Consider the following 140897-nt stretch of genomic DNA (forward strand, 5'->3'; position numbering starts at 1 on the left):
GACATGACCAGGGAGGCTCCTGCTGAAGATGAGGAACGACGAAGACGACACCAGAAAATGACACGTTTTTAAGCACCACAACACAGCAGATACAACATGACACCACAAAGAAATCCCAGCATCTTCAGTGTTTGCTTCCAATTATTCATGCTGTATCAGAAATTCTTTTAATCAAATCTTGCAGTTTAAAACTTCATCCACTTATTTTCCTTTTTCTGCTTTTTCACTTTGAAGTTTTACAAACTGACCAATGAAAACGAAGATTCTGGAATCGGAGCAGCTCTTGGTGAACGCCTGCCGCTCACCTGTCAGTCATGCTGGTCCAAACGGGCCTTCGGGCTGCGATGGAGGCGTCGGAGCCGCTGACAGCTATGCTCCCCAGTCTGGACTTCAACCGTCAACGCCTCCTTCCCAGATGCTGCAGATTCCAAAGAGTTCCCGGACTCTTCTGAGGACGCGTTGACGTGCTCGGAGACGAAAACCTCTCCAGCTCTCCTTCAAGGCTTTTCACAGCTGCTTCTTCTTCTGCTCGCCTCTGAAAAAACCAGATGCAGCCTCAAATTCAGTTCTTTTATCAGAACAATTAGCAACATTTGATTTCATTACAAGGCCCTATATTTTTTTGTATTAACAGGGGCTTTAATGCTAAAAGTAACCAAACATTTGCAGCTTTAGTCTGTTTTGATTCTGGAGAAATGATAGAAAACAAACACATCTCTATATGAGCCTTTTATAAAAACATCAACGGACAGAAAGTTGACTTTTATTTGTGTCAATTATAGATATTGCAGAAACCACTGGAAAAATGGATTTATTTATTCCTTAAATTCCTCTGTTCATCAATGGTTTTATTGCAGTCTGCTCCTAAAAAGAATCATAATTTCTTTAAAAATAGGTTTTTGGAATTTCTTGGAAAACTTTGCGTTTTTTTTAACCAAAACCCAAATGAGTTGCTTTAAAATTAATTAGCGTGAAATAAATTAACCACTGACTTCGTGGAATTTTTTTGATGTTTTTGCAAGAAACATTTTTTTTCAGTTGGTTGTTGCAAAGATTTATGAAAGATGCTGATTCTTCCATGTCTGTAGAAAAGCTCCAGTCAATTTTTATGATTTGTATTTTCTAATCTGAGAAACCCATGAAGTTAAAGTCACTTTAAAGAACATCAGCGAAATCTTCTCTCAAGTCAAAGAGGCTTTTTTCTCCAGACCTCCTGTTAGAAAGTCTTCTGCGCTTTTTCTCCCCGTTCAACTTAACCTTTATTTAGAAGGGACGTGGAGGAAAGGTCAGAGGTCAAGTGAGCGTTGAAAGGACCCCCCATGACGATAACCTCTGGAGTGTCTGTGCCCCTCCAGCATCAGCCTCACAGAAAGTCTGAAAATGACGTGTCCTGTTCTCATCTCGTGCACTGCTCTGCTTCCTGCATGCGGGAAAGCGGAGGAGGCGGAGTCAGGCGGCAGGAAGGTGGTGGAGCGGTGCTGCACCTGCAGGTTGGTAGCGCGACGCTCCAAGAGGACGTGGCAGCAGGTTTCCTTTATCACAACAAAAGTCTGTTATTTCCTGGCATAAGAGGCATTGATTGGGTCTGAAGGAGTGCATCAACGCCACAAATCTGACCCCAGGAACACGACAGGAAGTTTAGAACAGAAGGCAGCGTTTGAAAATGCATGAGGTTGTAATCGTTGATGAATTAGGACTTTCTGGAGGGATTGTTTTGAAGACTGAATTAATAAAGTAACATAGAGAAGATGCAGACTTTCATTTAACTTTTCCTTTTTGTTGGCATAGAATAGTGAGCATCTCCAGTTTGTCTCCTTAGTTGTGAAAACCATCTGGTCCTTCAGTCCAGGGCAGACCACGGGTTTCATTCTTCTACTTCTCCTTTCCACACATGAAAATGTTGTTGACTGATGATGAAAAATCACCACAAAACTTTCACATGGTAGTCCAGACCTTGACAAAAGCCGACAAATATACGAAAATCTGCTGAAACCTCTTTAAAAACTCCACACAAGTCCGATATTACGTATAATGTTTTTTTTTTTATAAAGTTTGCTTAAAAAATTGCACAAAAAAACAAAACGGACACAACAAAAAAACAGGGATCAGACATCAAAAGAGAGCGACGATTATTAGGTTAGTAGTTGGAAAATCTGAAACCTGTTTCTTCTTAAATAATAATAATAATAATAATAATAATAATAATAATAATAATGAATTGTGTTTATATGGCGCCTATCTATAAAATATTCCTAAAACAAGGTTACAAGAATAAAACAGTAGATAAAGGTTAAAAAAAGACATGACATGTTCTTCCACAACCCAGTCTCATCCTAAAAATTTGAAGACAACATGGTTCTTCGCGCGCCTTATTTCCCATGCGCGTGCGCTCACCCACGTGGGCGGTTCCTGCGTTTGAGAGCGCGCGCGCGCGTGGCTCCAGGCTTTGTCTGTGGGAAAGCTGGAGCGGCAGAGTGAGGAGGACACTCCGGCACTGACCCGGACCGAACCCGCTCCAGTCTGACTGAGGGGCCTGTGGCAGAACCTGCAGCGGCAGAACCTGCAGCGGCAGAACCTGCAGCGGCAGAACCTGCAGCAGAACCTGCAGCAGAAACTGCAGCGGCAGAACCTGCAGCAGAACCTGCAGCAGAACCTCCGCTCTTCAGGAGGAACTCTGGAAGCTTCTTGTTTTCTCAACTCCTCTCCAAGTCCCTCGGGGAGGAGGTTAAGTTTGTGCCCCTCAGCTTGGGTGGGAGTGGACCCTCTCCTTCACCTGCGCCCTCCGCGGGGGGGTGCGGCGGAAGGTGCGCTGCTCACGCGCCATGAAGCGACCGCGTGAGGACAGTGGCTCCGTGGAGCGTGACGTGGACGAGACCATCAGAGTGGAGAAGCCGCAGATCTTCTCAGGGCGAGTTTTTCTTTTTCTATTTCAGAATAAAATCCACTTTTTACGGTTTTTACAGGATTCATGGAGGCTTTGTATGGAGTCCTATACTGTTCATAATTAAATAAATAAATGTTTAATTAAATATTTATTTATTTAATTATGAACAGTATAGGACTCCATAGCTTTGGGATTTGAACTTTTTATTTGAACCTTTATTTACCCAGAAAATGTCCCATTGGGATTACGATCTGTAAGGGAGTCCTGACTAGGGGGAAACAATAAATTACATTTACAATAAAAATGTAAACATTTTAAACGTAAAATCGACTTTATGTAAAACACGTTAAGAGTGAATTTCTCCTCCATTCTCAGCCTGGATTTAAAAAATATTCAAAGGAACGAGTTCTTTTCATTTTCAGCTACAAAAAATCTGGAAATTAAAATGCAAATGCAAAAATTAGGCATTTTATGAGGAAACCGAGTCTTTTTAAATCTTAGTAAACTAATAACTGACAGGAAGAATGTGTTTAACCTGGATTAACACCTGAAAGTCTGCATAAAGCAGTGAGTCACACTGAGTTCTTTTTTAGTTCAGTCACATGACCGTTCTTTCATAAAGGTCATGTGGACCCAAACCGTCAATTATATTTATGAATCCAAACATTTAATAATATTTAATATTTCAGTCAAAATGTGGACACATGGAAAAAGGATGGACGTCTCGTATATAGATCCATTTTGATTCCAAATAATTACTCATCTTCCATTATGCGTCGCACAATCTTCCTTTAAAATGTCAACAATCCAATGAAATATCAGAATTTTAATGTTCCAACGTGTAAAATAAATATTCAACATTATAATGTTGATGCACCGGGTGACACGCGTGGTTCCTCCGAGTGCTCCTCTGTAACGCCGGGCCCAAAAGCCCGCAGAGGTCCAACAGGACGGCTGGAGGAAGTCAGAACCGGCATAAGCCACTCGTCCTCGTTTGCCAACAAGTCTTCTTGCTGTCTAAAAATGCGTTCACTCCGAATTCTTCCATTTGCCACATCTTCTAAGATCAGCCATTGTGCGTCATTACGCATTGTGATGGGGCATTTTATTTCCATCCATTTAATTACATCTGACAAGCTACAGATGTCGGTAATAATCAACGTGGAAATGGGAAATTGATCAGCGCAAATGTAATTTCTTGTTGCTTTCTGAATGGTTGAGACATACGCCATACATTGTTTTATCAAAAATAAAACAAACTAAAGGCATATGCATGAATACCATAATTCCATAGCTTATGAAGAAATGTTTTACTATGAAAACAACTTTCCCCATTGGATAATTAGTACATCTGTCCGTCCGTCCGCACGCCCGCACCTTTGTCTGCTCCTCCAGACGGACACACTGACGAGAATATCAGTTTTGTACATTATTTCGTTCTGTTAACTATATTATTTATGAGGATGAATTGCACGACATGCCAATATCGCAGAACATATTTCACTTTTCTTTTTGCAAATATGTGTTCATTTGAATTTCTGTTGTAATTTTCGTTTGATTGTTTTGTTTGTTTCACTGCTGATCGGTCCAACGGGTGTTCGTGTAGCTGTTAATTGTCAGACTTGCTTTGTGAAGTCTTCATGTTATTTCTGAGAGGCAGTATTGTCATTTTCACTTTCACGTGTTTCTTCCATCTGCCGACGGTGTCGCCGTTTCTCATTTCACCCGTTTTTGTGCGTACGCCTGGGTCAGAGCTTGCGTGAAGGACCGCACATTTTCCCGTCAAGTTTGCTTTTTATAAATCTCAACTATTGCGTAGAGAGTGGCGTACGCCTTCTTTTGTGCGTACGCAACCTTTAGAAATGAGGCCCCTGCTCTCTACAGAATAGTCCACAGTCTGATTCTGTCAGTAGAGTCTAAACAAAATAGAACTTTAGAGTTTGTCATTTGTTCTGATCCAGGTCTTTCACTTGTCTCACTGCCACCACTTTAGCTTCTGGTGATCCATTTAGTTTTATGAACACGTTTCCATTCCTGGTCCAGTATTTTCTTGTATTTTATGTTGCATTTTCAGGATACGACATGTCCAAGCAATTTCTGAGTTGTTCTTGGTCAAGTGCTCATTTAAATTAACTCCAGTGCCTTTCAGTTTCTTTGCCTCCTTTAGGATTTCCACCTTGTGCGTTCTGTTCACAAATCTTATAATGATCGCAGGATTCTTCTTTTTTTCTCCTTACTTGGCAGAGTGTGGCATGCTGAGATGTGTCGACTGTCCAGATGAATGTCTTTACTTCTCATATAGTGGATCACTTGTTGCTCCAGGGTGTGCTGCTCCTCAGATGGAGCATCTTCACCGTCTTAAACACACCACCTTAAACACACCAGCAGCCCGGGCATAACTCTGATGTCTGGTCTCCAGTCCCTTCAGGGCTACAGAAGGTCATCTGCTCTGGAATTCTGCTCCAAGTCATCCACCTTTTGCTCCAGGAGTTCAATCCTTACATCCTTTAGTTTGATGACAGCCTTTAGCTCCTGGATCTCTTTTTCCATGAGACCTGTCAGTGTTTTCTGATTTTTTTACCACTTCTCTGACGTCCCTTGACCTGAAGTTCAGAGATTCCTTCATATCTGCAATCTCAGCAGCTAACTTGGTATTACTGGACATCTTGCTCCGAGTCCCAATAGAGGATGATTATTAAAAAAAAATAATCTAAAGAAGTTTATTAACATTGACTGGTTTTGTTGCTGAGATTTCACAAAATACATTTTATTTTCTTTTTGCATTTTTTTGAGATTCAATACGTTTCAAACATTTTGGAAGCTGTAACTTCCATCTTGTTAAAAAAAATACATCACCTCATTTAAAGGACATTAAGGACTGTGTCAGATAAATGCATCTAGACATTAAAGAAAAACACAATTATAAACAACAAACCACAACAAGAATCAAGTTTCTCATGCACGAGGGAGAGGAGCAAATGTGTTGGAAAAGGTCCACCACGTTTCTCTTCTCAAAGGTCTGCCCCTCCCTGTGCTGCTTTTATTAAGAACACAAGTGGGAGGTAACAATTCAAGACAAAGACAAAAAGTTCATTAGGGGGTGTCGTCAAATGACCCTTTTGGTTGGATTCTAACTTCAAACAGTATCCCTTATCAGCTCAGGACAGTGTGTCGTAAACCCCTCATCCTGGGTGGGAGATGAGAAGCAGATGAACAAACACACAACTGTTTTCAGAAGAGGTAAAAAGGTCAATCTGAGTTAACATTTAAACATACATTTAACCAAATACATTTAAGCAATGATAATAATAAAACAAATTCCTTCACATACTCCCTCCTTTTTATCATTGATAAATATTAAAATCTCACATCCAATATCACATCTCCTGTCAGTTTTCTGTGACATCTTCATTTTTATAACACTTTCAATTTACACTCAGATGAGAAGTTCTTTTTTTTTTTTTTTTTCAAGTAATTTCAATTTCAAAATCATTACAGTCATCTTGTTCTCCCTTTAATAACAAGTTGTATTCTTGACTCATAAGAACACTTTGTACTCAACCATTCACTGCTCTGGAAATCATAGATTGAATACAAGGAAAAATGCACATAGTGAACACACAACATATGATCAGTACCATAAGAATAGGTGTCACTATTTTTAACAAAAGTTGCCACCAGGAACCAAAAGCAAAACCAGGAGAAGAAATCCCAAGATTGGGGTTTCCTGTCATCCTGAATTGCCTGCTGAACCTTTTCAAGACTGCAATTTAAGTTTTGGACCTCATTAAACATAAAAAAACCTCTCAGTGTTGTCAAGTCAAGCCGGTGTCCTCTCGTTCTGCAGTCATTTCATTATAATGTTTGTCTAGTTGACGTCTTTTTGTTATCTTCCTGTCATTAAGGTACAAACAGGCCCTAAAGCCGAACATCTTCATCACAGCTGGAATCTGGACTGATGACACTTGTGCTTCGTGTGGCGTCCGTGTTTGTTTGTATTTCAGGGACTCCTCAAGTCCTAAAAGATCTTCTTCAAAACAAGATTTGTGGTTCTCTGTCCTCCAGGTCTTCCTTCGTGAGATGTGCGCCGTCAACCACCACCACTCAGGCGACGGCGAGAAAAAAGCGCCGAGGGGTGGGTCTGACTTCTGCAGAGTCTGCGTTCAGATGATGAGCGTCGGCCTGCGAAGGGTTAATCACCGTTCTGTCCTCCAGATCGTCGAGAAGAGACGCCGAGACAGAATCAACAGCAGCCTGTCGGAGTTGCGGAGACTCGTCCCCACGGCCTCGGAGAAGCAGGTTGAACGTTTCCTTCAGCCTCCAGCTGAAAGACAGGAATGCGTTAAAACCACATATGTAGAGGTTCAAACGGGACAAGAACCTCTTAGAATACTTTAGTTTTTCTGATTTTTCCTCATCTACTCTGTCAGAATAAGGCAGAGGAGGTTTGATGCTAGAATCTAAAAGAACATAATGAATTTAAAATGTTTGTAGATGCGGTTTTCCTTTGTTTGGGACAATCTTCTCTATAGGCTGCAGTCCTTTCTATAGCTTTGAGTTTTTTTTTTTAACTCAGGTGTTGCTGGTTAGCAAATTCAAAATGTTAAACATGTAAAACTTCAATGTAAAGGAGAAAATGTACAAAACAAACCTACATTTCTGCTCCCGAAGTGTCAGAAAATCTATCTACCAGACCAGGAAGTATGACGGTGTCGTTTCATGGAGATCAGGACATTCTTTCCCGGACGTGTTTCAAAATAAAAGTCTTATTCTTGGTGAAATGACTCAGAAAAACAAAATCCCATAAACGGAGATAAAAGTGTGTCAGAACTGGAACAGATCTCCCGCTTTGCTGTGTTTCATCAGGGTTCAGCTAAGCTGGAAAAGGCAGAGATCCTCCAGATGACTGTGGACCATCTGAAGATGCTACAAGCAGAGAAAGGTAACCATAGAGACGGCGGGGAGCAGGGAGCTTGTGGCCCGTCCAGCACATTTCCTGCGACACAAATACCATCTTTTTCCAGCAGTTTTTTTCCCCACCTGCTTCTGATCCTCAGCGATTTGAATAAAAAAAAACTCTGAAAGGCTATTTTGAGCTTAAATTTCGTTCTGTGTCCTCCATCATGAGACAAACGCCACAAGAACGTGTTTAAAACGCCATTTCAGTCTTTAAGGACTAAACTACAGACCAAGGCTGAGGTGAGACACCTGCGGATCAGGAAGGGGTTAAACATAAATTCATTAGAACTGTGAATCTAAAGAAATTCAAATGTTGAGACATGAATTGCAGATTCCTGTTTGTTTTAGCATGTGATCCATAGACTCTGGATCCCCTCTGCTCCTCCTTTGTGATTGACCCCGCCCCCTTCCCTCCCTGTCTTCAGGTAACCTGGAAGGCCCCGCCCTCGCCCTGGACTTCCTGTCTCTGGGCTTCAGGGAGTGTGTGACGGAGGTTTCCCGCTTCCTGAGCTCCATGGAGGGGTTGGACTCCAGCAGCCCTCTGCACTCCCGCCTCCTCTCCCACCTGTCCTCCTGCTCCTCCCAGCGCGACGCCGCTGCCTCCCATCAGCACCTCCATCCTTACCTGTTTCTCCCGCACCCCTGGGCAGCTGGCGTGGCTGCCCTGCCTCCTCTACCATACCTACTGGGCGGTCTGGCGGATGCTAGAGGAGGCGTGGCCTCCTTCCCCTCCCATGCAGACTCCTCCTCTTCTTCGTCTCTTGCACTCCCCTGCACGCCAGCCCCTCTTCCCGCCCTCTCCCTGTCGTCGCCGTTTCCCCTCCCCAGAGGTTTCCCCATCCTCTCTTCTTTCAGCTGCACTGCTGCCTCCTCTGCATTTCCCGCCTCCTCTTCCTCCTCTTCCTCCCTCAGCAGCAGTAATCCCCACCGGCCGTGGGGCTCTGAGGTTGGCGCCTTCTAATAACCTGTGGGTGGGTTCTGAGTCACCTCCTCCTGCTTTCAAAAAGTTCTAACAGTTCTGGAGCCGTGGAGCTGATCTGAAGCTGATTCCTCTTTAACTTCTACTCCATTCAAAACTCACAGCTTCACTTTTTTTTTTGGTGTTTCTGAACATTTAATCTGAACGTCTTCATCTGATATCAGGTTACCGGTCCAGTCACAATCTGACAGAACTTGAATTCATATTAAAACACAAACAGACAGAAAAGCCATAAAATGATTATAAAACTGTTGCAGGCTTCTGTGAAGTTTTTTTATTTTCTTCCTTAAAAAACTGTAACAGCTTTGAATCTGTGATCCAAAGACTCCATCAGAGGACATTTCTGTTAAGATTAAATCAAGAGAAAGACGAAAACCTCAAACCTGAGAGAACCGGAGAACTCACAGAAACAAGCTGTTGTCTGGAAAAAGTAAGCAGTAAGTTCTGAAGATTAGAAAAGCATGATGTGGACGCAGAGATCAGAGCTGGACAAACATCTTATCCCTCGTGTCCAAAAAGGTTCAAACATTTAGCTTCATGTTTTACCTCTCAGAGTCCTAAAATCAAGCTATTTACACACATGTACATATGGATGGAGGTGGTTCTGGAAGAGTCATGGAGATGCTGAGGTGGGAGGAGGATCATCTGCAGGAGGGTCTGCGTCTCTCCAGCAGCTGGATCACCAGGTGGTTCTTCAGCGCCTGCAGCTTGCTGCTGTAGTTCTCCTGCAGGACCGCCGTCAGCTGGCGGCGGAGGCGCGCCAGGCTCGGCGGCGACTCGCAGTCCGGCACGTTGAGCAGCGTGTGGAAGACGTCCAGCCACAAGTCGCTGTGAGGCTTCCTGTGGGAGAAGGAGAAGCGTTTGAAGGCCGTCCTACTTTAGCTTCCGGTGTCGCAAAGCTAAGCTGCTAAAAGCCAAGAAAAATGACCAGGAACAGATGTTTAAACCAGGACTCGCCTCCTGAAAACTCCGTTGGTTTTCCAAACCCCGTTTTCATTGGTGACCTGCATGTAATTTCCAAACAGCATGCAGTGGACGGTCCCTGCTATTCCATAGTAGTCGGTCTAAGGCAGAAAGAAATAATCATCAATGTCCCGTTAAAGATTGAGGTAAAATCGTAGAAAGGAAGTTTTTTCAAATAAACTCCCTGTGGTTTAGAGAAAGACTAGAAACATCACGACGGTCCAGCGTTTCACCTGATAGTTCCACGGTTTTCCGCTCTGCATCTCCGTGCACTGAAAGCCTGACGTTAAACACCTGGCGGTGAACGCAGTGCCTTCTGGGAAAAGCTCCATGTCGATGCTCTGTCCGAGGTCGATGAGGACGATGCCGTGGTCGCCGCTCTCTGGATCGAAGCACTTGTTCTCCAGGAACCTGAGGAACACAGAAGCTGTCAGAGACGTTCTCTCCATCCGGCGGCGAAGGTTCTCCAGAGGACGGGTCAGCACCGTCCGCCCAGCATGAAGTTGTCGGGCTTGATGTCGGCGTGAATGAGGCGGAGGCGGTGCAGCTGCTCCACCGTGTGCAGGATGCAGGCGGCGAAGTACAGCACCAGAGGCGGCGGCATCCCCTTTTCCCCCAGGCTTTTGTAGATGTTCACCGCGTTCTGCAGCCACAAACAGAATTTACATTCTCCTTGCTTCAAAAGTCGGCAAAGATCTTTCCAGACAAACTCTGCAAAATAACTGAAAGATGTGTAGGGGTGTGACGATAACCGATGAGGTCATCACTGCGCTGATGAGGTCATCACTGCGGTGATGAGGTCATCACTGCGGTGATGCACTTGTGTGATGCACTTTTTTTTTGGTGAAAGTTCTGCATATGGTGCGTGATTGGAACTATAATAAACACATTAAACACATTCATCTTTGCTGATAATTTCCTTTTTCTTAATGGGATCAGTCTTGTGTTCAGACTTCAAGGGTTTCTGGGGGAAACCTTTTATTACTGTTCTCCTTCACTCCCTGCACAAATCCATCAGACTGGTGATGAGGGGATTAAAAGATGATAATTTACTTCATATTCCTTTGGATGAACATGATCTCTGGTTTTTTCGTATAAGTGGGTTAAAAATGATCGGTTTGAAGACAGACTAAAAGTCTTTCTGCTTTGAATATAAACGATGAGGGAGAGGAGGCTAGTGATGAAGAGCTGCAGACAAACAGATCCATGAACGTCTTTGTTTTCCTAATCTGCTGACTTCTATTCACAATAATCATAATAAACAGACCAGCGGGAACGCTTTGATCAGAAGATGCTGGAAGTGGGACTTTCAAACGTCCTGTGGGCTGAAGCTGCGCTCAGAAAGGGAGGAGGCCTCTCCTGTGTTTCCTTTGCATTACCAGAAGCGTGCCGCAGCTGTAAAACTCCCCCTGCAGCACGCTGCCATTGAGGAAGAGGTGAGCGGAGCTGATGTTGCTGTAGAGATGTCGCATGCTGGGCTGCAGCCGAGCGTCCAGCTGAGTGTTGATGTAAAACTCCCAGGGGTTGGCCGGCTTCTGGACCTGCCGTCAGAAACACTGAGATGAATCCTCGCCGCAGATCAAATAAAACCTGCATCGTGTTTGAGAAGCAGCAGAGCTCTGCAGGAGCCTCAGAACATCACACTCACCTTTAAGATGAACTTCTCGGATGTGGCGAGGTTGGTCGCCTGGTACACGGTGGCGAAAGCCCCCTCCCCCAGAACACAGTCAACTCGGAGGGACGTCTTTCCTGTCAGGAGACAAACTCTGGAAGTTAGACCTGCCAAAGCCCCAGCTACTATTCTGACATCTTTCAACCAAAAACAGACTAAAATACTGAAATCATCGTTTTTTCAAATCTTTTTTGCTTTTGATAATGTTTCTGATTTTAAACCTCAAAAGGAGATAAAAAGTAACCTCCCATTTTTTTTTATCTTTTTCCTAAAGAAATAAAATCACTTCTATGTAAATCTCCACTCTACATTCCTTTAGTTGATCAGAGCGCCCCCTGCTGACAACACAGCTGAATCACAGCTATCAACCAAGCATTGAAAATGGCTTAGGACGTCGTTTTTCCATCTTTTTCCATTCGACACTCGCAGGCCGACTCACCCATGGTGATGGTCACTTTCGGAGAGATGTTTGGCACGTTGCAGCTCCAGGCAAAGCAGCGCTGGTGGGACGTGAGAGGCGGGCTGAGGCGGGACAGCAGGTGAGCGATCAGCTGGTTGTCCCAGGGGTCGGGCACCACATGCACGCCCCCCGCAGTGTGCGGCCTCGGCTCTCGGTCTGGACTCATCATGGGCTGGTCCCCCGTGCTGACCAGCGACTGCTGCGGGCTCATGGGCACATCGGCACAGAGCGGCAGCTGCTCAGGACTCATGGGGATGTCTGTGGCTTTGGTGGGGGCGACTGGTCGAAGGGGGCTGAGAAGGGCGTCTAAATCCGGGTCCGCCGGGGCTTCTGGGCCTCTGGCGCTGAACCGTCCGGGCTGGAGAGCGCACTCCTGGCTCATGGGAACCTGGCTCAGATCTCCTGAGCTGGAAGATGTGTCCTCCAGGATCTTAAAAGGTCTGGTTTTTGGTTTGACTGAGCCCAAGCAGGCGAGTTGGAGAGGCGGCTCGGGACTGGCGTGCACCTCCCAGCTTCGTCCGCTCCGCACGGAGGAGTCGGCGGGAGCCGGCGTCTGGTCTCGGAAGGAGAGCACAGCCGGTGGAGGAGGTTGCAGCATGGTGATGGAGGTGGAGGCGAGGCCGGCCCTGACGATGGTGCCCTGCCTCACAGAGGAGGGTTCCAGCAGGCTGGCTGCCGTTTCTGAAGCCTTGTCCTCATTCGGACTCTGCTCTATGATGGGGCTGAATGCCGAGAGAAGAGAAGAATGCATCATGGGAAAGCTGGGTGGCGTGCCCCTGACATCAATGAGAAACAGAAAAGGTACCTCAGTCTTTTGGTTTGACGCCTGATTGAAGCGTCGTCCTCACTGCAGATGTTCTCTGAAGAGTCAAATGGAAGAAAGCTTTTAAAAAGGTGAACATCTGGGATGAAGGACAAGCAGTGGAAGCCGAGGGGGCGGTCCCAAACGCTACCTTGGTCCTCAGAGAAGCTGCTGAGAGGTTTGTGTGTAAACGGCGTGGAGACACAGTGAGCTAACAAGGCAAATTCGGAGGTGTTGTTGGGACAGGCGGCCAGCGAGTTGAGCGGGTTGAAGCGACCCCCCCACATGGTGCTTTCGTCGGGCATGAGGTACTGCGAGGTCTCCTGATCATCAGAAAAAGACTTCAGCTTCATTTCATCCTAAACGGTTTAAACGGCAGCACAGGTGGAATCAGGCGTACGTTTGGTTTGTCAGCCTTCGGTGCAGCGACTTCAGCCAAACATCTGACTGCTTTTCTGTCCGCAGACGCTTCTGCCAGACTGAAAAACAAAGAAAAAGGACTCCATACATGACAAACAAACACTGTTTTTATTGGTGGTAAGACTTTGGACTAAACGTCTATGTTTAGTAGATTTGTTTACTGGACGTTTTCTTTGTCCTCCTCGTGATCCTGAAAGATTGTGAAGGGAGCGACCTCTGGGAGTCTAGACCACAAGGGCCCGCCTCCTGAAAACCAGATTGTCCACAGAAGTTTCATTTTAGAGGTCAGAAAAAGGCTCATCCACACTTGCGGGAGGTTTACCGCTTGCACCGTCTTCGAGGTCCCTCTCAGAGGCGTTTAGGTGAGACGAGTCGCTGACTGGTTCTTCTAAGAACGTCGGGGCCTGAAACATGTCCATGACGACTCCTGAAAAGCACAAGGCTTCAGTGAAACAGGAAGACGTTGGGAGGGCGTCGTTTTCAGCCTCGGGGGGGCTCACCCAGCGCCTCACGGGTGTTGACGGTGGGTGACGGCAGCACCCTGGAGGGTGTGGCCTGCACAAAGCCCAGGGAAGTATTTGGAGTGGCGTGAGAGAGGTTAGCCGCTCCACCCTGCGACACTGAGAGACGCAGAGAACGTCAGAGGACGCCCATGTGACAGAACGGACATGCAAACGGACGGAAACTCACCGTCAAGCTTCTCCTCTGACTCTGCTGGGTGACCTCCGTCACTGCGGTTTGGGAAAGAACAACCAGAGACGTTAAAATTCATCTGAACGCAGATTCTTTATTGTCATGCGTGCGCAGCATCGGGGGCGTAACAGCGAACGAACACGCAGCGTCTAGACATCCCACTGACAGAAGGAACGCATAGGCATGTCCAAAACTGATTATGTGCAAGGTCAAAAGAAAAACAGAGGTAGACATCTGTGGATGAAGAGTTGATTTCTGAACCTGAGGTTTGATCATCATCAGCCTGTAGCGAGAATCGTGGAACTGTCCTCGACTCACCAGCGTGTGGCGCTGTGCTGAGCAGGAGCGTCTGCATCTGCAGCCCAGAGGGAGGATGGAAGGCCGTTCTGCGTCGCGCTTGTTTGCAGCAGAGCCACGGGGGTCTCGGTGACGCATTCTGGACCCGCGGAGCCGGATCCTGGTTTTGGCAAACTCCAATAGAAGCCGTCTTGGTGTGAAATCTCCTCTGTGAGGCCTCCACAGGCCTCCATGTCTTCAGCCTCCTCTAAGGACAGTTTCATCCTCCGGATCCTTTCCTCCTGCTCCTGCAGCTGCCTCTCCACTGTAAGAAAGCCCTTCATCGTGTTACCGACACACACAACAACTTTAAAGATTCCTCTTGGTTTGGCCGACTCACTGAGTTTGTTCTCTTCCTCCCTCTTCTTGTGTTGAAGCTGCTGGAAGTACTTCTTGGCTCTGACCTCCTCGAAGCTCAGCTCTGAGCCGTCACACAGCAGCTCGTCTTTGATGTACTCGGACACGGTCTGATCGCTGGAGCTCTGGCTGGACAGGCTCCCAGAAGCCTCAGAGCGGGACACTCTGCGGAAAAATCCACTGTCAGCATCAACTGTGTGGAGGTTTCAGGTCATCAAACAAGCTCCACACTAAACACAAAATCCTGGTTTGAAATGATCGCTCGGTGTTAAATTCATTTCAATTGTCAGATTTGAGGAAACAAACAGCAAAATGGAAAAAACCTTAAACCCAACCTACATTATGGTCATTCTAGGTGCAGGAGGTTTGGATGGACACTCCCATGTCATCTACAGCACAGAAAGTAGAGTTGATATGAAAAAACAAACAGTTCCTGATGATTTGAATGAAAGTTTGGGACTCCAACCTTGCTTGGCTCTAGCGGCTCTTTGCTGGAGGACATCTGATTGGTTAGATTCTGCAGGGGGTTTTGAGCGCCTGTTTGACAAAATGTTTTAAACCCCAGAAAGTGGCAAACAAACAAAACCAAAAGCATGCAAACACTCTTTTACATGAAAGCGGAAACGTTTTCTCACCCAGAGGCTGAACTGTGGTTCTTGAACTGAACTGACTGCAGATCAGAAATTCATGGACATGTCATCACGCATCTTTTAAATAAGATGTTCCATATGTTTAAGATGATCTTCACATCCTTTGTAAATCTAAGTTCTGAGTCTGTGGATCTCACCTGTATTCATGGAGAACCGTGCTGGCTGGTTGGGCTTGGTTCTCCAGAGCTTTCCGGTAGACGGCATCAGCCTGTTCCTTCATGCCCCTCTGTTCAAACTCCCGAGCCCAGGCTACGTAAAGCGCCGCGGTCCTGGTGCCGACGCCTTTCCCAAAAACCTCACTGTAGAATGCAACGGGGTCCCAATAATAACTCGCCTGCAACACGATTACCATCAAGAGTCACGAGCAGAACAAAGCAACCAAACGGTCTCAGCGGGAGGTTTTGGATCAGACTTACACATCTGATGCAATAGTTGACGTATCGGATGTCGTTTGAATATCGCTCATTGTTCAGAAATCTCTGGACAAGACTGTCAAACACCAAACACATCTCACTGGTGTTGCCTGCAGGCAGTCTTTGCTCCAGGAAGTCAACAAACCTTCAGACAAAAATCAAGAACACTGTTGACAACAATGCTTGTCTGAAATATAACAATATCTGCTAGTAAACACAAAATTGACATGTTCAACAAGGAAATGCAACTGAACAAACTAGAAGATACACTAATAAATGAATGAAAAAGTACATATATAAAAAAACAGAGTTTTTTTTAATCGATTAAATGATAACTTTAAGCATACATTGAATAAACTGTACAAATACTTACTTGATCCATGGATCAAGAGGATCGTCTCCTACGTAAGAGCTCAGTCTGCTTTCAAAAGATCTGCACACAAACGTAAAGGTTGTTAAAAGCCAAAATCACACGGAACAACTTTTAGAATTCATCCATATTTCTCTTTGATTCACGCAGAACTCAAATGCTAAGCTAGTTGATGCCAAAGCTAACGAGGAGGGCAGGGCTGACACAACGGTTAACGTTTGACTTACTGCAAATAAGAGGCGATGTCCATTTCGTTTCAACCGAAACCTTCCTAGTTTGTAGCGAACAGAGAACCTATCCGGTTTCTTTTACACCATTGAAGCAAATACTTTTTAGGACAAATCTATGTGTTTAATTTGTTTTCTTTCAACTCACTGCTTTGCCTGTCAGAATTGAATTTGGCGCTCATACCTGGTAGCGGTCCAAAGAGCTCATCATCGCCCCCGACTGGTACGGAGGGGAAACGCAGGCGCGTGCAAACTGAAACAAAAAAATAACAACTTTATTTACAAAATTGACAATCATTACATGGAATCACACAAAGACAGGACAATTGAGAAAATGGGTCATAAGAAGGAAGCAACAAATGAAACACAAGAACAGTTATGTAAAAATACAACCATAAAGCATATTACTATTAATCACAAAGTTAAAAGTATGGGGAGCAAAAGCGCAACATTTATTATTCAAATGGCATTTTTCTAATATGGTCAAAGTTTTAAAAGCCTTTAAATTCTCTGAGGTTTTTTTATAGATGCAGCAAAAACCCAGAAAGAATGTTCAAACCAAAATAACATGGGGGATAAATGAAATTGAAAACAATAGACCAACATGTTAAAGTTAAACTCTGGTACAGGAAAGAGCAAAAGTGACAGCTAATATTTATTTCACACACATTATATAAACGTATACTTGTATCTGATTCAACCTGGAAATGCAATATAAGTTTAACTATGTCTGAAAAAAAATATATAACCCCGGAAAATTTTAATAACGGGGATAAAACGCTGCTTTTGTTTGTTGTAATTTGTGCTTTCTATTGTCTGCTGGGAAACATGTATTCCAACGAGCCCGTGAGGAACAATTTGGCAAACCCCGTTTAAGCAAAGGGAAGAAGCTGGACTCGCGACGTTACGTATTCGCCATTTTGAATCACCGTGTGCAAAGAAGCCCACCTAAGCTGCACCGGCGTTATCCGAGTAAAATTTTAAATACCTCCAAAACGGCGGATCCTCATCGTGCAGCCAAGTTTTATTTTGCATGGTATGTAACAACGCTGCGTCTTGTTGTTCTTTGCGCTTTTAGCGATAAATGCATGAGGCCAGTTTCCGTTCACAGCCCAACGGCCACTCGGTGGTGGTGGTGGGGCTAGCCGGCATTTTGAGGAAAAATGGCGGGCCAAATTATTTACAGTAAGTAAAATGTAATGAGCGTGGAACGCTGAGAAAATTCCACTTAGGAGCGGGGATTCGTGTTAAATACACATATGGGTGACGTTACTCCGCGTACATTTTGTCCAGCATTGTCCGTTCAACTAGTTGGGCCTGTTAGCCCGATGCATTAGCCAAAACATGCTAACAGGCGTGCTGGACGTGACTGGCTTTGCGACATTTAATGTTTACCTCTAGTTTAATTTGACGAATGTGTTGCTGTGCTGATGTTCGTCTATGTGTGCGGGGTGGATCAGGAACCCCGTAGATCATGACGTCCTCTACCGCTCCAACTGAAATAACGGCAGTCGGAACGCTGGTGTTTGTTTTTGTAACTTAACGTCCTGTCCTGATTGTGATCGCAGATGTCTGAAGAAATGGCCACGGATCAGGTGAACGGGAACGGAACAGAGGAGGCTCAGGAGCCCATGGACACCACGTTAGCAGCTACTCGGTCGGAGCATTTCCAAGCTCTACTGGAAGCTGGTTTATCTCAGAAGGTGGCCGAGAAGCTCGATAACCTTTATGTAGCAGGTGAGTCTGGAGTTTTATTCATCCACATGGGGATCACCTGCTATTGCAGCTTTTGTCAGGATTCAGCATGTTAATCATGGTACGGGGTCTGCATCCTCATCAGGCCGCTTACACTGGAATGATGCTTGTTTGTACAAATTGATTTTATTCAGTGAAACAGTTTTGAAGCTTGAAGGCCTCAGGTTACGAGCTTTGATGGAGTATAAGGAACACCATGAATAAAAAAATCAAAAACGATTAAAAGTTAGGTGCTGACTAAATGCATCAATACAGCCTTTTGTTGATGCCACAAATGAAGCTTTGCTTTATCATAGTTCACCATGTGCTATAATGCCTTTGGACCTCTGCAACGGCACCGCCGACGGCGTAAACGGCGTCACAAATCCATTTTGTGGGTCTGAATCTTCTCCTGAAAAAAAAAACAGTTTCCTGCTAATTCTTTTCCAGTGTCCTTAAACTCACCAAAGGACAGTGTGGACTCACTTAGTCTTAGTATTTCATTATAAAACACAATATTGCTTCTTCTTTTGTTTCTGTTAGTAAACAGCCTTTGTCTTATAAATTTGTCTATAATCGTCTGAATTTCTCATTTACTATTAATGAAAATATAACTTCACTCTAGGAAAATATATACTTTCTGCTCATAAGTTATTTTATTTTCATAGTGTTAAATTCTACAATGTGTGTACATTTTTATTTTATTTCTCATATGTATTTATGTTTATAGTGGACGTAATCATGCTTTTCTATTAAATAAAATAAATATATATTTATGCTCCATAGGTTGAATTTTTGTGTCCATCTTGTGTCAGACATGCGTATCAGTGAAATATTAATAAATGGCTCTGTGCAGGTCTTTAGGGGATAGAAGGTTCTGGCTTTATGACTAACAAGATGCTGTTGTCTATAAAAAGACAACAATCCACCAATTGCAGCACAAAAACACACACTGCCCCCCCTTCATCCTCCCCTCCCATGTTTATCTGCCCTGTTTTAAAAATTAATGCAATTGAACTGTAAAAGACATTTTTACTTCAATACTTTGGAAACTGAATCTTGTTCAAAAGCTTTAAATGTGTAAAACAAATCCCTTTATGTGAAGACAGATGTAACTAAACTCCTTTGATTTCCAGTTGAAAAGGAACCGTTTACTCGTTTCAGAGTCCAGAGGTTCAGGAAATCCACATCTGATTCCCTCAGCAACATGTTTTTAAGTCCTTACTCAGTTTATAAGAATACTGTACAATACACAATAATAATACTTAGAATAATATTTCTGGTTTTGTGCGTTCCCGTGTAAGCTGACAGTAAATAATCCTAAATGTGTTTAAGTGTGTGGACAGATATTGATGAAGTACGTTGGAATGTAAATGTTAAATCTGAAGTGTTATTTTGCAGGTGCTCCCCTGAATGTCTATAATGTGCTGTGTCGTTTCTCAGGCCTGGTAGCACACAGTGACCTTGATGAGAGAGCCATTGAAGCTTTGAAAGAATTCAATGAAGAAGGTGCGCTGCAGGTGCTGGTCCAGTTTAAAGAGAGTGATCTGTCACACGTACAAGTAAGTTTTTGGATCCTGGAGGTTTGAAGAGGTCGCATTGTTATTTCATGTGATTAAAGAGGCAACTGTTTGTCTTTCAGAATAAAAGTGCCTTTCTTTGTGGGGTGATGAAGACTTACAGGCAACGAGAGAAACAAGGGACTAAAGTTTCTCGTACTTCCAAAGGACCAGATGAGGCTAAAATCAAAGAACTCCTGGACAGAACCAAATACACACTTGATGTTACAACAGGTCAGCGAAAGTATGGCGGACCCCCACCTGAGTCTGTGTACTCAGGTCCACAGCCAACTGTAGGAACTGAGGTACGGGGTTAAATTCAACGAAGACAAAGCCTGAGAATAAACAGAAGCAAATGTCAGTGAATCAAGAGACCCACTTCTTTGTCTAAGAAACTGGAGGAGCTGTAGCCGGACATTGTGTCTGCAGCACCCCCACACTGAAATCAGTGGTATTCACCTGTATTCTCTGCATTGAATTCTCTTTTTCTGGTAGATCTTTGTTGGGAAGATTCCCAGGGACTTGTTTGAAGATGAGCTGGTTCCTCTCTTTGAGAAAGCTGGATCTATTTGGGACCTCAGGCTCATGATGGACCCCCTAAGCAGCCTTAACAGGGGTTATGCTTTTGTTACATTCTGCGCTAAAGAAGCAGCACAAGAGGCGGTCAAACTGGTGAGTTCATGGAGTTATTTTCAGACAAAAACTTTCATTTTCAAATTAAAATGGGCCGAACGGCCTGTTCCTGACCGTCATCCTGAAATGCCTTTTTACAGTGTAATAACTACGAGATCCGCCCCGGAAAGCACATCGGTGCGTGTATATCTGTCGCCAACAACAGGCTGTTCGTTGGCTCTATTCCCAAAAGTAAAACAAAGGAGCAGATTGTTGAAGAGTTTTCAAAAGTCACAGGTACGACCGGGGTTCCTGTCGGTACTTGAAGAACTTTCCTTAAATATAAATCTTGTGATTTATTTTGTTCTGAATCTTCTTTGTGTCCAGACGGCCTGAACGATGTGATCCTGTACCATCAGCCCGACGACAAAAAGAAGAACAGAGGCTTTTGTTTCCTGGAGTTTGAAGACCATAAAACAGCCGCTCAGGCACGGCGCAGGCTAATGAGTGGGAAGGTCAAGGTCTGGGGCATCCTGGTCACAGTGGAATGGGCTGATCCCATCGAGGATCCCGACCCAGAGGTCATGGCCAAGGTGAGCATCACCCTTTGAAAACCTGATGCTGAACTGAGAAACCCAATGCATGGAAACGCCTGCAGGCCTGTTCCTTTGCCCCCTTGGGGAAGGATGGGTTTGTTTGAATGTTATCTGGCCAAAGCGGTACTCTTCAAAAAGTGTTACTGCATGACAGAGTACTTAAAATGCTTAATGTCCTTATTTTTAACAGTCTGCAGTGCACCTCTGTTTTCACACACACAAGGAAACATATTTTACCTCTCATCGCCACGGCAACAGACTTTTTTCAGAGCAGTGCACATTATCCGTCGGGTAACTGTATTAGGATCTTCTGCTGTGAAGTACAGACAAAGCTGCGCTCGCTAGAGTAAAGCTCCACCCCCACAGCCTCACGCCTTCTCATAGGAGCCGCCCACAATCACTGGAAAGGCAATATTATTGGCTAGAGTTCAGTAAGACTGGAGAGTGATACGTGATATGAACGAAGCCCAGAAATCTGTTTTTAATGGTTCTGGTAATGCGGCACACGTTGGTACAAGGATGTCCTGACAGAAGGAAGCTGCACAGGTCTGATGGGAAAAGCGTTTCTCTATCTGTGTTGCAGGTGAAGGTTTTATTTGTGAGGAATCTCGCCAACAGCGTTACGGAGGAGATTCTTGAGAAGTCTTTCAGTGCGTTTGGAAAGCTGGAGCGAGTGAAGAAGCTGAAGGACTATGCCTTCATTCACTTTGAGGAGCGGGAAGGTGCAGTGAAGGTACACACTTTCATTCAGAACCAGAGCATTCTTTCTAAAAAACAACACAAAAGAATGGACCTAAAACTGACCAAACCTTCATTTAGGCCTTGGATGAAATGAACGGGAAAGAACTGGAGGGAGAGCCAATCGAGATCGTCTTTGCCAAACCGCCGGATCAGAAAAGAAAAGAACGCAAGGCTCAAAGGCAGGCAGCCAAAACACAAATGTATGAGCTGTTAAATCAGCAGGAAAGCCTTCCTCCTCCACAAATACTGACTTTATGCTTCTGATTTTTTTTCCTTTCTGTCAGATATGATGATTACTACTATTACCCTCCTGCTCCCCACGCGCCCCCTGCAAGAGGCCGGGGCCGAGGAGGCAACCGGGGTGGATACGGCTACCCCTCCGACTACTACAGCTATGATGACTACTATGACTACTACGGCTATGACTATCACAACTACCGCGGCGGCTACGAAGACCCCTATTACGGCTACGAAGACTTCCAGTCCCCGAGCCGAGGGCGCGGCAGCAGCAGGGGCGCCCGTGGCGGAACTTCACCGGCTCGAGGACGCGGCAGCGCCGGCGCGCCGAGGGGCAGGCCCAGCTTCCCCCCGCATGGAGGGCCTGGACCGAGCCGCGGAGGGCGGGGAGCGAGAGGAGGCGTGCAGCCGAGAGGGCGAGGAGGGGTACGTGGTGTTCGGGGTGGCCGCGGTGGAAATGTAGGAGGAAAGCGCAAAGCTGATGGGTACAACCAGCCAGATTCCAAGCGTCGCCAGACCAATAATCAGAACTGGGGCTCTCAACCCATTGCTCAGCAACCCCTCCAAGGTGGTGATCATGCTGGTAACTATTTTGGTTACAAATCTGACAACCAGGAGTTTTATCAGGATTCTTTTGGGCAACAGTGGAAGTAAACCAGTAAGGCTTTCATAAAAGGAAAGAATTTATCCTTTCTGCCTTGTTTTTTCTCATTTAGAGACTTGATCTAATTGGCCCTCTATTCCATTTTGTTGCCAGCTTTATTTTTTTGTTTTTTCCACTCAAAAGTTAGTGACACCTGGCAGGATATCTTTATGTATATATTTTATCGATCCGCTTGGACTCGATCTAGTCACTCTCACCTGCTTCTGGCAAACTGCATTTTTTTCCTTTGTTGTTTTTGTTTTTTTAAGGTGGTCGTAAAAGATTCTTCAAATCCAACTTTTCCAACATTTTTAGATGCGAAATGTGCTGAAGCTGTCTATTTGGCTGTAGCTTAATGTATGTTTTATAGAAATTCTGATTTTAATGTTTTAACTAGTTAAAATAAAAAAGCTACCAAGCTTCTGTCTCCTAAAAATGTATTTAATAAGAGTGAAATTACAATTTGTATTGTAAAAGTAATGCGTGTCTTGTTATTGAAAAGAAAAAAAAAAAAGGACAACCGTAGTCCTCATTTTTGGGCTTTACATTTTGGCTTGTATTCTTTGCTGTTTGTCTGCTTTAATAAACATACACGCACACGTGTACAAAAACTTCAAATTGTGTCGCAAATTCATGTTTCGGCAAATTCTCTTTTCAAATTTTCTTCAAATTTAAGGCTCCATGTGGAAGAAGGTGGACTGAAGGTTTGCCATTGTTGGCCATATGCTACAGTGTCACCTTGCATGCCATCCAGTTCCAAGTCACCTTCTGTAGTCGGCATCTCAGAGCTCTGTCTGTGTAGTGGCGTACCTCATGTCCCAAAACATCTCACTAATTGGTGTCCCAAATTCACTGTCAACGCAGCGACGTCAGAACGGCCTGGGGGGGGGGGGGGGGGGGGGCACAAAAGCACAATTGGATTGTAGCCTCAGACTGAAGCTTTTCCTGGTCCCAGAAGGAACTTTGCTGTTCACAGCGTGGAAACTAAACCTGCATGTTTATCTCCAGGTTTGGCGCCGGACTTGTGTTGGGAAGCAGCGCTTTGCATGCCTCCTCCCTGTAGATCTGATTTATGCCCTCATTCCTGCTTCACCCGTGTCTCTGCCATCTCAGCCTTTCCCCGCTGCTCCCTTAAAGTTTCCCGGCCAGAAGCGGCTAGTTTGTCAGGCGCCGGCGTGCATGTTTACTCTGCTTCTGTCACGCCGGAGCTCCCCCCGCCACGTGTCGGTGCTCAGTGTTTAGGGAGCTCGGCGGCATTTGAGTGTGTAGATGTTACCTGATGCTGTTTTCCATCCTCTAATAACTTCCTTTTGTTACCTGGCTAGCAGGGAAGAGGGGTGGAGGCCGGCCCTGATGTGTTGCTCTGAAGACTGACGAGCACATGGCGTTGCACACTGCAGGCTGCCCGTGGAGGGAATGGTAAGGTCACCTGATACAGTGGTCCAATGGTGTTCCAGCCTTTTGTCAAAGACCCACTCTGATGAAAACATGCTCTTCTGGCATTTTGTTTGTTGCTCCAAATTGCATTTTTGAGTACCGTATTTTCTGGTGTAGAAGTCTCAGGGCCCAAAAAGAAAAACGCTGCGTCAGAGTTTTGGGAGAAGAAAAGTTTGACGCTTTTGAACGAATCCAACAAATTCACGCGGAACGCCATTCACGTGTCCAATTTGCTCCCGCTGCTTTTTTCCTGATGTGCATCAAGTTTGATACGTTTATAAACCAGAAGCTCCTGTCACAAGTGGGAGGGGCTACTGTCCAGCTTTTTAGCTCATTGCTGCATAGCAGGATTGGCTGCACACGTCACCTACATGCAAGGAAGACGTGAATGACGTCAACGTATCTACCAAAGCTTCGGTGAACACGGCTCCACGTCTGGCCTCGTAAGATCGTTCCGTTTTTGTTTTGGTACGGCGGCGTTTACCTCCAACTCCTTTCAGCGGTACCGCCGTGTCTCTGCGTCCCCCTTTGATGACTCGCTGCCCCGCCTTAGTCTGAGGTCCCGAGTCAAATCCAAACACATCTCAAAGTTCAGGAGAATGGACGGCCCTGTTAAACACACCGGCAGTACTTTTTAGTGGAAAATAAAGGTAGAAGTATTTTTTAAAAATCACATAAGCTGCACAAAAAAACACACAACTCATACTCTGAAAAATATGATATTTCTTTATTAGAAATGTTAATAAGGAGCAAACAAAGGCTGTTGTAAGCAGACCACAAGCTCTCTGCTCCAGGTTCAAAGCAATCATGAGGGGAAGAGGGTCCGGGGCTGCTCCACGCCGACGGCCCCGCCCACAACTCGGAGGTGAATTTCTAATGAACTGCTGCCGCTCTGCAGGAACCAGTTTTTTTAAGGGTTTTGGCTAAAACTGTGATCAAAAGGTGATCGGAGTGGGTCTTTAATGAGCTGCTGTGTTTAAGGATAATCTGAGGAATGAAATCTCTATTTCTGTGAAGATTTTAGCCCCGCCTCCTCTCGTCCGGATTCAAAATCAGCCACGAGAGACGTGATGAGTGGGAGTTCGTGAATGACATCCTTCTGGATAAAGCTTTGCACATTTTTTTTTTTTTAAAGTTTGGAGTGGTTCTGGGGGACTGGAAGCCTTCTGCTGTTCGTACTCGCCATAATCTACTGGGATCTGAAACGGCGTTTAGGCGTGACCACCTGGTATTCAGGGCCTGCCATCCCAGCGATGTGGTTGGTTAACTACCTCTGGCTCGGTCCGCTCTGGCCCTCAGGAGACGACGGCTTCCTTCCCTCCTCTCTCGCTCCACTTCTTCTGAATTGCACAAGCAAAAACCCCACGAAGCACATCCTGAACTTCAGTTCTCCTCTGACGCGTGACGAGCTGCAGCTTCTGCAGGCAACGTCTGCTGCTTCTGAAACCAGCCTCCCGGTCGCCACGGCTGGAAGCGGCTCCAGCCGTCTTTGGTCTTCCACAACAACAGCAAAAACTGGTTTTGTGTCCATGCCGAAACGCGTGTAGCCTTTTGTTTGTGGCGCGTCTCCGCTCCTGAGCGGCCACTGATGTCTGGCAAAGCTGCCTTAGTTTGGTGCCTGGCGTGGGGACGTGGTGGAACGTCTCCAGCTCCCACAGGGATTCAAACGTGTCCCGGGCCTCATTGTTCCTCTACCCGATTATGAAGTCGTCATGCATAATGTACTTTAGCTAAATGTGCGGTAAATTGTGTTTGCTTTTTTATCGAATGCTCTGGAAACCAAATTTCCTTACAGAAAGGTCACCTTTAAAAGGGAAAGCTGCCTTTTTAGATGGAAGCATTGTTTTTTAAAAAAAAAAGATCAAAAGGAGCATCAGATCTATAGTTAACACGGAGCTTCAAGATCATGAATATTTATTTATAAAATGCACTCAGTGCAGCTCTGATCAAATACTCAGCTGCACCCTCAGTCGTGCTCGTCCACCATCATCGCTGGAGGAGGTGCGTTTGCTCCTTTCAGGCCCAAACAAATCCACATGTCTGAATTTGAAATGCTTCTTCAGATCTGTGCTACTTTAGCCGCTGAGCTCTGAAGGCAGCTGAGAGGAAAACCCATGTCAGACGTTTCACGTCAGACTGATTCTCCTGTTAGCTCATGTTGTAGTTTTCCTTCCTCTCTGAGTCTGGAGGTGTTTGTGTGTGAACAGAACCTGTTGTTGGACGTTTTAAACACTCTTTGTTACTGCGTCGTAGTATTTTTGCCACTTATCTCCAGTCTTGCTTCTTTCAGGTGAGATAACACTTTGCAAATGATAATCAGCATTTTTATCTGTCTTAGAATGAGATTTGTTCTGTTCAATCATTGGATCTCCAATGGTGAGGGTCAAGTCTTTGTGTTTGTGTGTGTGTGTGTGCAAGTGTGTGTGTGTTGCAACTGAAATGTTTTATACTGTACAGTGAGGTGAATGAGACCTATTTTTCTAATAAATTTATTGATTTTAAACCTTGTTTGGTTCATTTGTTTCCATAGATTTTCCTTTTTTCCCCCAAGATTAGTTTTATGGAGTAGAATTAAAATGTATGTAGTACTGCATTAAAACGGACTATTAAGTTTATAGCTGCATAAAGACTTATTTAAAAAATCTGTTTTATTTATTCAGAACAAAATCATCTGTAAATAAATAAACTAGACAAGCAACAAGTTCTAAAGCAGGAAAAACTAGGAAACTCAAACCGGAAGTTGCCTTTTTTGGGGTTGCCACATCTAACGTTTCAGCCACGTAAATTGCAGTTTTAAATTACAGTAGCACTTTTATAATACTGCCATATATAATAAACATATTAAAAGAAAATACAAATATTATTATTCATGTCTCGGCGTGATTATTTTTGCCTGTGTGTTTTTATGACAACATTGCCCTCCAGCTCCTTTTTTTTCTTTACACAATAGTGCAGTTATAGTTTCTTAGAATATATAAAGTAATGACGGAAACAAATTAAATAGCAACATATTTGTATTAGATCCCCCTTTCCCCAATAATAAGGATAAAAAATTCAGAGGTTGATGAGGCGTGATTACGTTTGGTGTCAAACCTGGCAACCCGCAGGATTAGGGAAAACATTTTTATCTGTGAGGAAGTCGATGATCGGGACCATAAAAAGTGTTCGTAATGATACGTTTGGATATAATGTTCTTTTTCAGCCGGATTTGTCTGCAGCAATGAAGAAAGTCGTTACAAAGACGCATCTGATCAAATGAATAGCTATTTTTCTTTTAAATTAACTTAAACTATGACCGACCATGGTGGTTTGACAAGCTAACTTCCGGTCAAACGTTCACGCGCGCACTGAAACGCGTCGATTCCAGGTATTCTGAAGAGTAAAAACATCACCCGAGGCGCTGGACATGAGTGGGAAGTGTGTCTTGTGGCGTTCCTGAACTTTGGCTGACAGAATGGCCGGCATTTCCACGTACGTGGAGGATTTCAGGCGGGGGCTAAAGTTGGACGTCCTGCGGGAGACCGCGCGTCAGTATCCCATGTCCTGCTGCCTGATCCTCTGCCTGCTTTTGCTGACGGCGCTGCTCAACAGGTGAGACGCCCTCCTCGGCACCGACGGCCCCCATAACCGCTCCAGAATAATCGACTATTGATCACCTTTACGTCCTATTTATAAACACGTGCACTTCCCGAACCGTCCGGAAGGGGGCGCACCAAGCCCATAAAAATCACCGACTGCATTTTCACTAAAACATGAGAAAATTATTGATTAAAAAAGACTTTTTCCTGAGCGAATAGCCTTACAATAAAAACAGAGAAACGACATGATCATTTTCTTTCTTTTACTTTTCCTTTAGCCATAAATGTATCGAGAAATAAACCAGAATATTGAAAGAAAAATTCACGAATGAAACCATATTTACTTAAACATGATCCAATTCAGGGCATGTTTCACTTTAAAGCTCATTCTTGTTTCTATTTTCATTCATTAACCATTTTTTCTATTTGCTTTTAATAAGTATTATGCGTAAACTGAATTTTATTAATGATACTATTTTTTTACCTTTGTGTAAAATGAGTCACATTATTGTCCGTTTTGAGCATCGCTCTCTCTTTTCTCTGACAGAATGACAGGTCTGTTGTTGTTGTTTTGCTGCTAATGTGTATTTATTTCTCACTAATCTGGATTAAAGTAAAGGATGGGCATCTTTTGGACAGTCGTGTGGAAATGATGAGTCTGTTTTCTCAGCTACCTCCACGTCTTGATGATCTTCTGGTCCGTGCTCGCCGGCGTCGTCACGTTCTACTGCTCCCTGGGACCAGAGTCTCTGGTTCCCAACATCTTCTTCAGCGTGAAGCACAGGAACAAGGTAAGCCTGGCGGCGGCGGTGAAGGCGGCGCTCCGCCGTCCCTCAGGGATAATGGTGGTTGTTGTCTCGACAGCGGCAGGAGTCGGCGTTGTTCCCTCTGGGCCACAGCTGTGCCGTGTGCGGGAAGGTCAAGTGCAAGCGGCACCGGTGTGTCCACGCTCAGCCAATATCCCGGATTTTTCCTTAAACTGGGATGTGCTGACGTGTTTGTCTGGTTGTCTGCAGACCGACGCTCCTCCTGGAGAACCACCAGCCGTGGTTGGAGCTGAAGGTCCATTCAAAGGTGGACGCTTCCATAGCAGAGGTACCTAATGTCCACGTCTTCCCAGATCCACTAGTTGTTCTAGGCAGACAATCCCAGCGAATTTTGTTTTAGCGAATTTCTGGGCCATTAAAATGTCGATTCTCCAAATAAAGAAAACAGAAATAAATATTTCGGCGCATAAAATGTTCGTGTTTGAAATTCAAAGGTTTCAAATGTCAGAATCTGGTGGAAGAGAAAAATGTCCGTAGGTGAGCATCGTTTCTGCTTTCTTTCCCTTCCAGGTGTTCGAGTTGGTTCTGGAGAACTTCGTGTATCCCTGGTACAGGTGAGAGGGCGTTTCAGAGAGGGGGGGGGGCTACCTCCCACTCTGACTCGTTTGGTTTCCTTCAGGGAGATCACAGACGACGAGGCGAGTTTGGACGAGGTGAGGATGACGTTCCGGTTCTTGGCGTCCGTGCTCGTCCGTCGAGCTCAGAAGGTGAGACGAACGGCTCCTCAGATGTTCATGAGGTCTTGGTTAACCCCGCCCACATGCGTCACATCGTTTTGTTCAGCTCGTGTATTACACTGTTCCGATGAAACATGTGCGAGCAACAGGGGAACGCCACTTTTGGTTGCTCGCCACGTGAATGCCGTTAAAAATCTAAAAACGTTTTTTCCCGCCCAACGGCGCTCGAGGAGTTAGGAGGGAAAAGATGGAGGTTACATTCGTAGAAGGCGCTTAAGGAGATTTGGCGGCCTGTTCCTGAGGTCAAAGGTCAATAAAACCTTATTTAAAGGTCCAAGATGTGAGGAAACAAAATGGTCTGAACTGAAATTAGTTTGAATATTTTCTCCAGAACTGGATTTTTTTTTTTAGGTTAAACACATGAAAGCGTTTTAACGGCTCTTTGTTTGACCTTTGCCCTCACCTGTCGGGCAGGTCGATATTCCAGGTGTGTTTGCCGACAAAGTGATGAAGGCGGCCATGAAGCACATCGAGATCATCGCTAAAGCTCAAGAGAAAGGTGAGAGCACCGATGGCGTCGAGGCTCTCGGTGATGTTTGGTATCATCCATTCCCACGTTGCAAAATATGAAATATTTGCTTTCAAACGTTTTTTTTTTTCCTTCAAAATTGTTATTATTGTTTTAATTTTCTTTATATTTTTGCGTTTGCAACACTAATGTTTTTTCATGCGTTGTGTCTCATCTCGCTTTTTTCCTGTCTTTGATTTTTCTCTCATAAGTTTCAGGGGGACTTAGTGCAGCTGGAAGTAACGTTTTAGTACGACTTGTGTCTGAACTCTTGTTTTATTTTATCCATAAATGATAAAACATGAAGAGAAAATAGTATTTTTCCTTTGGACAAAAGCACACGAGTTCTAAAAAATAAGACGCTGTGAAAATTAACATAAAAGTTCACATTTGTTCTTCTGCTAAATACATGAAGGGTAAAAAGAGCCGCCTCTGATTGGTTAGAATCTGAACCAATCAGCACCTGTTTGATGAAACTCATGACAGCAAAATCAAAGATAGGAAAAAAGCGAGATGAGTCACAACGCATCTAAAACATTTGGGTTGCAAACGCAAAATATTTTTAAAGCAAATATTTCATATTTTACTTTTCTACTTAGAAATGTTGGTGTGCTACGTGGTCGCATAAATATCTCTCCATGTTTGCCTTCAGCCAAGAACGCAGACGCTCTGGAGCGAGCCGCTCTGGAGGAATACGGTCCCGGCCTTCACGCCGCTCTGTACAGCAGGAAGAATGAGCTGCTCTACCTGAGGAAGCTGACGGAGATGCTGCTTCCTTACGTCCTGCCGCCTAAAGCGACGGACTGCAGGTACCAGAACTCCTCAGGTCCAGAGTTTCCTTCAGGTTCAGGTTTGTGGAGTTGAGCATCACTTCTGCTCAGGTCTCTGGCTCTGCTGCTGCGGGAAGTGATGTCCGGATCCGTCATCCTCCCGACCATGGACTTCATGGCCGACCCCGTAAGCATCACCGTCTCCGCCGCCTTCGTGACCTCTGAGGCCCCGGGACCCGGGGTGGTTCCGGTAACGGGACACGAAAAGGCAGCGGAGTCTGACCACCCAACGTTGGAAGTGCTTGAATGTGGGCGGCGTGGACCTAACCGTAGTCTCTGTTGGTTCCTCAGGACACCGTGAACCTCATGGTCCTCATATTCGTCGACCACTCTCCAGTAGGTGTCGCTCTCTTCAGGTTTTTGTACGTTTTCTGCATCGCCGCTGACGCTGCCTCCATCAGGGAGCTAAAGCTAGCGAGCAGTGGTCATGTGATCGTGAGCAGTGGTCATGTGATCGTGAGCAGTGGTCATGTGATCGTGAGCAGTGGTCATGTGATCGTGAGCAGTGGTCATGTGATCGTGAGCAGTGGTCATGTGATCCTGTCGTCCAACCAATGACTGAGCCAGACGTCGTCTGTTTCTATGGAAACCACTCTAACCAATCAGGAGTGAGCGCGTTGGAAGGCCACACCTCCTACCACTTGAAAGCGGGCTCTGCCAAATGTTTTGGGCGCTGGATGCGGACAGCCAGCAGGCTCCACCCACTTTTACTGAGGCGTCTGATTGGTCAGTTTAGAACGGATCATCAAGAACTGCGGGGTCAAATCAGGATCAGCTCAAACTCGCACACATAAAGTAGTAAACTCAAAAGTACAAAGTTCAAATTCTGAATTTTCTTTTTTTTTTGGAGTTCATCCTAATTTTGCGTGGGGGGGGGGGGCTTTGAGCGCATTGGCTACAGGGACATGATTGACATCTGGTTACGCCATAACCGTTATGTCTTTGGGTTTTTCCCCTGTAATCCCTTCTTTTTTTTAAATTCAAGTTTCAATTTTGAGAACAATTTTATTTTTTCAAATTTTCAATATTTTTGTTTCAAATTTGCAATATGTACTTTTGAGTTTAAACCTGTTTTCTTTGTGTTTTTTATTCGGTTTCATCTGATTTAACTCCATATTGAACATCTGATTGGTTCCTCTGCGTCTGATTGGACAGAGGAAGTTTGCTATAGTCTGTTCACCTGTCAGAAAATTTCCCAGAAGTCCCTGTGAAAAACCACCAGTTCTTAGGTTTTTACTTAAACTCCGTAAACATTCAGGACAGTCCTGCAGCACACCGTCCAACCACGACTCTTATCTCTGGGAAAAAGCTCATTTCAACCCTTTTCTTCGTGTGTTTGGACAAAAAGTGTCATGTTGATCCTCTCCTTCCTGAAATTCCAGCCAGAACCAGCCACAGAGCCTCCGTCTCCGCTGGTTCCGTTCCTACAGAAATATGCAAACGGCAGCACCAAGAAGTCCTCAGTGAGTTTTTCTGAGGACTCTGTCCCGGCTCCCTGCAGATCTCTCCTGCTCTGCCACAGTTTCCCCGACTTCTTCTGCTTGCAGGTGCTGAAGCTGGAGCTGAAGGACATCCGGGAGCAGCAGGATCTGCTCTTCCGCTTCCTCAACTTCCTGAAGCAGGAGGGCGCCGTGCACGTGCTGCAGTTCTGCCTGGCCGTGGGTAAGAGCGCCGCTCCGCAGTGCGGGTTCTGTCCCGCCACGGATCCGTCAGAATGAACTCTGTGCTTCCAGAGGAGTTCAACGATAAGATTCTGAGTCCGGAGCTGAGCGACGGCGAGCTGCGGCGTCTGCACGGCGAGGTGCTTCACATCTACGAGACCTACTGCCTGGACGAGAGCGTGGACAAGATCAGCTTCGACGCGTCCATCGTGGAGGAGATCAGGAACAGTACGGGAATCGGCTTCAAGCTCCACATCGGTGCAGGTCGACCAGACTTTGTTCTCATCTGAGCTCTCCGCCGCCAGTCGCCTCGGCGCCGTACTCGGACGTGGTGAGGCTGCAGAAGACGACGTGTCTGTTCGAGGCGTACGAGCACGTCCTGTCTCTGCTGGAGACGGTCTTCACGCCCATGTTCTGCCACAGCGATGAGGTATGGATGTATAGGAAACCTGCGGAAAAGCCCCGCCCACACGGGTCAACGTTTCTCTTTTCTCATCAGTATTTCCGACACCTGCTGAGAGGAGCTGAGCCGCACGCCAGAAACTCCAAAACCAACAGGTTTGAGTCTGAATGTTTTCCTCCGTTTGATGCCGAGGAGAATAAAAAAGGAGCAGCTTCTTCACCCCCCTGTAGCCCTCATCATTTGCTGCACAGCACGCTCACCTTCTTCTGGGAGCTTCCACTAACAGATGCCGAGCTTATCAAAGTGGGACGGTCCGAACGAGCCATTCTCAGTTCAGTCCAGATGATTCCAGAAAGGCCAGATTGCTGGTTACCAGCAGATCATCAAACGTTCATCCCTCTTTTCTAAACGTCAGATAAATCACACTGTCATCTGCGTATAAATGGAAAGAGCCGTGCTTTCTCAGAATTGACCCCAAAGGCCAAAAGGAGGCCCTAAAACCGATCTGGACCAAATAAGAAGTTAAAAAAAACACCATGTTCACCTGAAAGAGTTTAATTTCCATGAATAGCTCCCGCCCTGCATGGCGTTTGACAGCAGACCCACTGTCTTTCCTGCAAAGCGACCAGAACCTCAGGGTTCTGCTGTTTCCTGCAGGAACGTACCAAGAAGAGGGGAGTCCTTCAACATGAGGAAGCTCAGCAGCAAGCTGAAGGACGTGTTCAGAAGCACCACCATGGAGGGGGCCATGCTGCCCCCCAGTGAAGAAGACGTGGTAAGAGCGCGTGCAGCTTCCTGCCTGCTGCTGCATGTGGCGTCAAAGAGTCTGCCCCTCCCCGTCTGCAGGTGGAGGAGGCGGCGGCGGTCTACGAGGACGAGTCCTCCTCCGAAGTGGCCGCCGCGCCGGGCATCCAGAGGAACCTGTCGGCGTGGAGGGTCAGCATCCCCTTCATCGACTTCTGCGAGGATGAAGTCAAACGGGAGAAGATCCCCGTTTTCTGCATCGACGTGGAGCGCAACGACAGGAAGGATGGTGAGGGAGGAGTGAGGGCTTCTGGGAAACCCCCCCCCACCCTTCAAACGTGTGTTGATCAGCCAATCTGTGACCCCTCCTTCTGTCCTCGCAGTCGGCCATGACACCGAGAAGTGGTTCGTCCCCAGGAGATACCTGGAGTTTTACGTTCTGGAGTCAAAGCTGACGGAGTTTCACGGTAATGAAGCCGCCGCACGCCGTCCTAAAAAACACATGGTTCTGTCCCGCAGCAGCCGTCCCGGACCGAAGGGTTCCTCCTCTGCCTTTGAGCAAACATTTCCCCCCGTCAAAACTCAAATATATAACAGGACCCACGGCATGGCGCCTGTGTTATGGCATAATTTGACCACAATATGGGAAAAGAAATCTTTTGTTCGAGTGATTGTTTTGCAAATTTATTGACCTTTGACCTTGGGAAGAGGCCGCTATTTTGAATCTACAAACTCTTCTTTTCCTTTAATGTATCACCTCCTAATTCTTCAAGCATCACTGTTGGGGGAAAAAAGGTTGGTTTTAAAGTTTTTAGAACTTGAACGTCATTGGCGAGCTCGCAGAAGGGCTGTTCTCTTGTTGCTCCGCCCATTTTTTACCCCGTGAACATTTCACAGATGAAAATACTAAGCGATACGAGTATATTAGGAATGTGGCCAATTCTTCTAAAAATCCCATAAACCTGATGGTACGGTGGCCCTGAAGTCCAAATCATTCAACGAGAATTAAAATAATTAGAAAAATGAGTTCAAAAGCAGAATTACATTTGAGAAAAAAAGACAAAGTTTCAGAAACCAAAACCTAAAAAACAAACCCTTTTTCTAAAGAAGGGATTTGATCAAATGAAAAAGAGGAAAAGTTCTTGTAGTTCTGTTTATCGATTCACTCTGAAACCCGAGGAACCCGGTGGAGATCCGTTCTTCACCATTCATCACTCGTGTGTTTTGTGGATCATCTGCAGATGAAATCAGCCTTTCTTTGGGAGAAATCTCCACTCATTTCTGCCACAATCAAAAGCAAAAACTCCTCCAGCCTGAGGCGGCTGATGGAAAACTTCATATCCCAGCATTCCCAGCAGTGGCATGTCTGTGCAGGTTCAGAACTTTGCTCATGTGTTTGTGGTTCTTGTTCACCTTACAGGAACGTTTGCAGACGCACAGCTTCCATCCAAGAGGATCATTGGACCCAAGAACTACGAGTTCCTTCAGTCCAAAAGGGAGGAGTTTGAGGAATACTTACAGGTACTACAGAGGAATACTTACAGGTACTACAGAGGAATACTTACAGGTACTACAGAGGACTACTTACAGGTACTACAGAGGACTACTTACAGGTACTACAGAGGACTACAGTGAGGGTCTTTCTGGTGGACGTTGGGCGTCCTGCTGTGTCTCACGTGTTCCTGTGGCGTTCCGTCGGTCCGACTGACTGTGAAGGCTGCAGAAGCCGGTTCTGATGAGAACCCGGTCCGTGTGTTTGTGCAGAACCTCCTGAAGCATCCGGAGCTCAGCAACAGCCAGCTGCTGGCGGACTTCCTGTCTCCGTTCAGCATGGAGTCGCAGTTCCTGGAGAAGATGCTGCCTGACGTCAACCTGGGTGAGTGTGGCCTCTGAGGTTCCTGATTGTTTTAGAGACCGCCGTGGGACGGTTAGGGACCGTCGCGGGACGGTTAGGGACCGCCGCGGGACGGTTAGGGACCGCCGCGGGACGGTTAGGGACCGCCGCGGGACGGTTAGAGACCGCCGCGGGACGGTTAGGGACCGCCGCGGGACGGTTAGGGACCGCCGCGGGACGGTTAGAGACCGCCGCGGGACGGTTAGGGACCGCCGCGGGACGGTTAGGGACCGCCGCGGGACGGTTAGGGACCGCCGCGGGACGGTAAGAGACCGCCGCGGGACGGTTAGGGACCGCCGCGGGACGGTTAGAGACCGCAGTGGGACGGTTAGAGACGGTTAGAGAGTTCGGTAAAGTTAGAAAGATATTCACAGATTCGGACTTCCGGCCGCAATAACTCTTCCGATAAACGTTCAAATGTGCCAGCAAGTATCTAATTCCTTTTGTATTAACCCAGAGAGTGAACTACAATTTCACTTCAAAAGAAAAAAGATCGTTTTTTCACCTTTTGATCAAAATTGTTCTCTTCGAGGTGTAAATGCAGACATGCAGCGAGCCGGCAGCCAAGGGACCGTCAACAAAGTGCAACCTCTGTGAAACACCATTCTGTAAAAATCAATACTCTTGTGGAAAGTGAATACATCTCTACATTTATATGAACTGGTAATGAATATCTGTCAGCATATTCATGCTAAAATGAATATTTTGTGTGTCTTTCTTCATTATATTTTATTGCACATATTTTTCACATTTATTAGAGACAAGAATCATAATTAAAGTGTTCAATAGCTTTTAAAAATACTGAAGCTTCAGTCACCAAACTTTCTGTACTAAGTATTCATGACCTTATTGTCCGACTACAACAAAGACTTGGTCAGAAATTAACTTTGTTTATGTTTTTCTATTAGTCATATAGAAATATGGATCATATTCGGTCAAAAATCCTCAATAGCTCTGAAAATACTGAAGCTTCAGTCACCAAACTTTCTGTACTAAGTATTCATGACCTTATTGTCCGACTACAACAAAGACTTGGTGAAAAAAATGAACTTTGTTTATGTTTTGATGTTTTCATATTGAAATATGGATCATATTTGGTCTAAAATGTTTAATAGCTCTGCAAATACTAAAGCTACAGTCCCCAATCTTCTTGTACACAATAATCATGTCCCTATTGTCCTACTACAACAGAGATTTGGTCAGAATCTTTCTTTGTTCTTTTTTAAGGATGAAAAATAAATTGTCAATTACACTCTTTTGCTCATAAAATACAATTAATGCAGTCTTCAACCTTTTACTAAATTTTACTATACAATCTTACTACCACAACCTGTTGGTTTGTTTCTTTATTTTTTATGGTATCTCAATTATTCGAATATTGATCGTCATTGGCCCCTGACATTAAATTAGTTCTGCTTATAGTTAAACCACAGTAAACAAACTCTGTACAATGACAACTCTTCCACATTTTTTTAGACCATACCACTAAAGAAAATGTTGAAAGAAAATAACTTTCAATAGCTTTTAGAAATGTTTTATTAGGAAAGATTTTAATGCAATGTAGACCCAATAAATAAATAAAAAAAACCTGTCCTTAGATATACTGGTATTCAAACAAACAGACTTGAACAAAACATTTTCAGTGAATTAAAACAATCATGTGTTGAACAAAAATAATAATTTACAAAAGTCATTTTACAAAATGACATTGCTCAAAAAAGGTTGCAAATTTTTTTTCTGAATGTCCAAATGAGTTAATGGTGCTATTACGTTTTACACAATGGACAATACCAGGATTCTGTCTCGGCAGGGATGTCACATGTTTCCCAAGACAGGCAGTCGATGTGGTACCACCTTCCACAAGCGCCACACTGGATCTGCAAGTTAAAAATCAAATACAATCAATGGCAGGCAAAAGTGACTCAGTTGTTCAGCAATTATAAAAAATATATTACTCTGTAATAATGTATTACTTTGTAGACTATATTTTGATCTTTTTGGAGCAAATATGAACAGTTTCTGACTTAAACAGTCATTTGCTACTTTTAAAATGCATAACAACATGGACGACATTATTCATTCATTCATTTTTTTTTTAATTCATTCTCTATTTCGTTTTGTCCCTTTCGGGGTCACGGGACTGCTGGAGCCTATCCCGGCCACTTGTGGGTGAAGACAGGGGGCCCTGGACAGGTCGCCAGTCTGTCGCAGGGTAGAATGTCCACAATCACACACCTATTCATTCTCACACTCATACCTATGGACAATTTAGAGTTGCCAATTAACCTATGAAGCATGTTTTTGGATGGTGGGAGGAAGCCGGAGATTCCGGAGATATATATATATATATATATTGATAATGTTATTTTCAGACTTCTCTTACTTAATCTGACAAAAACCTTTTTACATTTTAGGACTACATTGTATGAAAATGTAAAAGGTTTTTGTCAGACTAATTAAGAGAAGTCTGAAAATGTCATTAACACATTTTTTTGGATTGCAATGTTTATATTTTAAGATTATTAATGATACAGTAAAGGCACTTACCCAAACTAATCTCTTATCCCTTTTTGGGAGATCTTTCAGTCCACAAAAGGAGCAGTATTCGTCCCGTGACACTTTTAATAGAATGACAGAGAGGATGTCATTAATTTGAAATTACAAAAAAAGTATTTACAATATACCGGTATTTTTGTTGTTGTTTCCAGTATCACCTGATCCCTTCATGATGTCCTCAGCAATGTCTCTTCTAAACCTTTTCATGGATTTATTTGAAGATTCAATGTCCAATGTCAGTGGGACTTCTGGGAAAGATGAGATGAAAATCTTTGCCATCTGTAGGAAAAATAGCACGAAATATTAACTATTGCTATATTTAAGACTTATCTTACTGGGACATAAGTCTTACCAGCATCACAAACACCCCACAACTGGTGGAGTCCTGCTGGTAGGTGTGAGTTACAACTCCAGGCTGCCATTTCATATTGACCCAGTCATCCTTTCCCAGGCGATTTCTCCTCATTTTGAAGTACTCACTGCGGAATAAAAAAATAATTTCTGTAAAACATATTATCTTACATAACTACGCAACACAAATATGACCACAAATTAAACATGTACATTTCTTTTTTAATTTACATGAATCTTTTGGCAGCTTTCTTTGAGTCCTCCTCCTCATTTGAGCCATGCAAGGAATCCAACACAAATATTTTTTGAGACAGCGCATGGAGAAACTGTGAAAATGAAAGTACATAATCAACGAAAAATTACATCTTTAAAATATTGTAAACAGTGAAATGTTTTGACTTATGACTAATATATTATAGAAACATTCCTACCACAAACTTCCAGTGTGCATTTCCTATGTTGACAAAGCCAACAACTCCATTGTAGTTGTCAAATGTGACCTGACATATTGAAATAGTTGAGTGAAATGAAAATAAGGTAGATAATGACAAGCCTACAATCCCAAATTAAAAAAAGATAAAAAAAACACAACAATCATGTAGACAAAATCAGTTTTTTGTTACATTTTTTAGCCCTTGTCTGGCCACCTCCTCTCTTGTCCCATGTAAAATCACTCCCACGGTGTAGTGATTCATTTGATAAATTTTTCCATTTAGATCTTGCTCGTTTAGAGTTGCCCCAATGTAGCATTCTATGACCTTCAATTGAAAAACATGACAGACACTATTAAAGAACATGGCTGAAGTAGCATTCAGTGAATTATTTATTTATACTGAAACAAGACTAAATAATTATTAAAGATATTAATTAAAGTCATGCAAAATGATGTGCCATCTGCAATTAAGTGTAGTAAACAAAGTCTTTTTTGAAAACACTCACCTCTCCAATCAAAAGTTCTTCGGGTCTCAAACTCAAAAATTCTCTGTGTCTCAAGGTGAAACTCTGTTTTTGATTCGTGTTTCTGAGGACTGCAACAACAACCTCTGTTTCTTCACATTCCCAAAGTTGTTCTACCTGTGAAATGTAAACATCCAAATAATAAAATAAAAATATTTGCTTTAAAAATTAGGATTTAGTTTTATTACAACACTGAATAACTTTGACTAATGCAACTTTTTCATGCTTTTCATGCTTTGGGACAGCAAAATAAAGTGATGGGATGAAGTGCTACTTTTCATGTAATTAAACATCTCAGTCTGTTCTTTTATAACATTTACATTACACTTTTCAAACTTTAATGTACTCACCTCCGGATTTACTGGTGATTTTTCCTCATGGATGCTGGCATGATCCCGTTGTTGGACCCTGGTTTGACCCACATCATGGGCTGGTGTTTTCCATGTTACTTTTGGTTGTGGGATAATCTTTGGAAAGACCAAAACACATGATACATAATAATGAGACAATGTTTTTTCAATTAATAATACATCTCTATTATTTAAAAAAAAACAATTACATAACATTCTCTGATCATAATTTACTCACTTGAGGGTTTTCTTTTAATTCTTGGACAGGAGTACTGGCAGGATCTAGTTGTGTGCTGGTTTGAACCAAATCGGGTTGTCCTTTTGTCCTTTTCGTTTTTTCTTTTGGTCGTGGCATTATCTTTGGGGGATTGAAGTACTTTGATTTTTTTTTTACACTTAGCCTATCTTCACTTTTTGCCCACCCTTCCTGTGACTGCATGATCTTTTTTGAATTTTGGTTGGCAGTCAGAAGTTTTTCCGAGAAGTTGTTGTTGATGATGTGTTCCTTGTACCTTCCTTGAAGGCTTACATGCATTTTTCGGATAAATGCGGCTGGTCTGAGTTTTAATTTTCTCATTAGAATCACATTTTTAGTAATGCCAAACCATCTTTCAACATGGCAATTTGTGTCTCTTGTTCTTGTTGGTTTCAAATCCTCTTCTTCTTTGGAATGATGCACGTACCTCTGTAAATTCCCCAGCATCAAACCACTCCAGAATGGGAAAAGCCCTAAGTAGTTCTTAAACAGAGCATTCACAATGTCAGGACAGAAGTAAGGGTTTTTGAATACTTCTTGTCCAACATCCTCTTCAATTTGTTCTGCTTGAGCTTTGTCAAAGACAGTTTTGAACGAGGTCGTGAAAGGAGATCCACGAATGAGGTTTTTAACATTTTGCTTGTCCTCATCATCGTCCTCTTTTGAAGAGCATTTAATGTCAGAGAAAGCATCCATGTCCGTTTCAGGTTTCCTCTGTATGATGTCCTGCAGTGTTTTCAGGTGATTTTTCACGACAGATGTGTACTGTGGTCCATTCAGGACTTTGCAGATCGAATAGAACACCTTTAGTCCTTCTGAAAGTGATGTGCAGTTTTGCAAGCATGCAAATGCAAAAGTTGCAAACTCTTTCAAGGCTTTGTCTGACGTTTGCCTTCCAAACAACTGCATCACAGACTTTAAAACATGTGTAGAACAAATGTGGACAACTGTTAATGCTTTGATTTCGGGCCAAGTTTTTTTTCCTAAGCAAATATCAAAAGTTCTGTTAAGATACCTCACAGCGTCTTCTCTGTTGAAGGTCAGCAGAACGCTTTGTATGATTGCCCAGCTGTGATCTGTTTCTATTTGCCGAATTGTTAATTTTGTATACTGTGATAGTTTTTTCAAAAACTGCATGAGCCAACAAGTTATAGATGGAATTGAATGGTCGTTTGTGAGCATTTCACAGACTGGCAGTGGGGGTGTACCTGCACCATCTCCAGGAAGAGTTAGAGAGTAGTAGAGAATGCGTTTTTTTTGACCAGGAACCTTGGAAGTGACATTGCCTGTCGCATCGAGATATAACGCCAGAGGAGTCTTTCTTCGCAAATGTTGTACAACAATGTTCAAACTTGTCTCTGTGTACATGTGAATGCCAAATGGGTCAATTTGAAAATGTTGCATGTATCCTGGGAAGTTTTTGTACTTTGTGTCACATTCTTTAATTATGTTTTGAGTGAGGTACAGTTCTAAAAATATGTCCTCATGCATTCGTTCTTTTTTGGCAAACTCCGAACTAATAACTTTTAGAACATTTTTGTTGAGACTTCGTGTCACATTACCTGAAATGAGTTCAGCCATAGGCGTTTTGTTCATTTTTTTGTAAAAGTAGTTGCTCACACCAATGTGAAGAGCTCTTGCGATTTTTCCTCTTTTGGTTTTAGTAGCTGGCCTGAATTTCCTTTCTGTTGTTTTGTGTAAAATTTGGCCATTTTGAATAACTGATATTTTAACTGAAGTACCTCTTTGAGGTTCCTTCTTTCTGTTGAAATTGTATCTTGCTCTGCATGAGGGGAATGTGCAAACAGCTGTAATGTTTAGGTCTTCTTCCACTTTCGGCTTCTCCCATCAGGGGTCGCCACAGCGAACGAGTCGCATGGTAGATTTGGCAATGTTTTACGCCGGATGCCCTTCCTGACGCAACCTTCTCAAACCGGGCTTGGAACCGGCAGAGGTAGAGAAGGGAACAGGGAGCAGCCCGGAGTCGAACCCTGGTTTCACGGATGGCAGGCGCTGCAAACCAGCACGAGCTAAACCGGCTGCAGCTGTAATGTTTAGGTAAGGACTGTTTATTTTTCTACTGGATTTTTGTCTGATATGATGGCTCTTGAAGGCAAGTGTGCAGCATGGATTTTGTTTTCGAAATCGTTTGTAAAAAATGTTTGTCCAGGGTGGTCTCAGTTTGTTAGCACCAGCACTTGGAGACATTTTTTTTTTTTTTTCTTTTGCTTTGATAGTGATAACAAAGCGTTTATGCACAGCAGGTAAGTTTCTCAAATTTTTTTCATGCAGTTCTTCATTTTGGGGTTCTTTTGGATTTTCATATTTTAAAGATTCCCTCTCAGATTCTTGCAAGTTGGCACTTTCTGCAGATTTTTGGCTGTTTGACATCAGAGTTTCAGCATCTGAAGAGTTGTGTCCATTTGTGTCGTCTGAAAATGCTGGCTCTGGATAGTCTTGCCTTTTCCTCTTTCCATTAGTTTCTATGAATTGTCCAGTTTGCAGTTTATCTTCACATGATAATGTGCAAAAATTTAAGTTGCTATTAGATTTTTGACATATTACTTCAGAGTCGAAATGAAGATCTTCTTCCCAAGATTCAGTGACAGATCCAAAACGCTTTGATCCCATTTCTTGAATTGCATTTTTTAAACCACAACGATTTTTGGTCCACAAAACCCAAAGCCAATGTCGATTCTTCTTATTGTCTTCACCAAAAAGTGAGATGGAAAGTTCTGACCACACTTGTGAAGAATATGTGGCCTGTGTCATGGCATCTTTAGCACTCTTGAAGGCTTTTAATAAAGCTGTAATGCCACCTGCCCTCTCTACCATGTTTTGCCTTCTTTTCTTTTTTCCCATCTTGATTTTTCCCATTTTGCTCTTGTGATCCTTTAAAATAAATTTTAAATTGGTGTTACTCACATTTCTCCTAATATGCAATTCACTTTTTTATTTTAAAAAAAAAGGATAAGTAAATTGTATATGTTACAGCTTTTTCCGATTGCTAAAACACTAAGTGCCATTCTCTAAACCACCCAAATAGGGCTGCACGGTCTGTGGAAAACTCGCAATTTGCGATATAAGTGATCAATATTGCGATGACGACATAACTTGTTATACATAAACAAATAGCAAACCAACTAAAAACGTAATTGCCTACATAGGAGGCGAGCATTTAACATGAAAGGGTTCCATTCGATTGGTCAACGACGTGAAGGGATCAATCTGATAGGTCAAATGCATAAAGGGATTTAATTAATTCGTAAAATACTTCAAGCACATTTACAACTGACATTAATTTAGTAATCTTCTAAACCCGCTTTTTCCCTTTCGCTGTAAATTATGATCAAGATTAGCCAGAGCCTTTCCTGGCTATTTGTGGGCCAAGGCAGAGAACATCCAGGACAGGTCGCCAGTCTGTTGCAGGGCCACAATCACACAAACCTAGGGACGATTTAGAGTAACCAAAGTTTTTGGATGGTGGGAGGAAGCCGGAGTCCCTGGAGAAAACCAATGCATGCGGGAAAGCGGGGATACATTGGTGATTCAGTTTCAAGTCCCCCAGACAGGACTTGAACCAGGGGCCTTATTGCTGTGAGGCAAGAGCACTAACTACTATGCCACCGTGCAGCCCTCTACAATTACCACTTATTGCTATTTTATTTTTTAATACATTTATGATTTATTGTGCAGGCCTGCATCCAATCAACTGATTTAACTAAAAAAACATCACTCTTTAGTTTAAACTTAAAACCCAATTTGCAGTTCACACATAAAAATTTACAAAATCCATTTACATTACAAAAGTTAATACCTAAAAAAATATGCATAAAGTGACCACAAGTAGAGCACTTTCAAGCCTTACAATTTTTTTCAACAATTTAGGTCTTTCAGGTCATGATAACAACAAACAGGATTACCAAAAATCTACAAAAAAGATTTGAGATATGGGAAGAATTCTTTTTTTCAACTCTCTTTAGTTATAAAAGGATAACATATCTCTTAAAAAAATATTTTAATTGGTATCATGAACTTGAAGAATGTAAAAATAAAAGAAACACAAAAAGTAATGCTTAAAATTGTTGAAATGGTGTCCATAAATTTTTACTTTTGTAAATATTTCAATGTTGAAAACAGTTGAATAAATACAAAAAAAGCTATTTTTAATATTTTAGAAAGGGTTCTATGTAATGACACATTAGGCCCTTTAAAATAAGTTAATATAGGAAAAAATGCTAACAAAATGACAATTGTCAAAATAACTCTACCCTAGATCTGTTGATAAAAATTATGGCATGTCCACAAATTTAACTATGGTATGAGAGGATATAAGAGAATAAATGCAGAAGACTTACCGATGCAGCTCACTACTTGATTCTGAGGGAGTCTTACAGTGTACAAACTTTGAACTTCTCCAGGATTTCACCTATTGGTCAGGTTGTCCCGGGAAAAAAAACAACTGTAAGAAGTAAGGGGCTTTCAACTAAACACAGAAATCTGTTCATTGTCACTCTGTAACGACAGAGTCGTTACAGAGTGACAATGAACATTTGAAGACTTTGATTGTCCTTGATACTAGCAGGTGACAGCTCTTAACAGGTGTCATGTGTTTGAAAGAAAACCCCAATGTAAAATAGATATCAACTTTGACAGGATCCAGCGGCTGAACTTTCAAAAATCAATGACAAAAAAGGCGATATTTACATTCAAGTATATAAATGCCCTTCCATAAACCCCAAAAAATGAAAGTATTTTTCTTTTAACCCATAAATAGGAACATGGAAGAGTCTGTGGCATGTAAGTAGAGCAGTTGTTCCTCATCAAAGAGTTGGTTCAATTGCCAGCATCTCAGACAACATGCTTTATTTCCCTCTACTTCTGTTGAGAGAAGTGATGTTAATCTCTGTGTATACTTGCTGGATGCATGCACACGTTTCTCTGTGCAAAAGGTTATATTTTTTTGTATTTACAGGATTGGCACTTTTTTTTAAAAGGTAGAAAGAAAATGCAGATTTAACTCCAGGTGTATTTTTCTAACTACACTGTGCCTTTCCCCTGTGTCTGAGCCATTAGATGTAGCCTATGTTTCTTTATAAAAACTATTAACTACTTTCTTCTACATATGTTGGTCCTCCTGTGCTTGGAAGTCTGGACCAGCATCTAATTTTGGCTGTTAATTTCAAGTAGACACATTATATGTTTTTTTTCATATTCATTTAAGTTTCAATGGACATCAGACACAGGTAAAAAACTTCAATCATTTTTTTTCTCCTTGTGAATACTTGGCCTTGTTGATGGCCAATCAGTAGCCACACAGAATTTTTCACACAGACAGAAGAGGTGATGAAAAGTGTCACCTACTAGTCTCAAGGAAAATCAAAGTAAATTTGAAAGTAAGAAATCACTCTTTAACGACTTTGTAATTGTGGAGGACAAGTCCATCTAGATCAAAGTCCCTCATATCTCACAGTAATTTTTTCTCGGGACAAGCACACCCTTGTTAGCTACAAAGTGAAGTCTGGACGGAAAGAAAAAGTATATGGTCTCCACCTGCTTTCTCAGTATGAATATTGGCTGTTGTTATACAATTGTTAACCTTATTATAAAAACATTACAAAGTTGCTAAAGCTACTTCTTTTTATGTAGAAAATCTGTAATAATTTAAAAGTTATTTCATTTCAGGAATTTAAATTAATAGGTGAAGATGTTTAGATAAACTTATGGAGGGAAAAACTGGCCATGGGGAGAGGAGGAAACACCATAGCTTCATTTATTGGACCTGAAATAAAAACCTGCAATTTAGGGAATATTGAAGTGCTCAAGGTTTTTCTACTGTTGCCTACTTTTTTTCTTAGACTTTAGTTTCTATGAGAATGAGAGACAGGAGAGGTGCTGACTTCAAAACATGTTAATATTTATTTTACAAAAACCATCCAAAAGTACAGTAATGGCGCATTGGGTTCATAATTTCTAATGGGCTATACTAACAAAGACAGAGATATCTGTTGACATCAGGCACTCTAAGACATAAAAAACTCTATAAGCCCTCAATGTATGGAGAGAAAAAGTAAAATGACGTATGGGATGAAGTGCTGATGGGCTCTCATTTCCTCCAATGTCTTTTTTCTGTAATTTTTTACATCATCATCACACACGTTATTCCATTATTTGATCTTGCATCTGCAGAAAAAGACGAGTGAGACCGACACACACAAGAACCTGAAACAGTCTTCAAAATAAAGAAGTCAAACCAGATCCTGCAAAATGTTAATCAATTTTTAAATAATTTGAAATTAAGGAAATTTGAAACCAACAAATTACATGTTTTTAAAAAGTTTTCTCAGCAAAAAGGTAACAATAAGACAGATTGGATAAAATTAAATTTAGAGAACAAAAGAGTAGGAAGATAAAGTCATGATTAATCAGTACAGAAAGTTTGGTGACTGTAGCTTCAGTATTTTCAGAGCTATTGAGGATTTTTGACCAAATATGATCCATATTTCTATATGACTAATAGAAAAACATAAACAAAGTTCATTTTTGACAAAGTCTTTGTTGTAGTCGGACAATAAGGTCATGAATACTTAGTACAGAAAGTTTGGTGACTGAAGCTTCAGTATTTTCAGAGCTATTGAGGATTTTTGACCGAATATGATCCATATTTCTATATGACTAATAGAAAAACATAAACAAAGTTAATTTTTGACAAAGTCTTTGTTGTAGTCGGACAATAAGGTCATGAATACTTAGTACAGAAAGTTTGGTGACTGAAGCTTCAGTATTTTCAGAGCTATTGAGGATTTTTGACCAAATATGATCCATATTTCTATATGACTAATAGAAAAACATAAACAAAGTTAATTTTTGACAAAGTCTTTGTTGTAGTCGGACAATAAGGTCATGAATACTTAGTACAGAAAGTTTGGTGACTGAAGCTTCAGTATTTTCAGAGCTATTGAGGATTTTTGACCAAATATGATCCATATTTCTATATGACTAATAGAAAAACATAAACAAAGCATTTTTCTGACCAAGTCTTTGTTGTAGTCGGACAATAAGGTCATGAATACTTAGTACAGAAAGTTTGGTGACTGAAGCTTCAGTATTTTTAAAAGCTATTGAACACTTTAATTATGATTCTTGTCTCTAATAAATGTGAAAAATATGTGCAATAAAATATAATGAAGAAAGACACACAAAATATTCATTTTAGCATGAATATGCTGACAGATATTCATTACCAGTTCATATAAATGTAGAGATGTATTCACTTTCCACAAGAGTATTGATTTTTACAGAATGGTGTTTCACAGAGGTTGCACTTTGTTGACGGTCCCTTGGCTGCCGGCTCGCTGCATGTCTGCATTTACACCTCGAAGAGAACAATTTTGATCAAAAGGTGAAAAAACGATCTTTTTTCTTTTGAAGTGAAATTGTAGTTCACTCTCTGGGTTAATACAAAAGGAATTAGATACTTGAACGTTTATCGGAAGAGTTATTGCGGCCGGAAGTCCGAATCTGTGAATATCTTTCTAACTTTACCGAACTCGGTTAGGGACCGCCGCGGGACGGTTAGAGACCGCCGTGGGACGGTTAGGGACCGCAGTGGGCTGGTTAGGGACCGCCGCGGGACGGTTAGGGAACACTGTAGAACGTCTGCTGTTCCTTATGTTACTCAGAAACGCTTTAGGTTCAAAGGGTTTCCTGATGGAAGATACTTTTAGTTTTAGGTTCTGCTCCTAAAAACAGTTGAGACTTTTGTTGTTCCAAGATTAGAATCATTTATAAAAATAATCCAGATTATGCAGTTTAGAAAAGTAGATGTTTGATTTTCTGTCGTTTATTGCGTTGCTGAAATAATTTTTTTCATTCAGTGAATTCTAAAGTTGAATAAACTGAGTTCACGTCAGCTTTGTTCTTCCAGCAGAACCTTTTTAAGGAAGTCTTTGTTTTCCAGGAAAGATCTTCAAATCCGTTCCTGGAAAGTTGATGAAGGAGGTAAATGATTCTTTGTTTTTACCCTTTCCTGAGCTCATCAGAAGCTGAAGACGGTTTATCTGGAAAAAATTCATCATTGGTGCTTTTTTTTGTCTTTGTAAAATGTTTTTCAGAAAGGACAGAACCTGGAGCCGTTCATCCAGTCCTTCTTCAACTCCTGCGAGTCGCCCAAACCCAAACCCAGTCGGCCCGAGCTCACCATCCTCAGCCCCACCGCCGAGATCAAGAAGAAGGTAAACGGGTCGGTGCTCATTTCAAACATTGGTCTGTAGGATCCAGCAGGGGGCAGAGTGGGAACCGTGTGATGTTTCACCTTTTCTCTGGGAGGACCTCTGAACCTCATCAGTGCCTGAATAAATGTTGATGAAGGAGAGCGCTGGAAGATGCTTTATTTCCTTCCTTCTAACAGTCTGCGTCCCCACGCTGACGTAATCACCGGTTCCACTGCTCGTCGCCGTGACGACAGCCTTTTTTTGTTGTTTTTTTTGGATCATTGTACATGTCGCTCTGATCTATGGGGTCGCGGAGGTCGACCAAACCTTTGCTGCAGCATTTTGACTGAAGCTCCACCCACCCTCACAGCCACGCCCATTCTTAGGAGCCCGCCCACAACCGCAGGACAAGTAAGATCATTGGCTAGAATTGCAGAGCAAAAGCAAATGGAACACAAGTGACTGACATGTCTATTTTTAGGGTACTGGTAGTGCCATATGCATCGGTACCAGTACCCATCCCTGGTTCTGAGGGAAGAAGTGGATCAGCCCATTAGCTCCAGTGTTTACCATCTTCACCCGCTTCTCGCCACTCCAACAGATTCTGAGCAGATTCCTATTTCCACGTTAGAATCAGCTGATGATCGGAAACATGTCGTAAAGTCCTGCAGCTTTTCTCTGCTCTAGCATCTGCCGGAATGACGTTCATTGCACAAATGGTGGAAGAGTTACGCTTTGTGCCAAGTTGTTTGTTATTTAAGTGACATTTTCAGTGTTAAAGGGCCGATGTCATGCAAAATCCGTTTTTTGAGCTTTTAAGTGTTCTAAAATGTTATTTCCCCACAAAAAATGTGGTAAGTGACCACAGTATCAGCTGATAATAAACTCAAAGGACAAAAGCGTTGATCTGCGTCAGCACTTTTTTGTGTGAACCTAAAGGTCACAAACAGCTTCACTGTGTCTCCTTCACCCCATGGCCGTCTTTCCAGCTTTTTAGCGCCCTCTACCAGAACAACATGGACCTGCAGGAGGACGCCGTGAGGAACCACAGGTCCAACTGCTTCCTGGAGATGATGACGGTCCACGGCATGTATGACTACATGATGCACGTGGGTGAGTGACGCAGCACTTCTTCCTCTTGGCTTGCTTCTGCAGACGACCCCTCAGAACATTACCGGCTAAATCCGTCCTGGTTTGATCCGTTTGGGTTCCTTCTGCTCCAGAATCCTGCATGCTGATGCGTTTCAGACCTAAAGGACGGAGGCTCTTCAGAATAAAAGCGGGACTTTGAGCTCCAGCATCTTCACTTTTCTTGAAACGTCTTCTTCTTCAGCTTTAGTCAAATCCAAACAAATGTAATAAATGAATTTGGTCAAGGCTGGACTGGTTGACTGTTTGATGGAATCAAACCCGCAGACACGTATCCTGAATCCCGTTCTCTCTGCAGCGCGGGTCGTGTTCCGCATCCCAGACTGGCTGCATCACCTGCTGGCAGCTGGAAGGATTCTCCTGAAGAACACGTTGGAGGCCTACATGGACCAGTACATGCAGTCCAAACTGGACCAGGTCCTCCAGGAGCACCGCATGGTGTCCCTCATCACGCAGCTCAGAGGTTCCTTCCTTCTCCTCGCCGACGTCCCGTCCGCCTCCCACGTGGCCTGAACTGTCTTTCTGCTTTCAGACGCAGTTTTCTGTGAGAGCGGTGAGAAGCGGACTGCAGAAGACAGACAGGCCCGGGCCAAGCAGACCTTCCAGGAGATGATCAGATACTTACCAGGTCAGTGTGCCTCCTCACGTCTGTTGAGGAGCACGAACGCCAGCGGCTCCATCTGACCTCAGAGCGAACGCAAAAAAGCAAAGCAGGGTTTTCCTCTGAGAAACAGAAAAGTCTTGAAGATCCTGAACGCCTGGAAAAAGAACAGGAAGTGTTGCAAGTGACTCAGGACCCTGTATTGGTTGGCGTAGGTCATCATCAGTTCCCGCCGTGGTCTTCTGTCCGTCATCTCTAGCTCGTGTTGACCTCCTGGTTTCTTCTTCCTCTGGAGATTCCAGGCCTGACAGGCGATGCTGGATGCTGGTTTCCTCAGGGTTCAACCCCGTCGTCTCCTTCTGGTCTGCCGTTTTTCCTTCAGTCTGTCGTCTGCTTCACCCGGTCGATGGCGGGAAGGAAACAGAAGCGGGTCAGGTCAAATGAAGCAGAAGCTGCTTAACGGTCTCTGTGTTGGATTTCAGACTTTGTGGGGAAATGCATCGGAGAAGAAGCCAAACATGACGGCGTGCGGCTCCTCTTTGATGCTCTGCAGCAGCCGCTCCTCAACAAGCAGGTGAACACTTCACACCTTCAGAGGAGGAGCAGAAAAGAACAGCACCATGTTCAGAAACGGCTCATTATTTGGAGATGTTCAAACACGGATGTGTTGCTCCTCAGATGGCGTACGTCCTGCTGGACATCGCTGTGCTGGAGCTGTTCCCTGAACTCAACAAGGTAAAGTGCAGATGACAACAACAACACCACCAGATCAGAGCACCGCTCACTGTCACTCTGATTCTTTTCTCTCAGGTGGGGACAAAGGAACCGTTTATTGTGTGATTGATGGACAATATTCTGAGCTTTGGCTCCTTCACTGCATTCCAGATGCTGCTGCACTAATAAAAAGATTATTTATTAAAACCGCTGCAGTCGGACTGTTACTGTCCAGTTTAAGGAATGGTCAGATCCAGATTGAGGACTGGTCAGATCCAGGTCGAGGACTGGTCAGATCCCGGTTGATCCGTGTCAGGGAGATCAGGATCCTTTGATGAGGACGTCTACAGTGACAATGAACTGGGTCTGGAGGTGATGTAACATCAACACGTTTCAGGCAGACCAATCCGTGCCGTTACATTCAGGGCAACCTGGTTGCCATGGTTACCACGTGGAGCTGAAGTCTGCCACATTACAAAACACGGCGTCTTTGTTCCAGTTACTTTTCTGACTTGAGAGTACAGCGAGGTTTCTGACACGTTCCTGAGTGGTGTTCTTCCACGGTAACAGTCTTCAGGTGTGAAACCAGAGCCTGGAGAAGACGCTGGCGTCTGCTCCTAAAGCCCGGAGATGAAGAACGGAGCAGATGCAGCGGCTGAAGGAAAGGCGCTCTCATGAATATGAATGTCCAGCATCACTTATGCGCACGAGCGGCATCCTCCATTGTCTGGAGGTGTGACGTCCAGCAGGGCTGGTGTCTCCAGCTGTGTCCACAATGACATGAAGGACCATCAGCCTGATGTGACCCACGTCCTGTGGACACCTGTGAGCCTGAAGGACGCCGCTGCAGGAGCGCCGCTTTCATCCATGCGGGTTTAATGGAAGCGGGAATGAAGATCCAAATACAACGAGCCATCATCTGTATCCAAGAACTGGACTGAGCGAGTGAAAACCATTTACTTCTAGCTAAGTTAAATCGTCTCCATCCCTCCCCCCCATATGGACGTTGTCAGGGTTCTGACTTTTTCCTTAATAAAGAGAAGAACCACACAGGAGATGAGAACTTTTGCTAGACTTCTGCAGAAGGAGAATCGGTCTGTGACAGCGCGAACTGTCACAGAGGAGTTCTGCCATCCTAGTGCATGGAGCCTTCTTTTATTGAAAACTGAAGGTTGCAGACAGGAATGTGGGTCATTTAATCAGAAACAACAAGAACATCATATTCTCGTATAATCAGAACTTTTCAGGTCATTGTTTTCTTACTGAAAGATAGAAATGAGACAATCATATTATGGAGATTATAGTGTGCAAGCAAATGATAATTACATAACTCTAACAGACGTCACCATCTTGGAGCCAGATGTCATCAGTAAGCAGTGATTAGTACGAGTTGGTCAGAGTTTCTATGGCAACCATACTCACCAATCAGGAGTGAGCTTGTTGGAAGGCCACGCCCCCTACCACTATAAAGCGGGCTACATGAAATCGGTCAAAGGCCTATTTTTAATTGAGGCGTGTAATTGGTTAGTTTATAACTTTAACTACAGAAAAAATATCCTTAAAAAATGAGGATTTTCAAGAACGTGTTTAAAAAAAAGGAACCAGGGGGTGGGCCCCTGGGCTGGGTGGCCCTGGCCCCTTTGCTGGGGGTGGGCTGGGGGACGGCTGTTTGACCACCGGGGGACAGTCTACCAGCTGTCCCCAACTTACCCCCTTCCTTATATAACCTCATATTAGGGTGAGGGGGTGGGGGGTTTAGCCTGCGATGCGCCTTGGGGGGGGGCTACTTGGGAGTGGCCCCCCTCCTATGGTTGCCGTATGGAGTGGGCCCCCCCTCTTTCGGTTTTATTTGCACCTTAGACACGTAGGGTCCTTGGTAGGGGGGGTGCTTGGACATCACTGCAAGCAAGCAGCAGATGTCCTCCTGGCACCCTACCCGCCAATTTTAACCGCACCTTAGACATTTAGGGCCCCTTGGTGTGGAGGGTGAGGGGACATCACTGTGAGTAATCAGGAGATGTCCCCTTAGTGCCCTACTCGCCAATTTTAACTGCACCCCCCTTAGTACACACACCCCTCCCCCTTCAATATATACATTCAAACATAAACACACACACATGCACACAAACACCCTCTCAAACACCCATACACGCACACACATTTTACAAGGAAGGTGGGACCTGGGTCCATCTGTCCCCTACCCCGTCCCTGGTGGGGGGTGCGGGCCTCTTGGCGATGGCGGCCGTGTCCCTTGGGTGCCGGCTCCCTGGGCCCGGCGGTGCTCTCTCCGCGCGGTGGGGGGGTTCATATTACACCTGAGCCGGGGGTGTTCGTGTCCCTGGGGGGTGGGTCCTGGTCCTTGCCCCTGGGCGCTGGGCCCCGCCAAACTTCCAACATGGCCGAGCCTGGTCGGGCCATATTTATAACATCCCTTATGGGCCGCCCTTTTTTCCCCGGGGTTCCCCCCTCCTGGGCGGGGGCGGCGGGCCCCTGCCTTGCTCCTACCTGGACCAACCGTGGGCCGGGTGGGTGGCTGCCTGGAGTGCGGAGCGGGTCTCCCTTGGGGGGTCCTGGCTCGTACCTGGGGTCGGGGCGGGGGGATGCCCGGAACTCCTGGGTGGTGGTGGGGTGCTCGTCTGGGGCTGTGGGCGTCCCTCTCCGGTGGGGCCCTGCGTTGGGCTCTTCCGGCGCGGCGGGGGGCTGCTTTCCTGGCTGGGCTGGGGCGGCGCTCTCTTTCCCTCTGCGCCTCCCTGCTCTCTGGCTCTGGGGGCCTCGCGGCGGTCCTGCTGGCCCTGGCCTGGGTGGCGGTCTTGGTCGCCCGGGGGGCGGTTGTTCCCTGCCTGTTCCCGGTGGCGCTGGGGGAATTCCGGCTGCCGCTGCTGCTGCGGCGGGGGTATGGGTGTGGGGGTGGCTGGGCGCTCCTCCTCCTTCTTTTCACATTCCACCATCCATTTTAGAAGAACATAAACACTCACCTGAGCACAGGTGTTAGCTCACCTTTGCACTAATAGTTTGCATGATTGAATGAATGAAAGATTTCACACTAGTTGGTTTAAAGGCATAGGTATGCGTTCGTGAACACTATCTGTTTTGTGTGCATGTTGACATGTGGACATTTCTGCGGCTAGCAGGTGTGTTGATAATATTTGAGTGTGTGTGAACAGGCCCCGCCCTTTTTGTACTACATTTGAACCGTACCGTAACGATAAACAACCAGTAAACCTGTCTGCTCTATGCTGCTTCATGGTCTTACCCCCCTTCCCCTCCTATTATCACCCTCCTACCCCCCCCTTTCTCTAACGTCCCTCTCTCTTCTTCCCCTCTTTCCTTTTCCGTCCGGTCCAACACCAAAGATTTTCAAACATGATTGAAATTAATAAAGTTTGGCCTCAATTACAAAAGGGGTTTATTCAGACATACCTTTGGTTTGTCTGAAGATGAATAACCCCTCTTGTTAGAATAAAATATGTCCAACACAAGAGGCCCTCAGCTCTCATCTGTTTGCCTAGCTGTTGGACAGGACAAGTTAAAAAAAAAAAAAAAAAAAAAAAAAAAAAAAAAAAAAAAAAAAAAAAAAAAAAAAAAAAGGAACCAGAGCAAGAACCGCTCTTCTGACCAATAGAATGACTGAGGAACGGCTGTTCATTTTGGCTTCTTAGAGCCACTTCCTGCATGGAATGCCAGGGGGGAGGGGCCACTCAGTCCAGTTTTATTTACAGTAAACGAGGCTAACATTTCAATAACCTGCAGGAATCCCTCCCAGGTCAATCTGAACTGGGTTAGATCCACAGCTCCAATTATCTCCAGAGTCCCTCATGAGTCATGGTTGGGCCCTCTTCTGCAGCCTGAGGTTCCAGAACCACATGTGGCTCTTTCGCCTTCCATTGTGCTTCTCTAGTTAAAGAAAAAGTTATTCATCTTAAAAAGTAACTGTGAAGTAAATAAACTCCAACTTAATTCAACTCATTCACAAACAGCTGAGGACGGTTCTTATGGCTCCATGAGGTTCCTGACTGCGGTCGCTGAAATTCTCCAACAATCCGTCAGTTCTTTGTAGTCTGCCAAAGTCCAATAAAACGCTGAAAGATCTTTCAGGAAATAATTCGGATGGCAATAAAGAATTCATCTTAAGGTGGACCAGATTAGACGGTGGATTTTAAAGGTGCCATAAGAGATGAAAAATACAGTAGGAATCACTGACCTAGTTATGATTTATTTTTAGTTTGTTAGATTTATGAATTTATGGCTGAAAATATCTACTACTAAATTTGCTGCATTGAAATAAGTGGCACATTACGTCTTTTATCTTTAAAGGAATTCATGTAAACCTATTTCAAAAGTTATAAACCACTTCTTATTTAAAAAAAAGGCTCTTTGTGTTTTATTTTTTATCATAATAATTCACTTCAGACAAACATCGACCATCTACGACCACAACCAACCATCTTCGATCACCTTCAACCCTTGACCATCTACAACCATCCCAACCATCTAAGACCACCAGCGACCATCTCTGACCATCCCCAACCACTGACGACCACCAGCGACCATCTACGACCATCTACGACCATCTACGACCATCTACGACCATCTACGACCATCTCAGACCACCATCGCCCATCTTCAACCATCGACCATCTCAGACCATCCCCTACCACCATCGACCATCTCTGACCATCTACGACCACCATCAACCATCTTTGACCACCATCAACCAGCTGTTAATCACCAGGAATTCAGAGCTACCGTCTCCCTAAACTCACCACACTTCAAACTGAGCTGAAACTTAACCAGCGCAACGTTCTGATCTAATCAGCTCCTTTAACTGAGAACCAAAACAGAATAATTTAGGTAAATGATCTCTCTGATGTGGCTTAATGAAAACCAACAGCCGGCTGCCAAACCCTAATGGCTCCTGTTTCATCTGAGAGGACACAAAGACTTGAAACCTGCGTCTTCTTCAGTGTCTAATTGGAAATTCGCAGATTTGGCCAAATGTTGAAGACGGATGGAAAAGCTGCCAGCAAGCCCTTCAGATATCTGTGTACCACAGGCCTGCGCTGCCAATTACCCTGATCTGGAAGCGCTAATGGAATCTTGAGCGGACGCAAAAGTAAATAATGAAATGAAAGGAGCCCCTCGTGTTATTGTTTGCTGCATTTGGGCCTCCAGTGTTCTCATGCTAATCTCATGTTTGTTTTTGTTCCCCCATAATGAATTCAGTGTTTTTCCTCCAAACAGTGTTGGTCAGACATTTGTGGAGGTTCTGGCAGAGACACAAAGACGTACATTAGGAGCCATTGTCCCCCGCCGTTATTAAAGTAAACAGAAATCCGTGAAGAGGCGACGCGCGCAGCTGCACGCACTCCAGCATGCGTCTGTGAAGAGGGCGAAAGGACCAAGCAACCCTCAAGACTTTGTCAGAGACGATCCCATTATCTGTAGCTCCTCAAGGGCCCCGGCGGCCCCACGAGGCTTTGAAGATCCACGGCTGGCACACAACTCGAGGCGCGGGGGAACGCGGGGAGCCTTGGCACCAGATAAGATGTTTCAGCAATGAACGGTGGAGGCGTGCTCCTCGCAGCGGCCTTTCATTCAGCCGACGGCATGTTTTTTCATCCAATCTGCTCAAAGAAAAACCACAAAACGGAAAGATCCATCATCCTGAAGAGTCCAGGACCACATTAGCTGAATCAAATAAAATATCAAAGTACAAATTCCATTGAAACCAAAGGGATTCAAAATCTCCCAGGGAGATTGTTGGATTTTTACAAAAAAACAATTAAGTGGATTCAGAACCAAGTTTGTCTTTTAACAGTTCCTGCAAATATAAAACATTATTTGTAAGGTTATCAGATAAAAATCTGAGTCGGATACGATTTATCAACACGGTGGAAACCAAAACACTTTAACTGATCCTAACGAGGTCACAGTTAATTGACCTCAAATCCAAAATCTGAATATTTTTAACCAAAAAAATTATTAATCAGAATTTAAACCCAGCGAGCGAATAAGAAACATAAACATGGTTTGTAAATGTCTGGCTTGATGAATCAGTTTTTATTTGTTCTTCTGGTTTATGTAAATGTTTTCGTTGCACTATTGTTGATTATCAAAATAAATAAATGAAACAAAAAATGTAAATGAATCAAATAACATAGAGACTGTCAATGCCAATAAAGTTGAGCAAAGTTTGAATGTGCAGTTTCAGTTTGGAAGTTTTCAGTTTCAGCATCGACCTTTGGTGGAGGATGAGGAGGATGAGGAGGAAACCACCTGTTGGCTCAACATGAAGGTCCTTCATCAGCTGAGCGGAGGCTGCGTTCAGGGCCGAAACAGCTCCACCTGCTGGAAGCTCAGCAGAATCACAGCATGGAAACCATCAGCGGGGAACTTTTCTGGAGCTGGAATTCAGGCATCAGATTGATATGAATAATCTGCAGTAAAACTATTTAGAGTTTTTTCCTTCTAAAACATCACAGCGGAAAGTTTATCTCGTTTTAAATCCAGATGTTGTAAACGGACGAAATGTATGTGTTTGCACAATTATATATATATACAGTCATATATATATATATATATATATATATATATATATATATATATATATATATATATATATATATATATATATATATATATATATATATATATATATATATATATATATATATATACACACACACACTATGTTTCGTAAACATCTGACCGGATGACTCCCTAGAACTACAGAAAGTACAAATCAGACCAAAACAGAATTGTATTCAGCTTTTGTCTGTGTAAAACTGGTGTGTTTGTGTTACTGCATTTTTCTAAAATCCAGGGAACAAAAGGTCAAACTGCTAACAGTGATCAATTTCATCCTAAACGTTCATTTTCTTTAAATTGAAAGCTTTTATTTGGACGATTTTCTTCTCCGGTTTACAAATGTCGGAGCTGGCCCTGAACGTCTCTCGTCCGTCCCGGTTAGCGGCGCGGATTCTCCGGTGCCCCGCTGCTGCGGACTGACCCGGGAACGGAGACCGAACTCCGCCTCTGCTCGGAGCCGGACCGACTGCGACCTGCGGGGGCGACGGAACCGGACCCAGACGGTACCGAGTACCGGACCCTGAAGAAAACAACAACAACAAAACTAACAGGAGGAAGTTTGGAGAGAAACAGCTGCTCCACGTTTCCATGGAAACGGAGATGAGAGACGGGTCCCATCTGGATTCTCTTCGGGGAGGTGATAGGATGGAGGATGAAGCCACGCCTCCTGGTTGCTGGTGCTCCTGCAGGTCCACTTCAGTACAAAAGGTGGCGTTCACCGCCTGCCGCGGAGCCGCAGCCTCCTCCTCTGCACCATCAGCTTCTCTGGAGGGTCAGGAATGTTCCCCCGCGGCGTTTGCCTCAGCAGCTGCCCTCCAGGACCCCTCCTCTCCGGCTCGGACCCGTCCGGCTACGGCAGCCGGGACTCGAACCTCCTCAGCTTCAGGCAGATGGAGCTTGGCTCCTCCGCCCAGTGCAGCGGTGGACATCTGTCCATGAGACTCCACCCACTGCTGGACTCCTACGACCAGGACGACTGCAGCCTCAACAACGCCAAGCGGGCCAGAGTGGAAAACACCATCCGAGGGATGATCTGCACGGATGCCGGCGCCGCCGCAGATCAGGAGTCCTACCAGGAGGAGCTTCAGCACGCCGTCGTCCACCACAGACCTGAAAACACAGGTGAGGAGCAGGAGACGGGACAGCACCTCCACCTCAGGAGGAGCTTCAGCCACATCCTGTCCGACTGTGGGAGGGAGGAGAAGCCCCCCTTCTGCAGCCTGTCTGCTGCACCTCCTGCAGGAGATGAAGGTCTCCTCAGCAGGAGGTGCCGTGGATGGAGGAAGGTAAAGCCCAGGAGCTTCTTCCAGTCCAGACCCGAGGGACTCCAACTGATGGCAGACGTCTTCAAGTCCGAACTGTCCCGAGCTGTGAGCAGGAGCGTGGACGCCATCTTCAGGAGCATGCCGCTGCTGCCGGCCTCAGAGGAGGACGCAGACGCCGCTCCTCAGGCGGAGAAGAAGTGGAGCTCCTTCTGCTGCGGCGCTGCGGACGTCCACGTTCCGGACGTCCAAACAGAAGCTCTGTCTCTGGTTGTGCAGCGGCCTGATCTGGAAAGATCTGCAGCTCCTCGCCATCCCAAACCGCCATCCCTCCTCTGCCACGACGCCGCCGAGGGGGAGGAGCAAAGGCCGGGCAGGAGCAGCAGCGCTGTCAGTGGTCTTCAGGACGCAGAACCGCGGCGTGAGGCGCCCTGGAGGCCAAAAGTGAACTCCAGGTCTGTGCGGAGTCCTCATCAGGCGGCGGCGGTGGAACCGCTTCCCCCGGAGAGTCGGTGTCCACCCGGGGTGAAGATGGAGTCAGACGGCGTGCTCAGGAGTCATCTGTACGCCGTGAACGTATCCTTTCAGCCTTTTTCACTTTCAAACGCTCCCGGGGCAAAGGTGACTTAACTCTGGAGCTGCAGGAAGGTCTGACAGCAAACCACCTGAAGAAGGCCAAGCTCATGTTCTTCTACACCCGCTACCCCAGCTCCCTGGTGCTGAGGACGTGTTTCCACGACGTCCAGGTCAGAACCGGCGGAAAAACGGAGGCGGGACGCCGCAGATTTGGGTCAGAGGTGTACTTTATTCAGTGAATGTGCTGTGAGCGACTCACCGTCCTCCTCCGGACCTCCTGTCCTCCCCAGTTCTCGCGCTGCATCGCCTCTCAGCTCATCAAGTGGTTCAGCAACTTCAGGGAGTTCTACTACATCCAGATGGAGAAGTGGGCCCGGGCGGCGCTGCTGGACCTCCGGGATCTGACTGTGGGCAGAGAATCGGAACTTTTCAGAGCTCTCAACATGCACTACAACAAAGCCAACGACTTCCAGGTGAGAAGAACCGCACGGGTTCGGTTCTGATGGTTCTTCTGAACCCTTTAAAGAAAAAAACCGTCAAAACCCAAAGTTTGATGAGATGCAGATTTATTTCAATCTGCAAAAACAACAAAGAAAGAATCAAATCCTTGAAAATAGTCTCCTTTTCTGTCCATCAAAGGTTCAGCTCTGTTCTAATCTCTGAAGGTGTGAGATTAAATGAAATTATGGAGAAATAAAGATTTGAAACTAACCTAAATGATTAAAATCTTTCATCTTTTTTTATTTATTGTCAATAAAAAAGTAGATTCATCTGGAAAATAAAAGGAAAGAACAGATTTATTTCAGTTATGGGATTATCATCCGAGTTTGGCTTTGATTTAATTTCCAAAAGAAGTTTTAACGTTTGATGAGTAAAAGATCAAAGCAGTCCATTTTTTTAAAGAAAATCCCGTTTGATTTTCTGAGGAAACAAAACTTCCAAAAGATTCGTACGTTTGAAGAATTACCGGAAAATAACCCGAACTTTGAATTACTAAACTAATAAAAATGACAAACAAGACTGAAAAATGCAAAATAAATAAAAATAAATGTCCATTTTCTAAACATCTTTGAACCAAACGACAAACAAAATATATCCGATTAACAAGAATGAAAAGTTCTTTGCAAGCATCTTTAATAAACTCTTTTACCACAAAAAAGGAAAGAAATTCAGGATGAAGTGATCTTGAAAAAGACGTTTTTTTTCCGTCTGTGTGTTTAGATTTCTTTGATATTTGTATGTAACCATGACGACGTGTTTGGTTTAAGATTCCCATTTCCAGCTGTAAACCTCACGGACGTCCGAGTTTTAATCTGTGGACAAAAACAGATTATGAGGAGGATTACAGATTGTTTTTAAATAAAAATCTAATTTAGTGTTTTGACATTTAAAGTGCTGAAGCCATTAAATAATGATAGAAAAACACGTTCAGATTCAGAGGCTACAGCAGAAAAATCTAAACCGTTTGTAATAAAAGACACAGGTGAGTCATCTAACCCAGCAAGATTAAAGTCATCTGTTCTTGATACTAATCTATAAGAATGATTGTTTAATAGTGTTGTGGGTCTTCTACAAGTCTGGCTTTAAACAAACAAAACATCAGAAATCATCAAAAATCCTGTTTTCATGTCAATCAACTAAAGATTTGTGGTTAAACTACAGGAAGAGGCCGTGTGGGGGGGTGGAGTCCAACCCAAATCAACGCCACTTTCTGACTCTGGTCATGTGACCCTCCCCGACCTTCCACTTTGATTGACAGGTCCCCGACTGTTTCCTGGAGGTGGCCGAGGTCACGCTTCGAGAGTTCTACGCTGCGATTTCACTGGGAAAAGACCGCGACCCGTCCTGGAAGAAAGCCATCTACAAGGTCATCTGCAAGCTGGACACAGAGGTTCCAGCAGAGTTCAGAGGTCACCTGGGAGTTTAGGAACCGCGGCGGGATCCGGGCTGAACAGCATCAGTTTTTAGTGTTGCATTGTGGGCGATTTACCGTTTTGTCTTTGAGTTGGACGGCCTTTATTTTGAAATTTAGAGGAAACAAAATCACACAAAGGTAACAGTTTTAGTCAAACTTTTTATATTTACATCCATAAATATACATTTAAGTACTTTATACACAATATGTAAAAACAACACAGGATTCTTGGAAATCCAACCGCTTGGCGGTTTTTCTTCTCCAGGAACGTGTTGCCGTCACGACCTACAGGTGTGATGTCACCTACAGGTGTGATGTCACCGTCTTAGAATCAAAGGTTTTCTTTGGAGTCCATGAAGTCCAACGTTCTCCAAAAAAAACCAACCAGACTCAAACTCTGGACGTCACGTGGGAGAACCGACCGCTGGAAGTCTTTGAGTGGAAAATGTGACGTTTTTGTGTCCTCGCCATGTTTGTTTCATGTTTTCAGACAGAAAATAAGCATCTGTGAGTCTCCATACTTACAGGACTCCGTCCGCAGACCCTCAGACTCGTCTTCAGGGGTGGAAACTGTCGCTCGTTTTCCTGATGATCCAAATAAAAACGCTTCATCCTCCAAATTCAGACCTTTGATATGTTTCTGAGCGTTGATGTTCACCTCATAAATGTCAGGATTTTTACGTGAAGGAAAAAAAAAAAAGCTAAAATTTCTGCAGAACCTCTGAAGAAATTAACAGCTAATTGTGATTCAAGTCCATTTAAGTTCTAGAGGCGGCAAAAACACGTATGACTAAAAGGTGCAAAATAAAGAAAATGTAAAAAAAAAAACACAAAGTCAAATATTTACCACTTTTCTAACACATAACGTCCAGTTTAGTAATCCAGAGTATTTTGGAAGTTTTTCGCATAATCAGTTTAGGCGGAACCCCTTTTCTGAACCCAAGACCAAACTACCGAGGCTAAAAACCGATCATACGCTTTGAAAACCCAGACAAAATATAAATATTAATAAATATAATTTAGACTCCTCCCTAAAATGTTGGCATTGACCACTTATCTATTTTTTTTGGCAAAAAAAATACAAAAAGCAAGGAGAAAAGTCATATCGTCCAGCCAGGAGACCTTAAAAAGTCCCAAATTCCACCTTAAATAAATGAGGGGTGGCAGCATCAGTGTGTCAAATATCCTGAAGGGACTACAGGTCCCAGGTGAGCAAAGATAATCTTGCAGATGAAGTTGAAGAAAATTAAAAACTTCCCTGAAATAAATCATAGACTGTACCAAAGGACTGGAGTGAGCGAGTGTGACGTCGTCCATAGAAAATGGTTTATTCCAGCTCCAACCAAATTAAGTCAATTTGGTCGCTAATTTTTTTCACAAAACGGACGCCGCCACGTTGGAACCAGAGGAATGTCCGGGTCAGTCTGAGTTTCTATGGAAACCACTTTCACCAATCAGGAGTGAGCTTGTTGGAAGGCCACACCCCCTATCACTAGAAAACGTGCTGCGCAAAATCTACCAATCAAATGGTTTGGAAAGGGGGGGTGGGGGCTGCAAGCTCCGCCTACTTTCAATTGAGGCATCTGATTGGTCAGTTTATAACCTGAACTAGGGAGGAGCCACTCAGTCCAGTTCTCACATGCAGTCAATGGATCATTCAGAGTGGCATCCAATAATAATTCTAGACTCCTCCCCATAACGTCAGCGTTTCCCAGCATGCATTCACAATTATCTGGTTAATTTGGGGGTTTTACATATTTGTTAGTGTGACCTCGAACGGTTCAAAGTATTGAGCGTTTCCTTCTTCAATCGCCGTAGCGGCGTGTGGAAAATCCTAAAGATGATGTCACAGATTAGCAGAGCTGCAGCCACAGATGCATTTATACTAAACCAGCTAAACCAGCTAAACCAGCTACCCGTGTCTCTGGGATTATGGGAAGGGAGGGCGGGGCGAACCCCCAGCTTGGTTCTCGGCGCTAGCGTTAGCTTTGAAAACGTTGGAACTGCTCTGCTCAAATGGACGACGGGTTTGAGAGAACCGGAACCGAGACATCACACGTGCACACACACGTGCACAGATGTAACAGATCAAAGTGGATCTGACCCGAATGCTAGAACAGCAGAAGATCCCGTTTGCTAGAGAAATCAACTGCGATCCTCGTCCTCGGGAGGTCAGAGGTCAGCCCCCAAAGCGAACTCCCAGAGGAGAGAAAGTTCAGTTTTGATCAGAGGAGGAGCAAGGCGTGAACTCGGAACCACAGGAACCGGGTTTATGGTTTACACCACACTTGAGAAATGAACAGAACCAGTGTAGCCGAGTTCCTGCAAACCCAGAAGGAACTGAACAAATAAATCTGTTTTTTTTGTTTTAGATTTGAACAAATAAATGGCACTAAACTAAGTCAACTTCATGGAAGGAAACAGTTTAGTCTTTTCGTGTGGACACAAAAGAATCCCTTATTTTTTAGTTTGTTCCGTCATGAAGCTCAAGTTATTTTCATTTTAAAAATGTTTTATTTCATATAAAACCAAACAATGTGGAGGTCCTAAAACAAACACAAGGGGAGACCAGCGTTCCTCCTAAAATCAGAAACAGGAAGCGTTTATTCCACAGAGCTGCATCTGCATCCATTCACGGGTTTTGGGGAGACGTTTATTGTCTTGAAGCTACGCATCGGCCGACAGACGGAGGTACAGAGCTGCAGTACATGAAGCTGAAGGCGTATAAAAACAGACGACCACCATCAAAGGAAAACTCAAAGGTTGGGTAAAAGGAAACGCGTCTTCCGTCACGGAGCAGCAGCAGGCCGAGATCTCCTGTGCATGAAGGTGGGCCTCCGTCCGGCCTGCGGGAGGTTCCCGTTCAGGACATCTGGGAAGAGAAGGATCACATCTGACTGCCCGGTCACGAACCCGGCGCTCCGCTCCACCCAAAGGTCACAAACTTCTGTACTCTTTATCAGAAGGTCACTGCTCCCCAGTGAAATGAGGAAGTGAGGTCACGTTTCTATGGAGTTCATTCAGTCTGAATAATCAGAAAAGCACACAACCTGTTTGACAAACACACACATACATCCTTATGCAGACGTGCAATAGAAATTTGGAAATCCGCATGTTGTGTTTCACACACGCACACTAAATATTTCACAAATGTGCACGTTGTGTTTCATGGCTGCCATTAGTTGAACGAGCGCAGAAATAACCGAGTGAGGAACTTTACAACCGCGCTAGCGCAATGCTAACCGAGCGACCCGCGTTCTACAACTGCACGGCTGCAATCCCAACGGAGCGGCGCTCCGGCGCTCTCGCTGGGTTTGCCTGCAGTGTTTAGGGGGGGTGTTTGTCACTTGGGGGCGGTAACCTTTCTGGTTGATCCGATTGGCCAGAATTTGCATGTCAAATCCGGCGAGGCAGCAGAGCGGGACTTTCAGTTTTTTAGAGGCTTTAATAGCAGAAAAACGGCGGATGTTACGTGGATTAAAGCGTTAACCAGCCGCCCAAGACCAAGGTAAGAAATTGTTGGCCTCTGTTAGCCACATGCTAATACACGCTTCCTGTACCGTCTCAGGCTAACTATAGTGTACATGTTTATTTATCTACTAAAGTGATTTTCACATCAGAACAACTCACAGCACAAAAAAACCTGCTGCACTTTCTTACCTCGGTAACACTGAACACTACAGGCAAACCCAGCGAGAGCGCCGGAGCGCCGCTCCGTTGGGATTGCAGCCGTGCAGTTGTAAAACGCGGGTCGCTCGGTTAGCATCGCGCTAGCGCGGTTGTAAAGTTCCTCACTCGGTTATTTCTGCACTCGTTCAACTAATGGCAGCCATGAAACACAACCTGCACATTTGTGAGAAACACTTGCTGTGCATTTGTGAAACATTTAGTGTGCGTGTGTGAAACACGTGTTTGTGAAACACAGGGTTCTAAATTTCTATTGCACGTCTGCATAAGTATGTTTTTGTGTGTGTATTTGTCAAACAGGTTGTGTGCATTTCTGATAATGGAGGCTGCATTAACTCCATACGTTTCTGCGCTGCAGGTCACTTCCTGTCAGACATCAGGGGGCGCTCCACCTACGTACAGACCATCAACTGTACGTGAGAACTGGACGGAGTGAGTGTGACGTCACCCACAGACAACAGGTCACTTCCAACTCCAACCAAATAGTCGCCATTTTTTGCAACGATCGGTCCCCGACCTTCTATGGGAAACCACCCCACCAATCAGTTTGCTGGAAGGCCACACCCCCTACCCCACATCAAATCTGTCGATGAAATATTTTAAACGATGGACGTGGGGGGGGGGGGGGGGGACAGGCTCCACCTTCTTTCAGTGAGACCTCTGATTGGTCAGTTTCTCTTGCTCTACAGAAATATGAACGTACAGTGGGCTGAAAGTGTCATGGCAGAAAACGCCATCCGTCACAAACGGAGCGCCCCCTTCAGTCCACACAAGGTGATTCACAAACTTAAAAACCGTCAACATTTTTAGATCAAACAATGCAAAACTACAAATCTTACATTCACTTCTGACTTAAGTTTTCTGAAAGGACACAAAGACTTGAGTTGAATCTAAAGCTTTTCGTCAACATTCCGTGGAGGAATTTCCTTATATGGCAATCTTTGCTAGCTTTAATTCTCAGCCTTTCGACACAAATGCAGAAATAAGACGTTTATCTGCGGTAAATTCTCTTAAATGAATAGTTCAGGACAAAAGGAGCTGAATGCTGAAAACTAAACATCATCTTTAAAACTGTTGAGGGTTCACAGAAGCAGCTTACCTTTCTAAACCAGAAAACATCTTCTCAGAAATACTTGGTGCGGTTTAGAGCTCGCTGTGCTAGCTGTCCGCTCTCGTCCGTTATCTTTTCCCAGTCCGTTTGACCCACCACAAACCCGATGGCGCGCTTCCGATCCGCATCCTTCTGCTCCTCCAGATCAGCCCACCGAACCTTCGGAGGGAAACGGAAGCAGCAGCGTGACGGGCCAGAACGTCTTTCAGTTCCCTCCGGTGAGACACAGAACAGCAGAGCAGAAACGGGGATCTACCCTCTTCTTTCCAGGTTCTGACATGCGCGTGGCGTAATCGTCTGGCAGCTGAAGGAAGTCCACCAGGCCGGACACGTGGTCACCTTCACGCTTCCTCTTCCCACCGCTAACCAGCCCGTCCAACTTGTCTGCGTACAAAATAAAAGAAAGTATAGAGCATGAATTCAGCTGCAGCAAAGGAGCAGATCTAACTGAAAGGCTTTTAATCTCACATACATGTATGCATTTATCTATAGGGCCGGAACACGGATGTAAAGCTGATGAGAGACCTACATCAGAGAAAACAAGCAACTAAAGAAATATCAAAAAGCTGGAGCCACCGCAGTTCGCAAAGTTACCACTAGGTGGACAAGTGAGTACCTATCACTGACATGATTCAAATGCTAGGATCACAGCTTTCTGATTCTAATATTCATGAACTAACAATCGTCACGAAGTTCGTGTGTGTGGGGGCGTGGTCTTCTGATTGACAGCGATTTCTAACCTATAGAATGACCTTTCCTGTTTACAGGACAGATGCAAACTGCTGGTAAACTTTCCTGTTTACACGTAAACAGGATGGATGTCGGAAGGATCACAGTTCTGCCGCTACGTACACTTGGTGCATTTTCCGCGTATGAAATGTCGGTCTTCGGTTATTCATGCGTGATCTACGTCATTCATAAATGTTTATTGCGTTCGTCATTCGATGTCCGTCAAGGCTTTCGGCTGACGGGTCTTTACGTGAATTTGGTATTTAGTTGTTCAAATTTTTGGTCGGTTGAGAATTACTCAGTTGACACGTATTTCACGTAGTTTATAATCAATTATTACTTCAATCTTACACAGTTGTGTGTGACTTTTGTCAAACTCAAATGTGTGGCTTTCCCACAACCGTTCCACGACGCGCATTTCACGTTTGAATTGACGCACAAATCAACAATGAATCGCATATAAACAGTGGAATCATCACGCACGGTTCATGATCCACTTTGCATGTTCTGTGGGTGGTTTATTCGTCCATGGCCGTGTTTCCAGGGTTTCAGCTGCGTTTTGTAGCCACATATAAGATGCGTTTTAGCTGCGTTTCAGCCCTATTTTAGCCGTGTTTTTGCCGTGTGTCACCTGTACTTCAGCTGCATTTTGGCCCCGTTTCAGCCATATTCCAACTGCGATTAAGCGTATTTTAGCCACGTTTTAGCCCCGTTTCAGCCGTGTTTTAGAGGTATTTTAACTGCATTTCAGCCCTGTTTCAGTCGTATGTTAGCTGTTTTAAGCCGTATTTTAGCCGCGTTTCAGCCGTATTTTAGCCGCGTTTCAGTCGTATGTTAGCCGCATTTCAGCCCCGTTTCAGCTGCGTTTAAGCCGTATTTTAGCCGCGTTTCAGTCGTATGTTAGCTGTATTTCAGCCCCGTTTTAGCTGCATTTCAGCTGTATTTCAGCTGCATTTAAGCTGTATTTTAGCTGCGCATCAGCCGTATTTTAGCCGCGTTTCAGTTGTATGTCAGCTGCATTTCAGCCCCATTTCAGCCGTATTCTAACTGCGATTAAGCTGTATTTTAGCCACGTTTCAGCAGCGTTTTAAAGGTATTTTAGCCGTATTTTAGCTGCATTTCAGCCCCGTTTCAGTCGTATGTTAGCTGTTTTAAGCCGTATTTTAGCCGTGTTTCAGTCGTATGTTAGCCGCATTTCAGCCCCGTTTCAGCTGCGTTTCAGCCGTATTTTAGCCGCGTTTCAGTCGTTCAGCTGCATTTAAGCTGTATTTTAGCTGCGCATCAGCCGTATTTTAGCCGCGTTTCAGTTGTATGTCAGCTGCATTTCAGCCCCATTTCAGCCGTATTCTAACTGCGATTAAGCTGTATTTTAGCCACGTTTCAGCAGCGTTTTAAAGGTATTTTAGCCGTATTTTAGCTGCATTTCAGCCCCGTTTCAGTCGTATGTTAGCTGTTTTAAGCCGTATTTTAGCCGCGTTTCAGTCGTATGTTAGCTGCATTTCAGCCCCGTTTCAGCTGCGTTTCAGCCGTATTTTAGCAGCGTTTCAGCCGTATTTTAGCCGCGTTTCAGTCGTATGTTAGCTGTATTTCAGCCCCGTTTTAGCTGCATTTCAGCTGTATTTCAGCTGCATTTAAGCTGTATTTTAGCTGCGCATCAGCCGTATTTTAGCCGCGTTTCAGTTGTATGTTAGCTGCATTTCAGCCCCATTTCAGCCGTATTCTAACTGCGATTAAGCTGTATTTTAGCCACGTTTCAGCAGCGTTTTAAAGGTATTTTAGCCGTATTTTAGCTGCATTTCAGCCCCGTTTCAGTCGTATGTTAGCTGTTTTAAGCCGTATTTTAGCCGTGTTTCAGTCGTATGTTAGCCGCATTTCAGCCCCGTTTCAGCTGCGTTTAAGCCATATTTTAGCCGCGTTTCAGCCATATTTTAGCCGCGTTTCAGTCGTATGTTAGCTGTATTTCAGCCCCGTTTCAGCTGCATTTAAGTCGTATTTTAGCTGCATTTAAGCAGTATTTTAGCCGCGTTACAGTCGTATGTTGGCTGCATTTCAGCCCAGTTTTAGTCGTATATTAGCTACATTTCAGCCGTATTTTAGCTGCGTTTAAGCCGTATTTTAGCCCCGTTTCAGCTGTATTTTAGCTACATTTCAGCCCCGTTTCAGCCGCATCTTAGCTGTGTTTCAGCCATATTTTACCCACATTTCTTCCGTGCTTTTAACAAGGTTCATTTATGAAAATTTCCCTCAAAGACCACAAGTTTTCTCACTTTTCCACGTATGACCAATTTTCCTCAATATGCACAAACTGTATATATATCATTACATTTGTCTAACTTCATAAGCCACCGTCTGCTTTTGACACTAACACATTTATTTTCTCGATTCAGTTTCTCACAGTTGAAGTCTGTCATTGACTCAAAGACGGTTTTCTCCTCTCATAGTTACCCTCCTGATTACAGGATGGAGATACTAGAAACATAAGTAAACACTTTACATAATGTAAATGATGGATGTTCTGAAAGGTCATCCACACCACAGAAGTTTGTTAAAAAGGATTTCCTTTTAAAAAAAATGGGATACCTACCGAGTTTGGCTTCAGACGTGTCCATCTCCCATTTGCTTTTTGGAATGTAGCCCTACATCAAAGAAACACTGCAACCGTTAATTTCTGGGACACGAGGATAAAAGGAAGGAAGAGAAAGCGGAAAAAAGGACTTGCTGCAAAAAGAGGAGACGGGTTTATCAGGAGGATCAGAGCAAAGACAGACAAAAATGGACATGAAAGTTCATCATTTCCTTCAGTCAGACACTTATTTTCTACTAATGGACCAAAATGGTTTCAACAAATAAGCTCAGACTCACATCCTTAGTGAGGAAAAAACTTTTCCAACGTGTTTTAACATCAATAAACATAAACATGCAGAAGAGCTCATCCATAATGAAGGAGTTAGCGGTGAGCAAACATGGATTATTAGGAAACTGAGTTCAAAAACTAAAGATCAAACTTTCCTAAAAAATAACCTGTGACTGTCACGTCAAACACGTGTTTTGTTTATTGTATTTTGATCATTTCACAATGTTTCAACCAAAAGCTCATTAACTATAAAAGTTTTCAGCTTTGCTTCCTTCAGTGTTTGCAGCTGCAACCATTGAAGGAAGAAACGCAGCTTCATATCAAACAACTCTTGAAGACAGACGGACAGCTTTTATTTAGATCCGGCGCTCTCGGTTAGGCAAAGGAAAGACTAAATTGTCGTCTATTTAAGCCTTTTGTGTCGAGTTATTGGAGGATTTCTGGGTAATTTTTATTTAAAAAAAGCCCATACATTAGAAAATCACCACAACCCAAAAGATCCTCAACGGTTCAGACATTCAACCCAATAAATATTATGTTTATTCATTCAGATAAACAGCATATTTTATCCAAAAAAAGTTCTGTTGGAAAAAAAAGTGGTTATTTGTTTTTAGGGATCTGAAATTCCACCACAAATGTTGATATCTTGTTGTTTTTTTCTTTACCACAAACTAATTTGTGGTAAAGAAAATCAATATATATTTGACTAAGGTAGGCGATTGTTGTTTATGGTGAACATTTAAAACAGAAAGAAGCCAAGAATTAAAGCGTAAATATTTAAAATAGTACATTAATTCTTGCATCGTTCTGTTTTCTTTACTTAATACTTTTCTTTGATGAGTTCTGACACCTCATTTTGAAAAGTCCTAACGTGGATTTTCAGTTTATTGACATGAATTGTGATGAAGATTTTAAGAACATGGTTGATTTTGATTTTAGTCAAAAACACCTGGGAATCGAACCCACAACCCACCGACCTCCGGCCGCTGCAGCTTGCATGCGGCCGCAGAGGCGGAGCCTATTAGGGATTTGTCCTCTTTCTCGTCTGGCATTGACGTTCAGAGGAGGAGCCGTCGCTCTGAGTAATCCAGACACAACGGATTTATGCCACAGAACCGCAAATGACGCTCAAATATTTCAAACCCCAAAAAAATGAAAAGAAACGTTAGAGTTTGTGTTGGTCTGACCCGTTTGCACCGTCTGTAGAACCGTTCCAGACTGTTCTAACAGCCAGCAGAGCTGGACTACATGGACCCAGAGAAGCCGCCACCCAAAAACAAAACCAAACAAAAGTAAAGAGAGGAATCTGTGTTTCTGATCACGAGGCAGTAATCATCTGCATAGAAGTCAATGCTAATGCTAGCAGATAAAGAGTTATTTGAGTGCAGAGATGTGAATAAACGGTTTAGTAAACCTAAACTCCTCATTTATTGTGGCAGAAAACGATAAATAAAATAAAAATCACATGGCGCTGAAACATCCATGAAGCGTGGAGACGGTGAAAGGTGAACTGTTGGAGTGAGGATCAGTTTGATGAAAATGTTGGCTCAGCTTTGTTCACCAAGGAGATTTGTTTTCCTGAAGCTCAGAACTAAAGACAGTTTGACAACTGCTCCCTGGAACTGAACCTCGAGGATGTAAACCTGTAAATCTTCAGGATTTGGTGTTAAATGATCCAAAACAACCAACATGTTGACGTTTTGCTTCCTGCTGAAGTTAACCAGGAAGTTCACTTTGAGTGTGTGGCGTTGTTTAACGTCGTAAAAATGAGTTCTCTCTTTCTAAATCTGTGATGTTTTTAAAGGTATAAATGATGGTGATTAACAACATATTTCAATTTTCATACATCCAGTAAAAAGACAAACATATAGAAACCATCCAGAGATAATATGTAAAATAATAAGAATCATGGTTCAGTTGATCTAAATTAAAATGATTCATTTAAAAGACAATTATGACAATTATGTATGATGATAATAAAATATGATAAAAAGATGAAAAACAAAACGTTCATTTTATATCAATATTGATCAATGATGAGGTTAGAAAATGTTTGTAGTTTAGTGATTTTAATGTCGCGTTTTATTTAGACTTTTGCCTTCTTTCAGAATTGTGTGTTTTAATTCCTCGTGCACTCCAGGCTGTTGCACGAGGAATAAAAGATAAGAAGGTTTTTCAGAATAAATCAAGATCAGGATTTTTTTTTTCAGAATAAAGGCGTGGAATTAAAGATATGAAGGTTTTCAGAATAAAACCCTTGAGCCAAAGATCAGGATTTTTTTTCTTCAAAATAAAAGTTTTGTATTAAAGATGAGGTTTTTCAAAATAAAACCCTTGTGTCAAAGATCAGGATTGTTTTTCAGAATAAAGGCGTGGAATTAAAGATCAAAATTTGTTTTTTCACAATAAAAGTTATGTATTAAAGATAAGGTTTTTCAGAATAAAACCCTGAAGTCATAGATCAGGATTTTTTTTCCAATATAAAGGTTTTGTATTAAAGATAAGAAGATTTTTCAGAATAAAACCCTTTAAATAAATATCAGGATTTAGTTTCAGAATAAAGGCGTGGACTTAAAGATAAGAACGTTTTTCAGAATAAAACCCTTGAATCAAAGATGAGGATTTGTTTTTCACAATAAAGGTATTGTATTAAAGATGAGAAGATTTTTCAGAATAAAACGATAGAGTCAAAGATCACGATGTTTGTTTTTTTCAGAATAAAAGCGTGGAGTTAAAGATATGAAGGATTTTCAGAATAAAGGCTTGGTCCACAGGTATGGCTGTTTAGACAAACATGTAAATGACAAACAGTGTTCTCAATGTCCTGTTTCCTTGAACTCTACGAGCATCTCAAACAGCAGGTCTGTCATCATACTGTAAGAACACGAAGCATCTTCAGGCGCCAGACGTGTTGCAGTTTGCTTCAGTTTTGTTCAACCAAAAACGGTTTAAAATTCACAATGACTGCAATGCAAATGATTGATTTTCAATGTTTTTAACCTGAATGAAGAGTCAGAATAAAACATTTAAACTATATAAACTATGTAACAAAAAAGGAGGAGAGTGCCAAATGATCTACTTATGATTAAGAGCAATTATAATGTCAAGAGAATGGCATCATTTTCTTTAATTAATTTTCTAGTGAATTTATGAATCAGAGTTCAAAGCAGATCTGACGCTTCGGTCATTTCATCCCTTTGTGAAGGAAAAGTAGCTGAGTGGATTTTCCTTCTGCAGTAAAATGAGATCAGATGTTTGGAGGGAAAGGTCTTTAGTGGGGGGGGGGGGGCATGATGTGATCAGTCAGTGCAGAAAACCTGATGGAAAAACCCATTTAAACCACTTTTCTAGAGTTCAGTTTTTGCCCAAATGTCACAAATAAAGTGACAAATGAATAAAACAAACACGTAAACAAAGAAAATGCAAAAAACAAGAAAGTAAAACATGTTTAGTTAGAGGGAGTTTCCCTGTTTGAAAAAAAAATCTTTTTCTCAAACAGAAAACACAATTTTTACACAACAACCTGTTTTTCTTATCATTTACTTTAAACCCTAAACATAAAGTTTACACTTTTATGTTTAGTGAGACCTGGAGTTCCTTCTCAGTTCAGTTTTTGAAATTCTATTGGGACTTCTATAAACTCATAAATGTTCATTCAAGCCAACAAAGCTTCATCTCTATTGTTTATAACCTTTTTAGTCGACTTTTCTCTTTTAAACTTTCTCTGTCTGCTCCTTTTGTTCATCACCTGTGATGTTTATCATCTGCAAACGTCGACACACTAAATGACAGACGGGTGAAAAGAGCCAGACGGCTCTGCGGCTGTGAGTTTGAACTTCCTACCAGGTCACTCTCCTCTTCCTCCTCCCTCTTGGGTTCCATAGACTCTTCGTCAGGATTGAAGTCTTCCATTTCCACCTAAAAACAAGACGCTTGAGTTTGGACGTCTCAAATCTAGAGGAGGATCAGAGAAGAGGCCCGAGCCTTCACCTCCTCGATGGCGGCATCCTGGAGCAGGGAGCGGACGTCCAGGCGCACCATGTGGCGTGGTGACGGCTCCCAGTTACCCGACATCTAAGGAGAGGGTGTTTCCGTGAGAAAAGTCACGCTTCCTGTTCAAAATCAGAGTTCAGCGAACGCGTACCTTTGTTATGTCCTTGTGTGTGCGTCCATGGAGGTTTCTCTTAGCACAGGTCTGCGTGTCGGCCGTGATTTCAGCCACGTAAACCTTAAAAACAGAGAGGGGCCCCCGTCAGATCCCAACCCAACTGGACTTTATCTGCTCACTAATGGAGTCTCACCTCAAAGCCTTTAGTCTTGGCTGCACTCCAGAACTGGTCAAAGTGTTTGACTTTGTCGTTGATGGTGTCTAAAATGATGAAGGGGAAGAAGCCGTCGTCCAGAGTTTTCTTAAACGTCTTCAGCATGCTGCTCCTGTAGGTGTCCTCCATCTCTGGCTCGTACTCGTACTCCATCACCTGGGCAGCGAGGGAGGATGATTGACAGTTGTTCTGGTTTTGACTCGGAAAAGAGAGACGCTGCAAATGAAGTGATCGGTTCCACAAAAAACAAATAAGCAAGCAGACTGTCAGCAGAATGGGGTTTTCTGTTATTTCATCCTGTTTGTGGAATCGTGCAGTTTGGTGCCTCACCGGGAGGAAACCAGGGCTGTAGATTGGTGAAAGTCCCAAAAAAAATCCCTCGACTACCATCCTCTGTACTGAGAGCTCTCTGTTTGCATGCTCTCCCACTGCGTTTCCATTGACATGGAACTGCGATGATAAATTCGAACGGCTGCCATGAAGCAACACTCCTCCGCTTCGGCGTCTGTGGGAGCCGAGCCTCGTCGTATGACCGGCTAAGCCTCACCTTGGTTTTGACCTTCTTCCCACTGTCCGGGTCCTTCTCGATTCTCTCAACTTCTGTCATGAAGTAGTCGTCTAAAACAAGAACCCTCGGGGGGGCGCCGCCACTTTCAACTTCTTTGTCCTGAAAATTTCAGAAGGAAAACATTGTTATGTTCGCCTCAGGACGGCTCAAAAGGTGCTTTCACGGCAGGCCGTTCAAAGGAACCGAAGCTCGTGATTGAAAGGAGCGCTCCAAACGAAACTGTAAAGTTTTGGCGAGCGTCCTGCGCCACTTTGGCCTAAATGTGCCGGGCTGGCGATCACTGCCGAAATACAAGATCAGTTAGATTTTGGTAAAAGTGGATTTCCATTCAGGGATTTAGCCTTGATTGTTTTTTTTAGCTCCTCCAACAGCTTGACCGCGTCTCATGGTGAGACTCACCCGAATGAGCTTCGCCACGTGACTTTTTCCACTTCCTGGCAGGCCCCTCATGATGATGACAATCTGAGAAAACAAGCGGCCGTGGTTGGTCAGCTCTCAAACCGCAGCGACAGAAAGCTCCACGGCGGCGTCAGGACCTACCCTGTCAGGACGCGACAATCTGCCCGGCGGTTTGAGGATATCGTCGATGTTCTTGATCTCTGGCTTCTTCTCGACTCTTGGCGGCGGCGGTAGGGGGGCCGCAGCGGGAGGTCCTCTGTCTTCTGGATAGGCTCTTCTCTCCACTGCTGATTGATGCAGTTCAGATGTTGCCCTGGTTCATGCCAGATTCATATTTTCAACAGTGGGTACGTACTGTAAGGTGAGCTGTAGCGTTCGGGACCGATCCGCTCCAGTCCGGCACGCTCAAACGGCAGTCGGTCATAGCCTGGTCTTCCGTAATGGTCTTCGGGATCCCGACTGCCACTCCGATCCCTGTATGCTAAGCGCAGAGGAGACCTGCACACAGGGGGAGGAGCTTTCCTTCACGGGTTTCAGACGTTTCAATGTGCTTGTACAAACAGAATCATGACTGTAAAGAAGCAGCACGTAAAGAAAAGCGTTCTGGAGACGTCTCACCTGTCGTCTCTCTCTCGTGGAGGATAACCTTCCCTCTCAAATCTCTCTCTTTCATATTCGGGTTTTTCTCTGAACATCTCCCTGTCTCTGCTGTACTCCCGGCGCTCCAAATACGGGTCTGACCGTCGGTCATAGTAAGGATCTCTGCTGTACGGGTCTCTGAGTCCCAGTAATTCTATAGGGAAAGGTCATAAACCAGGTTGAACGGCGCTCAGCAAACTGCTAAACAAAAGACGCGGTGCAGTTACCCACCCTTTTCATATCCTCGGTCCGACGGCGGCGGATCCGGCCTCAGAATGATTCTCTCCCCGTAGGACATGCGCTCCACGGTGGCGCCCGGCTCTGAAACACGCAAGGTTTCATCAGAACTGCGACTCACAGATGATGAACGGAAGGGCTGGAACATGCAATCAATCCTAATTTAGTCATTATTTATATTCAGGCAAAAAAAATACTTTCAGTTATTTTTAACTGTAAAAAAAAAAAAAAAAAACTTTTTGTTCGGTTTTCTTTACTAATTTTACCAAAACTTCATCATCATTTATTTATAAAAGCACTTTCTACAACATCATAGAGACATAAATAGAATAAAACAAAAAGCATCAAACCAATTTAAAAGAAGTTAAAGCCAGGGCTAGGCTGATGCTAAAGCGGTAAGATGGAGGAACAATCCTTTGTAAAACTCTCCAACAGCCTGAAACCGATTCCATAAAATCTCCCGATTTTATTTTTTTAAATTCGATTTCTGTCTTCTCCACGGTATATATGGTTATATGGTTATATGTCTGTGACTATATGCAAAGCGACCGCTTCGGTGATTGTTCTCCACCGTGCCCCTTTCTTAGGGATGGGTACCGAGCCCCGGTATCGAACGAACCCCAGGGCAACATTCTTCAGGACCGCAGTATCCGTAAGATCTGACCTCAACGGTTCTGCTATCGGTACTGAAGAAGTCACATTTATTTGTGTCCCACAATATCTAAACTAGAGCTGTGACGGTGTGGGATTTTTGATCACTACCGTGATGAAGCAGCAGGAGTCGCGGTCAACATCCTTGGATTAAATGGGGAAAAAAACGAACCAGTTTGGAGCCCAGAGTCAAAAGACTGAGTATTTTTTCAGCGACACCCGCAGAGCAGAGTGAAGGCACGCCACATACCGTGTCCGTGTCCATAATCGACAGTCTTGGGAATCACGGATGCAGCAGAAAGAGAAGGTTGGTAATTAAGAGCGGCAGGTTTGCTTTCCCAAGACTCGGAGGCAGGCGGTGCAGCCGCCGTGGTCATTCCCTGGGGAGACAAAATTCCTGTGTTACGGCTACGCCTGGAAAGGCCAACCAAGAAAATGCAACGTGCAAAATAAGTGGAGGGTTTCCACCATGCTGCGTCTGACCATCTCGGGGTTTACCTTCAGAACGTTCCTGACATCCGGTGGGATCTCCAGGCCAAGAAGACCTGCAGGCAGTTCTGGCAGGGCTTTGCTGGCTGCAGGCTGAGGGTCCGTGCTGAGGGGGTTTGCCTCCTGCAGTTCCCTTTGGAATACAGAGTTTAGTTTATAAAACACAGTTTATGTTTTGAAATCCAACAAACGACATTAATCCTAAAAAAACCAGAGAATTTGTACCTGATTTGTTTAAGCTCTTGAGCTGCTTTCAGGATAATCTCGTGTTGGCGTTGGGACAGGGCGAGCACGTTCGCCCCACCTCCCGCTTGAGACTCCGCCGAGCCCTCCGGCAGGTCTGGAGCATGTGCAGCAGACGGAGGAGAAGACGCTCTTGGTTCTTCATAGCGCAGTCTGCGTTCTGGATAGTCGAAGGGGTAATCTCTGCCCGGGGGAGGGGGGAGCCTGGAGGGCCTGTCCCACTCTTGGGAGGGGGCTTGCGGCGGTTCATCCTGCCGGTACGCCATCTCATCTCTGTACTCACGGATTCGCAGTTCGCCTCTTCCTGGCTCATCGCATGGGTATGGGTGAGCTCTCTCTGCTTCGGGGCGCCGGAATCGCTCCCTCAGGTGTTCTGGGGGGGGCATGCGAGGAGGGTATTCCCTCTCAAGATGATGTTCGGAGTCCCACTGGGAATCAAAAAGCTTGTCGTCAAACTGTTCCGGAGGATAGTCTTGAGCTAGGTGCCGTCGATAGCCCTCTTCCCCATGTGCGTAATCCACCGCAAAACCCTTTTTATACTCCTCCTCGTATTCCTCGCTCGCCGCCCCTGGCCGCCACGCCCCCCGGCCAATTCCTCGCCCCATAGGCCTCCTCCTCATTCCTCCCCTCTCGATCAGATCATGCGGAGGCATTGGGGGGCCTCTAGCATGAGGTGGAGGCCAATTTAGCTCCTGCTCTCCTTCTCCATACAAACCCTCCCCCAGCGCATCACCCATTTCATGTGGGGGTAGGAGCCGCCTGCCTCGCCCCGCCTCTGGATTCATGGAGGGCCCGTAGGGGTCACGCCCATGGTATATGGATGGATCTGAGGCAGCGGCATCAGGGTCCAGGTCCGGTTCCATTGGTCTGTGAGGCGGACGTCCTCTAATTGGAGGCATAAAACCAGGGTGACCACGTGGGGGTCGACCCCGACTTGGAGGGAATGGGGGTCTCATACCTCTCATTGGAGGTCTCCATTCTTCCCAGTAAGGGTCCCCCTCCTCCTCTGCATACTCTGCTGACTCAATGTCCTCCCAGTGTCGGTCAAATGGTTCTCCTCTACCAATTGGTGGGCCTCCCCTGCCCACGGGGGGGCCTCCTCTACCCATAGGGGGGCCTCCTCTCCCCATGGGCGGTCCACCTCTGCCCATTGGTGGTCCTCCTCTTAGCATATGTGGCCCCCCTCGGCCCATTGGTGGACCTCCTCTTATCATATGTGGCCCCCCTCTACCCATTGGGGGCCCTCCTCTTTGCATATATGGCCCCCCTCTGCCCATGGGTGGACCTCCTCTTATGAGAGGTGGTCTGCCCCTTGGGGGAAATCCTCTCCCCACAGGAGGGCCTCTAAGCAAAGGGGGCCTTCCTCTTAATAATGGCGGTCGCCCTCTGCCCGTGTGGGGTCCCATTGGTGTTTCAAAATACTCTTCATCTTGGAAGTACTGTTCCTCTGGTCCCCATGCGTCTTCAGGGGGGCCCTCCGTCTCCTCGCCACCAAACTCTTCGTAAGATGACTGCCAGTTATAGTCTTCTTGCTCTTCCGACATGTCCATCCCTTCTTCAGGATGCATTTGGTCATAAAACGTTTCTTCCGTCTCCTCTACCGCGGGTTTGGACGCCCTCAATTCTCCGCCAATTATTTTTCCACGTCCACGCATCAGTGGCTGACCCCGTCCCCGACCGGGAATGGGCTTCGGAGGCTCAGTTCCTGTATGAACATTACCAGAAACCTTTGGGTCTGGTTTGATTTCAGGAGGCCTTGGAGTCTGTAAAGGCTCGTTTTTCAAAGCTCCTTCTGGTTTGAGCAAATTTTGTCCAGGAGCTTCTGGCGCTAGAGATAATTTAGCATCACCAGGTTGAGGTTTTCCATCATTACTAGCAAGACTATTGTCATCCGTTTTCTCAGGCTCTGGACCATCTTGTAATGTTTGGGGAATGGGGTCATCTTGCACAAAAAATCCATCTGTTCCAAGCAAACTGTCATCTAAAATGTCGTCCATGTTTGTTTTATAGTTTTCCTTATAACCTTTATTTTTTTCAACAGGCCTCTGTGGAACATTCTTCATTGTAGAACTTTTGGCAGAAGTTCCAGTGGACTCCTGAGACACCTGTGTGAACTCGGGCTGAGCAGCTTCCTGTTTTTGAGTCACAGGTGGAGATTCAAAACGGGGCGAGGGACCAAGGGGCCTGTGTTGTTGCAAAGACGGCCTTGGCTGGACAAACCTGGGAGGACCGTCAAAACGCTGTCGAGGTGGCTCAAACCTCGGAGGCCCGTCAAAGCGTGACCTTGGTTGGTCAAACCTCGGCGGACCCTCGAAGCGCTGCCGAGGGTGATCAAATCGAGGCGGGGCATCAAAGCGCTGCCGGGGTTGGTCAAATCTTGGAGGCCCATCAAAGCGATGATGTGGCTGGTCGAACGGCGGCGGACGGTCAAAGCGTTGTTGGGGAGGATCAACCCTTGAGGAACCATCAAATCCTTGTGGTGGTTGGTCAAATCTTTTCATTCTGGGACTGATGAGAAAATAGACCAAAAAGCAAGACATGGATTGAAATTCAAAAGCAGAGATCACTCTCTACACCATCAACAATTCAAGGAAGCTCAACTGACCTTGGCCCTCCAATGCCAGTGAAGCTTTGCGGCTGCCCAGATGGACCCGAAGTTGTGACTCCAATACCAGTAGAGACACCTCCTTGCAGTGGAGGCTCCGCCGGTGCTTCTGGGTGAGCCCCAAAGCCAGGAGGCTGTTGGGCTGGAGGACTGGGACCAACAGCAGCTGCAGGCGGCTGGACACCAAGGTTGACTGCATGCTGCTGCATTTGCATGTCTTGTCCAGGGTACTGGTTGAACTGTCCCACCATTGGACTGTTGTACTGGATGGACGCAAACGGCACCACAGCAGTCAGAGAGGCGACTCTTTCCTGCAGGTGAGCACTGGTGGCGGCCATCTGCTCCTGCCACTGTTTCCACTGCCGCTCATAATCCTGAAGCTGGTTTTTGTGGGGATACGTCTGGAACTGCTCGTACCACGAGGCAAAGGAGACGTTCCAGTCTTGGAACAGGGAGTTGAACTGCTGCTGCTGCATTTCATAGTGTCTTAGCTGCAAGTCGGCAGACATGGACTGCAAAAAAAGGAAAAGTGAACTCCAACAGACAAAACAATCCCAGCAGCCTAAAACTAAAGGAAGTGAATGTACCCACCTGTAGGTTTGGAGGTTGCTGAATCAGTGTTTGGTACCTTTCAAGGACCTGCTGAAGCTTCTCGTGCTGCTGCATCAGAGCCTGGTATTGCAGACCTACTCTCTGCTGCTGCACCTGCTGCCACTGCGCAGCCGCAGCCTGCAACTGCTGCAGACGCGCAGCTTCCTCTGGGTCTTTAGGGACTTCCGGCTTTAAACAGATTCAAAGAAGATACACCAATGATCCTGTTTGTTATGTATTTTTGACCTCTTTGGGAAGCATTTACAATAAACAAGACATGTGTTTGTCATGAAAAGTATGCATTTAAATGGAAATCACATGAAAAGTGACACTTTAAGAGGAACTTTTGTTTCATAAACACTAAACTACACATTTGGTGATCAAAACACGTAGCAGCAAAGATAAAAATGAATGTAAAAAACACAAGGAAGGATGGAAATGTGTGCCGCCGCCCTACAGATGTGATGATGGAGCCGTGAGTATAGTTAGGAGTCGCTGATCTTCATGAAGTGCTCATTTTAGCCTGCATGACACTGTACCGGTACATTCATAAACTGACAAAGGTGTAGCAAAGCATTACAAAAAGGGTTTTTCTCCATCATATAATATTGACCGAAAGTAAGGCGGCTGTCTAATCTGATGATGTCCTTTTAGATTTTATTACAGTATTGATGTGGAAAACAATCCATTCGACTTGAATGTGATATTTCAAACAGCCGCGACCTCTTGGATTACACGTGAAACTTGTGCTTAAACTGGGAGAAGGTTCCGGGAGGCATGAAGGGAATGGGATGAACAGTCAGTGTGACTTACTGTGTCCGTCAAAGCAGGCGGGTTTCCTACATTTTCCCTCTGAGACCGCGTGCAAAAGGATGTAAATAATATTTGGGTTTGTTGGTTTGCATAGATTGTCAGGAGAATATAAAAGAACAGACTGAATATTTTAAAAACTGTCTATTAAATTAACCTAGAATGACATTTAATGCCACAGCAGATAAAAAAACATCAAAGTAAAAGTTATTCGGTTACATTTGAATCATAGCTATACAAACTTATTTAAGATATTCTCCAAAAGCAGACACTACAATAGGAACATGTCATTTGTTGTAAGTGATGCGTGTGGAGTTGAACCGTTTGAGACAGAATTGTCTTCAAGTATTGAAAGAATTGTTTCATTTCTAAGGTAAATTTCAGAATCAAAGGCAGCGATTCCCAAACTTTACGCACCACAAATCAGTTTAATGAACTCCAATATTTTTAAGGACTGACTTTTGAAGGTGTGGGGATCAAATTCAACACAATAAAATGATATTATTGCCGTGAAAACAGGCATTTTCTAAATATTGTCAGCCTTAGCGGCGATCCATTGCTGCGATTTAATGAAAACATTAAATCCATTTTGGTCGTTTTTTGTCAGACCATGTAAAAGGCCAGAAAAAATAGGAGTAATGTTTCTAAGACAATGCCTAATGTCATTTTTTGTTAAAACCAGAATGGAAAAAGGAATTGTTGGGAAACTGAAGACAAATCCTGAGTTTAGTTACTGGCATCAGCATTTTGGGAAAACACCCAACCCTCCTTGTTAGAGCTACGATTCCTAGAAAAGCCCCTAAAAACATTGAACTGATTTAATAAAAAGCATTCAGATCTTGTGTCGCCTCTGACATTCAAAACTGTTCTCCAATAAAGTTACCTGGGCTTAAAATAAATTCATAAATAAATAATCTTACTCAACTTCAAGTACAGGAAAAAACCCTAAAAAACTTTACTAGAGTTAAAAAAAATTCTCTCTTTCCAGAAGAGCTTCGTGTGTAAAAACAACAGGATGTGGATCCTCACCCGAACCTCCACTGGGAGCGGAGGGGCTGGGGGCTCGTCTGAGGGCGGGGGCGGAGGGGGGGCGCTTTTGGGCGGATCAGAGGGAGGGGGAGGAGGAGTGGTGTGGCTTGAAGCTGGATGTGGAGGAGGAGGAGGCGCATCGCCGTCTTTCTGGCTCTGCCGCGCTTTCTCCTGCCTCAGTTTCTGCAGATTCTTCAGATGCTGTTTGTACCAAAGTTGCTGCTGTTCCTGGAAAAAACAGATCCAGCAGAAAAAAATTCACTCTCTTCCACTTTAGGTGGCAAAATGTCCATTTTAACATCAACGGCTAAATTAGCATTTAAAGTGTTTAAAAACAACAGAAACCCGGCAGTTCCTACTTTCTGTGGATAATAGTTTCGTTCTTTCTGGACTCAGTACACAGCTTTTATAAATGTACATACATTCATATTTAATCAAAACAAATGTGTGTGCAAATGTTCCCACAGATAAAACCACTCATTGTGAAAATATGAACCAAATCAGGTTTTAATAAAAAAAAAAAACATGTCTGACTTGACAAATACACAAATTAATTTACTTTAAAACTGTCTCGCTTTTTTTATTTCCCAAAAAACTGTTTTTTGTTAATTTTCACAGGAAAAACTTTTAAATTTAATAACAGAAACTCCACTTTTCATCCATAAAAGGTTGTATTTTTTATTGGAAATTTCAAAAAGGAACTAGAAGGAGCTGCATTTTCTGTTTCTCTTTCTTTATTCTATTATCTTCCTCCATTTTTTGCCGCTTAACTCCTCTTACAATGTTTCAGCTATTTCAACCATCCAACCATTCAAATGTTCAGCTCTTTCCGCTTTTTCCAGCTGTGACTTTTGGTCCTTCAAATCATTGAACTTTTCCAGATATTCCAGGATTTCCTGGATTATATGTCCTGTCCGCTGTACCTGGTTGGTGGTGAAGTGACACAACACGTGAGCTGAGGTGCACAACTGCCTTTTTCACAAAGATTTCCTTTTTGTTGTTGTGCTGTTTTCACTTTATTTACTTTCTGTTCATTCACTCTATGTCGACTTAGATCAATTCTTTCTTTTTTTGGTGCCAATTCTTACCCTTTAAGTCGTATTTTCATTCAGCAATATAGTATTCAACACTGTATTTTCTTCTTGAAATGCGTCTCCTAGTTTAGCTTTATTTATTTTTTACAATCCTGAACACTTTTGGGTTTGGGTACGTTGCCTAATTTCGGGCCGATGATCTTGTCTGCAGCCAAGTCCATCTCAGTTTTACCTTTCCAGGTGTGTTCATTTGCTTCTTCAGAAGACCCCAATAAACTAAGCTGTCCTTTAAGTACAGCTTAGCTGAAGTGCGCTTTTTTAGTATAATTTTCCTCCCAGAATTGAGAAACTGTTGAAGCAGCAATAAGTCACAATATAAATGATTTAAAGGCTGCAACAAAACAGTTAATTTATCAATGCATTTATGAAATAATACACTTCCTTTTCACACCTGAAATTTGGTTATAGCTGTTCATTTAATCCATAGAGCAAAAACCCCTTCTTTTTTAAAAAAAATATAGTATGTAGGAGCATTTAAGACACCTGTTACAGGTGTGCAGCTCCAATCTAAGATCATATCATGATGGACCTGCTCAGCCTCCAGCTGTGCAGCCAAACTGTTAAATAAGGGCTCCATGGATTGTTTACGTGGATGTTTTAGCTATAGACGGGTGACATCATCACTGGACAAAGCGGGCATGACGTCACCTGTAGAAAAAGCCTGTGAGATACTGTTTAGCTACAGATGCAGGAGGTCAGCTCACCTGTGGGACCTTTGGGCTCTATTCTCAGCGGTTCGTCGATCAGGTTTGAGTGTACCTCCTGAGTTAATTGTTTAAACAAAACAAACAGGTTTAGTAAACTGTTTACCTGCAGAGGCAACGACTTGTCTTCCGCCGCGGAGCAGTCCTGAATCCCGGCCTTTGTGCCTTTGAAAGCGCCGTTGCTGTCCGGTGGGTTGGGCGTCTGGGTCTGTGGAGGCGGGGGACCAGGTTGGGGGTCGGCTGGGGGCTGCTGGGGCCCCTGCGTGGGGGCTGGAGGACCCGTGGACGTCGGAGCCCCCTCCTGATTGTAGAAAGCCTGGGTGCCATCGTCTTCTTTAGATCCCTCCGAGTGCCACGACTGTCCGGGATACCCCCCCGAGTGTCCGGAACCGAACTGGGACGCGTTATTCCCGTGGTGTAAAACGGACTGGAGCTGCTTCTGGTGCAGCATCTGGAGCTGCTGCATCTGCTGGCGGTGCTGCTCCTGCAGGCTGGAGAAGAGCGAGCCGCTGGACGGGGCCTCGAAGCCGCCGAACCCCGCAGGCTGGCCGGCATGGTTGCCGCCCACAGGCTTCCGAGGTCCCGGGCCTGCAAAGCTTGGAGGCGGAGGCACACTAAAGTTTCCCCAAGAGGGATACATCCTTAAAAACGAAGCTGCAGGCGGAGGTCACGGCCGGGCCCGAAGCGGCGAACAAAGCTAGCAGGCGGCGTCCAGCTGCGTTTAGCGGGAAACGCGGCTACATGGCGGACCAACAATCACCGCAAAGACCCAACATAAAGTTCTGAACCCTTCGGGATCTGCTACGCGCGCGTGTGCGCGTGGAAATGCTGTTTTCAATCGTTAAAATGTATTTTTCTTCTCGTGGAATGGCTGACGGTGTTAGCCGAACACGCCACCGGCAGCGGAAATACGTCACAATTTGCGTGACTACTTCCGGTCCACACTCAAAACAAAAATGACCCAAAAATTAAAGAAAAAGTAAGAATAATAATAATCCAGAGACAATTGCTGAATGACTTGGTTTGTAGAATATTTCGTTAATTTTTGTAATTTTTTCTGGTAGTGTTATTCAGAATATTTGAATTTATTAATTTTTCAACTTTTAAATCTCAAAACAGACTCGCGTGAGAGAACTAAAGAAGCAATTGAGTCATTTAAACCCGTTTTATGCAGCTTTTCGAGTCAATTTCACGTTTTAACGTTTTAACATTAAATTTTTTCTAAATACATTTTTAGCTTTCCATGTTTATTATGTCAAGCCAAGTTTATATTCACTCCCCTATTGATTTTTTTTGGCACAGCGTCATAAATAATTTACACACACACACACACACCTCTTTTTTTCTGTTTTATGCTTTACTAGAATAGAATAGAATAGAATCTTTTTTGTATCCCAAAGGACAATCATGAGCTGCTTGCATTCATTGCACATCGGACAAAAACAAACAAACAATAAAATAAATAACAGAATAATATCACAATAATGGCCAGAGATTAACATCTCTAAAAAAACACCCTAAAACCCTAAAATATTCAATAGTTGAAATCTCACATCCATCTAATTTCCCCACTAGATGGGAGCATTTACTGACACATTTGTAATTTATGACAGAACCGTAGATCAGTGGACTTCCTCTTGAGGAAACATTCATGCTGGGACAGATTTGCAACTGCAAAAAAAAAAAAAAAACTCTCAAATAATTCAGATTTTGTACAAACTCCCGGCTGTCAATCCCAATTTCTATAACATCCTTTTTTTTTTTTACACATAAATTATTTACAAAATGCACAGTGTCACTATGTCTGAGCAGAACATTTGCTCATTTTTATAAGTTTAACTCAATACGATTTTAAAGAATTTTACGTTCAAATTTTAAGTGTTATTCTCTTTTCAGATTATTGACAGGTTTCCCTCCACATCATTGCACGCTGCAGAAAAACAAGCTAGTTTTCAGTGATTCAAGTCTGTTCCTGCAACCTCAGTGGTTGACATAAGCCGATAAAAGGGAATTATTGTGTCAGCAAGTTAGATTTGTATGAAGTTCATTTATAGTTTTTGCTTGGTAATTGTTGTTTTTTTTTAATTCAGGGAGTTATTTAAACATTTTTGTGTGTTAAAAAAATTGTCTGTATTTACAGCTTTTCCTGGTTGAGGCAAAAGCACTTTTAGTGTTTAATCGTTTTTAATCTTTTTTGTCCAGATTTGATTATTCAGTCAATCGTCTCAGCAAAGATTGTTGTTAAAATACTTGAAGTTAATGTGAAAAAGAAAGTGCAGTGGTGTCTTACTGTACATTGCATTAATTTGACTTTAAACAATGATTCATACAGAGAATGAAAAGCAAACAGTGACAGTAAAGGAGCGTCTTTTCATAACAGGCTCAGACCTCAGGGAAACAAATGAGAGCAGCGGGAGGTAAAAGAGCGCTGACTTGAGGCTGCCCTTGAGGCCTGAAACACAAAAGAGGGTCTTTTTCTTCAGATCACCAGTAAATCTGTTTTAATTTGGACCAGAACCACTTAAAAAGAATCATTAAAGCGGATTAATCAAGCCGGTCCTGTTTAATGCTTCCTGTTAATTAGTTTGTCAGCAGTGTTTTTAATATCGCCTAATGACTTCATATTTCACCGCTGACATTGGAGGTGTTAAAAGAGGGGAAATGGCCCATTCAGGATGCAGGTCTTTTGCTTGAATCGCCCTCGCTGAATAAGACAAGGTCACGGGAGGCCTCGCCTTTAGGGAGAGATAGATTATCAGGGGAGGGGGGGAGAATCCCGTGGAGGAGGCTCTCTCCTCTGTAAAACAGCATGACGGGCACAATGTGATACAGTTCTGTCTTTGAACAGGAGGTTCGGGCTCCACAGCGGTACTTCCAGCGACAGCATCGCATGAAGACTGTTTATGGAAACTCTATTTCTCCATTTCTGTCAGCGTTTTCTAAACAAGAACAAAGAAATCAGAAAGCTCCTCTTATTGAGGACACGGCATTTTCTCTGTGATGAAAATCCTACGTTAAACAAAATGCTCAATGGAGGCTAATGGATCCCCAACGCGTCCATGCAGAGCTCCTGAAATGCTTTGTTTGACAAATCAATTTTCCCATAACCTGGCGGGGGGAAAAGTGATGCTGATTGATCGACCCCTCTGACTTTGTTTCCAGAATATTGTTTGATGGCTGGATAGATTAATTGGTATGACATTTGAAAGCATTCCCTCCACTGTCAGCATCCAGGCCCCGCGCACCAATCGAACCTCGGTGTAATTGTCTCCTCTGTAATTCGTCGATACACAAATAAGAGACGGTGCTGCTATGAAGTGGGCGCAGCGTAAGAAGTAGCAGCATCACAGTCCTCCTCACAGGGTGATGCTGGGCTGATGAGGAGGCTGAGCGCATTAAAGGGCATCACCACAACAACAAACTGCTGACGCGGCTCATCTTCCTCGCAGCTCTCTCTGCAGGTCTAAAATAAACAGATTTCAGCTGCGTCTGCGGCTGAAAACAAAATCATTCTGGCAAAAATCTGGAAAGGAAACGACTTTTAATGGATTCGTTTGAACTTATGATGACACTGAATGTTTGTTGGGCTGTTTTGTGTGTGTGTGACTTCAAATTCACTTCATTATGTTTCTGCAGGAAACCAGACGATTTTTAGTTTTTGTTCTAAAATATTTTTGTGAAAACACAGAAAACATGAGCTGAACTCCACACTGAAACAATGTTGAAAGAGTGGAATATTTGATAAACGACCTTACTTCATTGCTAAATCACCAACATAGCAAAGAAAAAGGAAAAAACGCTTCACGCCTGACTTCATCTAAAAAAATCTCTTAAATGCTTTTCCCGTTTAAGTTATTGCACTAAAAAAATGACAAAATTAAAAAAATATATATATATAAAATAAATAAATAGAATAAAATAAGTAAAAAAATAAATTAAATAAATGAAAAAAATAAATAAAAAAGTACGTAATGCATTTAATGGTACGTAGTGAATCAGCGACATAATGCTAAACAAAGTACATTTGTGAAAACTGCAAATCCTTAAACACTCACAGTAAATCCTAATGCTGCCAAACTAAACTATTAAGTTTGAAATGTTTATAAATGTGCCATAAAAACAATGTTTAAATTCAATAAGTGTTGTCAAAATTGTGTTATTGACTGTTATTCTGACGGGCTAAATAATTATACAAAATCTTTAACTGTTTTTGGAAGTCAAAAAGCGCTAAAATGAAATGCTAATGTAGATCAAAAATGTTAAAACGTAATAAAATAAATTAAAAAAGAAGAATGTTGCACAGAAAAGTGATTTTGAACTTTAAAACAATAAGATAATCTTAATCTTTAAAACATTATACTAAACGGTTTTCCCAATGGTAGCTGGGATAGGCTCCAGCAACCCTCTGACCCTGAAAGGCAACAAGCAGGTTCAGAAGATGGATGGATGGATGTTCCTGCAAAAAAACAACAAAAAAAACAACAGAACTCAAAGTAGCACCTGGTAGATTAATTGAATATTACTTGGAACAAAATTCTATTTGGATTTTAAATTTTTCAATATTTCCTAAAAAAGCAAATAAGTTACATCTTGAAGAATATTATAGTGGTGAGCGAAGAACATAAATCCTAAAGTAGCAGAGTAAAAATCTGTGTGCATTTAAACTTTTTTCTGTGCCTGGACCACATAAGTCTCTCATGTTCTACTCATTTCAGCTCTGAGATGGATCTCCGGGGCCACATATCTAAGGATTCAAGGAGTTTTTAGAGCAGTTTCACAGAATAAGAATTTGCTGCGGTGCTAATGTGCGACATAAAAGACTCAAGAATAGAAAAAATAAACAACAGTAAGCAAAAAAAAAAAAAGAAGACACAATGGTCAGAACAATAAATAGAAAGAAATAGTGCAAACAGTGCAAATTGAGGATGAAGAAGGTGCAGGTAGTGGACAGGTGACTGGACCTATAAGTGAAACGTTTAAGGGGGGAGGAGTTAAAAAGTGTCCATGAGTCTGACTGCAGAGGGAGAGAAACTGTTCTTGTGTCTCGAGGTTCTGGTCCTGATGGACCTTAGCCTCCTGCCTGAAGGGAGTAGTTCAAGTAGACCATGTCCAGGGTGAGACGGGTCAGCTGCTATCTGACCTGCACACCCGCGGGTTCTGGAGACGTATAGGTCCTGGACAGATGGAAGGCTGCAGCCAATCAACTCTCAGCTGAGCGCACAACACGCTGCAGTCTGTTTATGTCCCTGGTTGTGGCTCCAGCGTACCACACTGTGATGGAGGAGGTGAGGATGGATTCTATGATGGCCGTGTAGAACTGCACCATCATCTGGTTCGGCAGCCTGGCTCTCTTCAACTGCCGCAGGAAGTTCATCGTCTGCTGGGCCTTTTTGAGCTGAGAGCTGATGGACGGCTCACACTTGAGGTCCTGAGTGATGGTGGTGCCGAGGAAACGCACGGAGTCCACTAGGGTGATGGGAGAGTCTGACAGGGTGAGAGGGGGTGACGGGGCTATGTAGGGGTGTGACGATAACTGCATCACCTCATCGCCGCACTTTTTTTTAAAAGTTATTTTTAATTTTTTTTAAAGTTCTGCATTTGGTGTGTGATTGGAACTATAATAAACACATTAAACACATTCATCTTTGCTGATCATTTATTTTTTCTGCTAGTCCTGTGTTCAGACTTCAAGGGTTTCTGGGGGAAAACCTTTCATTAATGTTCTCCTTCACTTCCTGCACCCCGCCTCTTGCGCTGCGCGCGGCTCCCTGTACTCACACACGCGTGTGCGGTTTCAGCAGCACACACACATCCTCATTCTACAACAGACGTTTCCGTCTTGCGATGAAATACAACACATTTACTGCGTTCTAATGATTAATTTCCATTGTATTCATTTCCATTACAAGCTGTGTGCGTTCTTGAGTGCGCGACACGGCCGCCCGCCGGAGGATTTTGTGTTGGGGGGGTTATTACTGTTCTCCTTCACTCTGTAACACCAAACATAAACGCGTACTGTTAGATTTCCATGAATATCACTACACGTTATGTTTAGGAACTATTGTGTACGGCGCAGAGTTACGTGTCGGTATAAACAAAGGCGGAGCCTCCTGCCCCACGTTCTTCATGGGTTTCAGTCTTCATGGCGACCGGAAAGGTGACTAAGTGTCTGCAGTCTGTTTATTAGATAGATAGATGGATGATGACTTTATTAATCCCACAATGGGGAAGTTTCATATATCTGTGGCAGCAAAAAATGACATTCAGTAATAATCTATATAACATCAAAAGAGGACATAAAAAATGACATTCATATTAAATTATTAAGAATATTGAATTATAAAAAATTATAATTACAATTAATATTGAAATTATTATCGAAAATGAGATTCATAATAAAAAAAATAAATCAATATTTTATTTTTAGGGGGGGGGGGGGGTGCTGCGGTTAACCGTGACCCTGCGTCCACTGCTGGTTCATCACCCCAGTGTTTAAAAATCCCACACCGTCACAGCTCTAGGGCTGTGACTTTCCTAGAGTCCACCATCATCTTCAGGGTGTTCAGCTCCAGGTTGTTGATGCTGCACCACAACACCAGCGGCCCACCTCCCTCCTAGGCAGACTCATCATCGTTAGAGATGAGCCCGATGAAGACGCTGTCGTCCGCAAACTTGATCAATTTGACAGAGTCATGGCTGGAGGTGCAGCAGTTGGTGTACAGAGAGAAGAGCATAGGAGAACGTACACAGCCCTGTGGAGATCCTGTGCTGATAGTTTGGGTGGTGGAGACATTCTTCCCCAGCCGCACTCACTGCCACCGGTCCAGTAGGAAGTCAGGGATCCACCTGCAGGTGGAGTCAGGCACGTTGAGCTGGAGGAGCTTTTCCTGGAGCAGAGAGGGGAGGATGGTGTTGAACGCAGAGCTGAAGTCCACGAACAGGATCCTAGCATAGGTACCAGGGAGTCCAGGTGCTGCAGGATGAAGTGGAGGGCCAGGTTGATAGCGTCGTCTACAGACCTGTTGGCTCTGTTGGCAAACTGCAGAGGGTCCAGGAGGGGGGAGGTGAAGGACTTGAGGTGGGGGAGGACCAGGCGCTCGAATGACTTCATGACCACAGACGTAAGTGCCCCAGGCCTGTAGTCGTTGAGACCAGTTGGGCAGGTCTTCTTTGGGACAGGGACGATGATGGGCAGTTTGAAGCAGGCCGGGAGGAGGCAGGACTCCAGGGAGGTGTTAAACATGTCTGTGAAGACCGCTGCCAGTTCACCTGCGCAGTGTTTCAGGGTGGCAGGGGAGATGCCATCCGGGCCCAGAGCCTTCCGTGGGTTTTGCTTCCAGAAAAGCTTGAGCACCTCCTCACCTGTCACTGAGAAGACAGTGGTGGGGGAGAGGTGGTCCGGAGGGGTCGTGTTGTCCTCAGTGAGAGTGGTGGGGGAGTAATGTGGCTCCAGAGTTGCTGAGGAAACCAGTGCAGTGAGGGGGGTGGAGGAGGGGGGTGGGACGTCAAACCTGTCATAAAAGGTGTTAAGCCTCTCAGGCAGTTGTAGGTCGTCAGCAGCATGTTGGGCTCTGGGCTTGTAGTTGGTGATTTGGCTGAGCCCTCCCCAAACAGAGGTGACGTCGTTGACAGAGAATTGGTCTTCCAGGCGTTTATTGTACCGAGTTCTTGCCTGTTCCACCTCTTTAGAGAACTGGTACTTAGCGCCCTTATAGCTCTCTTGGTCTTTGTCCCTGTAGGCTGCTTCTTTCTCCTTCCTCAACTGTCTCATTGTGGGTGTGAACCAGGGTTTGTTATGGGTAACCCTGGTTTTTGTTGGGATGATGCTGTCCTCACAGAACTGAAGGGATGAAGTCACAGTGTCCGTGGAATCATCCAAACTGTCTGTAGCAGCTCTAAACACATCCCAGTCCGTTGGGTCCAGACATCTGCAAAGCTCCTCCACAGCCTCGCTGGTCCACATCCTAGAAGTCCTCGCAGTAAGTTTAGAGAGCTTCAGCTTTTCCCTGTATCGGGGATGAGGTGAGCAGAAAAAAGCCCCCCCCCCCCCCCCCCCCCATTTCTTTAATGCTGGTTTAAAAAAACTTTTTTTTTCCTGCAGAAAACACAGATTTCATGGATCAACTCTGACCACTGGTGGGGGGGGGGGTCTGCATTTCAACTTTCCCCATCATTTCTTCGGCACCCACAATGACTAATTACATGACTTGGTTTCAATTCTGAGGGCTGGGACCCTCACGGAGGAGGATCCTCCTCCCTTCATTTGCCGCACCTCCCTATCAGCAGCCTTTGAAAAACTGTAATTGGATGAGTTTATGTCGTCAGATTGATTAATCATATTAATTTGTACTTATTAGTGGGATGGTTGAGAGCGATGACAATTAGATTAATGAAATTAGTTAATTCTTCTAATCCACAACCGACTCACACAAATGCAGACACACAAAGGAAAAAACACAAAAAGGAAGTCTGTTATGACAAAGTTGGCAATCAAGATTGGGATGCTAATTGAATGTCGTCTTTTATTAATGATAGGTTTATAAAAAGACCTTGAGAAAAGAATATTAATTGATTAATCAAAGCGCTCCAAATTAGAATATACAAAGAATCCAGAGTGTGTGAAAATGCTTTGATAAATGACTCTGCTCCCCTAGAACATTATATCATAGAAGAGACGCTCGCTGTCCAGACCTCACAGTGACGTTTGTGGCGTGTTAGATCGCAGTTCAGCTCCGTCTGTAGCAAAGACGCGTCTTTACGGGATGAAGATGACTTTAGGAGCAGCTTTTGTGCATCAGAAAGTGAAGTAGATCAACCTTTAAAGTGGACCGGTGTCCAGCTCCACTTCAGCTGACCTTCAACTGGTTTCTGCAGAAAAATCTGTTGATATTTGTATATTTACAAAATGTACATATTTACATATTTCTCCTGAATTTTTATTGCTTTTATTGAGCTTTGATTATTGTCTTTTATTCTTATGATTCTTAATGCACCACCTTAAACTTCATTGAGGTCCTTATATGATGACAACAAAGCATTCTATTCTATTCTATTTTATTCTGTTCTGTTTTTTTAATCAACAGCTTTGACAAATAAAAAGCCATTTTTTTTCGACTTAAAGAGTCTAAAAGTTCTGATGAATTAAGAGAAATCTGTCAGATACCACAACCAATGAGGAATAGAGCTGACAGAGGAAAGGTGATTGGTGAGTAAAAGGATGATGATGATGATGATGATGATGATGATGATGATGATGATGATGATGATGATGATGATGATGATGGGTCAGGATGGGTTAATCTCCACAATTAACTAAATCATAAAGTCTCAGAATTCTCAAAGACAAAGATGCAATTTTTTTTTTTAGTTTAGCAAATTCTAGGAACAAGCAGGAACAGGGAAGAGCTCTGTGTGAAAACATGGAACTAAAAGGTCTATGAGATGAGGTGGAGCTGGAAACACCTAAAACAAACAAACAAACAAACAAACAAACAAACAAACAACTACTGCAAGAGGAGAAGCTAAAGTATGACCCAGAAAGGAATATAACTCCCAGAATCTGTTACAGCTCAATAGAACAGAACAAATATATGTATATATATATATATATATATCAACAAATCACTTCACAAGTTTCAAGAAATGATGTCTTTAAATGTTCATAATGCTGAATACGATTTGATTGACTGATTCATAATTTGATTTGATTTATTGTTTGATCCAATCCCATGAAAATCCACTTCTCTTTCAAATTTCCCTTCAAGCCAACTTTTGTGTGGAATGAAAAACACATTTCCTTTCATTTCTTGAGTTTAGGATAAAAAACGAACAGATATTGTTCAATCCCTGGAAGTTGGAGTTCGTTCCACAGAAGCTGGTTCCTCTACATCGGTTCAGTCTCTGATCTTTGCCGTGGAGTCTCGGCGGCACAGCAGAAGAGAAGAGATTTAAAATAGAAAAGGAGGTGAACAAAAGCAAAAACAGAAAATGCTTTAAAATACTTGATGTTATAATCTGTAACTTTGGGAGATGGTGCCGTTTTCCTGCAGCTGTTCTGCTGCTGAAGCAGATCAGCTTTCGTCAGACAGAGCCTGAGCTTCAGCAGAGAGAAGATTCACTCTGAGATGTTTCTAGAAAGTTTACAAGCTTGAACTAATCATTTTTTTAAATAATTAAGAATAAAAGTAGAACTCCCAGAAGTGCTTTGCTTCCCAGCAGAGTCCTCCTCTTCATCCTCGTGTTGTCGTGACCTTCTTCACGTTGTCCGTCTTTGAACTCCTCAGAGCATCAGCATCTCCTGAGTCGTCCCAAACAAAACACGTCCTCTCCGACGTGAATCGGATTGGAGGAAAGGGGTTTAAGATTTGGCTTCATTGTTGTTTTTCTGGTGTTTAATTCTAAAAACACCAAAGCTCCTACAGTAATTAGGCTTCTGTAATGGAGGTTCTCCTGTTGCAGCGTCACACTCATCAACTCAGCGGCGACCTCTCATTGGCCATCAAACCCCATTCCTATGATAAGACTCATCCCTCGCTTGTAAACACCAGTCCAACCAGCTGAAAGGACATGAAATGGCAGCGGTGCTTCCTGTCCTGCAGTTAAAAGATTCACACTTGCTCATGTAAAATGTTCACAGAAAAGAAAGGTGTAATTGGCTGCTGCAGATGCAAACGCAGCTCTGCAGGTTTGTTAAGGTTCAGACTGGATGGAGAAGCTCCAAAATGTCACACGCTGCAGTGTCATTACTCACTTTTACTGGCCTTTTCCCTTCACTTCCCACTTTTGTCTTTCCGTGCTCCTGGGCTGGGATCCGGTTATGTGAGCTGGCATGTTTAATTCATTTCTGAAAGCGTTAAAGTCATAGTAATAGTAATTGTTTGCTGTGTGTGTGACAACTGATGGGACAGCATTTTCCAATGTGGGAACACAAGAAACAACTGATTATCTCTGTTTTCACTCCACATCAGGGTTGCCGTGGATACGCAATCGTCTCCTGGTTCTCCACACATGCCAGGATGCAAAGATGCTAACCTGCAGACGACTTGTGTGGTGCACACCTTTGGAAAGATGTTAATGTCAGGGAACACTGTTGACATTTTAACCCAAGAATTCAAATAAAGAAAAAATATTTGGTGTTCGTCTTACTGTTTCTTTTTGCTTCCACATGTTGGATTTGTTTTTCTTGTGGTTAAGCAGGTAATCAACCCTCTGACGGCGGGGCAACCACAACGTTCGATGGTTTAGAAAATACAAATTATTTATCCTTTATATGAGTGTTTTGACTTCGAGAGCTTAAACCTTTAAAGAAGTAAAGACGGTAAAGGAGAAACTTTGTGGGAGAAGTTCAAACCGATGCAGCAGAGGGACAAAAACATACTTATCCTGAGTGGGAAATGAGGCCGGGAGTGCTTTTATTTTGGTGACACCAGTCTCCTTCAGTCTCTTGCAGAGCTACAACCTTTGCTTTTTCCTTTTTTGCATCAAGATGCATTTATGTGAAAGTTTAGCTGATGCTCTATTTGTTCTAAAATTGTAGAACCAGAAGAAAACTGAAACCTGTAATGAAGTGACAAAAACAGGAAAAAACAAGGCGACAAGCGACATGAACAATGGAAACCTGGCGGGAACAATTCCCTTCCATTAGACTTTATTTGATTTATCTCCAACCCATAAGCCTAAAAACAGGACAGCAAATGATGAAACTAGGACCAAAATTATCATGTGATAAACTAAGGAAAAATAATGGCATGAATAAATTATGGACCAAAATACAACAAAATAATAATAATAAGACACACTGACTCAAAAAAACCAACAATGTATATAACTGCTGGATGCCTGCATGAAGTAAAAAAGAAGAACAAGGAACATATTTTGCTCAGAAAACAGAAAAATCCCCAAGTGAGTAAATGTTTAGTTAACCCTTTCAGTGAGAGCCGCCCTGCCTTACAGCCCACATACCCCGCTCTCACAGCCACATGCCCCCAATTACCCTGCAAGCGCCACATGTGCAACATCATTAATGAGATCCACTAATAATGGTGACGAGCTCTGTTTGCCATGAGTGAGATTTGACTAATTACTGTAATTGCATTGGAGTCATGCTCATTAAATATGAAAATTGTGTCCTGTGAAATGAATGGGGCTTCATGATCTCTCTTGGATGCAGAAGCGAGAAATAAATGAGTGAGCGCCTTTTCGCCGTGCAATTAACCACAGTGCAGACAGCTACCTGCCGCGGCCACACGTGCACGCCTGCGCTTCTGCCTTTGTGTGTGTTTATACAGGGTTTGTGCTTTTACTCATGTTTATCATTCTAGGATTATTAGTTGTCTTTCCGCTAACTGGCTGTTTGTGTGACCTGATTAAAAACTAAAAAATACAGAATTTACGGAACGTGCAAAAACTTCTTCAGATTTATGTACTTGTGGGCTTGTAAGTGTGTGTGTGGGTGGGGGGGGGGGGGGGATCATAAGAGTTTTTGTTAGTGAAAAAAGTATTGATATAAAAAACATGTTTTCTATCCTTAACTCCACCCACAACTAAGTGACATCACAACATGTGCACAATCGTAATCATGCTAATTGGCGTATACTAATGTAGGCCTTCACACACATTCACACACTGATGGCGGCTCCCCCGCCGAACACCGGCGCCAACCTATACCCACCAGGAGCGGCGTGGCTTTCAGTGTTTGGACACTTTAACACAAGGCGGGAACTGAACCTGCGATCTTCTGGTCAGACGCTGTCCGCTCTACTTTACGCCTAATTCAAATTTCTTAACGGTTGCATTGTTGGTGACGTGGGGTACAGATCAGGTGGCAACAAAGGGTATCGATATCAGCAGTCTGTTGAAACTGCAGGTGTTGAAATTGCCGTGAATCAGGATCAGAGGAAAAAATGCAGTTTTGCGCATATTTCACAGATGAAAATTGGTCGTACGTGAATAAGCAAAGTATGAATAAACCACACAAAGAACGCACAAAACAACATAGAACTTGAACCGATTATTGAGCTGTTTCTTTACAATTATTGTAAAACACGCGTAAACTACGTAATTCTCAACGACCAAAAATTCTGAACAGCTCAAATCCGAATTCAGGTAAAGATCCGTCGGCACACGGCGAGTGACAGATGCCAGAAACACTTCTGAGTTTCCTACGTCACGCATGGATCACAAAAGACCAACAAGTGTGGTAAATGTCCAAAAAGTTGGTAGTGGCTGTGTGAGACGGTCAGGTTGGGGTGTGAGGGACTGTAAGCTAGCGGGAGAGAGTATAAATAGATGGATGGCAGGAAGTAAGGGCAGGCTTACTAATTACTGTGATGTTTTGCTGTGGTCTCAGGATGCTCAGCCAACTGGGATGAAAGTGTGGCATGAATTTATCTGAGCACAATTCGTAAAAGTCTCAATTTCCAATCCAAACGCAGAAGCTTTTCCTTTTCCTGCTGCGAGCGCACTCGCCGCCTCCGCTGGAGCTCCTCTTCGTCGTCTCAGGGGGGTTTGAGCAGCTGACGGAACATCTGTGAGCGTCACCCCGAGGAGAACCGCTCCCCCGCTTGTTCCTGCATGCTTAAGTTGTTTAAGACGTCGTGCAGAAGTTTCACTGCCATGCATCCAAACCTCACACTCAGAGGCTCCTGTGAAGGGTTTGATTGAGGAGAAGTGGAGGTGAAGAGAGGCAGGTAAACGCAGCATAATGTGGAGGTCAAATGCTAATGAGCGCTCGTCCTGCGCCGTCTGGCTGCCTCCAAAGGTGGACGAGCAACATCAGCGGCACCAATGAATCCTTCGAATAAAACAGAAAACTGCATGATTAAGAGACGACTTCCTGACTTTCTCTTCATCCTGAGTGAATTTGGGTGGATTTCTTTTCTCAGGAGAGACAGGAGTCCACCTTCAGGCCCCTCCCACTTCCTAGCTGTTGGCAGGTCAACAGGAGCGGGAACGGGCTTCAGGGTCAACCCAGAGCCCATGTGAGACCCTCGTCTGTCTCTCAGCGAGCCTGAGTGACAAACGAGGCGATGAAAACCCCAAAGCAGCAGGCGGACCTTCCCAGCGCTGTCCCACCTGCTCTCCTGGCCGCCTGTAGATGGCGCTGCAATCACTTTGAAAGGGTTTTCCTGTAGGCCGTCCATCACCGACTGCAGGGTGGTTGGGACGAGCTGCCGAGAGGAGCACTTACCTGTCCTTGAGCCAGGCGGGAGCGGAAAAAAAAAAGAGTAGATTCAGCATGTATGGACGCTGCAGCCAGGAGCCATAAATCATGACCTGCTTCAATTTACACAGGAAGCATATTGATGGTTCGCTGTATCCTTCACTCACTTTCACCTGGTTACATTGTCTAAGACAGCCCAGCTCGGGGTAACCATGACTGACACTTTACAGCCTCTCCCCGGTGGACTCTCACCTCCAGCCGATGAATAATTCCCACGTGAGGCCGAGCTCCAGGCTGGCGGCTGGCGCGCAAGGTTGAACTCAGAGTGCGATTATGGATTTACTGAAAGTGAAATACGCAACAAGAGCGACTGATGAGCAGGGCAGGGGGTGACCTGTGCAAGGTAGCAGGTTTACGAGACGAAGTCGCTCCGAGGAACATGGAGAGAACATGGAGATCCTTCTTCTTCTACAGATGATGGAGATCCAGGCGGCCGGGCTCCTCGTCTCCATCCATTTTATTTTCTTCCAGGACAAGCATGTTGGAAGCTGCTTTAGTGCTTCTTGTTCCTTTCTCTGGAAGCTGAAACATTTTCCCTTTGGGTACATCTGTTAAACCAAAAGGACCATCGGGGGGGCAAACGGATTCCAGATTGGATCAACAGGGACCAAACTAAGTCTTTACCTCTGGAACCTTCTTTTCACTGTCAATGGTGTCCACGTTTGGCCTGAAGGAGTGCTGCCAACTCAGGAAGATGCTCTCCTTCCACGCAGCTTCCCACACAACATCAGGAGGTGTGCTGACTACCGACGTAATCGATGAATCGCTTTACCTTCCAATCCAACCAGATCCATCTGTCTGAGGCGAGCTGTTGATTGAATGGACTATGATTGAACAGTGGCTGAACACCAGCCTCAAGTGTTTGTCTCTGTCCACCCCGCCCAGCAGCAGTTTGTAGTTTTCAGCCGACACATGCACACACCCAGACAAACAAATCATTCCTATTTCATATTTTGTTTAATTCCAAAGGTGCACACTTGGTTTTAAACAGAATTTTACTCACCATGTTAAGTGTTCCTCCACAAACAGCCAAACCAGAGCCAAACCGTTGTACACATCAGCGTACACGTCCACAGGAAACAGGAAGTGACATCACATGTCAGAATTGTTGTTTTGCCTTGTTTCCCTTTCTGTCTAATTGATTTTTATCAAGATAAGATGAAAAAAGGACTTTATTGATGTCCGGAGGGAAATATAACAGTTAGAAGAAACGAATAGCACAAGAACGAATAAAAATAGAAGTAAAAACTAAAAAATGGCAGTAAAAAATCAATATATAAATAAATAAGTAAAAGGGTAAATACAGCTGCATTTCTGTTTTTCAGTTGTTAGTATCTTTTGTTTGTTTTTTTATATATTTGTAATTTTGGAGTTATGTTTAAGAATCCTCAGGACAGAAATTCAAGGCAGGAATTTGTTTTGAGGAAGAGTTTGGTTAATTGCCCTGTGGGCGGGGCTAAGCCTTTATAAGGAGAGCAGGCTTGGTTGCAGTGGTGGCAAAAGGCTCTCCCAGAATCAGCTGAATTTTTTCTTTGATTATTGCTTTGAGATCACTAAAATCCCATTGTTATCTCTTCACTGCTAAGAAGAACTCGTCACAACAGCACTTAGGCGCCGCTTGTTAGCAGCGATAATGTGACGTGCCGTCCGTCCTGCAAAGAGGATGAAGGAAAAAGTGTCAAACCCATCTAAACGTTTAATTCAATCTTCTTTTGAGAGATACTTTTATTTTCCCCCGGACGTCGTGTTTGACTCTGTTTGGGGGAATGTGTTGCGGCAGGCTGATTAAACGCAGGCTGACCCCCCCCCCATATTGGCTGAAGTTGAAAGCCCAGTAAATGAAATGACTTCCACAGGATTGCACCACAAAGGAAGGGAGTGTGTCAGATGTGCATTCAGCCGGTGTCGCAGACACATCAAGGTCAAACGGGACGTCGTGCAGACAGTCACCCCACTGACGGTCTGGGGCAGGAGGATGCCCCCCCCCCAGGCGTGCTGGTGTGTGCGTTCACCTTTACAGCCCCACGACCCGACGGCGAGGAGGGCGGAGGGAAACGTTTACTACTGATGGATTATTTTAACCAATTTTCTGAATCCAGGAAAACTGGGTCAAATGGATCCCAAAAAACAAGAACTACTTCAGGGTTTGATGAGGTTGAATACTTTAATAAATAAGCAGAAAATGTATTTTTATTTATGGTTATTTTGGAAACTGCAAAAGCAAAACAAAAACTTTTAGTTTGAACACAAAGATTTTTTTCTTTTTTCTGCATTAAACTAAATATTTTATAAGTCAAATCTTGAATAAATGCAGGATAAAAAATTCAAATGGAAAAATAATAATTATTTATTGATGATAATAAAGTCTAAAATCTGTCAAGCAGTATTTAAAACTCATTATTACAATTGTTTATATAAAATGTATTTTATTGTGTTAAATGTTAAAAGTAGATTTATCTTTGCCTTTTATTTGTGGACATTTGATTCAGTGGATCAAAACAATCTCTGGTCGGCTGAAATCCAAACTTTACGTTTTGAAACATTCTGGCTCTTCAGGTTTATTGCTAAAGAAATTCATCACATTTTAGACTTTGATGCTGGACTTAAACCAAAATGTTGTTTAGTTTAAATGTTTTTTTTTTAATTATTTGCAAAGTTCATTAAGAGAAAATGTTACATTTTAATTTAAGCAAAAAGAATAAATCTGGATTTATTAAATAAAAACAAGCCATTAGGTAATTTGAACTCTTTTCTGCAAATGCAGATAGTGACCGGGAAAAGAAGAATAGTTTATATGTGAAAGAAAACATTTGTTAGATTGAAAAGTTGGCAAAGACTTTGATCAAAACGCAAATGAGCTTCCTGTTATTCTGATTCTACTTCCTGCAGAGTCATCTACCCTCACGGAGGGATTCAGGCTTTCTGTAGGTGAAAAACGGGAAAACCTGAACGCAGGACAGGCGACTGGCAGAAAATATCAAGGTCATAGACCGCTCAGTGAACACGTAGAGAGAAAATGTTCATGCACATTTTGCTACCGGCACGCTGGAGGCAACAGGTTGTCGAGAACACTTCTACAACATGTTTATGTGGACATCCTGGCCGTCCTACGGACACTAATGGATCACGTGCACACCCCGAACGTACAGCATTAGCCATTCAGTAAGGAGTCAGTACTCACACCTCACCAACGTGTAACTTCCACTGGCCTTAAAAACACTTCACGAAACGCTTACCCCACGCATGACAACGGTACGTTCCATTTTAATGACCAGGTGGCCGTACGAGCCCCAAGGGACCTGCAGGCACACCTGTGCGCCTCCCTGTGACCCTCCATGGACCTGGACAACCCGTACCGGTGCAGGTGACTAAAGCTCTAGACGTGCGTTCAAGAGCAAACATTTAGCCTATGGTGCTCACACTGGTCAAGCAGGGAGGGTCTTCTTCCTCTTCTTCATTCCACAGTTGAAAGAGGCTTGGTGCAAAACATTGAAACGGTGCATATCTCGCAATTTGGGCATGAAACAGAACAACCTCCAAAGACATTAAAGGTGAACTCCTAGATCAAGGTACATCAGTGTCAGACCGCACCATTCGTGGTTGTTTGAGCCAGAGTGGACTTCATGGGAGACGACCGAGGAGGACACCACTGTTGAAAGGAAATCATCAAAAAGCCAGACTGGAATTTGCAAACATGCATGTTGACAAGCCACAAAGCTTCTGGGAAAAGGATGAGACCAAACTGGAGCTTTTTGGTAAGAAACATCAGCTCTGTGTTGGTCGACTCAAAAATGAAGCATCCAACCAAAAGAACACTGTCCCTGCTGTGAAACATGGAGGAGGCTCAGTTCTGTTTTGGGGCTGCTTTGCTGCATTTGTCACAGGGTGTCTTGAAGTTGTGAAGGTCAAATGAAATCTCCAGATTATCAAGGCATTCTGGGTAGAAATGTGCTGCCTAGTGTCAGAAAAAGCTTGGTCTCAGTGGCAGGACATGGGTCTTCCAACAGGACAACCATCCAAAACACACAGCCAAAAAACCCCAAGAATGGCTCAGAGAAAAGCCTTGGACTATTTTGAAGTGGATTCTATGAGCCCAGATCTGAATCCCATTGAACATCAGTGGAAGGAGCTGAAACCTGCCATTTGGAGAAGACACCCGTCAAACCTGAGACAACTGGAGCAGTTTGCTCATGAGGAGGGGGCCAAAATACCTGTGGACAGGTGCAGAAGGCTCATTGACAAATACAGAAACCGTTTCATTGCAGTGATTGCCTCAAAAGGTTGTGCAACAGAATATGAAGTTATGGGTCCCATCATTTTTGTCCAGCCCTATTTTATTAGTTTTAAAAAGTAATTCTGTTAATCAACAAGTCAAAAAGAATGGCTGATTTTGATTATTTGATTTTCAATAAATTTTAATTTATTGTTAGTTTTGAACGTTTCAAGTCATTTCAATGAGCAATGTTGGACTTTCTTTCTTTAACTGAGGGGTACCAACAATTTTGTCCACCACTGTAGATTAATATCATGTCAGGAACATTGGTTTGTCTTTAAATGAAAGACAGACGTCTTCAGGCTTGTTGCCATGTCAACAGATAAACCAGCTGTGTTTCACCGCGTCACTATCTAATCTGAGTCCCTGATTGGTCAAAGTTTGACCTGGTGAGGCTGGCAACGTGTGTTCAACAGCCACACAATTTGGACATAGAGCCTGAAAACGGTTGTGAAAGCTTCTGTAGCTAGGTATTCACGCACGTTTCTGTACGTTTACATACGTATATGTAAGTTTACGCACATTTACGTACGTTTGGGTAGTGTTTTCCTTGAAAATAGTTGTTGGAAGATGCGTTGCTGAGGGTGGCGTGAAAAAAGCTTAACACCTCTTTAGCTGTACACGTGCACATCCAGAGTGCACATTTAAACTCTCCTGACTGATTTCTGACAGCTGTAGAGAAATAAACCAGAACCACAGCTTTTACATAAACCATTGGATTTTATTATCACTGTACATTCAGTGCACTTTCGGATCCCTAGTTACCCCCAAAGAAAAGCTTCTATCTACAGGTGAGTGAGTACACGAGCTCCACGCCGTTCTGTCCGTCGCCCGCCGCTCAGAATCTCCCGTTTGTCCTCTTCCAAACAAAGTTTTTCATCTCAGTGAACCAAAGCTCTCTTTTAACTTGATTCAGATATCACAAAAGTTCCCATATTGCTTCAGAAGAGGGAATCCCCCTGGGTAATCAGATGTCTGTGCAGCGCAGACGGAACAGGGTTCTGTATCCACGGCGGAGCGCAGCAGCCGGGGAACTTCCTCCATGTTTTATGGAAATCTCGTCATCTCGGAGCGCATGGAGGGAAGGTAAGTCCACAAATGGAGCAGCGAATAAGCAGCTTTCTCCTCCGAGGAATGTCTTCCCCCAATTGCATTAAGTTCATCTACATTTTTTTTAATACCCAGCCGGTGATGTCACTTTATTTCTGTGCCACGGGGTCCCAGGAGGACGCCATGGCCCGCTTCCAAGCCCAGGGTAATTTTCAAAACATGAATTGAGGTATAGGATCCAGACGACTCCAGTCGCTAAACGTCACGATGCGCTGAACCCAGAGAGACGACGGGACAGATGGAGAGCCTGGTGCCACACGGACACAGAGACGAGGCTCCTTCCACCTGTCCAGGTCTGCAGCTGGGGGCCCCAACATCTGCACCTTCCTGCAGGTCTGCAGCTGGGGCCCCCACATCTGCACCTTCCTGTAGGTCTGCAGCTGGGAGCCCCAACATCTGCACCTTCCTGCAGGTCTGCAGCTGGGGGCCCCAACATCTGCACCTTCCTGCAGGTCTGCAGCTGGGGGCCCCAACATCTGCACCTTCCTGCAGGTCTGCAGCTGGGGGCCCCCAACCGTGCTTTCCTCCGGGTCTGCAGCTGCGGGCCCCCACATCTGCACTTTCCTGCAGGTCTGCAGCTGGGGGCCCCCCATCCGCCCCTACCTCCAAGTCTGCAGCTGGGGGGCCCCGCGACAAACACAGAAGTTACAGGGAAATATGCATTTGTACAGTGCACTCACATGGTCAACAAAGCCCATCTGAAGCTCAGCCACATATCATGACTGCTGCACGTTCAAGAAAGAGTCTCTGTAAAGGTTTGGACCCCCCCCGGCCGATACCCCCCTCCTTCAGCTGAAATAAAGCGCTCCGTCCCAGAGGAAGTGCCAAAGCAGAGGTTTAATTGCTCCATTTCTATTGAGAGTTTCAGCTTAGCAGACAATTAGAATTAATTGGATTTAGGCGGACTATTTTAGAAGAAAAAAAAAAGAGCATTCTTTTAATTTCCTAATTTTAATTTGGGAGGGGAAGGGGTGCCATTGGAAAAGTTGAGGTCCGCGGATGATGGGAAAAGGGGGGGTGTCCTGTTGGATTTCACATCCTCCCAAAACAGACAATGGAAACCGGAGAACAGAGTGGAACCATGAAGAAACAGAATTCTATTCATTTGTCTGCTTGAACTCACTTCATACACTTAATATAAAACACAACGACCTGTGAGATAAAACGGTTTATTTTCAACCTCTAAATAATATAAATATTCACGTGTTTAGCACCAGATTTATTTGCTTTTTACCCATTATTCTTTTTTTGTCTTATTTTTTTATTTTTAATTCCAAGAGAAATTTTTTTGTCAGATTTAAATTCTGAATGCCTTCGTTCTTCATGAGTTGTTTCCAGTCTGGTTCCAAAAATCAATACCCTCATTTTAAACTTAAATTAGACTCATTTGTTTAGCAGTTTTCACATTTCTGTCCTCGTCTCCCACTTCATGTTTAGCGAAACTAACCAACACTTCAGAGAATTTCCTTCTTTCTTTAAGTCTAAATGTGTGAGTCCATCAGGTTGTCATGGTGACGTCTCTTTTACGTCCTGTCGAGCAAAGAGAGGCACTTCACATCCGACAGCATCCGTCTCCCTAAATCTGTAAGAGCAGCCGCTTGATTATGTTCTTTTGTTGCTGCGATGTCGCACACATTAACTGGGATTGATGATTAATTTTAAATATGAAAAAATAGTATGTAGTGATTTATTGGACTCATTTTTAGTTCAATAAAGTTCATAGTCTCTGTATTATTACTAACTTCTTAGTTTTTTTCTATTGTCAGACACGGTTGTGTTTTTTTCACATACCTGACATGGATGTCTTCGTCTTCATTGCCGTCTTGGACTTATTTTTTATTAAATTATCATTGATAGTCATAAATAACATTAAATCAACAAACGCGGCTTAAGTTGTGTCTTTTAGTAGAAAGGAAATTACTTTTTCCAGATTTTTTTAATCTTAAATTCCAAAATATTTCTTTCCTAAATTCAGAGAAACTGTAAGTGACCAAATATGTGCTAATTATATAAATATACATTTTATAATAGTGCTGGACTAATTCTGTGTCTTAGAAACTCAAGAAACTCCCTAATTTCAGTTTCCTGAAAGTAAAATGTTTGGTTGATTGTTTCTTTAAAATACTTGCTAATCTTGAATTCTGTACTTGATTCTGTTGTTTTCTTATTAACGATAGCAGAATATTTTCTTAAAGCAAAAGGTTTTTTTTTGTGAGACAGCAAACAGAGAGAAAAGGTTTCCTGCTGCGCTTAGCTTCTAACAGGAGCATCTGAGGAGAAACGAGGAGGCGCTGCAGCCCTGTTCTCCTCCAACCTCCTTCACATGATCAGGTATTATTATGGGATTCAAAGTGCAAACATTTAGTGAGCCCCCCCACTGTTCGCCATCTTCACGGAACCAGCGAGTCTGAGGTAAATCTGCTCCAGGAAATGGAGAACCTGGAATCATTTCAAAATAAAAGCATGGCCGACAGTACACTCAGTGCAGCTTCACACAATATACATGAGACACATTATATGCAGAGATTAGAAAAGATGAGGAATCATCTGCAGTCACAATAATCCTATTTTCCCACTTTCTCCTCCAGATGAAATGAAAGAAGAAGGAGATTCTCAGACGCTTCAGGTGATACAGACCTTTGTGCCTCTGGTTATAATGAGACCTCAGTTTCCTCTTTTCTGTACATGTATGTACATCATCATGGTCCCCGTGTCATTTCTGATTTTCAGCTGCATCTCTCTCTCTCTCTCATAGTTGGCACTCCACTTTTACTTCCCCACAGGCTGCCCCTCGCCTGGGACGGGGCGATGCAGCTGTGCGTCTGGCGCCGGACCGGGTGTCAAGCCTTGGCCTCCAGCATCTCCAGGAACAGTTTGTGCATGGGCACTTTGCCCTGCATTTTGATGCTGTAGAAGTGCTGGACGGCCTTGGTGGCGGTCTGACGCAGCAGAGGCAGGGTCATCAGCAGCTTGCCCACTCGCCGCGGGTCCTCGGGGTGCTGCGAGGCCTCGAAGTCCTGAAGGGCCTCGTGCAGGGAATCCTGGAGCTTCTGGACGGCCTCGATGTTCTCTATGTGCATGGAGTCTGCAGCAAGAGACACAAAACAAGCTTTGTTATCGACTCGTCTCCACGCGACAGCTTTGTTCTAACAGAACATCAAACAGATCCGCCGCAGATCTGAAGCTCCACCGTGGTTCTGCTGCGTCTCCACCATAATTTCAGAGAGAGCTTTCCTCTTGTTACACCTAAAGACGCTCCTTAAATAAATGCGTGGCGAGGACTCCTGGGACAGGAACAGGTAGGTCTGAATAAATATAGAGTAGGGCAGGAAAAAGATTCATTCCTTTTCGGTCCTGCATGTGGACCACTTCCTGCCTCCCCACTAATGAATTCAGATGGCTGCATTACCGGGATGCGGTTCGGCTAAATGATGGCGGCAGATGGTTTTCATTTCCATAAGAAAGAGCGGCTGGCCTCCTTATGGATGAGCTTTTGAAAAGGAAACCAGTGGAGACTTATTAAGGAGCGCGCTTTCTGTCAGAGAAAAAACTAACAGAGCCGTCCTGAAAAAGACAAGCCGACGAAAAGTTGAGCGGTTTGCTTTCGGCGCAGTGATCGTTGTTTGTAGGCATAGCAGCAGCAGCAGCTATAAAAGGTTGATGGGACAGTTCTGGAATTTGACTACAATACAACAGGAAAACTAAACAAGTGTGAAAAGTGATAAGAAGAGTATAAAAACAATCTAAATCATAAAAAAACAGACTACATGGTAAATACTTTATTACTTTATTATTCAATTGAGTAGTGCAGTTTAGTGATTAGCTGTTTAGTGAAGTCCGTTGAGACGACTGTGTTGTAATTTTGGGCTAAATGAATACGTTAAAATCGTTAAAAATTGTTAAGAAAAATTGCTAGAAGCTGGAATTTTCTTGTTGGCTGAACGTTTGTTTCTAAAACACTGAATGAAGCATGTGGTGAGTTTACGTTGGAGCTAGAAATCTCCAGATTTGAGATCATTGAGGCTCAACTTTCACTGTCAACTGATCCTGTCAAAGATTTAATATCTGGTTTTTAGACATTTAAGATATTTTAGCAGGTTTTTAGCAAGCTTTTCTCAAAATCCGAGCATTTTTTTCTCATTTGCCGCTAGGAACTAGAAAGACAGAAATTAGTGTTAAAATGAGCCCAAATTCTTTTACCCCAAACTTTTGACACTAGAAAATGTAGATTCAAGTCATTTTTGGTTAAGGAGTGATTTTAAAGTTCAAACCAGTTAAACCGGACCTTCATTGTTATTATTTTAGAAACTAATATAGAGATCTATGTTCTAAGAATAAGAGCTAGTTTTCAGATTTTATTTGGATTTTATTTTAAAGATTCTCATTGTTTTCACATTTTGTTCTAAAATGAATCATTTCCACTTATTGCACTAGTTTTATTTGTCAAAATAAACTACAATTATATTCATAAAAGTTATAAAAATACAAAACATTTGCTTAGAATAAGCAAAATAATGTGTATTATTGGGCTATAGAACAATCAAATTGAATCTTTTCAGCTCATTTTTATATTTGTTTCCAGATTTTGAGAACTGATCATAGGATGTTTTCTTAAATACATATAGACTAATAATTTTCTTTTCTTTTTAAGATTAGAGTTCTTTTCCTATTTTTAGGCTTCCTCTTTTTTGAAAATTACAAACCAGTTCACTGGAAAAAAATAAACTATAAAATATTTTTCCTTGTTTTAAGCAAAGAATCTGCCAATTGGAACTGTAAGTCGGTAAGGTTTCTTGAGATAAATTGTGATGTTCCACTTAAAGACTAAAATAAATTCTGAAATTAGCTATAAACATTTATTTTTAGGTATATTGTCTCTTAAAGTGAACATTTATTGCTCAAAAAAAGAGTTTTACGTCTTTAAAGTAGGAAAATATAAACTTTCCCCTAAAGAAATCTGATTTTAAAAGAGAGTCCATCTTTCTTTCTGGTCCATATCATCTTAAAATAGTACTAAAATTACACATTTATAAATTAATTTGTCTTAAAAATTATGCCAAATAAAACTCCAGTTTCTGTAAATCAAGCCTGTCTGTTGCTTTAAATGAATAGTATGTAAATGGAAAAAAAAATCTGGTTTTATGAGAGATATCCCTTAAAATCAGAGTGAGTGGGACCAAAAGTCCAGGCAGGGATTTCCTGTTTGGTGGGTGAAGATGTTCTTCCTGTGGGGACAGAAAAGCATCCAAACAGCTGAAACCTAAACCCACAGACTGGATGGAGGAGCCAGGGAAGTAGTTCATGTGGAAGTTGTGAAGCCACGGCAGCGTGTGAACATGTAAATGAGGCAGAAAAAAGAAACGTACACGGCTAATTATGTTCCTAACTGACTGATTAAGTCTCTTTTACCAGTCGCCTTCTGTGTAAATTGCATTTCTATCTTGGGAAATTAACTAGGCTATGTGGCGCACACATGCGTTCCAGTGCTCTTTATGCCAGTGCTGATCTGATGCTGGCTGGCGGTGCGATTCGCGCGTGAGGAGGGACCGCAGGAAGGTGTGTTTAAGGGAAAACTAACTCTGAAGAAACAATTTCCTTGTAATCCGTCAGCAGCCTGCTGTCGATCCTGTCGATACTCCGCTAATTACAAAATCGATGGCCGTGAATTTCCACAGCTGTCACCCCCCAAAGGGCCGCCGGACTCGGTTCAGACGAGCCAAAGTTGACCTTTTGGCCTCCCCCGGCACCTCCTGGACTCCCCTCAAACTCCTCCCGCTCCCACCTCCGCCCTGCTGGGGGGTTTGCCGTCAAAGCCCAAAGCGCCGGCCTCAGCATATTTTTTTTCTTCACGTTTCAGTCAGGCAGGAGAAAAGACTCCTAACAGGCATTGATTAGTGGAGGACAGGCCCGGCCTCATGAAAAGCAAAGCGTCGATACGGGCGCAGCTTCTTCACGCTGGAACAAACGAGGCCCGTCGCTCCCCGATGCTCATTCCACTCCACTTAACACATTTTATTGACAGCCCCTGTTTTTCTAATGAAATGCTAAATATATCTCCCTCTGCTGAGGCGCGCTGGCAGCCTCTGTTATGGAGATGGAGAGAATGGGAGCAGCGGGCGGCGCACGCATCTCCACACCAATTGAAACAGGGGGCACGCGTGCGCACGTGCTCGCTGGTGCTGAATTAAAGACGGCCGCTCCTGACCTCTACGCTCGCTCTTATCAGGGATCCGTCATTGTGGACGTGGCGCTTCCAGCAGATATGGATCAGCGCTTGACAGTTTTCTTGGTCTAATTTCTTTGTTTGTTTAATGAAACGCCAACTTATCTTGATTTACTAGAGATTTGATACAGAGATGGACTCTCCTTTTGACCTCGTGCTGTTGAATTACAGATCTTCACCCTCACTGCAAATTAATTCAATCATTCTTTTTATAAATCTTATAAAAATACATTTTTTTATTTTATTCTGTTTATTTTTTTTAATGAGTGCCTGTATTACCATGCAAAGTCTGCATGAATGTAATAAATGTACTTTATAAATAAAGTTTACTTGAGTTTTTTAGTTCAGACCACAGCTGGTTTTTAAGCAGCACAGGTTGTGTCCGATTTCCTTCCCTACACACTTCATAGTGCGTTCGCCGTTTAGTAGAGCTGTTCAAATCTACAATTCCAAAATCCAGAGCCCTAGAAATTTCCCAGAAGTTTCTGCGAAAAACCAGTGAGCATCGATGCTCACTAGATCGGCAAATATAGACCACAATGCATTGTGTCGGAACAATTTTTACAAAAAAAAATGTGTTTAAATTTATTTATCTTCAGAAGACAGTGGACTCATAAATAATCGTCGCCAAACGCTCATAATCGTTAGATATTAACTTTGTGAACTCGATGACGTCATATCCACCGTTTCAAAAAAATGACTCGCAAACACCGCCCGCCGCCAACCTGGCCACCCTATTACCCCGTTTTGACCCGCCATCACCAGCTGAGCGGACGCTACACGCCTCTCCCACTTCTGCCCCTGTCACCCTGGTCAGAGCTCAACATGGAAAAAAAACAACTTTTTTTCCAGACGGTTTTGTCTCCATAGCAACCATTTTATTCTTTGGTCGCCTTTGGAAGACGAACAGATCGATGCAAGTTTTAAAAGAATCAGTCGAAGTAAACTTTTGGATATCCTCAGTAACACAGGTTTTTTTTGTAAACGCCCACATTCCTAACACGTTCATAATGTATGTCACATTGCTTCGTTCAGCTCGTTTCCTGTATTTCATTTTTTGCAATATTCCGGTAGAAAATTGTGCGAGCAACAGAGAGACGCCACTTTTCTGAGCTCATCACGCCAACGCCGTTAAAAACCAACGTTTCCAAGTTTCGAGGAGTTGATGGATTTAATAATGTGATATATATATATATATATATATATATATATATATATATATATATATATATATATATACATATATATATATAAAAGAAGAAATTCAAGATGGGAACCTCTTCCTGAGGTCAAAGGTCAGTTAAACTTTTAGGTTGGGGTTGTGTACTTTAGCTGGTGGTTTCAGAAAAGTCAACGTCTGTAAATGTAAAAAAATCTGTTGCTATTTCAGTTTCTGAGGAATGTTTAGTAGCTGCTTCATTAAAAAAAGTCCCTATATTTATAATATTGATACCTCTTCATTAGTGCATTGGTTTTAACAGCTTTAGTTATTTATTTTTGTGTGCCGATGTGTCAAACACTATTTAAATCTTTAAATCATGTTCAATAACATTTCTAAAAACCTTCTGCACCGATCTGGTGAAGGACTGAACCTTCAACAAAACTTGGGCCGGGATGTTTCTTACCAGAGTTGGCGAGGGCGATGGCCTTGAGCATGACAAACTCCTCCTTCTCCATGCGCAGCTTCTTGTACCGACGGACCAGCGGCACGATGGCGACGTGAAGGTCCAGCAGACCCGAGATCCTGGCCTGCTCCTCATCCACCACGTAGTCCTCCGCGTACACAATCTCATCGTCGCACGGCAGCGAGCGAAAGACGATGCTCAGCACCAGGATCTCCATCCAGGCGCTCTGCAGCAGACTCATCTGGTCTGCCAGGGAGAGCGTGGCAAAGCCTGGGAAACGTCAGACGTTGGATCGTTAGCGGAGAATCTCGTTAGCCTGACAGCTCAGTGAAAACTTGGACAGACAACAGGAAAGATTTCATCAAGCTCAACAGATCAGCGGTGAAGGAAGAGGTCTTAGTCCATCAGTGGAATAAAGAAATGGTCTTTGAGAGACACAAAGAAGAAGAAATCATCCAAACGTGAAGACTTCCTTAGAGAAATGACATAGTTTGATGTGGACTATTATGATGCATAAATGCTAAATGTTATGGATGGACATAGAAACATAGTAGTGATAGCAAATGGATGGATTTAAAAAAAAAAAAAAATCACCAGGTACAATACATCATATTGATTTTTTAATATATAGGGGTGGAAATAAATGGATTTGTTCTTTTTCCCCACTTCCTTTTTGAGCTGTTAAAAAAATATGTGTCAATGTGTATTTGGAAATATGGAAATACACAAAAATTCTTGGTTTTCCAATTAAAAATAAAACGTTTACTTAAACTAAGATTTTAGTATCGAAAAACTTTCTTGATAATTTCATTTTTCTGGGAAGACAAAAAAAAAAGAAAGACCCTTTTTTGGCTTTGTTATTATTCAGTTTTTGAAGTGTAATTGCATTATTAGGTTGTTATGATTTCAGAACATGTTTGTAGACAAGCGTCCAAAGCTCCTCCAGGAAATGTGACTGTCCTCTACACCACAGGGACGGAATCGTGCAGTGAACGACTAGGAAACACACTTCCAAAAGGTTAGTAAATGCAAAGCAAACGTCTGTAGGTAGTCTTTTTAAAGACAAACTCATTTATGTTCTGATGCAAAAGTTTGAACCCAGAACCAGAACGTTCAGAAATGTTGATCTTACTGTGATTAACATCACTAAAAAGGTGTGAAAAAGCTGAATCTGCATGTTTTCAACCTTCAGTCGACTCCTCCACTCCATCCTCCAACAGCCCCCCCGCCCTCCCAACATGTCAGACGGACGCCTGAAGGACTCGCTGCCCCACAATGCCTTTCAGCGCTCCACGCCGAGTGATTGACCAGGGCCTTGAACTGTGCTCTCTTCAACCTGAACCGGCATGGATCGGAACAGCGCGGGGCGACTTCATAGAACTCCTGACGTTTCTTATCAAGCACACAGAGAAAGGATGGAACGAGAGAAAAAGAAGGGAGTGGTGGGCAGTCATTGATTACTAGATTGTAATCAGTCCGCCGAATGCGAAAGCGGCATCGATCCAGGCCTCCGATCTGACAGGCGGAAAGCGGATGGAGGACATGCTGGGGGGGGGGGGGGGGGATCAGCACTGAATGCTGATATCAAATGAAGAATCTGAAATTCTTAAAAAAACAGCTGTTTATTTCTCTAAAGAAGTCTATGGGACTTTGGCTTCTTAGAGTCCGCAGGTACTTCCTGTTTGGAGCACTAAAGGGGAGGAGTCAGTCAGTCCAGTTCTCATATACAGCCAATGGCTCATCCCTGATGATCATCTATGTATTATTTAATGTACCCAGCAGACATTTCCACACTTCTTCATGGTTCCTGCTGTTCTTTTGTTTTTGCCGTTTGCACTAAAGTGAACCGCACCAGAGTTCATCTGCAAGTGAACAGAGACCCTCGTTCTCCTGTTTGCAAAAGGTTAAAAGGTGGGCTTTCGTCACACAATCCTGGTTCTTTAAACTCCCCAGAGGATAAACTGGACTAATGTCCAAAAGTTTTTTCAGAACATTTTTTATTGAATGAGTGAGATCCTCCTGGACATTTGGAGCTTTTCAATGATAAAGTAGAAGAACTCTGGGAATTGTAGTTGATTTAAAAGCATTATGACTGGACAAGATTGTTTGGTAATCAGGCGGATATGATATCAAAGTCTAACATGAAATATTTTTTAAGGAATCTTTGGGTCAGTCAAAATGTCCCATTCATTTACCCGTGTGATGGGTTGCTAAAATGTTGAAGATTGTTTATCTGATGTTTATCATCTGAAACATTTGGTTAATGTTGTTCCCAATTAAATCCTCACTGATAATAAAAAATAATTTTTAAAGAAAAGAATGCAGACACCTCAGGTAAGTAATTTAACTGTTTAAATGTGATATTCTAACAACTTTCAAACTAGTTTAGCACCAAGACTTGATAGCCTTTTTTCTTTCTGCGTGTTTCAGAATCTGGGGTCATTTGAATAAGTAAAACAAATTGTTTAAATAAAACATATGTTTACAGAATATGTGAAAGAATAAAATCAGACTGAAGCCGATTAAAAAAAAAGCTTTATTTTTGCTTCACATCAATCTGGCCTTGTGTTTCATTGGTAGCTTTGCTGCACTAATGATGGAAATAAGCAAAAAAACAACAACAATGGGTCACTTTGGATCAGCAAAGCATATTAAATTCAACATAATGAACTGTATATGTTTCTAAATGGGCCACAAACCATTTCTAACCACTGGAATGCAATTAACAATTTGCTATGAGCGTCTTTCTCTATAAGTTAGAGCAGAAACCCTTGAAACACTGAAGGAGATTGTTTGAAGAAATGAAAAGTGCTCTGGTGATGCACAAGTACAGATCAGATGACAAATTGAATCTGGGTGCAGCTCAGTGAAGAGAGTGAGCGGCTGGAAGCGAAGCCTGAAGCTGTCATTGAGAGCTGGCTCTGAAACCCACAGCAGTTCACTCTCTTTTCATTTAGTAGCATTACAGGCCTCCTAAGAGCCCTAATGGGCCTAATAAAAAGACAGAGGTGATAATGAGGCGAGAGGGCCGTATATGACGGGGGGAGGGGGGGTGAGAGAAGCAGATCACGTGGTTTGAGGAAACCACAGACGAAGACGACCAGCAGGAGCTGCGGTTCTATGTGCAAAATATCTTTGATCAGATCAAAGATCTCATTAGAATTGAACTGTTCAGAGGCCCAGAAAAACTTTATCTGATTATAACAAACGTTTACACTTTCGGTAAGAATAACTCTCTGAAATGTGAACGAAGAAACCTGCAGCATAGAGCCAGATGATCTAAAGGTGATTTTATTATTGTTATGATTATTATAAAGTGCTTTTTCGTTTCATCTCTCCACATCTGGCTGTTGAATGACTCCTAGATCAGATCTGCACTAATGACTCCCATCACCTCATCATTAGGGCCATTTGTGCATTGGGGCTTGAGTGTAATGGGGGGCGTTGACTGTTAAACTGCAGGGACCCCTTTTGTCTTAATCATACCTCTGTGGCTTCAGCCTCAGGTAAAGGCTTCCTTCTTCCATAACTCTATCAGACCTGCTTTCAAACCTTCACATCACGCAAAATCAATAACGACGTAGAGCGGGGAACGAAAAAAAGGATTCAGAATTTCTTAAAGTCGGTCATCCCATTATTTGGTCAAAAAAAGCAAAAAACTTCACAGAATCTTTATGTCTTATCTTACAGATCTCGTTTTCTTTTCATGATGTTTAATCCTCAACGTTCCTATCTGGAATCCTACACAGCTGAGGTATTATTGTATTATTTATACAGCACTTGGTCTTCCATTTGTGGAAGTAGTTTTTGCTTATATACGTTGGATCCCAGGTTTAAGTCCAGGTCGGCTTCTCTGCTCTGTTCTGTGCTTGGACCCGATCATCGAACCGCGCTGTGGCCGACACCCAGAGGTGGTCCAGAGGACTCTGATGCCGCGTGGGTGCTATTCCCCAAAGTTGTGACGGTTTTGAAACATAACCTGGATACTTTTCCTGAACTGAGAATGCTCTGATATCCAGAAGAGAGCCGGAGACGCCTCCAACCCGAGCGCGGCGCGGCGGCAGATGATAGACGGACGCATAAATGACTGGATGGATCATTGTAAGGGTCACTGCGAAGCTGAGATATCCTGACATGAATAATAGATCAGGTTTTTAGACGCCCAGCAGTTACAGTCTGCCTTCAACAGTCTCGCTGCTGTACAATGAAGTCCTTTCTGCCCCAAATGGTAAAGGTTTGATGTCAGATGCCCACAAATCCATGGCCACTCCTCCACAGCCAAAGGGGTGGAGCTTTTTTAAAAAGAGTGGGGTCATCTGGACCCCACAAGATAGCACAAGGGCTAGGTGTGCATGTGTGATTGTGGTCATGCAACAGACTGGCAACCTGTCCAGGGCCCGCCCCCACCCCGCAGTAGCCGGAACAGGCTCCGGCAACCCCATGACCCCAATAGGGATACAGTGAATTAAAAAAATGGATGGAGACATGATCACCGATGGATGAAAAAGAGGCAGCAGCTGAGATGGGAAGCACCATCCATCCAAATCCCTGTAGCCGTCGTTGCTTTGGTGATGTCACATGATCGGGGGTGGGGGGTGGGGGTGGACCACTTCATTTATCATGTTTACCTGGAATGATTTTGGAAGTTTAATGCCGCGCCCAAAATGCGTTGCTGCTAGACCGCCGTGTCGCCGGACCTCTGACATGTACATTAAAACTGGACGTGGGAATTGTTTTCGGAGTGAGTGTAGCTTTAGATTGCCTTTTGTTTTAAGTTGTTGCCTATTTTTTGTTCAAGAGTAATTAAGGGACTCTGTCGGCTGGGGAATACGATAGGAGCGTGGACCTGCCTCAGCATCTCTGGCGACGGATCAAACCTCAAAGTTGCTGCGACCTCTGAACTGACTTTACCACCAACCTTCATTGGCTGGTGGTAAACTTTAATTCTATGCATCAGGAGTTAGTCATTTTGGATGCATCAAGTCAAATGTGACATAAAGTTTTGGGTTTGCTTTCATGTTCTGGATCAATGACTAGCTGCTGTTTGCCCCCTTCAAAAGTGCTAAAGTGAGAAGAAAGAGGAGCTAAAACCTGCATCACAGGTCTTCTTTAAGAATTCATCAACATGGAGAAGGAAAATCCATCAGTATTTCCTTAAATAAATCAATGTTACCAAAGCCCCCGCACGGTGTCTGTAAGTCAGTAAGAGGATTGCTTTCTTTTAGTCTGGGATTGGAGTGGAATACATTGACACGGGGGCGGGTCCCGGCCCTCAGATTCCCCCGCCCCACCCAGTCAAATCAAAGCTTTCAGATGCTCTCCATTGATTAGGCTTCAGAATGTGGGACTGGCTTCTCCCTTTGGTGCAGATGACCAGCAGATCTTAATTATCCTCCTTGCTTGTGTATGTGAAACAGTGAGGTGGGGGGGCACAAACCAAAATCTCCAGCTGTAACTTTGGAGCAAGGCGTACGGCAAAAAGGACACTTCCTCTTTTGGAAGGCTTGTTTTCTCACCTGGGATATGTTTGGCCCAGCCGATGATGACCACCAGCTCCCGGTCCGCCAGGTCGCACAGAGTGGTCAAGGCCTTGACGTCTCCGTCTGGCATGGTGGGGTCGGGCATGGCGTAGATCTTCTCCGGTTCCACCACCAGCAGATGGGAGACGATCTTTGTGACTGAGAGAAAAGAGACGGATGCAGAGAGGAAGATTACTTCCTCTGGAGAGCCTCCAAGGGTGACTTTATTTCCAAATGATTTACGATGGCATCCAGGTTAAGACAAACCCGTTATTTCACAGGTGGGGGCTTACAGCAGAAGAAACAACGTTATTTGTAAGTCAGTGGATGAATTTACCGTTAGAAGTCTTCCTCTTTCATGCTAGAATTTTCCGTATAACGCAGATTAAGCCATCTCTTTTCACTGAGAAAACCTGACTGAGATTGAAGCTATGCTATGTTTCCATCCATGCCATATTCCTGATTCAGATGTGTTGCAGTGGCAAGAATATTCCCATTTACATAAATAAAACAGCAAACATCACGATGCAATTCTTTGTTTTTAATCAATTTTCTTATCTCCGTCTGAAAACCAACACATTTATGTTTTTTTCAATGCTATTTTACCATAAAGTGACTTACATTTCATTTATTTGATCAAGTAGAGCAAGTCATATTATTATTGTAAAATTTAAGCCCAGATTACCCAGAAGAGTTTAGAACAAAGAATACACATAAAAAACACAATTTAGTTGGAAAACATACACTAGGCTGTCAGCGGATGCAGAAAGTCTGTAAGAAGTCCTGAAAACGAGAGTTAATGCTTTGTTTTTGCTGTGACAGAGTTCACATACTGGAATAGTTTCAGCACATTCCCATCTCCCTCCTGTTTGGCTGTCAGGAGTGAACTTTCACACCGACATAGCCTGTTCCTCAGATATCAGACAAATGCTGCAAGATGTTTGATCTGAAGACCCACTCCAAGGAAAATGGTGTTTTTGGTCTTTTTAAACATGCTCCTGGAGCATTTTTATGATAATATGGGACATATTTAAAGAAAATTAAGATCAGTTTTTTTATTATTATTACGTTCTAGAAAATGATACAGGTCTTTGGCAAAAACAGCAAAGTCGTAATCAAAAGACCACTGGGAACGCTTTGAAAAAAGAAGACGATCCAGTGGAGTGGAACCTTAAATGAAGTTAAGATTTTCAGTAAAAGTTCAAACGATTGGAAAACACTTACGTGGCTTTTTGGCTGGTGGGGGGATGCTGAGGGTGAGGTAGGCGCCGTTTTCAGAGTCCAGCCTTCGTTTGTATTTCTGTCTTCCTCCTCGCACTCGATCTAGACGCACACCTGAGAATAAAAATATATATATATTCTAGTTATTTAATCATTTTTTTCTCCAGGTCAAGTATAAACTGACCAATCAGATGCCTCAATAAAAGTAGGTGGAGCCTGCTCTGGCCCTCACATCCAACGTTCAAAACCCTTTTTAAGATTTTGCGCAGCCCGCTTTCCAGTGGTAGGGGTGTGGCCTTGCAACAACCCCCTCCTGATTGGTGGGAGTGTTTGCTATACAAAGTCAGACCAATCGCTGCTTGTGGACGTCATCTGGCTCAAAGATGGTGGCGTCCGTTTTGCGAAAAAGTGGCGATTGAATAGACTTGATTTGGTTGGAGCTGAAAGTAACCCCTTCTCTATGGATGGCGTCACACTCACTCATTCCAGTTCCCACATACAGTCAATGAATAAAACATTGGTTCCTATTTAATCCTAATTGTGAGTGTTTTGATTGTTTCTACGCGTGAAAACCAGAGCTGATATGGATTTGTGAGCACGTCTCCTTGGTGGAAGCCTCAGCATACAGTGGTGCCACATCTGGGATGTTCTCACGCAGTTTACCCTCCGCATTAGCGTTTTAAATGTTGTTTGAGCGCCGCGCCAGAGCAAACAGATTATCTCTGGTCGAGTGGAATTGAGTTGTGTAAGATTTCCCAGTGACTCGCATAAATTCCTTTGATTCCCCTGGAAACAAAAGAATCTGATTAGGATGGTCTTTCAATTTCCTGACACCGACTATCCACTAACCTAATTACCCAGCGTGCCCAGGGGGAGCTTATTCTTCCCAGCAAACACAGTGAGATCATTTTATGCCTGGCAATTTGAAGCTAAATCGAGAGCTCGTCTCCTAACACGGCTTTCCATTTGTACGCCTTAAAAGAATCAATAAGGCTTGCAAATAGACTTCTTGTTCCTTGAGCACATGTGGATGTGGTTTTAATTAGTCGGTTAGGAAGCTGGCTTTGCAGCGAAATGGAGCTTTGGTGGCTGCTTTTGCCCTTTCTCTCGCTTAAGTTAAATTCAAAATTATAAATGATGCTTCAGGAAACTGGTTGCTTGAGCCGCAGACAATAAATCAAGTGGAGTTGAAGACACACCCGAGTCTAACAACGGCCGTGTGGTTGGTAAACGCCTTCGCTACCATGAACTGTCTGAGGCAAAATTATGTCAGGAATATATGAACTATGAAATGAAATCATCCTGAGCCACACAAACGCACACAGGTTTAACATCTGGTTGGTGACGAGTGACCAAACAGTTGCGGTTTGAATTCCACGATCCGCTGAGGCTTTTTGAACTTGAATCCTCAGCCAGACCATAATTTACAGATGCTGAGAAGAATGAAGAGCTGTGTTGGAACCAGTTTCAGTTCACAGCTGCAGAGAAACACAGCTGAGGGAACGGCAGCAGCAGGGAGACCTGCAGAAACACCTTCTCTGTGCTCGTGTCTCCACACTGCCTGTTCATTCCATCAGAACCTGAGCTGACCAGTGCAGATTATCCCCTCCACATGATACGGAACAGTACCGAGAATCTGACCACAATAAGACAACTGCACGAGGTTGTGTGTGTGTGTCTGTGTGTGAGTGTGTGTAGAAGGTATCCAGTTGATCCAGAAATGATCTTGTGATGAGAGAACAAATCAAAGTTCCTTCTTTTTTTCCTTGATGACGTCCTGACATTTGAAAATGGGAAATGAATGTAGCAGGTCAGTTCACCAAACGAACACCAGGGGGATTTGTGTCCCAAACAAGCCAATCCCCGTTTACCTTGGTGGGTAATGCGTTCACTCAACAAAAAAGGGAAAAAGAGGCTAAACCACAAAGTTCCTCTTTTGCTCGATTACAACAGCTGAACTGGGGTTAACGCATCCATTCTGTCACAGAACAGGCAGACGACTGGATCCAAATGCAGAACGTTTATTAGCTCAGCTAAAAGTCCACAAAACGATAATGAGTATTGGAGGATCAAATAAGAGACTGGGGTAGTCCCGATCCAGGTGAGATTCGGGGCAGGCGGCAGGCAAACAGAGTCAGAGACAAAACATCAGGAAATCAGAATGTCAGGTCTGGATAAAACACTGTGTAACACAGTGGCACAAAACAATACTTCACACTGAGTGAGGCTCAGTACAGTTCTTAAGTACACTGTGAGTGGTCGCACATGAGAGTCATGTGTGTGGCATCCAGAAACTGTGCACCATCCATCCATCCATCCATCCATCCATCCATCCATCCATCCATCTGTGGATCCATCCATCCATCTTTCCATTTTCCATCCATCCATCCATCCATCTGTGGATCCATCATCCATCCATCTTTCCATTTTTCCACCCATCCATCCATCCATCCATCCATCCATCCATCCATCCATCCATCCATCCATTCATCCATCTGTGGATCCATCCATCCATCCATCTTTCCATTTTTCTACCCATCCATCCATCTTTCCATTTTCCATCCATCCATCCATCCATCCATCTGTGGATCCATCCATCCATCCATCTTTCCATTTTTCTACCCATCCATCCATCTTTCCATTTTTCCATCCATCTTTCCATTTTTCCATCCATCCATCCATCTTTCCATTTTTCCATCCATCTTTCCATTTTTCCATCCATCCATCCATCCATCCATCCATCCCTCCCTCCCTCCCTCCCTCCCTCCCTCCCTCCCTCCCTCCCTCCCTCCATCTATTTTCCATCCATCCATCCATCTATCTGGATTCTACTGGATTCTTTTGTTCCTTTTTTCTGTTTTTTTTTGCTGACCTGGTACATCACTTCACACATTTTGGTGGTGCAGTCATCAGTTAGATGCTGCTCCTCTAGGTTATTTAAAATCTACTGAGATGTGCATGTTTTGATGTTGTCATCACTAAGGATCGTGCACACTTCTTTATTTCATTTTCTTTTGTTAGAAATGAAGTTCACATTGACCTCACATGGAATCAGCGCAGCAGGGTTTGACTTCATCAAGATGGGAGTTTAGGATCATGTTCCAAATAAAGAAAACTCGACTTTTACAAGAAAAACTTCCAGAAAATGTCTCCAAAGACATTTGTGATGAACTGAGCCTCATCAGAGCAGGAGCCTTTGCTGCAGAGAGTGGTTCCTCCTCCTCGCTGTGTTCTCACGTTGCATCCTTAACATGTGTGTAAATCCGTGTGTCTATTTCACACAACTATTTTCAACCCCTCACCTGTCGGAGGCGCTTCTTTCTAGAGAGGGTTTGTCACAAGGGGCCCAGCTGGGCAACAGTGCCAAAGGGAGATTAGGAGATCCCCATTTTAGCTGGGAAAAAAATAAATCCCAGAGGGGTATGGTGCCTGGTCCCCGCCTCCTCTCAGGCCGGCCCGGGCCCACGTGGGTCGTCCAGCGGCACAGATGAAGCCCGGGCGTGAGAACGCGGGGCAGCTGCAGCTGGGTGGGCTGCAGAAGGGGAAATCAGCTGCTCCCACCTTCAAAGCCGGAGATGTTCTCGCATAAACGCTGGCATCAATTCCATTTCTATCCTTTTTATAAACTTGAAGGGGCCGATTCAGGGGCCCCTGGTGTGCAGAGGACAAACAGAAGGAAAGGAGAGCGATGGGAAACGTGCACCTCCAGGTCCAGTTGCACCGGCTTGTCAGGGTGATATACGCTTGACATGTGCGAGAGGGTTGTAAAGAAGTCAGAGCCTCAATAAACAGCCGCCTCCCGAAGAACATGAGAGGCACACGTGTTGGTCTGATCCATCACCTGACAGACAGTGAGGACAGACTCCTGCAGGGTGGCCCGTCTGACCGGTCTGTGATACCGGAGCCAGCAGAAGTCCAGGTAGACTGGCTGTGTCCCCACTGAGATGATGTCATCCTATCGTGATAGATCAGACTCTGATCAGGAGCATCGATTGTGAATGGGCGTGACAGGCTGGAACACTGGGGAAAAACGGCAGTAACCTTATCCTGAAGGCCACGCTCGCTCAGGAAAGGTTTGCTGATTGAGATCTGTGGTCGGGCTGGGGTGAGCCAATGGCGTGGGCTGCCAAAATACTCTGGCAGCTTGTATTCATCCAACACATGACATCATAGCCAGAAAATCTGAATGAAAACACCAAACCATCTCTGGAAGGAGCAGAAGCCTTTATGTACCCCTCCAAATGTGGACGTCATGGGGTTGGTTGTTTAGGCCAAAGAAACAATGACTCTCCTGCATGGGATTTGGGTGTGTGTGTGTGTGGCAGACCCCCCCCCCCCCCCCCCCCCCCCCCCCACACACACACACACACCTCTTGAGTCTTTGATTTCAGGCTAATGTGCTAACATTTCACTGTGGTGCTAAGTTGCTGTCAGCAGAAAAACAGAAAAGTTTCAGAATGCAACAAAACAAAGACAAAGTCTAGGAGCCCCCTCATTTCTGCACCTTCTGCACACTGGGATCACGTGACAGTCTTTGCACTGGACCCCCGACCTTTGCTTCAGATGAACATTGAATGGGTCAGTGTAGAGCGCGTCCTATCTCAAATCTGGTTCCGTTGGGTTTGGATCCAAATGAAGGTTTGTCTTTAGCAAAGTTCAGAGTCGGAGCTTCGGTGACACAAGAATATTCAAAACTTTACACTTTCATGTCGCAGACGCCTCCTTAAGCAGATTGACAAATCAGACCGACGAACACATGAGAAACCAACCAACAGAACCAAAGTCCTCTGACCAGCTGCAGCTCAGAACTCTGCCCAGCCCTGAAGAATGGTGCCAGCTGGCAATTTATGACTCAGGATGGCACGCTCAGCATGAGCCGGAGAAATGTTTGAGGCTTTCAGAACGACTGGAGCTCTCATCGCATCTTCAGCACCGCGTCTGTCAGGCCGCTGCCGCACAGCAGCAGCTGCAGAGCATTGGAGCTTCATAGAAGAACAACTTTTACTGTGGAACCATCTATTCCAGCGGCCCAAGTCATCGATCAGGATCAAACAATCAATCGAGAAGGAAGTGTGGGTCACGATGGGTCATCCAAATTAAATACACACAAAAACTGTCAGCCAATTACCCCCTCACTGAAACGCGTCCCCTGTTTGACCTCCGATACATGCATCACTGCACATGCGTGTTCCCGCTAATGCACTCGGCTAGCAGATGCAGGTGTGAGCGTTCAGCGTCAGACTCCGAACCGTGGAAGTCGCTTCTAATGTGCCCCACTGTTTCTCAACTGTCACTCAAAAAAACCTCAAAAAGAACGCACACCGTGAACTACGGCGCCATTGACATGACGACGACAAACACACAGGTCCAATTCAACAAACTGTTGAAGGAAAAATGACAGAGAAACCTTTTTATCGGGTTGGAATCCCACATATTGATCTACATTTATTAATTTCATTTAAAATATTCATCTTAAAATATGCTTTTCATGATGAGTCTGTGCATTCAGATAAATAAATTTCAAATGATGATTATTTGATTTTAATAAACTATAGCATTTTCTCATAATCATACCCAGACACGGTCCGGTTCTGGGGTGTAGAGTCTTCCATTAGTCTGTGTGGTCGGGACAAAGTAATTTACGAACCATTAAAAAAACAAAACAAAACTACATATTGGAAAGTTTCAGGAACAAATAATGTTCTAATAATAATATATCATAAATACAATTTATGATAAAACCAAAGAGCCAATTTATACCTTCACTTCTGTAACACTTTATTTTGAAATTCAAGTTTTGATTAAACAAACTCATGTCTTTTATAATGAAAAACAAAGTCTCAGTTTTACATATTTTGGAGCAACACGTGTGGAAAAAGGGTTTTTGATTTTCTGAAAAACAAACAATAAAAAAAAGATGTTCGAATGTAATTCTTGTAGAAGAAAATCTTCTGTGATCATTCCTTTTCCATGACCAGCATTTGGCAGTTTGTGATGTGATGATTTCATTCCAAGACGCGCGTGTGGATGCAGATCCAAACGCTCATTCCCAGATCAAAGCCCTCTGTGTGCGAGGACAGGCCGCGGCCGCCGCCGCCACGGCGCTCAGATTAAATGCTGTAACAGTTTCCGCTTTTGGGATGTTTGGGCTGGGATGAAGAAATAAAGAAGGGACTAGTGTAAAAATAGTGCTGCAAAGCCTTCATCCAGAGAGGGGGGGGGGAACCAACACCGCGTCAGCACAGGGGTGTTAAGGAGGGGGGGGGGGGATTTTCTTCCTTATTTCATCAAAGGAAATTTTAAAAAAATATATTTTATTCTGAAAAAAGCTTTTATTGTTGTAGTGAGGAATTATTGTAGAAAATATAAAGCTGAAATAAAAAAAAGAACTTTTATAATAAATACTGTTATTTACTGCCTAATTAATTATCTGCACTTGGAATGAAAAAGTAATAATACGTTTAAAGAAATTTTAGGAACTCGAATTATAGCAATTATTGAAAAAGTTAAAAAGCAAACCATTATAATAACTTTTAAGCAATTAATGTCCAATTAGGCTCTTTAATGGGTTTGATGAATTCTGTGTGTGACTGCAGCGGACTGTGTGTGACCCACATTTACTCAGAGGGGATAGGCTCCAGCAACACTATGATCTGGATTAAATGGGTTTGGAAAACGAATGGAGGCATGAATTTTTTTTCTTATCCAACTGCTGTGAGCACCTATTTTAGGAGCAGTGTCATGCAAAAGAAAAAGCTCTTTTGAACCATCTTAACTTAAAAAGAAAGTGAAATGTAATAATCTGGAAGGCAAAAGAGTCATTTATGATGAACATTTTCTTTTCTGATCAATCTATCAATTATTTTCTTAAATAAATGTTGTTTTTGTTGCTGTCTGAGCCCTTTGATGATTGTTATGAATGTCTGGTGTTTATGATTTGCTGGCCATGAATAAATCTTCATATAGATTTGGTTAGTATATTATCTGAACAACAACTCAAGAAAACTAATGAAATTACTTATGAATGAATTGTGTGTGTTTTTAAGTTTTCCCCTCAGTGGGTCTGAGGGAGTAGGCTTAAATAAACTCCCACTTCTGTTTATCGCTTTTTTTTTTACAGTATGTCAAATTAAACCTTTGTTTTTCCTAAACTAAAAAGGATTAAATGACTGAAAGAATAATTTTTATCTACCAGAGTATTGATTTATTTATTGTTGTTGTTAAATGTTTGAATAAATAAAATAGATAGATTTGAAATATCTGTTATGTTGTCTTTTTTTGTCTTTTCTAATTTTTAATTCCTGAAATTAACTAAATCAATCAAACTTTTTACGTTTTTTTATCCAAACATAAATAACAAGTGCGGTGAATAAAATAAAAATAAAAAACCTAAACGACTCGTTTAATTATCCATAAAGATACAAAATAAAATCTATTTCTTCCAGAGGTCGGTCTCTGGAGGAGAAACCTGCAGGAAGTCAGTTGGGATGTTCAGAAAACACTTAGTTGATCAATATCCGGATTCGGAGAGCGCGGAAGAGAGATGTAGCCCCGGGGAGCGGAGGGTCTTGGGGGGGCGGCCTCACGTTTCACTCCTTCCAGGTCAGAACCTCAAACTCAGCGGCTTTTTGCAACCTGTCTGAATGAAGCCTGCTGAGGCCTAAATGGATGTGTGTGTGTAATTTCTAGATTTGATTTCTAGAAATTAGTTTTGTTTTTTAAAATATTGTAGTTTTTACTTGTTGGTTTCTGAAATATTGCTTTGATTTCAAACATGTTTTTTTTTTGCTTTTTAAAAAAAAATTGTTGTGAAATCTAATATATGTCTGCACTGATTAGATTTGGACTTCAGGGCCACCGTACTAACGAGTTTTGTTGTGCTGGAGGTCGGTACCTTTAGTAGAATCATTCCTCCTCACATTCTGGGAATTCTCTAGAATGTGATTTAACGTTCTCGGCATTAATTTAAACTATTATCAACATGCAGTTTAGACAAAGTGACTTATTGTAAAGAACTGGATTTATTTAAGTTCTTCTTTAGGTTTTTTATGTACTTCATGTTTAAAAGCATCCCTGGTTGTAAATTTTTGCTTCATAATTCAAATATTTGAAATGACGTTAAAAATGGAAGAATTTTTCTGACTTCATATTTATTATTTATTGTATTGATGTGTTCCCTTGTTTATCACAGGACTTGCATTCTATAAATAACCCACAATAGATAAAAAGTAGGATTCTAGGTGTTTGAAGGCTGTAAAACTCTTCATTACACACTTGATCCACTTTTCTCAGACAGACGTGAACATTTTCATAAAGAAGTCCAGTAAAAACAAAGATCTGAAACACTGAATTCGGTCCAGACTCGGCACAGAGGAGATTGATAGACAAGGTCAACAACCAATCAGGACCCAGAACACAATAAGCAAAAATGTAAAAAATAGAATAAAATAAAGCATGCAAAATTACACACAGAAAAGGTGCAGTCAGAGGTGGGATGTAGTGAGGAAACAGTGTGTGTTTCATACATTTATGCTGCACGTATGTTCTAAAACCCTTCACACTAAAACTTGAAAACAAAGACAAAAGAGAATTAAGAGTCCGTCTCCCCTCACCTTCCTTCAGCATGCCCACTTTAAGGCATTTCATGAAGCGGCAGGCTTGGCAGGACTTCCGTCGCCTCTTGGTGATTTCACATTCGTTGGTGGCCGGACAGCTGTACTCGATATTTCCTGCAACGGATCGCCAACGTTATTGTTCTGCAAACTCACCCGATATGCATCAGCAATAAGGAATAATGGTTCAGTCAAGTGGTACATTACAAACAAGCAGACAGCAAAAATGGCCTTACGTGTGTGTGTGTGTGTGTGTGTGTGTGTGTGTGTGCACAAATCTACATAAGGTGACCTTTTATTACACCCTGAAGGAGAGGAGGCTTTTGATGGGACATGTAAAAGGCACCTCCCCGACCAGGACCCCCTCCACAGATAAATGAGCTTCATTAATGCAGAACTTCCTTTGCAATGTTCACCGTGACCCTCCCAGCCCTTCCCTGTTCACCTAGAGCATGATGGGAAAGCACAGCTTTACCCTGCAAACGACTGAGGCGGCGAAGCTCACATGTCTGCTTTGACGAACTGGTTCTGGTGGAATTTCATCATCAGATCCAAAAGCTGCCAGAAGAGCAGACAAAGGGAAGGTTTTTTTTTCTGTAAATCTTTCCTTCATCAGCTCAAAATAAACAGGAATCCAAGAACCCCAAAGACAAACCGGGTCTCTGAACCAAAAGGCTGAGGTCTAAAAACAGCGAACCCGGTGTTGTCTGCTGCAGATCTGCCCTCCCGTTGGTTCAGGAGAAGGTGCCAACATTTGTCAGGCTCCTTGGCATGAGTGGTGCCAGCGAGGTCACAGGCACAGCCAGGGGCCCGGGGAACCATGCCAGCATGTTGGCAGAGACCGTAACCGGACTCGGGCTGGTGAGTCCGTCAGAGGAGGCAGCATAAAGTTCACCGCCGCTCCCGTCAGGAGAGAGGTCGCGGCTACAAACACAATGCTGACAAACACTAGAGGTGATGCACGTTTGTGTGCGGAACAAAATGCAAGAGATTCCTGACTACTAACAGCTAAAAAAAACAACTGAATTCAGGTAAAGCTGCAGAAAACACATCAAATCACAGAGGCGTTCATGCATCTGAAGTGCTTTTTAAATCATACGCAGCGCAGTGACACACAAAGACATGATCGCTCCTCCTGCATCCTGCACAGGTTTTCAAACCTGCTGTGACTGATCCGTCTGCAGAACCGGGTCACTGTCGTTGTTGATTTTTTTTTTTTTGGTCATTGTTAACAGTCTAACTCAGGGGTCTGCAACCTGAGGCTCCAGAGCCACATATGGTTTTAATCCTTGGATTTAAAGACCCTCCATTTGAAAAAAATCATGTTTTTGATGTGTTCCTGCATTTTTCTGATGACGGAGGACATAATTAACCCTTGTGCTATCTTAGATGACCCCCCCCCTTCCATTGACGTGTTCCTGTTGCATTTTTCTGATGACGGAGGAAAAAATTACAGAAAATTCTGCTTAGCATTATATTTCTGAGTATGTTTTTATTCAAACAGTATCAGACGAAAACATGCCATTGGAAAAAGATTGTATTTGTGAAGAGGGGCGGGGCCACAGTCTGCGCTCCATTCTGATGCATCCGCCTGCAGACCAACAGATCCATGAATGTCTTTTTTTTCCTGGTCTGAGCTGGAATCTGGATAAGAACTGGACGGATGGATGGATCTGATTTTGCTGCCGTTTTTGTTGTTAGGTTGGGGCTTTGAGGGGCTGTAAGCTAGCAGGAGAGACTGAACATTGATGCGCAGACAGTCCCGGCCACAGCTCAGAGATACATTTCTAATGAACTCCAGCTGCTCTGCAGAAACTATGTCCGAGAAAAATGACACAGGTTTGGCTAAAATAATAACAATAAAACCCCACTGCTTTAAAAATAGATCAGAAGATGATCAGAGTAATGAAAAACGCTAATGCTTTGAACGATTAATAACTGAAGGTCATTTTTTATAGGTTTTTAACGTTTTTAATAACTGGGCAGGTTTGATCTACTGTCAGTAAGCTTCAAGCCCATTTTCTTATCTTTTGCTAGTTCAGAGGCAAAAATTGCCTTTCTATGTAAAGAATTTTGTATAATTAATTGCATCCTGCCAGTGATGTTTATTTTTGACAGTTAAGTAAAATGGAAGTTACAATTTAAGAAATCAGCTAAACTTCAAAAAGCCGTGCATCAGTTTGTGGTGTGGATTTATGGAACGGAAAGGTTTAAAACAAACCAAAAGTTTACACGCATTCAAAAAAACCTACAGGATGGAACTGAACAAGGCCAAAAATGATCAATAAAAACGACAAATGTCACTTCTGCATAGGTGTTGTGCAGAATGTAATGTGAACGTTTTGAACAAAAGTGTAAATAGAAACATGCAGGTCATCAGGTGTTGTAAAAAAGGGGCGGGATCACACAAGATTCCTCTTCAACCCTTTTCAAGCTCACTGTCTCGTTTCATCTGTCTATTTTAAACTCTTGTGTTTGCTTTCATTTGTGTTTGAAATAAAGAAACTGAATTAGACTTTCTTACATTTTCAATTCAAATAAATCCGCTGCAGTTGACACAGGGTGCATTTTAATCTGACAGGAAGTAGTATGTGCTGCTGGTAAAGCTACAATAGGAAAAACAGAAATATTTCATAAATAAACGTTTGATTTATCTGTCTAGATGATCAAGTGACTTTAGAAAGGAAGGTTGCAGGTCCGACTGCATGCAGGAGTCTGTCGTGTTTCTGTGAGGGTGGGTGCATGCCGTGGTGGTGGGGGGGGGGTCCACCATAATACGCCCCCCCTCTGTCTGCATCTCCTCTTAGTTAATCAGGTCTCATGTCCCCCTTTATTTCTCAGAGGACATTCCAGCCACTCTAATATCCTTCCTTAACCTCTCTTATTTTCCCTCTAAATGTTGATATATTATCGTCCACGCTCCCCCCCCCCCACTCAGGCCGGACCTCTCCTTGTCCCCCTCCTTTAGAGAGGCCGGGACCCCCCCCCCCCTGATTTCCATTCCATTAAAGTGGCTTCTCCTGTCTGCGGGCGACCACGTCCCCCGTCCCTTTTGCCTTTCTCTAGAGGACTTTTTCTCCTCTGTCACTTCCCCAGCGGCGCGTGCCCACGTTTCTAATGGACCGCCCTCTCCTCCCTCCTGTGGGCGTGGCCTCCGAGGGCCTCCTCCGCTCCTCTCTTGACTTTCCTCCCACCAAATGCTTTGCTCTTAATTACAGTCGCCCAACACTGATTGCTATTGACTGAGAGCGCGGCGGCTCAGGACGAGTGACGGACAGATTAAGCTCATTACTGTCTGCCCTCCACAGAAGAGAGGAAGGAGGAGGAAAAGGAGTCAGAGATGAGCTGTATTTACAGTCGCCGACGTGTCGCCGGGCAGATTTGTCCAACAGAACTGCAGATTATAGATGAAGTCAATTGATTCTGGATTGTTTTTTGGTGCCAAGCAGGATTGGAGAAAGACATTTCAGTCCCAGTTTCTAAAACTTTGATGACTGCTAAATTCTAAAGTGTGAAGAAATGTGAAGCTCTCACATGTTTGCACTAAAAAAGTCCTTCGTTAAGCTTTTGGGTTTCCTTCTATTTATCTTTTAATCTGTTGATAGGAGCACCATCCGTCGGAGGGGAATCCTGGAACCGACAAATCTGGTTGTTATAATTAACTCCACTTCCAGGTCCACTACAGACAAGCGCTCCTAACGTTCGTTTACGGATATTATTCTGGGGCTCTAACGTCTTGAGACCTGCGTCCACATTTGAGGACGTCACATTGTGGGTTTTATTTTCACTGTAGTTCATTTAGATTGTCTGGGGCCCCATGAATACCAAATAATATATTTAAAAAAGGCATTTCAAACAGGAGCTCGGGTCTCAAGAGGTTAAAGTTTGGGCCAGCGGTCTGCAACCCTCAACCCTTAAAGAGCCATTTGGGTTAAGTTCTGACCACAACCCAAAAAGAGCCACAAAGTCTCACTTTACATAAAGTATTGGTTTTTTTGCAGCGTAAATAAAATATAAAGAGAAAATAACCCTTTTTTGAGATATAAAATTGTTTATAACCTTTGATAGACTTCCTTTCAAAATAAAACACACCCCAGGTCACATAAGATCATCTCAATGCAGTTAATGTGATAGTATGTTGTGTAATGTCAGAAAAAACTTTACTATTTGCATCTCAGCCAGAAATTCATGAATCTGACAAACCAAAATAAAATCATTAGCTAATTCAGTTGTATTTTTAGAGCATTATGGTGCATTTAAAATTCCCTAGTTTGTTCAAAAATAGAAAATTCGCCTTAAATCTGAGTTCTGGTTCTGCTTACTGACCTCAAATAGATTTTCTGTGGTGATCAGCACACAAAATCTACAATGGTTCTGTCTGAAATCGGTAAAATACGAAGCCGCACCGCTAGATGGATTGTTGGAGCATTGTGGGTAATGTAGTGAGAAGCCTGATGGAGTGATGGGTCCTGTTCATCATCTGTGTTTGAGTCAGTTTGCTTTACAGTTACTTTTTAAAAGTAAAAACGTTGTTTTTCTTTAACAGGAGAGACACGGTGAGGGGGGGGGGGCGTGATGGGGGTGCGGGGGCTGCAGGTTGCAGACCCCCAGGTTTAGACTGACACCCTGGTGAGAACTCTGCTTTAAAGCTGAAGTCATGGAATAGAAATTGTACCATCAGACGTGTAAAGATCAGACGTGCCTGTGAAAGTTGAAAGAGTTTTGACTCTACCTTGTATTGTTCTTTTGAAAAAGGCTTTGCAGGCCTCACAGGACGCCACCCCGTAGTGGTACCCCGAGGCAATGTCGCCGCACACCAGGCACAGCCTCTTGGGAATGGCGTTGAGCATGTACTCGCACTTTATGGGCGAGTCGTCTGCCATGCTGCTGGGGCATTCCTCATAGCGGCGCAGGCAGGAGCTGCCACCCCCGAGCATGCCAGGGTTGAACATGGGCGGGGAGTCCAGCGCGTGCGAGCGTCCGATGTAGCCGCCGCTGGCGTCCGAGTTGCCGCTGGGGCTGTGGTGGCTGCCGGTGTCCACGAGAGAGGAGGAAGGACTGGAGGGTTCGGTCTTCACGTAGGAACCGCAGCTGGAAGACAGGTGTCGGTCATCAGAGGGCATTCTGTTCAACAACCTGTGGGGGGGGGGCAGAGAAGACCAAAGCGGCGTTCAGGTGCCAGTCTACATCCTAATGAAACCATCGCCACTGATGAGCGGCGCCCTCCCTGCAGCCGCTCACAAATTCATCATCAGGCTCCTTTGACTTTGATAGACGAAGTTACAAACGCAGCCGTTAATGCGGCGGAATGCGGCGTGATGAACTGCCGCCGCTTTCCCCTCTCAGGCAGAACGGGAACTAACGACCATGTCAACAGATGCGCCATACATCTTGCAAACAATGCCGACAATTGGTCTGCTGCCAGGAAGCCATGAATGGATGAAACTTCAGACGGCTGTTAATGGATGCAGAGAGGTGTTACACTCAGCATATGGAGGATTGTGGGTAATGCATGACCCAATCAATAGTCCTGGTTATTCTGCCGCTGGACGGTGCCGAGTTACAGCGAGGAGGTTCTGACCCGGGAGGATGGAATCAAATCCTGTTCCTGTGCACCAACGGCCTCTTTGTTTCAAAGGTTTGCGGGTTTGTTGTGTCTAATAAGAAGCAGGCGAAGCGTCAGAACAGTTTGACGTGACAGAACCGCCGGATGATCTTCCCTGAAACCCAACATGAAATGGGGCCCGGATCCGAGTCGGACCTGCTGGCTCTGTCTATCACAGCTGATTCCACCAGACTTCTTAGCCATGAGAGTCATGGATGAGGAGGAGGATGAAGAGTGGGGTGTCAGGAATGTCTGACACTCACGGCGGTCTAATGCTTGTTGGATCCTTCTGAACCGTCGCCCCACTTCTTCCTCTGTGTTGTGGTTTGGGATGTCTTTTCCTCTTTAGCCTATTTGCATTTTAATAAAGCCCAATTTCATCTGCTAACAGGTCAGAAAGAGGGAGGAGGAGGCGGAGGAGGAGGCCGCCTCCACCCAGATCACATCTATTGATCCCCTGCTTCCTTCCTGTCCCAAATGAGACATGAAAAAATAAACCCTCCTCCTGCGCGTCCCAGACATTTCTTATGCATTTTTAATCAGTCAAGACAGTTGACACCGTGGGAGACGGGGAGATGCGTAATCTTCGGCTGCCCTGTGAGGCGTTTGCGGTTTATAAAAGACTCGCATTAAACCATGTTGCAGATCGGCGGGCGTCTGTAATCATTTGTCAGGTGAGTTTTTCCCCGTCGGAGAGAGAGCGGCACGCCAACAGTTAATACATCAGCGGCGCCAGATAGGGGGGGATTCCCTATGGAATAGCACATTGTGGCAAATGTAAAAAGTAGTTCATTCCACACTTAGCACACAGCAACGCTGGGGAGATGGTTTTTGTTAGGTTTAATGGAAATTTCTAATGGGTCCTTTCAGATCTGTCCAAATGAAATAATGGCACGACTCACCAATTGGTGCAGACAGAAATAGCATCCGTTTTTTCCCCCTCTCTGCTAATGTAAAAACACTGAGTTCTTGATGCATGGCCTGATATTCCCCAACCCACATACACACTCGCTCACTGACTCGCACAGGAGTCTGTGTTTGTGTTTGCTTCACCGTGCAGAAAAGTGGTGCAAACGGAGCAGACAAGACGTGAAGGTCACCCGCTTCCCCGTCCTGCCGGTCCCACAGAGGACGCCGCTTTCAGTCTGTCCGCCACCCAAAGCGCAACTCCCACCACTTCCAGGGACGCATCCCTCCCTCAAATTCTGGACCAAACTTCTCAAAAATCAGACCCAGAATGCGTCCGGAGCATTAAAACACGCCTCCATCAAATGGGACTGGTTTACACCAAAACATAAAGGTAAATTCTGATCGTCATATTTCATCGGGCATCCGCCCCCCGAAGCAGAAATATTATTGTTGAGTTTGGGTAAAGCCTCTTTCTGCAGCGTAAATCGTGATGCTGAACACACAGTTCAACGCAGAAGCAAAGAAGGACAGAGGCAAGGAGCCATGCATGAAATTACTTCATTAATCTTTCTATGAGAGGCTGTCCTTGTTTGGGGCAAACTCTATCAGCGGCAAAGTGAGTGCCCCCTTCCTGCCTGACACATAGATTACACTGTTAGTCCGAGCCGCGCTGTCGGGGAAATGAATGGTCGTGCTGGAGGGAGGGTTGGGGGGCCGCGTGGCGCCCAAGTGTTAAGTAGGAACAATAAGGCGGCGGAAACGGCGCCGGCATAAAGGAAGGTCGTCAGGCTCAAATTCTGAAAGAAAAGGTTCTTTTGCCGACCTTTGATCTTCTACCAGATTTTTTTAATTTCTTTTTAACTTCTGAGGTTTAAAAACAGGAAATAGTTTGTCTTCTTTTCCTGACAGGCTCACATCTGAGCAGGTTGTCTGTCTGAGGAAGAAAAAAGGTTATTTTTTTAGGGTCTAAAAGACTAAAATCCAGTTTGATTCCTTACAGAAGAGAATTCCTGAAAATAAATATTTAGGTGCACCACTTTAGAATAGGACAAAAAAATAGAAAAAAATCAACAATTCAAGAATTTTGAAAAGTCAAATTCACCGATGACCTCAGTTGAAACCAGATTTTATGGTTTAGTTGAAGGTTGAATCAGCTGACTGTTACACGTCAACATGAGACGTGTTTTACAGTCTTTCATTTGAAATCCTGCTGCTGCTGCTGATGCTGTTTTTCATTTTCCATCTCTGAAACTCGTCCCACTCCTGCAGCATATGGCCTCTTTCTCGTCTGCGCAGATTTCCCTCATGGACGATGCCTCCTCACCTGGAGTATCATCTGCACCACCTGCAGGAAATGCTGTCCCTGCAAAGTCAAACACACCCCTGCCTGCCTTTTATTGGGGTGGGGGGGCATGGAGGGCAGGCTTAAGCCGTCATTGGGAATCAGAGGAGGACTTGTGAGGGACAGTTACCGTATTGATTTCATAAATAAACAGAGATGGTCATCGATCCTAATGTTATTTTGCATTTCAATTACTGCTCAGAAAGCTAACCTTCAAACGTCTGCCTCTGCACAGGAATAACATCCACCCATAATCACAAGCCACTCCGCTTCTGCCACCCCCTCCCACGACCAGCCCTCCACCCTCCACCTATTTTTTCTCCAAATGTGTGAACGACACATAATGTCGTTAGGGGACAGGCTAGTTCCAAGTGGGAGGCGCTGGACGGACGCCATGCAGAGGAACGCGGCGAGGTCAGGGTGAGGCCTCGTGGAGCTATCATGAAGCCCACTGAGCCTGACCCCCCCCCCCCCACACACACACATCCCATTCTCACATGGCGTCCCTTAATTCTACTGGATTATTTGATCTTAATCTGAGAATCTGAGGCTTTAGAACATTCCAACTTCAATTTTACAATATGGAAGCGACTATTGACCATTGGGGGGTGGGGGGTAAAAACACATCCCAGCATGCTGCTCTGTCTATTCTCACAATCATTTTTACTGTTGCTTATTTTGAAGAATAATTTTCAAACGTATCTTTTTAAGGATTTTTAGGAGATAACGTTGGATGGAAAATTCATTTTGTGTTGATTGTTTTCATGATGTCAAATGAACGATTTTGGATAATTTCATAGAATTGGACAAACGAATATCCAAAGTTTGCTCCTCCAGCAGAAACATCCAGAATAGATTTTTATTTTGCAACACAATCAGTTTGTTTTCGTCTTAATGCACCTGACAGGTGAAGCAGAGAATTCTTTTACTTTCAGATTTGAACGAGAAACGAGAAATCGACATTTTCAGATTTATTATGACAGACTGGTCAGACGCTCAGTCTTCTTTTTGCATGAAGACATCAAAGGCATGAAAAGTGTTTTCAGACACACTCGAGTGTTTTCATGCTTAATCTGTGTGAGCGTGCACGTGTCCGTGCATCTCCAATCCTGCAACTTTATGTTCATTTGGAACCTTTCTTTTTAAACTTTTAGTTGAAAAGTTGTTGAATTTCAATGTTTTTATTTTACACTTCAGAAATAGTGTAAAAGCAGTAAAAATCAATGAATCCAATTTTTTTAGGTGTAAAAAAAAACTAAAAATGACAACAAGTTAAACAACAGATTCATTTACTCCTCAGATACCAACTATCAGAACGAATTTAGACAAACAACAAACTGAGAAAGTTGCATTTGTTCAAATCTGTTGTAAATGTTCTTTTTTCATGGGTATTTGACTGGAAGAAAAACTGTAGGAGCTCAACAGAAATGATGAAACTGCAACGGACCACACACACGTGCACACACACGTGCACACACACGGTGGCCCGGGGTCGAGGTGGGTCAATAGCGTCTGCAGGATCTCAGCTTCCTCACATTATTGGGACCTAATAACGTTTTAATGAAGTGCCGGTGATGAAATCAGGGAAGAGTTACGACATCTCCAGAAATTCAGCTGAATCTGCAGCAAATGTGATATGAAAGAAAAATATTCCAGCAGCTAATCAACTCCCAGAGCTGTGGCTTTGAGGAAGACCCCACATTTATCCTAAATCTCTTCGTTTGGGGATTTTCCTGATTTTGATACATCGGATGATAAAAACATGAAGACAAAACGACTGAAATACTTTCTGTTCTGTTCCTCTGAAGGTATTTAAAGCAGTTTTGGATTCAAAAATGAAGTATTTGGAAACGAGTGAAAGTTTGGGTTGTTGAACTCCTCCTTTATGCAGAGTGGGGCAGCCGCTCAGCCACAGTTCATTCCGTGCAGGTTGAAGGGCTGGAACCTGCAGGTCTGCAGAAAGTGCTTAGCACGTTAAAACTTTCCAATCCCATCTACAGCTTAACATTAAGAGGATCCCTGTGGATGCGCTCCCCGTTCTCTCATATTTGGACCAATGAGGAGAGTCCGCCTGCTGCTCTCAGAATTTTAAACTTTCTTTGAGTTTACGGCATCAAAGGTTTGGACGTAACGCACCTACATTTCTGGACGGTTACCTCTGAATTTTGGAGGGTTTTTTTGCACAAATGCATCCAAACACAGATTTTCTTTAACAGCAGCGCTGCTTCAGCTGCAGAGTTCTTGGATGTTTTAACATTTGTAAAGGGATTTCTGCTTGAAGTTTGCCATCCTGATGCAGAGCTGTGCTGCAAAGTCCACTCCCCCTGCTGACTTTGCTGCTCCAGCTCTCCTGCCTGTCCCACCCTGGGAGCTGAGGATGCACGAGGTCTCATCTTTTCAAAGGTTTTCCTTCATTCAGAAAATCTAAAAACACACAAACACTTCAGGTGCAAACCAAGGAAGAGGAACCTACTGGTTGTGGTAGCAGAGAGGGTCAGGGATGCACAGTTCAGAAACATCCATCAGTCCACATGAGGCATTCCAGATGTTGCAGTAAAACAATAGACAGCTGGGAGGGGGGTGGGGGGAGCTGCAGGAGGAGATCAGTTCCCACGGGTCCACATGTCTTCATGAAACGATGCTGAGCTGTTCCCGGATGGCGGCTCTCCTCCCGCCTCTACGCTGCCCAACAAACTCCGGTGCTGCACGCGGAGGCTCAGGACAGGTGAGGAGGAGGAAGAGGAGGGGAAGATAAGGAGGGGGGAAAGCAGGTGAAAGGAAGTGAAGAAGAGCAAAAGTGAGTGTACGGAGACAGAAAGAGGAGAAATGAGAGAGCCAGGTGGATGGAGAGAAGCGACGGCGGGAGCGCGCTCGGCCGGGAGCGTTCAGTGAGGGGATTGAGTCTCCATTGAACAGCAGGGGGATCTTTAAGAGGGGGAGGGAGGGGTTTACTGCACATGGGGCGGCTGCCATTGGTGGATTAGAAGAAGGCCGTCCTGCCTGCAGCCAATGGAGAGGAAGGATTAACAGGCTAAAGTGAACTAATGAGCATCAAGTCAGTGTCCATTCACGGGGGAGCGCAGACACCCCCTAAAGAGAAATGAGTGCGTGGATGGATGGATGGATGGATGGAAGGATGGATGGAGAGCAGTAGGTTCACGGGCTGCATTACAGGTTTGTTTACAGCGATTTAGAGGCTCAGAGGCTCCGCTTGGAGCTAAACTCCTCCTTTAGTCCTTCATCCTCTCCTCCGTGGAGCAGGCTTTACGCACAGCTCCCTCTCCCCTTCAGTGCATGCGGATGGGGGGGGGGGGGGGGGGGGGGGGTCCGCTGCCGCCGCTGACAGGAAGGCCTCGTGATGATGATGACCCCCAGCAGGAACAATCACCACAGCAGGCCTGAGTGGATCTCTGGCACGGCGCGCGTGACGCAGCCGCATCAGAGGAATCCCGCAGCATCCAGACCACTTCATCAACCCACATTTTCCTGGTCGATACAAAACCCATCACGCGCTCTTATTGATCCCGGTGTCACAGGAAGCCCGGGGGCAGACTCGGCCTCCCCGCCGTCTTTTACATAAAAAGAAATTGTGAATTTAAACATTTTCTTTTCACGTCACTTCACATCAGAGTCGCGCCACCAAAGGCCGACCGCTTTAATGAGGGAGCCGCGCGCTCTCAATTACACGGCTGATCAATATTTTGACATTTAATGTATTTTCCTGCAGAGGAAAAGCGGGATATTCCCGCTGATCTGATTAAGACGTCCAGACATAATCAATACGCGAGATGTGTTTATGTTTTTAATCAGACAAAGAAAACCATCAGATGTTTCTGGATTTCATGTCCAAACAGAATGAAAACCTGTTTCAAAGATTCTGCTTTCCGAAGGCACAACTTTCTTCATTTCCTGCTCACCGTAAGGAGATAAAATATATAAAAACAAAACTAAAACAGTAAACTTTCACATCAAAGTCCACACAGGGGCTCCATCAGCTTCAGGGTGCGGAGGTGGAACTTCATGCCATCTGACAGTTAATCTATTGAGCCTGTAATCCCCCCCCCCCCCCCCCCCCAAACAGTAATCCAGTCATTAAACCTGTTTTTAAACCATTTTTAGTTTTTAAGACAATGAGATTCAGCCCCATCCATCGTCTTTCTCAGAGTATAAATGGTGTGGTGTGGGTGCGATTTATGTCATTTTTAATCCAACAATAGGGTCATAGATTTGTCATTTTCCCCAAAACAACTGCTAGTTGGTGCTGTAGGTGTGTGGATCAGCATTACTGACAACAATTATAGGAAGTGGTGTCCAAAGCAAACATGGAGGACAATCCACCCCATCTCCTCCTGAACTTTCTGACGTTTTTCTCATTCGCATCGAGACATTTTTATTCGGGTTTTTATTCTGAATAATTGTCGAGCTGGGTTACAGTACCGCTGAAAGAGCTGTCATTTAGATGCATCTCCTGCAGCAGATGGTAGAGATCGCTGTTAAAAAAAGATCGAATGATCTCATGAACCCAGACATGGAGACACGATCATCGGTGCATGTAGATCTCTTCAAAATAAATCAACCTGATCCATGAGCGATGAGGGAAAACGTATTCTCGACTTATTCTCCTGCAGAACTTATACAATATGTGATTTACAAACTGGTGCGACTTATACTCCGGAGAATATGGTACGTTTCCTGACAGTTCTGCTGTCATTTGCTGCTTCTTCCCTCTTGGAAAAGCTCCATCCCCCCCCAGTCCCCCCCCCCCCCTTTAAAAAAAGCTGGTGTGTCTCTGCAGGACGTCGCTCTGGACTCTTCATCCATCTAATCATAGCAGCTGCTGTTTGTCCCATAAAAACAAACAGCAAAGGGCTTTCCTTTGCCTTTAAGAGACTCTTTGATGCATTCGAATGAGCATTTGTGTTTTTGTCATGTGAAAAGAAAGAGCGGTTTTGTTTCATGACGTCTGTTCTTTTTGTTGGAGACTCTCCCCAGCAGCCCGGCTCATCTGCTGGGGGAGTGCGGTGAGGGATAATTGCTGCATCCACAGGGCTCCATCAGACAGCGGGGTGCATCTGTCGTCCTGCTCTCCTCTCTGGGCTGAGCTCGCAGAGCGGCGAGGACTTAACAAGGCAGTGCAGGACGGCTGCAGGCTCATGCTGGGTTAATAAATGCTATTAGCCTCTATCTCTCGCCTCTTAATTTCTCATTTAGCTGGGGAGACTTTAAACAAAATGACAAGAGTGATGGTGTTAATCAGGGCTCTGATTGGGGGGGCTGGGGGCTGGGAGTGGAGCTGCAGCGTGGTCCCTTCATCTGATCCTCCTCCAAACGGCATGATTGCAAGCAACAGGAAGTGAAGTTTTTTCTGAAAAAAAAACATGAGAATGTTTTATATCCTCCCCCTAAATACCCATCTAACAGCAGAGAGAAGCAGCCTGGAAGCTCATCGCTGGACCACATTTATCATCTTGAGGACTTCTCTTTGACAGAATGAGAGCAGAGATTAGAATTCCAGCAACAATAAACAGCCGCCGAGGTGATTTAACTTATTTAGTGTGAACAAAATCAATGTTTAGCCGCATACTTTAGCTCATTGTCTGTGGCGAGTCTATGCCAGGCACAAAACGCTGCTGGAGTCACCTTTAAATCAAAGCCAGGTTGTGTCATTGGCTTCCAACAACTGGATCAATACATTCATCTCAAGTTTATTCCAATGTGGCAGCTGGCAAAAAGGCCCGGTTGTGTCAGCTTTTTTGTGATGCCTGTGCGTACGTGAGAGGCGGCGGCCTCTTTACACGCCTTTGGGAGGAGCCTGCTTTTGCAGAATCTGAGCTCTAATGGGGAATTTTCACCGTCTGAGACGAGTCATGTGACAAATGTGGAAATGACTTTGATTTCCTCCTCTGCAAAACACTCCAAGTCGTATGTTTGGGGTTTTTCCTTCAATATTAATTTATTATAAGGTCATTTTTCACTGAGCTCTCCAAGTCTTTGCTTTCATTCTATTATCCAGGACTTGTTTTTCTGTGAAGGTTTGAACTTAAAGAGTTTTAACAAGAGAAAAACATTTGCCAAAGTGTGTATTGAGGGGTTCTACAGCTATTCTAGAATTTTGTGGGTTATTTATGGAACATAACTCCTGCGATAAACAAGAAAACACTGTACTCAGGCATGCAAAAAGTAAATAAACACCTTTCATTTTCTGTAAATGTTCGATCTAAGCAACTTAGCCTGTTTCCAGTGGTGTAGAACTTCCTACATAATTCATCTCTTTCATTCCAGTTGCCATTATATTCCTCATTTGCACACACAGGCACCAGAAATTCAGCAGAACTGTCTGATTTCGGGCTGGTCTTATAACTGCAAATCTTCTAATTCCTCTGGTTGCTGGTCATAGAATTATAGTAAAATTCAAAATCCAAGGAAAAAGAATGCACACGTTCTGGTCGAGGCGACCTGGAGCCTCAGAATTGAAGCTTTGCTGTGAAAAGGATGACAAAGTGAAAATGTAGAATTTTCAAGACTAAACCTGTAACAGGTAAAGTTCTTTCTTTAAGTGTTTTTTATTTTTATGAATGCAAATAAAAGGAAAAATTATAGAGTTTTTGTCAGTGTAAAAGCAGATTTTTTGAAATGAACTAAATGAGAGAAAAACTCATCAAAGAAGAAAAAACTCAGTTTGTGGGATAAAAAATTATTTATTTTTTCTTTTTTTCAAACAGTTTTTTCTACTAAAGGAATCATTTGGGTTTAAATTTAGAAAAAATGTGCTCATTTTTAATCCAATTTTTGAACCATTGCTGATACAAAACGTTGCAACATCAGGTTTTTTTTGCTAACAAACTCACTTACACTAAAAATCTAATAAATCTAAAGTTATTATTTCTGGAAAGGTGTTTTTTAGACTTGATTAGGTTTTTGGTGGAGCTTGGGTCTGATCAGAACAGGCAGCAGTGAATCCGGGTTCGGTTCTCCAGAACGGGCTCCCCTCGGATCGGGGATGACTTTCACTCAGCCTCACCTCTCCACCCAGCTGGGGTCACCCTGTTGGTATAGCAAGC

General features: G+C 43.8%; 7 protein-coding genes and 1 long non-coding RNA gene across 28 annotated transcripts; 4 read left to right on the plus strand and 4 right to left on the minus strand.

Moving 5' to 3' along the window:
• Nucleotides 1–2441: 2441 nt before the first annotated feature.
• hey2 (hes-related family bHLH transcription factor with YRPW motif 2) lies at nt 2442–10683 on the plus strand. Its single transcript, XM_004083372.5, has 5 exons — nt 2442–2908; nt 6950–7019; nt 7100–7183; nt 7751–7826; nt 8269–10683. The coding sequence occupies exons 1-5, from the start codon at nt 2823–2825 to the stop codon at nt 8802–8804; spliced, it is 852 nt and encodes a 283-aa protein (XP_004083420.1). The 5' UTR covers nt 2442–2822; the 3' UTR covers nt 8805–10683.
• Nucleotides 9082–18326, minus strand: bub1 (BUB1 mitotic checkpoint serine/threonine kinase). Of its 4 annotated transcripts, none has more exons than XM_078942533.1 (24): nt 18242–18326; nt 16370–16438; nt 15962–16021; nt 15592–15733; nt 15313–15509; nt 15161–15195; nt 14992–15062; nt 14865–14914; nt 14509–14690; nt 14151–14433; nt 13830–13870; nt 13640–13759; nt 13462–13566; nt 13301–13385; nt 13120–13198; nt 12871–13042; nt 12723–12777; nt 11897–12639; nt 11434–11534; nt 11165–11326; nt 10271–10428; nt 10019–10196; nt 9780–9886; nt 9082–9662 (listed from the first exon to the last, which is right to left on the minus strand). In XM_078942533.1, the coding sequence occupies exons 4-24, from the start codon at nt 15682–15684 to the stop codon at nt 9464–9466; spliced, it is 3216 nt and encodes a 1071-aa protein (XP_078798659.1). In that variant the 5' UTR covers nt 15685–15733; nt 15962–16021; nt 16370–16438; nt 18242–18326; the 3' UTR covers nt 9082–9463. The 4 variants fall into 4 exon arrangements, with proteins under 4 accessions (XP_078798659.1, XP_020570569.1, XP_078798660.1 ...); XM_020714910.3 differs by lacking the exon at nt 18242–18326 and adding an exon at nt 17581–17759; XM_078942534.1 differs by lacking the exon at nt 18242–18326 and adding an exon at nt 16854–17011.
• LOC101169504 (heterogeneous nuclear ribonucleoprotein Q) lies at nt 17022–26247 on the plus strand. 13 transcript variants are annotated; one of them, XM_078942541.1, is made up of 13 exons: nt 17022–17221; nt 17754–17922; nt 19363–19481; nt 19562–19783; nt 19974–20150; nt 20252–20387; nt 20478–20683; nt 21270–21419; nt 21506–21627; nt 21712–22090; nt 23633–23726; nt 24539–24609; nt 24880–26247. In XM_078942541.1, the coding sequence occupies exons 1-11, from the start codon at nt 17219–17221 to the stop codon at nt 23672–23674; spliced, it is 1725 nt and encodes a 574-aa protein (XP_078798667.1). In that variant the 5' UTR covers nt 17022–17218; the 3' UTR covers nt 23675–23726; nt 24539–24609; nt 24880–26247. The 13 variants fall into 13 exon arrangements, with proteins under 13 accessions (XP_078798667.1, XP_078798670.1, XP_078798665.1 ...); XM_078942544.1 differs by having other exon boundaries at nt 23636–23726; XM_078942539.1 differs by lacking the exon at nt 24539–24609 and having other exon boundaries at nt 24762–26247.
• Nucleotides 26248–26847: 600 nt separating this feature from the next.
• LOC101169255 (sorting nexin-14) lies at nt 26848–50280 on the plus strand. Of its 2 annotated transcripts, none has more exons than XM_023952987.2 (28): nt 26848–27335; nt 27993–28113; nt 28187–28260; nt 28339–28417; nt 28660–28703; nt 28769–28856; nt 29301–29385; nt 30047–30203; nt 30276–30351; nt 30516–30560; nt 31607–31687; nt 31772–31886; nt 31958–32113; nt 32191–32315; nt 32385–32443; nt 32946–33063; nt 33135–33321; nt 33416–33499; nt 34453–34553; nt 34797–34908; nt 47357–47397; nt 47511–47630; nt 48599–48722; nt 49057–49221; nt 49291–49386; nt 49842–49933; nt 50038–50094; nt 50170–50280. In XM_023952987.2, the coding sequence occupies exons 1-28, from the start codon at nt 27199–27201 to the stop codon at nt 50197–50199; spliced, it is 2769 nt and encodes a 922-aa protein (XP_023808755.1). In that variant the 5' UTR covers nt 26848–27198; the 3' UTR covers nt 50200–50280. The 2 variants fall into 2 exon arrangements, with proteins under 2 accessions (XP_023808755.1, XP_023808756.1); XM_023952988.2 differs by having other exon boundaries at nt 26850–27335; nt 28769–28802.
• LOC144990051 (uncharacterized) lies at nt 36670–37760 on the minus strand. Its single transcript, XR_013653982.1, has 3 exons — nt 37641–37760; nt 37474–37544; nt 36670–36803 (listed from the first exon to the last, which is right to left on the minus strand). It is a non-coding gene; the product is annotated as an uncharacterized LOC144990051 (long non-coding RNA).
• Nucleotides 50281–56953: 6673 nt separating the features above from the next.
• On the plus strand, nt 56954–61034 carry LOC105357129 (prospero homeobox protein 1). The gene is made up of 4 exons (XM_020714557.3): nt 56954–58499; nt 58568–58669; nt 58790–58972; nt 60259–61034. Exons 1-4 carry the CDS (start codon nt 57441–57443, stop codon nt 60424–60426), a joined length of 1512 nt encoding a protein of 503 aa, XP_020570216.1. The 5' UTR covers nt 56954–57440; the 3' UTR covers nt 60427–61034.
• Nucleotides 59702–84102, minus strand: ylpm1 (YLP motif containing 1). Of its 5 annotated transcripts, none has more exons than XM_023953302.2 (22): nt 83283–84102; nt 81379–81606; nt 80353–80391; nt 79540–79728; nt 78949–79460; nt 76326–78851; nt 76110–76233; nt 75862–75991; nt 74955–75044; nt 74703–74877; nt 74440–74582; nt 74226–74368; nt 74085–74147; nt 73665–73784; nt 73097–73273; nt 72940–73023; nt 72786–72869; nt 72639–72713; nt 68526–68577; nt 65469–65596; nt 65201–65371; nt 62906–63286 (listed from the first exon to the last, which is right to left on the minus strand). In XM_023953302.2, exons 1-21 carry the CDS (start codon nt 83814–83816, stop codon nt 65225–65227), a joined length of 5763 nt encoding a protein of 1920 aa, XP_023809070.1. In that variant the 5' UTR covers nt 83817–84102; the 3' UTR covers nt 62906–63286; nt 65201–65224. The 5 variants fall into 5 exon arrangements, with proteins under 5 accessions (XP_078798657.1, XP_023809070.1, XP_023809069.1 ...); XM_023953301.2 differs by having other exon boundaries at nt 74226–74371; XM_078942530.1 differs by lacking the exon at nt 80353–80391.
• A 21341-nt stretch (nt 84103–105443) lies between these two features.
• On the minus strand, nt 105444–135284 carry errb2 (estrogen-related receptor beta type 2; the record flags this gene model as incomplete). Its single annotated transcript, NM_001163091.1, is given in 8 exon segments — nt 105444–105552; nt 105615–105865; nt 110629–110898; nt 116145–116306; nt 117372–117482; nt 125981–126097; nt 130713–131116; nt 135259–135284. Coding segments are annotated over 6 exon segments (1296 nt in total). The 3' UTR covers nt 105444–105552; nt 105615–105620.
• Between the last annotated feature and the right edge of the window lie 5613 nt (nt 135285–140897).

The sequence above is a fragment of the Oryzias latipes genome, chromosome 24 (assembly GCF_053564925.1).
Source record: "Oryzias latipes strain Hd-rR chromosome 24, Olatipes_Hd-rR_3.1".
NCBI lineage: Eukaryota > Metazoa > Chordata > Actinopteri > Beloniformes > Adrianichthyidae > Oryzias > Oryzias latipes.

Coding starts and splice junctions, on each gene's coding strand:
- LOC101169504 (XM_078942535.1), top strand. Junction 19,482..19,561: donor GTGATCTGTCACACGTACAA/GTAAGTTTTTGG, acceptor TTTGTCTTTCAG/AATAAAAGTGCCTTTCTTTG. Junction 20,684..21,269: donor ACCCAGAGGTCATGGCCAAG/GTGAGCATCACC, acceptor TCTGTGTTGCAG/GTGAAGGTTTTATTTGTGAG.
- hey2 (XM_004083372.5), top strand. CDS start 2,823: ATGAAGCGACCGCGTGAGGACAGTGGCTCCGTGGAGCGTGACGTGGAC. Junction 2,909..6,949: donor AAGCCGCAGATCTTCTCAGG/GCGAGTTTTTCT, acceptor TCTGTCCTCCAG/GTCTTCCTTCGTGAGATGTG. Junction 7,020..7,099: donor CGAGAAAAAAGCGCCGAGGG/GTGGGTCTGACT, acceptor TCTGTCCTCCAG/ATCGTCGAGAAGAGACGCCG.
- bub1 (XM_023952986.2), bottom strand. CDS start 16,208: ATGGACATCGCCTCTTATTTGCA. Junction 15,510..15,591: donor TCAACTATTGCATCAGATGT/GTAAGTCTGATC, acceptor ATCGTGTTGCAG/GCGAGTTATTATTGGGACCC. Junction 13,386..13,461: donor CCTCGAAGACGGTGCAAGCG/GTAAACCTCCCG, acceptor TCTGGTTTTCAG/GAGGCGGGCCCTTGTGGTCT.
- LOC101169255 (XM_023952987.2), top strand. CDS start 27,199: ATGGCCGGCATTTCCACGTACGTGGAGGATTTCAGGCGGGGGCTAAAG. Junction 29,386..30,046: donor CGCTAAAGCTCAAGAGAAAG/GTGAGAGCACCG, acceptor GTTTGCCTTCAG/CCAAGAACGCAGACGCTCTG. Junction 49,934..50,037: donor AGCCGCTCCTCAACAAGCAG/GTGAACACTTCA, acceptor GTTGCTCCTCAG/ATGGCGTACGTCCTGCTGGA.
- LOC105357129 (XM_020714557.3), top strand. CDS start 57,441: ATGTTCCCCCGCGGCGTTTGCCTCAGCAGCTGCCCTCCAGGACCCCTC. Junction 58,670..58,789: donor CGTGTTTCCACGACGTCCAG/GTCAGAACCGGC, acceptor TGTCCTCCCCAG/TTCTCGCGCTGCATCGCCTC. Junction 58,973..60,258: donor ACAAAGCCAACGACTTCCAG/GTGAGAAGAACC, acceptor TTTGATTGACAG/GTCCCCGACTGTTTCCTGGA.
- ylpm1 (XM_023953301.2), bottom strand. CDS start 83,816: ATGTATCCCTCTTGGGGAAACTTTAGTGTGCCTCCGCCTCCAAGCTTT. Junction 74,148..74,225: donor GATTGTCGCGTCCTGACAGG/GTAGGTCCTGAC, acceptor TTGTTTTCTCAG/ATTGTCATCATCATGAGGGG. Junction 73,024..73,096: donor CCAAGACTAAAGGCTTTGAG/GTGAGACTCCAT, acceptor TCTGTTTTTAAG/GTTTACGTGGCTGAAATCAC.